This window comes from Marmota marmota, unplaced genomic scaffold, assembly GCF_001458135.2.
Source record: "Marmota marmota marmota unplaced genomic scaffold, marMar, whole genome shotgun sequence".
Taxonomy (NCBI): Eukaryota; Metazoa; Chordata; class Mammalia; order Rodentia; family Sciuridae; genus Marmota; species Marmota marmota.
Window position 1 is genome coordinate 2,470,790 of NW_025999869.1, and position 133,757 is coordinate 2,604,546.

A 133,757-nucleotide genomic window follows, 5' to 3' on the forward strand; every position below is an offset into this window, starting at 1 on the left:
AACTATGCAGGAAAAAGCAAGCAGGGTCCTCTGGGACAATCATGGCGGTTACAACTCAAGATGGCCACACTCACGTCAAGGAGAATCCATACCCTGGTGTCTGTAAAAGACAGCCAACAAGGTTTGTCAAAATTCTTTTTTTTTAATACTTATAGTCACATACTTAGAAAAACTAGGACAATATCTATATGAACTTGTCACTCAATTCCAAGAGCTCAAATGATCTTTTAAAGCACATCATCTCCAAAGTCATCAAAGGTTAGAATAGACACAGTTTCAAACTAATCATGATTATGAGCCCATTGAACAAATGGGCAGGGATACATAGGCAAGGTCATCAAGGCTTTGTTTATAATGGAAAAAAGGGAGGCAACCTAAATCGCCAACCATGAACGACGGATTAAAGATGTCTGAAAAGTCAACTCAAAGTGGTTCAAAGACTTAGAAATTAGACTAGAAACTTTTCAAAGGCTAGAAGAACACATCCGGTTAACAATTCAATACACTGACCCAGGCACTGACCTCTGTAACCAGACCGCATCCCATTAAAAAGCTTCTGCCCAGCGAAGAAGACAATCAGGAGTGCAAAGAGGGAGATGGACGGAATGGGAGAAAATCTTGACCACTTACTCCTCTAACATGGTATTAATATCCAAAAACATTAAGAACTCAAAACACTTAACAAAAAAAACACACAATCAATAAAAAAGAACTAAACAAATGTTCCTCAAAAAAAGAAATACAAATGGCCAACAAATACGTGAAAAAAAATGTTCAACATCTCTAGCAATTAGGAAAATACAAATCAAAAAACTACAGTAAGATTGGAGAATGCAGAATGGAGATTCCTCAAAAGCCTAGGAATGGAAGCACCACATGACCCAGCTGTCCCACTTCTTGGTAAAACTAAAATCAGCAGACTATAGTGATATGGGCATGCCAATGTTTATAGCAAAACCAAATAGCCAAGTGATGGACCAGCCCAGGAGCCCGTCAATAAACAAATGGATAAAGAAAATGGGGTGCATATACACAGTGAAATTTTACGGGGTCATAAAGAATGAAATGCTGGCATTTGCCAGAAAAGGGATGGAACTGGAGAACGTCATGCTACGTGAAATAAGCCAGGCGCAGAAAGTCAGGGGTCCAATGTTTTCCTCTTAGATGTGGAAGCTACAGCAAAATGAGGGAATGAAAAGGGGGGTTCTCACGAAAACACAAGAGATCAGCAAAGGGGGTGGAGCAGAGGGAGGAGGGAGGAGAAGGAGAGCAAGAGAGCAATGAAACAGGACAGAATTACCCCACGTACAGACACGAGCACGCCTCGGAGAATCCCACCCCTGTGTATACTGTGAAGCCTCAGTTAAAAAACAATCAATCAATAGAAGGAAGAGGTAGAGGAAGGGAGACGGCAGGCAGGGAGGGGGGAACACGGCAGTACTAGGGATTAAAATGAAGCCAATTCCATCCCACGTATGGGTGAACGCCACTATTATAGATAACTGCAACGTGTTAATGGAAGATTCTAGAAATACATCTCAGGATGTTCACAGTATGAAATCCACGTTACTTTAAAACGGACATCTCTGGACAGATAGAGAGGCCTTCTATGATGTATTCCTGAGCTTTTTTTTTTTTTAAGCAGGTCACAAAAGTGCGCCATTAATACTGTGTCACCTAGGTACGTTTACACCTGTGAACGTGTCTTTCCATAGCTTAAGGAGAAGTGAGCTCGGCAGGACTAGCAGTGATCAACCTTGTGGAAGACTCTTTGGGTGATTTTTACTTTCCATTTACACATTTCTGAAATCATGAAGCTTCTTGTTTCCAAAACGTATTGTTTATACAATTAGAAAAATAATAAATATATCTTCATTTTGGAAATAACTTATGTAACTGCAGAAGAAGTTTTATAAATTCATAGGTGACAAGGATCCAAATGGCTTCCTCAAGAGGTGTAGAAGGCACTGCCGCCTGAACAGGGATCCTAACTGCTCCATCCTGGACGCAGGCACAGTGCTGGGGAGGCCACAGAAAGCAACCGGGAGGGATTTTAACTGTTTTGAAGAACAGACACCAGGTAGATGCAAAACAGGGGTTGTCTTAATGATTTAATCTTTGCTTTTTAAGAATTTACAATAAACTCCCAAGGCGTGTGCTGCAGTCTGGCTGGGCACAAATCACGAGCCACTCAAGCAGGAACAAACTTTATTTCCAAAACTCCCGCAAACGCCACCCACGCGGCCTTCTCCAGGACACACCACACACCAACCGGAACTCCCTCCACCGGACTGCGCGCGCACTCACTCTTGGAACCCCGTGAGAACTCAATGGGAACTCCAAAGTAGCGGGCGCCTGAGGTAGCAAGAGCCATCCTATTACTGGACAGTAAATGTCTAAGATACAATTGACTCAATCCAGCATCATCTTAATGGCTCGCCTCTCAACCATTACTTCTGGCAAAATGCCAGGGGCCATTCGGACTCGGCTGTGGCTCTCAACATCTCCCCCTCTCTGTTTAATTAAACAACATGCAAAGTGGCTTAGGGATCATGCCTGTTAGGTTGTCCAATACTACATATGGTCCTTACCCGTCATCGGATGAGCTGACCTCAAGGCATTAGCCTCCTGTCTTAGGTTGGTACCACTGCAATTGGATCTTACCCGTCACTGACTACCGGTCCAGCATACAGCCATACTTGTGGATAGGCCTATGCACCAGTGGGGGGGGGGTGAGATTCTTTGCCTCAGCCTCTGTTGGCCCCCCAAATTTCGGCCTTTGGCACCAGTGGGGGTCATGAGGTTCGTTTGTCTCATCCTCTGTTGGCCCCCAAATTTGGCCTTGGTGCCAGTNAATGCAAAACGTGGACTATCCTCAGGATGAATTGGAAATTGAAAAAAAAAATATTTAATATCTATAACTAAAACATACCAGGTTTTTGGCAAAGCAGACAATTGAGGAATCCCTGATTGAGCAGGTCCCATAATAACCATCTCATTATTAATGGCTCTTAAATCTTACAATAATCTCCATTTACCAGATTTCTTTTTAATGACAAAAATGGGAGTATTATGGGGAGATATGGAAGGTTGTATATGTCCCTCCGCTAATTGTTGTTTGCCAGGTCATGGGCTGCTTGTATCTTTTCTTTAGTCAGGGGCCACTGAGGAACCCATACTGGCCTTTCTGATTTCCAAGTAATTTTTATTGTCTCAGTGACCCTTCCTGAAAACCCAATCCATGTCTGTCTGTTCCTTGATCTATTTGAGTTGGTGCTGCTATACCTTGTTCTTGTTCTCCTAATCTTTTTTCTTTCCTAAAACCGTGTCTAGCACCAATAGTGGGTGCATTTGGATTGATGTTATTTGTTAATGTCAAACCTAATTAATCTAGGACATCTCGTCCCCATAAATTTATAGGAAGATGTTCCAATACACATGGCTGTACAGTTCCTTCACATCCTTCAGGATCCTTCCAATCTAATACCACTGCACTTCTATGGGGATTAGTTGCCACTCCTAGGCCTCAAAGCGTTTAAGTGGCCTCTTGTAATGGCCAATGTTTCGGCCATTCTTGATGAGATATGATGCTAAGGTCTGCACCTGTATCCAGTAGCCCATTAAATTCATGTCCTTGAATATTTAGTTTTAGCATTGGGCAAGAATCTAAATTTAAAGACAGCATAGCCCAATCTACACCTGTGGAACCTAATTCCCTGGAACCTCTTTCTATAGTACTCCTGAAAAATTTATCATGCAGGCTGGGTATTATTAATAACTGTGCTATTCTATGTCCTGGTGAAATTACTGATATACCTCTTGGAGAACTAGCTATAATTTTTATTTCACCTTCATAATCGGGATCAATTACCCCAGGACTTATCATAAGCCCTTTTAGAGTAGAAGAACTGCGTCCTAACAATAAGCCTACTGTTCCTTGGGGAAGAGGTCCTTTTACTCCTGTGGGAATAATTTGAACTCCCATCTCTGGAGTTAGTACTGCTCTGGCGGAGGCACAGATGTACAACCCTGTGCTCCCTCTGGTTTGTCTGATGAGAGATCTGATGGATAATGTGTCCTGTGCACTGCCCTGATGGTGTTGTTGGGTTCCTCCAGTGCCCCGTATATTTGTGGTTGTGGGCCCTGGAGCATTGGGCCCCCCTGTCCGTTTTTTGGCAATGGAGCCCGATGATTTTCTCCACGATATCATGGGTAAACACCTGGTCTTTGTCCATTTTTTGGTAATGGAGTACCCTCTATGGTGGTTTGAGAATGGCATTCATTAGCCCAATGTCTCCCTCTATGGCATCGTGGGCAAATACCAGGTATTCTACCCCTTTGATACCTAGTTTTGTTAAACCCTCCTCCTATGGGGCAATTCCTTTTAAAATGTCCTGTTTGTTCACAATTGTAGCATGTTTTTGGCCTGGCATCTAAAGCCTGTTGTACTTCAGCTGCCAAGACTTGCCCTTGTTCATTAATGTCTCTACATAATTTAATATATGTGTTTAAATCTTCATGTTTCCATGGTCTAATGGCCTCCTTGCACCATTGATTTGCTTGCTCAAAGGCTAGCTGTTTAATTAATGGCATTGCTTGCTCTGTATCCCCAAAAACTCTGGTAGCTGTTTGAATAAGCCTATCTACATATTCAGTGTAAGGTTCATTAGCTCCTTGTATTACCTTAGATAATTGACCTTGTAAATCTCCATGTTCTTGTAAAGTCTTCCATACCCTAACTGCATCTGCAGCAATCTGTGAGTATATGGTAGGATCATATCCAATTTGTTGCTGCTGACCCTCATAAGGTCCCTTTCCTAACAACATATCTAGATTTCTCTGAGGATAACTGGCTACTGCATTTCGCCTAGCCATCTCCGTGCAAAATTCCTCATTGGCAACTTCCATAACAGGTATTATCCTCCATTTAGCACAGCTTTACACATACTAGTCCAATCTGCTGGTGTCATGTTCAAGTTGGTAATGGATTCAACCATGCTTACAGTGAAGGGTGCTTGAGGACCATAGGTTGTTACAGCCTCTTTTAGCCGCTTCACTCTTTTGAAATCTAAAGCATGGTGAATTCGCTGCCCTCCTGCCGTCTCAAATACAGGGCATGCTAATCTTTGAGGTCCTGTCTCAGGATCCCATCTATCAACTATGGGGGTTGAGGGCCACTCAGCATATGTTGTCTCCATAGGTGGAGCTGTTGGTCGGACACTTACACCCTCTGGTGATAGAAAGGTGTTAGTAGTAACCTCCTGTTGTAACTTTTCTCCTGATGGCTTTTTCTGCTCTAAACTTTCTTCCCCTTTCTGACTATCTCGAGAGGCCTCCTCTTTTTCCTGATCTAATATGTCTTCTACCATAACCTGAACTGAAAGCTTTGGACTAGGCAAACAAAATCGTATCATCATCCACAATGGCAATGTGCCAACTGGCAGAGTTCCTGGGTTTTTCTTTTCCCTGTCCCTTAAATCTTCACCATGATTGTCCCATTATGATATATTCAACAACTCCTCCTTAAAAAGCCATGGGCTACATTTTTGTATTGTATCAACGTATGCCCTAACTGCTCTTGGTTTTACTGGGATGCCTCCTTCCTCTAGCATTTTACTTAACACTCTTTCGGTTTGTTTTTTACTAATTTCTAATCCCATATTTGTGCTACAAGGATAACGCAACCCAACAGGATAACACAAAACAAAACCGAAACAGAGTGAAACAAAAAAGGAACAAAAAATCGTTGTATCAATTATCCTATTTTTTATGTGAATTCTCTCAATTTTTAAAAAGTGGCCTCTAACTTAAAACACTGTGCCACTGGTCTAAAGCCCAGCCCCGAAATGACCTTTTGCCATCTTGAGTCTCTATTCCCCTAACTGAGCAGAAAGGTCAGAATCAGCTCATCCACTGATGAAGCTACAGATCATCATTCCCAAGACTGAAGTGATTCCCGAATTAAAAAGAAAACCCCAATTATACATTAACCATAGAGTTAGATGTTTTATTGCATTCTGGTCTTCGTTGACTAACTAGAACATCCTGATAATGCCAAAAAAATTCTAAGTTCATGTGTGCATTCTGTCTGTCTGAATAGATGTGTCCCTATCCTGAAAGATGCAGATATGTCCTTAAAAATACCTATACACAGGCAGGGAGTGTAGCTCAGTGGAAGAGCACTTGCCAGGCACATGCGAGGCCCTGGGCTCAATCCCCAGCACTGAAAGAAAAAAAAATTACCTGCACACAAGTGTTCTTCAAAGCCAGATCAGCACGTTAAACCTTAAAAAATATATAAAATAAAAAAAATAACCCTGCTTTATATTTTTATCTCAGTCTGAAAGATATTAGCAGTTAGTCTGCATTTTTTAATTAATTTTATTGTCTCTGTTGAAGGGGTGCAAGATGGTGCTTTGATACACACATGCACAGTGACGTGACCAGTCACAGGAATGTCCCACATCCCTGCGCTCTGTCGTCCCTCTCCTGAGGGTGGCTGATGGTGACAGCACCTGACATCTGCTCTCCTGGCGGACCTCCAGTCATTCTTCACTTCAGTCCTCACACTCGTCATTAGGTCTCTAGACTCTTCTCCCCCGACCTCCCTCTCCACTCCCCGCCTCCTGCCCTGGTGCCCCCTGTCTGCTGTCCCCTGGGCTTCAATCTACTTTGCCTTTTATTGAGATCACACAACGGGGTGGTGCAGGGTTTCCTCTCTGTGTCTGGCTTATTCTCTCAGAATAATGTCCTCCTCAGCTCCTCAGGACGGACGCAGCGAAATCTCACTCTGCATTAAAAAAAAAAAAAGAGTATGATACTTCCATTCGCAATCCCAAGGACGAGTCTGGGTGGCATATTGTATTAGTCAGCTTTTAATAGCTGTGACCAAAGCATCTGGCACGAACCCCTGGGAGGAGGAAAGGTTTGTCTTGGCTCCTGGTTTTAGAGGTCTCGGTCCAGGGCTGGCCGGCTCCGCCGCCTGGGCTGGAGGTGAGCAGAACATCATGGCGGAAGGTGTGGCAGAGAAAGGCGCTCAGCTCACGGCAGCTGGAAAGCAGAAGGAGACAGAGGGAAGGGATGGGGACAAGCCAGAGTCCCCAACGCCATGTCCCCAAGACCTACTTCCCCTGACCATGTCCACCCACCTACAGCTTTCACCTCCTCAATGGACTGATCCACTTTGAGGCCGAAGCCTCCGATCCAGCCACTTCCCCAAAAGCCTCACCTTCAACACCCCCGGGTGCTTGGTACCAAGCCCTCGACACGTGAGATTCTGGGGGACACTCCAGATCCATCTGTGACGCTCATTAATGAGGTCCCCACAGCACCTTGGGATCCAGAAAATCATTCCCAAATAATCCACACAGGTGTGTATGGATAGATGAGGGGTGGGCAGGTTTGAGGAAGACTTACAAGAATAAACACATTATAACCAAAAGAGAATGAGAGCATCGATATGGAAAGCACAGGCCGCACCCAGCCACCCCGGGGAGGGGTGCTGTGGTCCGTCATCCCCAAAGGCCACCATCACTGTCAACTGTCTGTGCCCTCCTGGGGGTGAAGCTAAATGAAACAAACTGTCCTGTGGCTCCAAGCTAAAGATGACACTGAAATTATTCTGAGGAAATGAGAAAAGAAGACGGCCAAGAATCCTGCGACGTTCCACCCACCTACAGCTTAATAAAATTAAGCTTAATAAAATTCAGTACCCTGAGACTGTCTGTCCCCAATCACAGAGCTGTACACTGGCTTATTTTTTACCCCAAGACAGGCCCTGAGCACACACACTAATCATCCTCTTTCCTCAAAACTCCAATTTAAAAAAAAAAAATAGGAATGGCTTCATTTTAAACTGGGCCAGACTTTAATAGGTGCAAAGGACAAACAGTCCCAAAATACTCCTGCCCACCCACACCTCTCCTCCTCCACACCCACCACTTCAGTCTTCATGCTGTTCCCATTTTCCAGGTCCTAGGACTCTGGAGAAATCTTTTACTTGCTGCTGCCAGATGCATAGCTGTGTGGTGTCTCTCTGGGGTCCGGGAACGGGGAGAGGAGCTTCCAAGCAGGACAGAGACCTGGGAGGTCATGGGCAGCAGTGAAAGCCACTTTAGGTAGTGTCATGTCCTCTCAAAATGCACACACTGAAGAACTTGGAGATGGAGTTTCTAGGGGACAATTAAGACCCACTGAGGTCATTAAGGTCAATAGTAGTCCAACCTGACTGGAGTCCTTCCATCCCAGACACAGAGGAAGACCAGGGGAGACCGTGGCAAATACAAGCCAAGCAGAGAGCCCTCTCCAGAAACCACCTGGGGCACCTTGACCTTGGCCTTCTAGCCTGCAGAACTGTAAGGAAATGCATTTCTTTGGTTTAAACCATCCAGTACATCGAGGCAGCCCTAGCAGGCTGATCCAGGGATTGAAAATGCAACATGCTGTGTCCCTGGGGAGGCAGGCAGTCCTGAGGAGAGAAACCCAGGAGGAAGCAAGATGGCCTCTGTCTGGGGCCCTCATTTTGGGTGCACCCGAAACGTCTGCTCTATCGCCTGCCTTTCACTGGGAGCCACAGTTGGTCTGTTTGCCCGGCCTTGAACCTTTCAATCTGCTGATGGAAAAGCCAGATGGCGGTTCCCCGCCATCTTGACCCCCCACTGTTGGCACTCAGATGAGCCGTGGGCAAGGCTGACCGTGAGAGGAGGAGCAGCAGGACTGGTAGGGTGACGCTGGGGCTGCTGAAGTGGCCACGTGCTCTGTGGAATGCAGGTGAGGTGCAGGCCAATGACAGCCTTTGCGAGGCGCTCACCACGCACTGGACACTGGATGCACTAGACATGCCTAGGGGCAGGCAACACCAGTCAACCCCAGGTGCAGAGATGGGCGTGGGTTGCAGGGTTTGCCCGAGGCCACAACCACGGGGCAGAATCAGAGGTGACCCCACCGTCTGCTTCCAGGGCCTAAGCTGGCAACCCTCACGGGCCGGGGAGCTCCCATCCCTCTCCGGGGATCGCAGGGTCCAATGAGTGGGCAGTTAGGACTCCTAGCTGAGGAGGAAGGCAGCTCACCCCTCACCACTCAGCGAAGGCACGGCTCAGGGCAGGACTGCACCCCAGACTCCAAGGACGCCCCAGCTTTCCTCTCCCCACTTCTGAGTACTGGCTGCGTCTCTCCTAAAGGCTGGCCCCGCCGAGCGGTGGCAAAGACGGCCAGTCCCAAGGCGGCCAGCCCGCAGGTAAAGACGGGCATCCCTCCAGCACCAGGGGGTCCTGGCCAGCTGGAGTCATGTGGGACTACAGGCCGATCCTGGAGCCGCCCAGTCCCCCTCCTTTCTTGTTTGTAATTATCGAGAATATGTGTAGAATGTGCTGGAAATGCGACACCTCGAGACTGGCTGGAGCCGCCCCGCTGGGTCCTGAAGAAACAGGCTGTCCGTCCACGCGGGCTCACCCGTCCTGTTCCCCAGCCTCCTAACCCAGCGCAGGCTGCCTCCCAGGATCCCTCGCATGCTCTCTCCAGCCTCGGGACCTTCCAGAACCCAGGAAGAACAGCTCCCAGGGCACCGAGGTCTCCCCTGCCCCTGGCTGCTCAAGGTGGCTCACCTGTTAACGCCACTTGCTGCATGGACTGTGCCTTTGGACTCAGAGAAGGTGAGGACCAGAACTCAGTGAACATGCTCAGACAGATACTTGTCCCCACCAGCCAGGCTGGGGTCGCGGACGCACATCCGTCGTCCAGCCTGAAGCGGAGATTCATTACCAGGCAGGGTCATTACCAGGTCAGCTGATGTACATTCCAAGGCCCCATCGCAGCCACAGCTGGATCTCAGCAGTGCAGGTGTGGGCCCCCCCGTGTCACAGCTGAGCAGGAAGAGACCCCCGAGTCCAGGCTCTAGGGAGGGACCAAGGAAACTCTGAGGGGAAAGCGCTCTGTGTTCTGGAAAGTTCCCTGTGTGCAGGATATTGTAATTTTTTTGTGTGTAAAAAGGGGGTAGAAATAAGAGATCCAAGAAACTGTGATAGAATAGGTGCCTAAGAAGCTGGCCCAAGTGACCCCTCGTGAGGGATGGCTGCGGGGCCTCTCCCTGTGCATTTCCTATTTTTTAACCTTAAAATTATTACCAAATTTTAAAAAATAGTAATAAGTCTAAAATAACCCCCAAAATTAGTCACAGAAAAAAGACTGAAAGAAAGTGTTAAAACAATAATGGTATATGCCTTTGGACATCCAGTCGAAGCATGATTTGTTTCTTTAATCCTTTTTCCAAGTCTGAGAACAGCACACCAGCTGGCCACATGTGTCTTCTCCTACAGCACATTTTCTTTTGATCCTAAAAGAAACTTAAAAATTCTGAATCAAATGAAATATTTCCAGAGTTCTTATTTCTCCAGTGTGGATGCGTCAATCAAATGATTAGGAAGCAGAAATCACCATCATTCTGAACGCACCTGTCAACGGCATCACCGAGTCGCTCTCTATCCACCCATGGCCTCCGAGGGCCGTGCAATGGCTGAGCTTTGAGTTTCAAGCGAGATTTCTCATGGCAGCAGCAAGAAAGGGGTTTGAAAATGAGGCTGGGTTGAGGAAAGGGGTGGCTCGATTCTGAAGAGCTTCTCTTGCAAAGGCGCTGTGTGGTGTCTGAACACATCACTGCCGTCAGGAAGAGGCAGCCTGCAGGACAGGGCTTCTCCCGCCACAGGAGGACAGAAACCCCTCTGCAGTGCTGAGGAGGCAGAGAGACTGCAGGGGTGCGTGAGGCCCCTCCTGTCCCCAGGGCCCCAGCACCCCCACACCTCCCCGGGCCTTGGGTGGGTCAGGGAACCCTCCAGCAAGAAGAAACCCAGATAGAAAGAGAGAAGGAGGTGGCTATGGGCTGAAATGAGTCCCCTAAATTCATATCTTCAATCCCAACTCCGGGCCCTCAGAGTGACACCGTATCTAGAGACGAGATCTTATTAAGATGGGGCCGTGCGCGTGTGGCCCTGATGCAGCAGGGCTGACGGGAAGGGGAAGTGGGCTGGGTGCAGCTCCGTGGTGGGGGTGGGCTTCGTGTGCATAGGGTCCTGGCTGATCCCTCGAGGAGGTGGTCTCCTTCACATGCATGACGTTCCCTTTCCATGATGAACTTGAAGTTCTCCCCTCATATTGGGGTTCTGCTCCTCTGCATTTCTGTGCATTTATTTCCACTCTGGCCAGGGCACGTTCCTGTCAGCAGGAAGACCACTAGGCAGGAGACACCAAGGGAAGGGGACTCCAGAGGATCCACCTGCTTGTAAGCCCAGGGCCAGCAGCAGAGAGTCCACACTGTGCAGAGAGTCGCCGCCCAGGTAAGATCCCGAGCCTGCACGGGCTGGGGAGGCACGGTCCCCTCTGAGATGAGGCACAGACCCCAGCAGCCACCTCTGAGGAGGGTCTGGGGTGTCTCTGGTGAGGGTGGGCGCCCCACTCACAGCTCAGGGGCCTTCCTGATTTCCCACCTTTAAGAGAGCAGATGTTCTCCTGGGAAAGAGATATTTAGCTGCTCAGACAAATCAGACAAGTGAGGGAATGGAAATAAACCGGGCATCTGCCTGCCACCGTGGCCGTGCCCAGAGAAATCCCATTAGCCGGGCCCAGCATCCGGCCACTCCTGCCCAGGACGAATGACGAATACGGCCGCTTTGTTCTGGTTCTCTGCGTGAAAGACACTCTGTGGGGTTATTGGTCTAGTTTGTTGACTCTCATAAAAGACATTCATAAATTTATTCTTAGTGCCAGGAGCGCTTACCGGTGTCAAAGTGGCTCTTTTCAGACATTGCTCCATATTAAACCAAGCCACTCGGATGCGTCTATAAATAATCGTCTGGGCTTCGTTTAGCCAACAAACAGCTCTCTCTCTCTCTCTCTCTCTCTCTGTCTGTCTTTCTCTCTCTCTCCCCCCTCTCTTTTTAAAATCAACTCTAAAATGATTTCATAAACAACGGGAGGAATTTCCCATTAATATTAAAGTGTGTCTGGGTTGGTCGTTTTAATAGAACTTTCCAGAGGGAACAGGCAGTCCTTCCATCTTGTCCATGTGAAACCTGTTCCCTTTTCAGAGCGAGCTCTTGGCAGCCCGCCTGGCCAGCACCAGTCAGAGCCACCTCTCCCCCACCCTGTCCATCTCTCTCCCTGCTCTGGCCCAAAAGCAGGAGCTCAGCCAGGCAGCCAGCGGCAGCAGCCCGAGCCAGTGCAGAGAGTGTCACCACCCTGGGGCCTCTGGTGTTTCTACTCTGGCCTTAGACATCCAGAGTTCGACTCTGCAGGCCGCCAGTCTCTAAGACAGAAAGGCGAGATCGTGGCTGGATCAGTTTAACCCATACACAAGACTCTCTCCTGCTAGCCAGCTCTGGAATAATAGGTTCAAGTAGGATAGAAATGTAGTTCTGTTTTTACATAAAAGAATTCCAGAGACAGACAACCCAGGGTGGATATGGTGGCTTAACTATGTCACCTTCTTGTTTTCATGATTCACCCTCCTTGGCATGTCACCTCATGGTCCAAGACAGCTGCTCTGGTCCAGACATCATGTGTGCATTCCGAGCAGCCAGCAGGAAGGGTATAGAATGATCCCCCCATTCGAGGTTGACTCCTGGGATTACCGCGTGACATTCCTTATTGTACTTATCTGGCAGAATTTAGTCAAATGACCCCAGATAGGGGCAAAGGAGGCTGGGACATGTTACAGGAAAAGGAAGAGCAGACACAGAAGCCACCAGCCTCAGGCACCCGGAGGAGCGCCTTGTCTGCACAGATTCCTTCCCCCCTCACGTTTTCCCTCAGGGCTGGGATTCTGAGAAGCTGAACCTGCAGAGTGACAGTCCCCTGCCGTGGAGAGCCAAGCCTGAGGCCCCCTCTGCCGTCCCCTGAAGCTGATGGTCCTACGCAGCCATGTGGTCAGCGGCCCCTGGAGGAACCCCGGCAGGGCAGTGCCGGAGGCGAGGTGGAGGGCGAACTCGGGGCCAGGACCCGTCAGAGGCACAGCGTCCTCTTCCCTACACCTCCACCAGGTTGTTGTCATGCGATGGCCACCAGGGTTACCTCATCTGTCCTCCCTCCCGCTGTGACAGGCGCTGCTCCTGTGGACGAGGCAGCCGGGGCTCCCACCCCTGCCCACAGGCCCAGGCAGGCCCTGGGTGCTGCTAGAGCCACCTTGGAGTGCTGGGGGGATGCAGGGCCCGCCATCCAAGGCCCCTTCCCGCAGTGCCACCCGCTGCTCGGTGGCCCCAAGGCCCCTTCTAGGTGTGTTCTTGTTGGTTTCTGAAAATCTGAACCTAAAACAGGTGTTTGGTAGTCTGCCTTCCTCGGGTGGCCATTCGATGACATCTGAAGGTCACGGGGTCTGCGGCCCAGCTCTCTACCAGCTCCAAGAAGTGACTGGCACTCCCAGGTCCCCTGCAGGGTGTGGTGGAGGCGACCCTCCTGGGACTGTCCAACAAAGTCTTGCTTGACCTCCGCCCCTGCTCTCCCTCCAGGAGTGGGCTGTTGCCGCAGTCCGGCTGCAGCAAAATAACCNAACCAATAAGGAATCTCCACACTTAATGGCTCGCTGGTGTTACTTCACAAACCACTCCCTCTGGCAAAATGCCAGGCGCCATCTTGACTTGTTTACAGACCCTAACAGGCTGTTGCCAGGACACCCACCCCCCAGCGTCGTCCCACGTGGAGGGGAAGTCACACTGGCCCCGGCTGGGGAGAGAGACAGCGGAGGTGTCATGCAGGCTGGCAGCGGGCAACCTGGAATCTCAGCTGCCCTGCTCCAGGCACCGGGCTCCTCCAGCTTCAAGCTCGCCTTGTCCCACCCCACTCCTCTTCTAGAACGTTCCACAGTCACCAGCTCAACTGCCACGTCCAGCGACGTGGAACTCGAGCAGACAGCTCCCCAGACCATCCCGGCAGGGCCCGGCGCTGTACCAGGAACGCACAGCGCACGCGGCTCCTTCCTGTCCCGCGTGGGCAGCCAGGAAGCCTTGCTCTTGCGCTGCCATGAACAGGTATCTACCTAGCACCAGAGGGAAGGGGTGCCAGGTCCTTGGTGGTCACTCTGGAGAAGCTTCTCCTGGTCTGTGGCCAAAATGACACAAAGGGTGTATAGGACCTTGTCCCCACTGAGGGACATGGCTGTTTTTGTCTGCCTGGGAGCCACCAACAAGAAATCCTTAGGCCATGTTGTTTTGAAGTTTCCCAGAGTGAGTGGGTGGCTTGGAACTGGCCCATCAGAGGAGAACCAAATAAATGCAGTCACACGCCACACGACATCTGGGTCAACGATGGGCAGCATTTTTGATGGAGGGTGGACGATTATGGAGCTCTTCCCAGGCCTGAGAGGAACAGGCCAGGCTTGTGCCTTCCTGTGCACAGAGTTCTCCTTCCAGGCCCAGGTCACGCCTCCGGAACGCCAGCCCTCTGCCCCTACCTGGGGGACCCACCCTGCTCGGAACTCCTGCAACATTCGCCCATCTGCGCCACTTGCAGGCTCTTTACCACTGGTCATCCATCAGCCGCCGTCCGTGCATGTGTGGTGTGTCCCCCAAGGTGGTCAAGAGTCACTGAGTTCAGTGCTTCACCCTAACCCAGGCTCCAGGCTAGGTCTGCAGCCCTCAGGCCCTGGGTGGGCCTCACGTCTGCCCTGCAGGTGGAAGACAGTGGTTACCTCAGTGTCCCCACTTCAGAGATGAGGAACTGAAGCTTAAAGGAAATAAGCCACTTGCCAGAGGCGGCCCAGTGACGTGGGCCAGGACAGGGGGTCTTTAAGAGAACAGACTTCTGCACGGTACCGCGCTGCCTCGCAGACCCCTCTGGACCCACGTGGCTGGTCCTGTATCATTTCCGCCCAAGTCCTGCTCACGGGCTCCTCCATCCTGAGCAGATTTCAGGGAGGCACAGTCCAGGCAGGAAGGACCTGAAGGCACGTGGGGCCACCTCTCTTGGCCACCCAGGCCTGGGCGCTGACCACACCCTTTGCCTGCTGGTCCTGTTGCTTCTGCCCAGCTCCATCCCCTTCACACAGAGGACCATTCACCATGGGGCCAGGAGGGGAGGTGTCACTGTCACTCCCAGGGAATTCTGAGGCAGCCCTCAGGGACCCAGAAGGAGCTCACGAACAGACGAGCGATTCTGCCTGGAACAGAAGAAGTTCAGTCTCCATCAAGGGCTCTCACTGCCCATCCACCACCAAAACGCCCACGCCCGATAGCCGAACCCTGAGCTGGGCCCAGGCATGAATGTTGTTACTGAACAGTGGGACAAACCAAAGTGGTTTTTTCCAGGAAAAAAAAAAAAAAGCAGATCAGCTTGAACCTGAACCTGTATATTTTCTAAAAGTCTGAACAGGAACAAAAATCAGACACCAGCATGCTCTGAAAATGAAACCGATATTTCATTCAATGCAATTTCTTGATTCAAAAAAAAAAATCCCTAGGAAGGTGCAGGACAAGAGAGCAGGCCACCTTCCTTGGGGGACCTGGTGGTGTGGAGCTGTCCCCCAGTGATCCAACGAGACTGGCTTGGTTCCATGTGACATCCCGTGACCCTGAACAGCCTATAGTATCCATCAGGAGGACAGACCTGGGATATTGTCTCCACTGCCTGGGAGGCCTCAGGTGTGTTACCTGGGGCCAATCTCCAAAGCCAGAGACAGGCATGGCTCTGAGCAGCCTGGCACAGCCCACCCCACGTGGCACAGTAGCCTCATGTGGCATCACTCCCTCTTAGAACGTCTGACCCCCACAAAAACTGATGAGGACGGACTTCGTGCCCCCGGAGAGAGAGGGCTGGGCCAGAGGGCTCTCCTGTACTCGGTCCGCCCAGGTCCACACCAGCTGCCCTCCTGGCCCACTACACACGTGTGCAGGCCACACCAACCTGGGCTAAGAGGGCAGTCGTGGGCACGGGAGCTGATTGGGGGTGGAGTAAGCTGAGCCGTACCCACCAGCTCTGCACCCATCCTGAGCAGGAGCAAGTGACAATGGCCTCCAGGCTCCAAAGACCAGTCACACCTTCTTTGAAGGCCCTGAACCTTCAATGGCAGTCACCTGGGGGTTAGGGGGTGGAGAGGCAGGACAGAGAATGTCTGCTCTGCACGTCATGATCTTTCTATCATTGTGTCCTTCAGAAGCAACTTGTAATGTTCAAAATACAGGCTTGAGCCAGGTGCTGTGGCGCACGACCATCACCCCAACTCAGGAGGCTGAGGCTGGAGGGTCACAAGTTCGAGGCCAGCGTCTGCAACTTAGCAAGGCCCTAAGCAACTTAGAGTGAGGCCCTGTCTCTTAAAAAATAAAAAATAAAACAAAAATAAAAAGGGCTGGGATGTGGCTCAGTGGTTAAGCACTCCTGGGTTCAATCCTTGTCCTTACCAATAACTGAGGAGCACAACCAACTGGGAACATTGGCCACCAAACTGGCAGATACATCTTGAATTTATCATACCTATTGATAGGAGGAAAGACAGGCAAACAAGCGGACACACTGGCCGTGGGGATAAAGCATTTTTGGAGGGAAAGATTGTAAAAACTATTAATAACCTTTAAAATATGCATAAACTTTGACAGCAGTTCCACTTCTAAGCATCTGTCCCTGAAATCACTGTGGCTAACGATGCATGCATTTGGATGCTCACTGAAGCATTGTTTATAAAAGCAAAAAGCTGGAAAGACGCTGACTGTCTAAACAGTGAAGGACTGGCCCAATATATCATGACCTTATGCACAGGGAACGACTGTGCAGCTATTGAAATAACAATAGAGAAAAATGTGGAACAACGTGGAAATTTTCATAATACATGAACAGAAAACACTGGTTGCTAATGGTCTATATAATATGAACTGACTTTTATAAATAAACCTAGGTATGTGTTGTCAGCATTTAATTTTGACCCTTGACCCTTGATCTTGGCCAAAAGGCTGAATAACCTGCATCTGACTTTTAAACAGCTGATTTTAGGCCATTTGCATTTTTCCCTTTATGGTTTTCTGTCTTTTTTTGTAACTGAGATATTTGTTATTAAAAACGACTCAGTGCTGAAAACATCCGAGACCCATTTTCAAGTAATCAATCAGGAAACAAACATCTTTAAATCAACGAGTGAAGAACCAAAGACACATCGAATGAGATAAAGTAGTGTCATTGTTCCAAACAAGCCCTCTAATGAATCTTCTAGGCCTTCTCCTAAGACCACAGAATCTGAGTTCATACAGATGAGGTCATTGCATTGCAAAACTTGTTGGCCCGGCCCCACACTCCAAAACCCTAACCTACTCTTACCCCAGGAGGAGGAAAATAAACTTGCTCTCTTATTTTTGTACGAGAAAACCATGCATCTTCAAAGTTCAAGGTGGAAAGGCTGCAGCCGGATTCCCCAGGCCAGTGTTCCGGGACCAGGAAGGTTTGGTTCTCCCGTGACATTGTTTTGTGCCAGTGTGAAATGCAAATTCTCAGACAAGGGAATGGGGGTCCACTTGGGGAGCACCGTGGTCCTCAGCTCGATAAACCCTGGCTGACCCACGATGTCAGCGAAGGTCGCTGGCCCCTCTCACAGCCCCTGCTAAACCACACTTTCTTCACGAGAAAAGTTTCCTTCTCACTGGAGCCCAGCACGAAACATGTAGGTCACAGAACTAAAACTCGTAGGACAAGACATCTCAGTGAAGAGGAAAGTTAGACACATGAGAAGAGCAGCCTCAGGGCCCTGGTGGTGTTCCCCTAAGGCCTTCCTCCTCTGTCTCTAGAGAGGTCTTGCCAAGCCAGTGTCACCTCCCAAGACTAGTGGAGCACAAGGAGTGAACCCATGGGCTTACCTGTCAGACACAGCCATTGTCCCCTTGGTCCGCCCAAGCCCTGTGTGCAAGTCAGGAGCCACGTGTTTGCACCTACGTGCAAACTTCTTTTGTCATTTCTAATGGGTCATCCTCCATAGACAGAATTACAAACAGGCCTCCGACTATTGCAGATCCCTTTCCTCGGGGGTACCTTCCAAGACCCTAAAGACAGCCAGATACGGCAGTAGTACGGAACCCCACACAGACCACACTTCCCTACACCTAACTGCCTATGCTCAAGTTCAATTAATAAATTAGGCACAGAGATTAGAACAATAATTTACCATCCATCTTGGCATCCTCCCTCAGCATACATTTTTTTTCTTTCTTCATCAAGTCAAGAACTGTCAGCTTTTCATCTAAGATGTACCCTAAGGCTGTGATGTAAATCATCAGCATCATTACTGTTGCACTTTGGAGCCTTATGAAGTAAATACAGATGAACATGAGTACTTGGCATCCTAACAGTGGATCTGATAACCAAGACAGTTACTAAGAGACTAATGAGCAGGTAGCATACACAATGTGGATACTCTGAATAAAAGGATGTTTGTATCCCAGATAGTACAGAGTGGGATTCTCAAGATTTTGTCACAATATTTAATACACACATCAAACAGCGTGTAATTTAAAACTTAAGAATTCTTTATTTCTGGAACTTTCTATGTAATATTTCCAAACTACCATTGACTATGGGTAACTAAAACTGCAGAAGGCAAATCTGTGATAGGTGGGAGGGAGTGTTATTGATCCTCCCCAGGATCACCCTCTCCTAACCTGCTACATAGTATTTCACTCCTGGCTAAGCTTTTAAGCTCTGTGATGGGACCTTAAAAGGGGTTCATCTTTGCTGACTTGTGACCATCTGGAGATTTGTTCCCCACTGGCATTTCCCACCAGCCGCATCACAGATTTCTCAGGTACTGATGAGCCTAGTAGATTGCAAATGACCTGCTGGAAACCTATCTCAACTATAATTCTCCAGGAAGGGGGGGTTCTCTTAGTGACCTCTTGACCAAAAGGTAATTAGAAATGTTTCCAGAGGACCTCGGGAACATATGCATATAAGGTGGGTTCCAGAAGGCCTCTGGAGGGAGTCAGATGAAAAATCTCTCAGTGCAGAGATGCTAAGACACTGCCGGTCATGGATGTTGCTCGAGAACTACACCAGCACAGGGGGTTTAGTCCTGCAGATGGTACGAAGGGAGGATGTAGCCTTATGGCAGGAGAAGGAGAGACGCTGGATACAGACATCAGAAAGGTTGAGCTCATCTCCATCTCTTTGTCCCAAATCAGGATGCCTATATTTAACTGACTGGCTTGATAAGCAACAATCATCCACTGTAAATTGTTTAAACATCACTTTACTAGAAGAATACTATTTTTTTGTATAAACATTCTTTATCAAATACATGATGCTTGCCATTTTGGGCTGGAAATCTAGTTTATACTATTTATACAGAGATTTTTGGACCTCATGACCAAGTCCTGTAGATACAGGACTTACTGTGTGCCTGGCTCACTCCTCGTTTGCCTATGGCCAGCGTGGACTATATATTTGCTGAAGCAAAAGATAAATGAACGTCTGCCTTCGGAAAGCAAACATCTTCAAACTTTTGGCCACAAAACTGGGGGAAATGCTGAAGATAGAATAGTCTGTGAACCTGACTGTCTCTCATACAACCTGAAGGATTCCATCTGGAAACCTCCCCGCGAGAAGACGAAAATATATGTAAACAAAAGAGAAAAATAAGTGGACCCACTGGGGAGTTTGAGACATTGGGGATGGTGTTCGCTTTCCTGAGAGCTGTCCAGTAGGGCCAAGTTCCCTCCCTGGACCTCCTCCACTCTGCCTCTGCGACGGCCAGCCAGTGTGGATGGACCCGATCATAAGGAGGCACAGCACACCTAAGGCTCCGTTAGTACAGGGTCCGGGCAACAGGATGCTACCACGGACCCTTCTCTGCCCGATTCTCACCACAACTCAGAGGTGAGACCCAGATTCAGGGAGAATTAGTGGAAGAACATGCGCTGTCCCCACCTCTGTCCACAGCTGGACTCCCCGGGGTGCCTGGCTGGATGACCACCTGGCATGGTGGTTACAACAGGAACACTCGTGTTAAAGCATGGTAAATTTACTTACCTTACTTACATGTCCTGGGAAAATCATAACCAATCCACACAACGTTGCTTCAGATGGGTGCTTTCCAAGGTGCCACTCCACAAGGATCCCTTTCCAAACAAATGAGTTGGATCTGTGAAAAAATAAAAATGACAACATTCCGTCATTTGCAACAACATGGGTGGAACTGGAGGACATTGTGTCAAGTGAAATAAGCCAGGCACAGAAAGACATACCGCATGATCTCACTCAGATATGGAATCTCAAAAAAAAAAAAAAAATTGATCTCATAGAAGCTGAGAATAGAACCGTGGTCACCCGAGGCTGGGAGCAGGGAGGACAGGCAAGATGTGCCGCTGTTAGGTAGGAGAAATAGTGCGGGTGTCCCGTTCCACCACACGGTGATTACGGACAGAATAACGTCGTGTGCATTTCAAAAACACTACAAGAATTTTGAACATTGTCACCACAAAGAAATGACAAATGCTGGAGGCAATGGATGGGCTCAGCCTGACTCCCTGCCCCACGTCTACATGTCTTGAACTGTCACATGACACCCATAAGTACAGGCGATTCTGTGTTTGTCCATTTTGAAAGACCGTTTTAAAGAGTTCAAGGTGAAGATACGGTTAGGGGACAAGACTGGGTGGCTCTGGTTGTAGACCAGGTATGGGTCTGGGAAGGGTGTGGGGTTTTCCTTGTCTCAGTCCCGGATCTCCAGTGGAATCCCAGTGCAAGGCCACAAGCGCACACGGAATTATTCAAATAGACTTTGCTAAGACGGCAGGCCATTGGGACATGAATGCATTAGCACGGGTACAGTTCCGAGGAAAACCAAGGGAATCTTTTTTTTTTTTTCCTTTAAAGTGACATTTTTAAACTACTGTGTGTTGGATCTTATTTCACATGGGCACATTCTTATCCCACAGGATGGACCCTGCGAGCATCACTCCTCATCTTACCTCAGGTAAAACGCAGCCATGAAACAGCCTAAGCACAGAACACTGGGGTTCTGCACAACCGGTTCTGTTGGGGGACTTGCTTACCCAGCACCAGCTTCTGTGGGACTCCTGCTTTTGCAGGTGTGTGAGGCTCATGGCTCTGTGTGCTGCAGAGCTGTGACATGGGGTCCTTGGCTTCATCACAGGGAGCCACCACCACAAAACCCTGCACTGCCCCCCACCCCCGGCCAGGCCCCCGCTCCTAGGAACTGCTGGTTTCTTAAGGGACAGCCAAGCCAGGCCCCGTGTGGGCCTCATCGCCCCCTGGCTTTGGCCACCGCTAGTCTCACAGACACATCTGTCGTCCCCGGTGAGTGGGTGGGCAGGACTTGAAGGCAGAACATGGGCACACACGTCCACTCGGGTACTTCCGTAGTCCATCTTTGTCTCTCTTCACTGACAGCCTTGTTCATGCGAGTCGCCCTGCTGCTCCCTAACAGAGGCCGCGGTGGTGAGAGTGCAAACCCGGCCACACTCAGCCCCTTCACCCCATGAACAGGCCACCCCTGGGGAAAGGCCTGTGCTCCTGAGACAGTGAACACCCTGCGGGATGCTTTGCATTTTTATGTGGTTTTCATTTTATACTTTTCTTAGATTGTGGTGTTCCGAAATGATTTGTTTGGGTATAAATCATCAAAAAGCAATGTTTGGGGCTGGGGCTGGGGCTCAGTGGTGGAGCGCTTGCCTAGCATGTTGAGGCACTGGGTTCGTTCGATCCTTAGCACCACATAAAAATAAACAAAATAAAGGCATTCTGTCCATCCACAACTACAAAAAAACTTTTTTAAAAAGCAATGTTTGTATATCACTTGCCTATTTTTGTTTTTAAAAAACACTCTTGTGTGATTGTAGCCTGAGTGTATGTCGATCCCATCTGCCCTCCAAATAAAAAAGTCAGAGCACTTACCTGAAAACTCAGAGACCAGCCTGGCCCCTCCCCGCCCCCACTGCTGCCCACCTCTGGCCCAACCCAGCAGCAATTCACAGATGGAAGCCAAGGCCTGTGGCTCCCACCAGAGCCCTTACTGCCACCTCCCAGGATCACAGCATCTTATTTTAGTTCTATTCCACACGAGGAGTAAAAGGAGACCTGGTGAGTTTTCTTTGATGGCCCCTGAGAAACTAGAAGAGTCAGCCCCCATATTTGTGGATCTCACATCCAAGGGTTCAACCAACTGTGGATCAGAAATATTGGAGGCGGGGGGTGCATCTGTACCAAACATGAACAGACTTTCTTCCCATCATTATTCCCTAAACAACACAGCATAGCATATTTAGATGGCATTCCTGTCGTATTGGATGTTATCAGATGTAACCTGTTATTAGATGTAACCTAGAGATGACTCGATGTACCCAGAGGATGAGAAAATTCAGAAACTAAAATCCTGCGCAAAACCTCTGCCATTTTGTTTAAGGGACTTGAGCTCCAACAGGTCTGGGTGTCTGCAGGGGGTCCTGGGCCAGTCCCTTGCAGCCACTGAGGGTCAAGGGTCAAGGTGTTCTCCATAGCACACACTGATTCCTTCCATATGTGGCCACAAGACCAGTCAGTTCTCTCCATTTTACCAGCGAGACCATCAAGACTTCGGGAGTTAAGGAACCCAGGTTTGCATAGATCCCCCCCCCCTTGGTCCTCCTATGTGACAGGCCGGCTGGGAAGGGTGAGAGGCTAGAAGCTCGGGTCAGCCTTTAAGGAGCTTGTGGGCCGGACAGGAGGGCAGGGGGCGGGGTTTCTCTCGATGCCCCTGCTCTCTCTGCTCTCTTCTTCCATTCTCGAATATTCCCTGTGCTCTTATCTCTTTCCTTCCCAGAAAGCTGCCGAGATGCCTCTATGGCCCCCCTACCCCATGTCTGGGTTTCCCTGCCGCCTCCCCCTCCTCAGCCCTGATCCATCAGCACATCCTCTGTTCTCTGGTCCCCAGCCTGGAGCCCAAAGACCCTGCAGGGAGAGAGGGTGGACCAATCAATCCTCTGGTGGGAACGGGACACCATTTTCTTAATGTCTTCCTTCTCTCAGAACCATCCAGGGAAGCACCCCACCTGGACCCAAAGGAGCAGAATTCCTGACGGGGAGTCCCAGCAGCAGGAGGGAGCAGCGGGCAGCGCTGCCTGCGGGGGCCTCGAGCCTGTGCTGGAGCGTGCACAGAGGGAGCCCAGCCTGTGTCCCCCACCCTATCCACAGCTGCCCTTAATGGCTAGCACATCACAACAGTCAGGGCCGTTACTGCCAAAGGATGGCTTGCAGGTGGGTCTGGAAGCCAGGGCCTCACTGGACCACCTGGAACCAAACTGGGCTGGACCCAACTGCCCGTCCAGACCACCTCGGGCAGGAGACTCACCAGAAGGCCCTTCAGGGAGAGGGGAGCATCCCCTGCACGCTGCAACCTGAGGCTGGACCTCCCGCTGCCCACCCCCTAGTGGAGAGAGGGAAGCCTGCGCCTCAGGCCCTGCTCCAGCCTGGCTCAGGCCTGCCTCCGGTTAGCTGTCCTCCACCCACTGGGGACAGCTGGCCATCTAGGCCAGACCTCCAGGCAGAAAGTAGACGGAGGCCCCAGCAGGCACATTCGTCCTCCCCAGGCCTCTCTGAGGTGTCTGGGGGCCTGCTCATCCATCCACACCACGTCTTATTCTACGAGGTATAAAATACCTGAGCAAAAATTGGAGCAATGTGTCCGTGTGTCCCCACCCTCAGTGGAAGGACCAGGAGTTTTGAGGCCATGCACCAGTTTATGGATTATTCTTCCATAATTGTCCAGATGTTTGACCCGGCCCAGATTGCAAAAGCAATCAAATACCGCCCTCCCCTCCAGAGGTGACTTGCCTGGCCTCCGGGCCCCGTCACACTACCCTGTAGCTGTGACCGCTCAGAGGCCCTGGAGAGGCCAGCATCCCTGTTCCAACAGCCAATCAGAACCAGATGCCCTCTCTTTAGAGCTTAGTCGTCTCTGACACGGTGAACATGTTGAGGGCCTAGGCATTTGGTTTTGGACTTTAATTCTGGTTTGTTAGTTGCTTTTCCATAAATTCAAAAAATGTGAGAGATTTACATTTTCTTGAATTCCTTAGTGGGATGAGCTTTGGGCTCAGTGACTCACTGAGGTGGGGGTACAAGGAGAAGTGCCTGGGAGGAATTGCAATAAGATTCAGCCTGCCTCAGCTCAAGTTGATGGAGAACCATCAGAAAATAAGGACAGAAAGAACATTCCAGGTCTTTTCTGGGTCACCCATTCCTTTAGCAGAGGGCAGTCTAAGCATAAGGATAAAAAAGGTAAATAAGTTCCCCAGGTTAGTCAACTTCAGTCAGTCAGCTTTCTATTACTGTAACAAAATACACGGAATAATCAACTTATCAAGAGGAAAGGTTTGTCTTATGGTTTCAGTCCATGGTTGGCTGGCATCAGTGCTGTGGGCCTGTGGCGAGGCAGCACATGTTGGTGGGAGAATGGGATGGAGCAAACTGCTTATCTCTTGGTGGCCGAGAAGCAGAGAGAGACAGGAGGGGGTTGGGATCCCGATTTCCCCTTCAAGGGCACATCCCTGATGGTCTCACTCTCTCCCATTAGGCTCCACCTTTGAAAGGTCCCGCCACCTCCCACTAGTGACACAGGCTGGGAACCAAGTCTTTAACACATGAATCTGGGGGACAAGCCAGATACAAACTATAGCACAGGCTTCATCTTCCAGGAGCTCCCCAGATGTGATGAGGGAAACAGAAATGGGGGCTCAAAAAAAAAAAAGTATAGTACAGACTGGACATTCCTAGCCCAAAATCCAAGGTCCAAAATCCAAAACCCAACATATTTTGAGCACCAGCAGGACAGCACAAGTGGAAAATGTCCCACCTGACCTCCTGGGATGGATCGTAGTCAAAACACTGGTGCACTAAAAATAATGCAAGTGTCAGCTTCAGGCTGTGTGCAAAGGTGTGTATGCAGTGTCAGTGGACACTGGGCTTAGCCCCAGGACCCACCCCCAAGACATCTTTCTTGGGCATTTGCAGCTCTTCCCAAATCTGAAGCATTTCAGATAAGACGCTCACCCATATCTGCTACTTTCCCTGGTGGAAGGATGGACCACAAGGAGGAGAGGCTCAGAGGACGTGTTCTTCATTGAGTTTTGAAGAACAAGGAGAAGAAATGCCCTCCTTGGAGATGCTCCTGGAGGCCTCTCTACTGACCACAGATGTCCCTCATTGACTCATGAGCTCAGCAGGCCAGGACGGAGCCTTGGCTCCCACCTCAGCCTTTCTCCAGAGACTCCCGGGGCCTGTAGCTGGTTGTGCACCTCCCTCAAAGTCCACCTTCCCCGGATCGAGGAGCAAGGTGGAGCAAACACTGGTGCCATTAGCAATGAGAGGGGAGCTTGCGGGAGACTAGTCCAGGCCCCAGATGTTTCTTGGAGCCTCCAGAATGTTTTTAACATTTTTAGTTAGTGCCATCACTTTAAAAGTTAGAATAGTTCACCTAAGAATTCTCTTGAATTTTTTCTCTTCTCTTGAACTACTGGAAGACACGGTGACAATGGGCCCATATTCAGCAGGTCAGCTCTGAACTGAGTAGGAGTCGTGCCCATAGGTGAACTGCATGTCATGCCCATAGATGAACTGTGTACCAGGCCCGTCTCTTCTGTGTAAGCAACACCCCCAAATCCTAGTGGCTTTAACAGGGATCAGTAATTAGCTACAACTCAGGGTGCAGGCATTTGGGCCAGTGGAGCATTTCTTCGTGGTCTCCCAAGGCTTACTCCAGGCACACTTGTAGGACAGGATATCCCAGTTCTCCAGCTCAGCCTTCACCAATCAGAAGACGGCAGTCCCAACAGCAAGTACTTTTCCAGCCTCTGCCTGTATGACCGTTATCAACATCCCCTCTTACTTAAATCAAAACACAATACCAGTTCAATTCCAAGGTTAGGAAAACGAATGTCAGAGAATTTATAATTTTTATTGCAAAAAAAAATTACATGTCACCATGATTTCCATGACACAGAAACTAAGTGTCAGTTGCCATTGCAGTGTGAACTTGAGCCTCCAATTTTCTTCCAGAGGATCTTTATCAACTTCACTGTACCTGATGGAAGGCTGTGGACAGCAAGCTAAGAAATAAACCCAGAGCTCTTGTCTTGCTTCATGGTTCAGAACTGAGCTCACCTGGCCCTTCCACTCATGAACATGGGAAGGTAAAATGGGATCTGTTTTAGTTTTTTCATTGCTGTGGTGCTAATGTCTTTAACAACTGCAACTTCCTTAGCCCCAGTTTTACTCTCACCTTTCAAGTCCAAGTTTTTCAAATCTTTCTGCTTTGCTTTCTGCTCCTGATTATCACAATAAATTTGAATAAAAGCCACCAGCAATATCCATGCCACCACCTGAATGCTATGCAAATCAGCCTCACAGGAAGTCTCAGGACATGGTCAAAATTCAGACAACTTCTTAGCCAGAACATAACATGAATGGTCTCTAATCCAAATTCTAATAGCCCACCATCTCCAAACCCTCTCAAGCCCTGTCTTCACTGTCCACGGTCCTATTGGCATTCTGGTCCTCTGAGCTCCCACTAGAATCAGCTATTAAGCTCCGCTTACAAGAACCTAAAGTATTTCCAACTTTCACTGCTAAACATCTCAAAATTCCTCCCACCAATTCCAGAAAGCTCCAAAAGCTTCTGGACCATATGGTCAGGCTAGTCACAGCAATGACCCCACTCCTGGTACCAATTTCTGTTTTAGTCAGCATTTTCACTGCTGTGATGAAAGGACCCAACCAGAACAACTGTAAAGAAGGAAAAGTTTATTTGGGGGCTCACAGTTTCAGAGGTTTCAGTCCATGGACAGCTGGCCTCATTCCTTGGAGCTCGAGGTAAGGTTGAACATTGTGGTAGAAGAGTGTGGCAGACAGAAGCAGCTCACATGATGATCACAAAGCAGAGAAAGAAAGGTCTCCACTCATCAGATACAAATATATATATATCCCAAAGCCATGCCCCCAACTCCCCACCACCTCCAGTAACCACTCAGTTAATCCCATTAGGTGATTAATTCACTGATTGGGTTAAGGCCCCTCGTAACCCAATCATTTCTTCTCTGAATCTTCTTGCATTGTCTCACACGTGAGCTTTTGGGGGACACCTCACATCCAAACCATATCAGGACTCAATGAAATAAATCCCAGGAGGAGAACCCCAAATAAGTAGTAGGTAAAGGCTCTGCTCAGGATGACAAAGGGAGGCCAAGATGGCCGAGATCCAAAGTGGTCATCTGGTCATCCCAGAGAGTCCAGCAGAGATGACAAGCCAGATCAGCATCTCAGGTGAGAGATGTGGGGGTGGGTGAGAACATGACACAGTGCCAGGTATACAAGGTGGCTCCGGGAAGAACTCACGAAGAGGACAGCAGGACATGAGAATAGAAGAGGAAACTCCCTTCATGGTCCATTCTCATCATTCGGACTCTCCAGCAAAGCTGTCGGAAAGGTGCAGACAGCCAGGCCCAGCATGCCCCATGTGTTAGTCAGCTTTTCTGTCGCTATGACAAAACACCTGAGAAAGTCAGCTTAGGGAAAGAAAGGCTTATTTTGGCTCATGGTTTCAGAGAATTCAGTCCATGGCCAGCTGGCTGCATTGGGGGCAGAACATCTTGGTGGAAGGGCATGGAAAACCAAGCAGCTCACCTCATGGTGGGACGCAGAGAGAGAGAAAGAAGCAGGGGCCAGGGGGAATCTAGTCCCAGGGTACATCCTCAAGGACCCACTGCTCCAGCTAGGCTCCACCTCCTGCCATTTCTACCACCTCCCAGGAATCCATTCAGCTATGAATCCCTCAGTGGATTAATCCACAAACAAGGTCAGAGCCCCCAACACCCACCATCCAACTGCTTCCCAAAGCCCCCCCTCTGGACATTGCTGCATTGAGGACCAAGTCTTCAACACGAGAGCCTCTGGGAGATGTCCAGGTGTAAAACAAGACCCCTGAGGAAGCAGGGATGCCCACACTGCCCACTGCAGGACACACGGGGACCCAGAGGCCTACAAAGCAGGGTGATCCAGGGATACAACCATCTCCACAGCAGAGGTTCCAGAGCACAGCCCGGAGCATCTCAAGGTGGCCCAGGAGGACACATGCACAGGGACGAGGGCCAGGTCCAGAACTGACCACCAGCACAGTTAGGATGAAAACCCCACACCTCCCTGCCTGCCCATGAGAATCGCCTGGCTTTTGTAATAGGGCTTCAAAAGCATGTCTGAAGTTCCTAAGTATCTTCAAGGATGATACCAGAACCCACATTCTAAAGTCACACTGCAGTGGTTACAGCACCAGAGGTACAGATAATGCCTGACGCAGACGGTTCACCTAACAATGTTCCAATTTATTCTGTTTTGACTAAAATGTTGTAACCTTTTGATGTCATGAAAGCAATATGCATTCAGTGAAAACTTGTGTAAATTTTGAGCTCTGACCTTCTCCTGGGCTAGTGATTCGCTCAGCCCCTCAGGGACCACAGAGAGCCCCCAGGGCATCATGCTGCTGAGCAGATGTTCAGCCCACATGGGGGGCTCAGCACATGCTCAGCTTGTGACATGTTCAATGCAGGATGGTTCGTTGGGATATAGCCCTGCTGTGGGTGAAGAAGCATCTTCCATTCTTAACAGAAATCAATAAACCTAATCAACCCAAGTCAAATTGAAGCTCTAGGTTACAGGAATTACTGGGGATAGAGAAAACAACACCAGGAAAGACGCTCAAAGGTCCAGAACATGGGACTCTGTGGGACTCAATTCGCCCAGCCTCAGTCTCAAGACATATTTAGGGACAGCTGAGGAAATTTTATAGCATGCACTGGGCATTTCGCAATATTGGGAACTCACTGCTTCTTAGGCATGATAGTGCCGTGACATGGAGAGGATGGTCCTAGGCACGTGCTGAAGTATTCATAGTTGATGCCAACTCCTCCAGTGGTGTCTTACAACACACACCCTTCAATACAGTCAGCTCTTGGTAGCTGTGGGGTTCATATCTATGGATTCAACCAACTGCAGATTGAAAACATTTTTTTAAATTGCATCTATTGCCCAAGTGCACACTTTTTTTTTTTCCTGGTCATTAGTCCCTAAACAATACAGTATGGCAACTATTGACATAGCATTTATACTGTATTAGGCATTACAAGTCATCTAGAGATGGCTTAGGGTGTACAGAAGGATGTGGTAGGTTACGTACAAATGTCACATTGTTTTACATAAGGGACTTGAGCATTCGCAGACTTGGCATCCACAGGGGCTCCAGCAACCAGTCCCCCAGGGATACTGAGGGACAGTGACTTGGCCCTGGAGAGCTGGTCTGGGACTTAGCATACCATGTGACAAGTTCTGCCAAAAGATAGTGCTAGAGGGAGTCTGAGGGACCAAAGGGAGGTGACACACTCCTCCTGTCACTTCTTCCTATCTGTTATCTGGCAAGGCTGCCTCCCCTGCTCCCCTCTGAGTTACCTGGTCAATAACCTCAAAAACTATCAATCTACCTGGTTGACAGTTGTCATGGTTGTGCCAGCTGCAGTCCTACATTCCGTGGGCTTGATTTCCACAAGAACAACTGCAGTCTGAAAAGCTGACATTCGTCAAGGCTGTTCAAGAGAGACAGGCCACACAACCTCTGTCACGGATTGTTGTTCCCTTGGTTGTATTTCACACCAGCTCCTGAGGCCAACCTCTAACTGAGGCTGACTTATAGATGAAGCTTTAGCACAGGTGCGCAAGCACAGAAAAGATGCTCTGCCGGCACAGGGCACCTCCTGGGGGTCTTGGACCATCCCTCACAGAAGAGCGGGCACCGCTGCACAGTAAACGCTCACAGAGTCCCGGTCCAGAGGGGTCCACACTGCGGCCTCCAAATCATTCTGACAGAACGGATGGGATGGCTGCATTATCCAATAAGAAGAGAAGGACGGTCCCCAGACTCCCGCAAGGCCCCCGCAGGCAGTGAGGAAGCCCCGCCCACCGCCAGGCGGGTGACCTGCTCAGGGTTCTTGGCAGGGCCCGGGCCAGAGCCATTGCCACCCGCGCTGTTCCTCCTTGATGGCCTTCTGCTTTCCCTCCACGCCGCTGTCCCTGGCCAACGTGTCGGGCTAGCCTCCGCTGGTCCTGACGGCAGCGCCCAGGTCCGGTCTCCTCCTGTGGGCGGAGCTCCCGCCGCTGGACGGCTGACGGGAACCAGATCTGCCCACACCTCGCGCAGGCCGCTTCCCTAGCGAGCCTCCTCTGGTTCCTGCACCCTCGCTGGGTCATATTTTTGGTGAGCAGAGTTGGTTTCATTGCCTTAAAAAAAAAAAAATCAGGATACCTCGGCCCCCAGGAAAATGTCATTCAGACAAGAAGGTGGGTGTGAGTTCTAAAATGACCTAAAATAGGAGGCCAGAGCCACCCTCTCAGAGGCCTCTTGCAAAGCTGGGCATAGGAGATGGTGAAAGAAGCAGCAGAGACAAAGTGGCAGGCCATGGCCACCTGGCTGCCACAGCTCTGTGCTTGGTTCTGCCGCTGCCCCCATCTGAACCGTCCTCCAGTCTCACTGCCGCCTGGAGCCTTCTCGGGTGACATCTGGTTCCACGTCACGCCCCTCACACCAGTGAGAAGACAAGCCCCCCATAGCACTGGGAGAGAGGGCCACCCTCTCCCACCATCAGGAAGACAAGCACAAGGGCACCCAGCAGCACTCCTCCCCCAGGGCTGTGGGGGGCAGATAGAAAGGGTCTGAAAGCTGGGTACCCCCAGGTCCCCTCTGGTGGTGTCTACGCTGGCAGGGCTGCTGTGGAGAACCAGCTGGCACTTCAAGCAACATCTCAGACACACACACCCTGTGACCCTGAAGTCCCACTTCTCAACAGCCTCCCTTGGAGACACTCCCCAGGCAGAGTGATCACTGAGAGGTGCTTGAAATAGGGGCACCCCACTCCACCTCAACATCATCAACGTGGCAACAGACGAGCTGTAGGGAAGTAGGCAGGAGGGATACAGTGAGCCAAACCCCAAGCCCAGAGCAGGGCGTGCACCGGCTGGCGGTCTCGGGCCGTTAGGCTTCTTCCTGCTGCAGGGAACCAGGCTCCTGGGAGAAGCAGCTGGTTCCGGGGCTGAGGCAGGAGGGGTACAAGAGGATCTGGACACCCTGCAATGCCAGAGTGGAGAAGAACTCGAGAAAAGTGGCAGCGCGTCTTAAGGACACAGGAAGGGGCTCCCCAGTGGCCAAAACAGGGCAATTTAGCACCCAAATAACTAAGGATAGTCCAGTTGTCCTTCCACATGTGCAGACATCCCATCTGCAAATTCAACTAAGCACAGACAGAAAAGAATCAGAAAAAAAGATTGTCTGCATAGACCGCTTTTTCTTGTCCCTAAAAACAATGCATTATAATGACCATTTACATTGTATTAGGTCCTATAAGGAAACAAGAAATGTTTTAAATTGTACAACATAGGTTATGTGCAAATGCTAAACCAATTTATAGGTGGCTTTTGAGCATCTGCAGTTTGCTATCTGTGAGGGTCCTGGAACCCACGCCTGGCAGATGTCAAGGAAGGACTAGCATAAGCTATAGACCATTGAAAAATTAGACCCACTGAACATAATAAATGGACTCATACACAGGGGAAAAGAAGGAACTCAGCTTATGGCAGAGCACCAAGCCAGCTGGTGTACGAGAAGAATCTCACAGCTGTAAAGCCACACCTTGTCAGCACCGTGAGGGCTGGTCCAGGTTCAAGTCATCCATGGGCCCTATGTCTGTGGGGAGAGGTGGTGAGGGGCAGGCTGCTTGTCTCCAGTGTCTCCCAACAGACTGCTCATTAGCTGCAAGAACTAAAGGCAGTAACTACACAGTAGACAGACAGGATGACACCTTGACCAGGTGACCAATATTTGCATCGCCAGCGAGGGGCAGGTGGACACACAGAGGGTGCAGACGTGGAGCCCTGAGACTCATCACCTAGATAATGAGCACCTTGTCTCTGATCCACAGTCACATCACGAGAGACATCAGAAAGCCCACACAGAAGAGGCCAGTTCTACTGAAAGTCACTGTATCCTTCCAAAGGGCCAACATTATACAACCAAAGCTATACAGTGTCCCAGGTCAGAAGATCAAAGAAGCACAAGACAGCTAAAACACAGCATCTGATCCTAGCCTGGGTCCCAGGTTTGAGGGACAGATACCATGAGTAGCTTCATTGGGTCAGCTGACCAAAGTGGCCTGCAGCAGCTAGGGTGGATAAGAGTAGCATATCCCTGCTGAACTTAGAGGAGTTGGTAGCTACTACAGCCATTGAAGAGAACATCTTACTCTTAGGAATTATGCAGTGAAGTATTAGGGGTAAAGGGACATAGCAGATGCCATATTTTCAAATCATCCAAAAAGAAAATTAAATTTTATATATTCATATACAAATTATATATAAAGTGTATGTGTATGCACATCATATATGCACAAACATTTACATACAGGTAGACATCGATGTGGCAAGGAGGGCAAAATGAGAATTCTAGGGAAAGAGGACTTAAAGATTCTTTGAGCCAGTTCTCGCCACATTTCTGTTTCAAAATAAGAAGTTGTTTCAAAACAAAAAGTTGGAAATAAAGAAGAATGATGTAGCTGTGTGTGCTAGCATAGAAAGAGCTTCAAATACAGTGCTCAGAGAATAAAGGAAAGTGAAGGGAACTCACTCCATGTGGTTTCTTCCGATATCGCATGTATTTGTATGTAGGTTAACACATCACGGACCAAGAAACAAATGCCAAGTTGGCGATGGATGGGGTTTACCTGTGGTGCAGAGAAGGGGAAACCAGAATGGCAGATAGAGAGTCTCTTGGTTTATCTGGAAGGTCTTATTCTTCATAGAAGGGTGCATGTGACTTGTTCCCATTAGAAGTAACTTTGGGGGCTGGGGCTGTAGCTCAGTGGTACAGTACTCGCCTTACCTGTGTGAGGCACTGGGTTCGATCCTCAGCACCACATATAAATAATAAAGATATTGTGTTCACCTACAACTATATATATATATATATATATATATATATATATATATATATATATATAATAAAGTCACTTTGTCTGAAGGTTAAGCTGCCTTCCTCTCCATCCATCAATGACCAAGGTCACAGCCCAGGTCTCCTAACACAGCATGCATTTAAGCATTAAAGCCCACTCCACTGTCTGACAGTCTGAGAAACCCTGTGACCCTGGGGTGGGGAAATGTAGTTGGGATTCCACAGCAGTCGCTGGCCTCCGATCGGACAGAGCTGCCTGGAACCCTGTCTCTGTCTCTCACTGAGAGGTGCCAGGGCAGCAGGAAGCACCCACTCGGAGCCTCAGGTTCCTTGTGTGAATGAAGAGAAACAACATCTCGAGGGCAGAGTGCAGCGAGCATGGGGTAGAAGCTGCCTGATGGGCGTGAGCCTTGGGCAGCAGGCTTTGGAGTGCCCAGCCTGCCCTGGGTCTGACATATGGCATCTGCTCACGGCCACTTGTTCTGCCTTCTCAGTGACATGCTGGCAAGCATGTGCCCGTGAGCCCCAGGCTTTTTTTCCCTTATTCATCTCCTTGCCTCCTACCGTGCCCACAGAACACTTCACACATTTCTGCCTCCCAAAGCGGGACTGGCAGAGTGAATGAGTCTCGTCACAGGGGTTCGGAGCAACGTGGTGGTGGGCGTGAAGCCCCCAGGGGGCTTCAAATCTTCAAACATGGTACACATATGGCTCTGAAGTCACTGTGTGGAAAAGTGCACATGCCAGGATGTGAAAAGGTAACCGTGACCCAAGGCCCAAGGAAGGTGAAAGGTAACCTCTCGCAGGGACGGTTGGTGTGTAAGACTGTTTGGTGGTCAAGAGTGTTTGGGAAATAGCAAACCAGATGGAAGAAGGCCGACTTCTCTACTGCAGGAGCGATCAGGGCCTTTAATATTCTAACATACGTGATGAATAACCACTGGGCTGTGGTCTGCAATACATCCTAAGCTTATCTGACTATAACTACACACAGGCACGCACGTGTCTTAGTGAAGGCCTAGACCCCTAGGAAATTACTCTTTAAATGTTGCTGGAAGCTGTTTCCCATGTCAGGGCACAGACAGAACAGACTTATTGGGAATTTTATGATAGAACTTGCTCACTTAACCTGAGAGGGCAAGAGAATAAAGCCATTTGAGAGCTCAAGGGTCCTCCTCTTCCTTTGCTGTCTGGTCCAAGGAACCCATTCAAAAAAAAGAACAGCCCAAAAGTCATGTCCAAAAACTATGATATTGAAACAGAAGCGACAAGCTCCAGTGTTCCCATCCCAGCCTCACCTGAGGCCCAGCGCTCAGCTCGGCCATGAGGGGAGAACAGGCAACTGGAATGCTGAGCCAATCTTGTAGGATCAGGCTGAAAAGACAACTGCTGGTCCACCTTGTCCCCTCTGCAAGTGCCACCTCCAAGTCCTGTGGTCAATTAAGAATTAAAATTAAATGTCAATTTAGCTCATCTTTTTTTTTTAAGCAATAAGACCTTGTCCTTGAGCTTTGGCTCTGCCCTCCCCCACGGTCAACAGCCTGTCCATCCAGGGACCCTGTGCTCCTCGCATCCAGGCCAGGCCCGCCAGACCCTCTCCACACAGGAGCCTCGCCGGGCAGAGTGGTCCACAGATAAACGGGATGGCACTGACTCCTTGGCATTGGGCCCTGAGAGACTGGCCTCAGCTCCCGCTGCCACTCCCCAGTGGGCTCCACTCCCCATCCTCAAGACTCGGGCACTTTTGCTCCTATGAGGGTGCCCTACATTCTGCCCGGTAGATTCCCAGAGAGTTTCTGTTGCTTACAACCTGAGAACCTGGCCTAGTACATAGAGCAAACAACTTTAGCAAATCTCTACTTCATTTCCAAGAAAATCGTGGAACTTAAAAATCTGAAAGTAAAGAAGAATTGGGTTTTGATGTAAACCAATTTGTCTGCCTTTACTTTTGTTCCCTCCACTTTGGGGCTCTTAGTCTAAAAACCTTGCCCGTTCCTGTGTGCTGGAGATTTCCTCCTGTTGTCTTCTAGCAGGGCCAGAGTTTCAGGTCTGACATTCAGGTCTTCAATCCATTTGGAGTCTGCTTTTGTAAGTGGTGAAAAACAGGGGTCTGGCTTCATCCATCTGTGCAGGAATTTCCAGTTCTCCCAGCACCAGTTATTGGTGAGGCTGCCCCTTCTACAAAGCACCTTCTTGGCACATTTGTTGAAGATCGGCTGCTGCCCATGTTGGGTTCATTCTAGGCTCTCTCCATTGTCCCCCTGGTCTATGGGTCATTTTTACGCCAAGGCCCTGCTTTTTTAATTACTATGTCTCTGTAGTAGGTTTGGGGTCAGGTGGTGCAAAGCTCCAGAGATGACGATGTGACACTTACTTGTCTTAAAGCCAGATGACAGAATGTTGAACGTCTTAACCACAAAGAAATAATGATAAGCATTTGAGGAGACAGATTTGCCCTGATTTGAACATTGTACAATATACACATGTATGGAAACATCAAAAGGCACCCTGTAAATCTATTTTATATATTGGTTAAAATAAAACAAAAAAAAAATTTAAAAGTGACCTTAAAGCATCTCTAGTGACCTAACCTCCTCACTTGGGGCAGCGGGCAGAAAAAGCACCCTGACCCTAGCAAGGTCGGGCAGCACAGCCAACATTCCCTAGCTCACCATGATGGTCAGATTTCCCACCGGCCTGTGCTCACTGAACAGATTCCCAAACCTTCATTTGCCACATAGATAGAGCCTGCGCTGCCCTTGGTGGAAGGCTGACATAGGGACCATTTCCTCTCCCCTCCCAGGCCCAAATGGGACCCAGTACCCAAAGCTGCCCAAGAGTGTCTGCATCTTTTAAATATCTCAGCGGCTATATGTTCACACCCTGAGCCTCACCACAAGCCCCCAGCTCTGCTCTGAAGGTCGGGAGCTCCTCATATGGAGAGTGGCGGTCCCACTCAGGGACCTTAGCAGCTCACCAGGAGTCACTGCCCCAGCGGGTTTCATTTGGACTGCAGGGTGCGCTTATTCTGGAGAGAGGTGTCTGAGCACGTGCAGCGCAGCCAGCAAGCTGGCCCCTGAGGTCCCAGCCACGGAGACCAAGGCTATCTTTAGTTCTTCAGGGAATGGCAGGGACCAGAGTATCCACTTCTCTCTGCAGAGCCAAGGTCACCCTGGTCCCTGAGCACATTCTGCAACTCTGATGTGAGGAGAGCTGGTGAAGGCAGGTGGGCTGCAGGCCTTCCCTGGGGCCGCAAGAGCAGGAGGGAAGCAGCCGCCCTCCCCTTGGGTGCTGAGTGGCAGCCAGGCCCCCCCTCCCCAGGCCCTGTGGCCTCGCACACTTCCCCAGCTGCTCTGGGCCTGGGCGGGGGTCCCTCTTCCTTTCCAGGTGCATTCTACAAACCCACCTCCCTCACACCTGTGAGGGGCTACAGACGGTCTCCAGCCCACCCTGTTCCCACCCCACACTGTTCCTCTCACAATAGAAGCCTCCTCCTGTGGCATATTCAGTGCCACCTACAAGTCCTGCTTGGCCGCTGGTGACCATGAGCTCCCTGAGAACCAGGTCCACCAGGGTGCATTTATCACTAGGCCCTAGTGCCAACAGCTCCACGCCCACAGGAGACACGGCACTGTGGCACGACAGCCACAGGCCACCCAGCTCCCCCCACCACACTCACCGTGCCGAGATGGCCCAACCCCACTCTCCACCGCCTTTCAGGGGGCCGCCATTGCCACAGGGCGAGATGGGCAGTCCTCTCAAGAGCCTGTGGCACTGAAAACAGAACCACATCCCAGGTGGCCACCCAATGGACACTGGGCCGGTAACTCTGCAAGCCCAGGTTCACTGCAGCACTGCTCAACTGCCACGATTCAGAGTCCACGCAGGTGTCCACCAAGGACAGCGCTGTGCCACAGAGACTGCTCAGCCGTGAGGCTGGAGCTGCCACTCTCCACAGCGCGACTCACCTGCTGAGTGACCCAAGCCAGGCACCGGGGACAAGCATGGCACCTTCTCCTCCAGAGCCACAGAAGCCGGTTTCAGAGAAGTAGGGGACAGAGGGGCCGGAGGGGGAAGGGGCGGCTACGAGCCCCTTTGGTAGCAGGTGACTTCTGCCCCTCTTACGTGGTGGGGTGAGGAGGGTCAATACTGTGTCTCAAAGTCGGTAGACTAGAGATTCTAATCACAAAGAAATGATAGATGTGCAAGGTGAGGGAGGGGGTCCTTACCCTGATTTGCTCATTACACAATGTCCATGTGTCAAAATATCACGTTGTGCCCATAAATAGTTACAATATATTGTATCAATCAAAAATTTTTAATTAAACACACAAACAAAAAAGCCTGTAGAGAGTAGGGTTCAAGATCAAGATCAAGATTAAGGCATCCAGATATAGCTGCGTGCAATGCTGCCCCTACTCGCCAGCAATGTGAACGTGGCCAGGTTGACTTCTCGGTGCCTCTGTGTCCTAACCTGTGAAATGGGGATGGCCATTACACAGCAGCGCAGGACTGTAAGGAGAGGCAAGTGGGCCTGGCTAAAGCACTTAGTGCCCGGCATGAGTGTTGGTTTAGGTTGTGGCCAGACATAGTGCTCAATGATATTAAATCAAATTAATTGCTCTTAATTCTCTAACTGCTTTTCCTAGAAAGAATCACAGTGGAAGGCTAATGTGACAGACGGCTCAGGAACACAGAGGGAGAAGCCAGGCTCAGCTCTGGCCGGCAGAAGGATTTAGCCAAAAGGCACAGAGGGACTTTGCCTTTGCTGCACTTATCATCATAAGCGAGCAGAAATCGTCACTGTTTTTCTATTTGAGATCACGACACAGAATCCCACTTAAAGTTTATTGATACTGAACAGTGAAAAAATTCAAAGAAAAATATGGGTCAACAACAATATATGGACAGGACGCCACCCATGCCTGTGGGTTCTGCCTCGGAAGGTTCAACCAGCTGGGGATCCCGAGTATTTTTTAATTTAGTTAATTCACTAAACACGCACAGACTGTTCTCTCGTCGTTATTCCCTAAGGAACACAGCACAACCACCACTTACACGGGAGGTAGGTGTAGCAGATGCCTAAGAAGCCTGGATGGGATCTGGAGCACGGGGAAAGCAGCACATAGTCCCAATCGCGGGTCAGTGACTGCAGTGTCTGCAGAGTTTCCTGTCAGAGGATCCTGGAGCCAATCCCCGTGGACACCGGGGGTGGCTGTACTTACACATTCTACGGCATGACCTGAGGGGCAGCACTAACCCTCCACGGTGGAAAACACTGCTGCGGGCCGTGCCCAGGGAGCACCAGGTAGATGGCCAGTGGCAAAGCCAGGACCCAGCGGGTCCCCATAGAGAACAGTCCAAGTCGTCCCTAGAGATGGTTTCTGTCTCCCAGGTGTGGACGGAGGTGGCACAGGGCGGAGGCACTGGAGAGCTGGGGACTGCAGCTCTGGACATGGGTCACCAGTCCCCCGAGCCTGCCCGGCCCAGCCCACCACCAAGCACAGGGTAGGCAGCACCACACGCAGGTCCCAGGGAACCCACGTCTCCTGGGTGCCCTGTCTCTGAGGATGGGGGGGCGGGGAAGCCAGCACCCCAGGCGGTGCTGCAGAACAGCTGCTTGGCGTCCCCTGGTACGTGGGGACACGGCTCTAGCCATGATCCTGGGTTTCTTTCTTGCTTTGGCTTCACCCATCATCATGCCCATTGGCGGGGACGTCGGTAAGTAGGTCCAGCTTACTTTTGTGTCCTGTTCCCTATAACTCAGGGACAGACCTCACCCCCAGACACGATACCCCTGTCGCTGTCCCCCAGGCAGCCAACATAGCTGGGCCTGGCATCGTAGGAAGGTGTGGTCAGAGCACCTCTCTGCCTCCACCTGAACCGGCACAGAGGACAGGACCAGATGCCAGCTCGAGGCCTCCCGGCACACACTAAATTGTTCAGAAAACATCTTTAGGTGTTGGCGATGTCCAAACCGAGGCTGAGGAACCAACCTAACCAACAGTGCAGGGGTGCGGATAGGCCGCCATGTTCAAGGAGGCTTGGGTCAGTGGGTGGACTGGGGCTGGACTGCTGGAGTGGCCCCACCTCAGGCTCCTCACTCCCTCACCTTGGCAGGAGTAGAAGGGGAAGGTGGGGACAGAACAGAAGACGGAGGGAGCCACCCAGCTCACGGGAGGGTCTCCCTTCCAAAGTCATCTCTCTCTCGTCTGAGCGTTTCTTGGGTGCATTTTGAGATGGAAAGGCTTGAACTGTGAGCTAAATGAGCAGGAAGACCAGAGGGATCTGGTTAACTTGGGCTTTTTATAAAATAAATCATGGGGATGAGGAGGGAGGGGGGAGATGGGAAGAGGGAGCAGGTCAGATGAGAAAAGTGGCTTCACCAAGGTTCCTGGCCTGCAGAGGGGAAAGGGGTCAGCCTCCAGAAGTGACCTCTCAGCCCAACCTTGACCCTGGGGCACCTCCACGTCTGGGCATGAGGGACCCCCGGCCTCCCCACTTACCAAGTTGTAAATTTAAAGCTGTGATTCCACCAGGGGTTCTGGTGACATCATGACCACAGAACCACAAGCTCCGCTCACCAGAAGCCCCGAGATGGAATTACACCCTTTTTTCCTGATCCAGGCAGCTCTGGTCACCGCCACTTTTCAGGACATAAGAGAAGTGAGCAATAGTTTAATCATGTGTGCGAGGCCCTTCTCCTTCCTGGCCACCCCCAGCAGTCCCCTGCCCTCCAGGGCTCCCCTTCCCCAGGCCTGCCTCTCTGCCCTTTCCAGCAGACCCCTCTGCCCCTCTGTCTCCTCTCAGCACTCCAGCTCCTACCTGACAAGGTGGCTTTCCAAGGGAAGCCTGGTCCCTTCCCAGACAGCACAGATAGGGAAGCCCGGTCAGCATATACTACACGAAGCTGCACGCAGGACGTGAATGCCAACAAACAGGTGTCTTGTTCCTCCAACTTCAGGGCAAGTCGGCAAAATCCCCTAGTGATGGAGAACCATTTACTCCTTCCCAGCAACCAACATTTAATTTTGGCAATTAAATTAATCCCACGTCATTACACTGCATGGTGGGAAATCACCTCCTTCTAACTGTAGGAAAACATCCTGTGGTTTTCCTCCTACAGGGAATGTCCAGGGTCCCACTTGCTGTGCAGAGCCAGACTTGTCCTGCTGCAGGGGAAGCACCACACAGCACGCCCTGTACTAAAGATGCTGCAGAGGCCGTGGCTCTGGGCACCGGCTTGGGGCCAGCTGCCAGGCTCACTCCTGGCTACATGACCCTCAGCAAGTCTGGTGAACTGTGTACACCCTAGTCTCCTTGTCTACAAATGGGAGGAGGAGTGCCCTGCCTCACAGGCTTTGGGAGGGTTTGGTGAGGTGTGCACATAGGGCAGTGTGGGCCAGACCCTGGGTGTGATGGCCACCGTGAGCTTTCTTCTCCATCAGCTGACGTCCGTTGGTTAGAACTCTCATCAACAACAGGAAATCCGACTCAGACTTGTAACTGAAAAGTCCGGGAAGGCACCAGCCGCAGGTACAGCTTGACTCAGGGGCTCCAGGGGTGTTCTCAGGCTGGTCTCGGCTCTCCTCACTGTGGCACGATTCCATTCACAGACAAGTGGTCCCCTCATGGTGGCAAGATGGCTGCGATGATGTCAGTCTGCATGCACCCGGGTTTGAGTCCAGTAGGAAGGAACACAGCCCAGGCCTCAGCAGGTCCTGCACAAATTCAAGAATTCAATCTTGCCACCACAGGACATGCTACCTACCATTTCTGTCACTACCGAGCACGCCTTCCCATGTTTACTGGCATTTATGGTATGGAAGAGTGTTACCTCCACCTGCTTCAAAGGACTTCTTGTTCACTGTGTGCGGTGACAGGAGGGTGTGATTTCTTTGAGCAAACGGATTTACCGTAAGTGGTGTCCCTGGTCTGACAAAATCAGCCACGCCTCCCCTACAGCACAAGGCCTTCCCCTCCTGGGGTCTGCCATTCTGCAGTGACCCCAGGTGCCACACCCAACCTCCTGAACCATGGCTTTGCCCCACCTCTGCCTTGCTGCCCTCAAGCCCCAGCCTGGTGGCCACCTGACTCCTGGGGCTGCTGATCTCCCCCTGGAGAAAGCCTCGCTTCTGTCCCTGCCATTGCTTCCGACGTCATATTAGATCAGGTTCCTGATCTATCTACATATTTGATGAAAATGTGCCTCTCTGCCGTCTCTCAGCAGTGCCACGGGGACACCTGTCGAGCACCCTCAAATCTGCCCACACCTGGTTCCAGGCCTTGCCGTCCAACGCACCTGAGGAGCTGGCAACCCAGAGTTCTCCCACCAACACACCCAGTGCCCACGGCGTGACTCTCAAGCTGGCTTTGGCCCACAAAGGCCTTCTCTCTTATGCACTTGACCCAGTGTCACCTGCCCTAGCTCATGTCCTGATGACATCCCAGAATGCCACAGCGGGGGTGATTTCTTATGAAGAGGTTTGTTTCTCAGAATCCTGGAGGTCGAGGAGTCCGTGAGTGTGGTGTTGGCTTCCATGCCAGGTAATCCTCCACAGGAAGGTAAGGGCAAGTCCGCGTGGGAGGCGAAGAGCATGGGCCCAGGGACCGTCCTGTCAGGATTCACTCCTGCAATACCAACGACTCCTGTGATAATGACACCAGCACCTCTCAATACCATCACAGTGCAACTAAATTTCCACATGAGTTTGGAGGGAACACAAAAACCCCAGTGACCCGCAAGCGGTGGTGAGCAGCCAACCTGCACCCGGGCACTCTGGCTCATGACCTCAGCAGTGCTGAGCTAAGGCTGCTAACTTTTCCACCCACGTTTTCCCCACCAGACGGGGCTCCTGGAGGACACTTGGAGCTCCTAAAACTAGCCCAGCACCAGCACAGAAAGTGAGCGCCACACAGGTGGACTGAACGAGTCCCCACTGGAATGACGGGCATCCGTCTACACCCAAGAACCCCATCTTCCTCAACACCACTGCAATGCCTCCTGCAGCATGTTGTACATCCTCATGGTCAGAGGACGGCTCAGTAAGAAGCAAGGAGCCACACTGGGCTGTCTTCCTCTTCCAGTTCGTGTCATTGAACATGGCCAAATATGGTACAAGAGTGCCAGCACAGTGATTAAAGATTTGGAGAGAAAAAAAATAAACAATTTGGCAAATGCTTTTTACAAGCTTCCAACATAAAGTGCTTCAAGGAAAAGTGGCAAAAGTAAGGTGTGTCAGTCAGCTCAGATTAGGTTTTGCTGCAGTAACAAACAATCCATGTGGCTTTTAACAATAAAGTTTTGTTTCTTGCTCACATCACATGCCTATAGTTAGTGGGAAAGGGATGGATACCCAGACCGACAGAGCAGCCACCATCTCCAAGGTGGTCAGTCAGCAATTCAGATAGGACGAGTGCATTTAAATGACGCTTGTCACCTTCACTCCACAGTTCTAAGGGGATCACAAAGTATGATACTACCAAGTGTTTGAAGAAGCTGGCAGGGGCCTGGAAGCATTTGGGGAGCAGCACTCAGAAGACCCATGGTAGATAAGTTCTGGCCTTGTCGTTGATGGAGGAATAAAAAGAGCACCAATGACAAGCAGGTGGGAATACAGGAGGGGACAAGGACACAGGGGTGTAATGAGCAGGTCTCAGGGTCCCCCAGCACAGGACTCTGTCTGCTGAATTTCAAGGACCCATTTGTTGCTTGAAAGTGAAAATTTTTATATTCCATCCCAAACAGGACTGAATTAGAATCTGCATTTTAATAAGACTCTCAGGAAATCTGCAGGCACAGGAAAGTCTAAAAGAAGTTCTGATAGGCAGAGCAAATGGGAATATCTTAGGTGGTCTACTTTTACTTTTTTATTGGTTTTATTTATTCTTTCTACAGTAAATGATTTTTTTTTCTCTTATGGAAGTGAAATGAGGTGCAATAACTTATTTCCCTGATAGTAAATTTAAAGAAACATATCAAATATTAGTACAAGGAAGACATCCATATGGCACGAATTGTAAGCAATTCTATATGAATGCCTGAAACTTGGGAATCCCGCCCCTGGGAAAGTTCCCGTCTTCCAATCCCCCCATACACTCACTCTGGCCTTCACTCCTCCCAGATGCTTGGCTCTCTCCTAACTTCCTGTCAGCCTGCAGAGTCCCCAGTCACCAGCCTCCTGCTGTCATCTGGCAGGGGGACAATCCAGTCACGCCTCAGCAGGGATCAGGGGTGGCCTGGTTCCAACTCTTCGGTAAGGAGCAGAGGCAGTAACAGCCATTCCATGCCGAGGGACAAGTCAGCAACGCCAGACCAGAGAGGAGGGGTCCCATATGGTGGTGATGGAGCTGAGATTCCTGGGGCCTGGTGACATCACAGCCCAGCACACTCCTTGTGTGCTTGTGCAGGAAGCTCAGCACATGCAATTAGGCCCAGCACATGAACTTGACAATGATACAGTAAACAGCTGTGGGGTCACTGGACTATACTTTGTTTCATTATTTTGGAGTGTGATTCTGCTTTTAAAAGAGAAGAAAAAGCCATCAAACTGTGACTTGTACAGGCCAGCAGCAGCCTCAGGCATCTCACATCTATGGATCAAGTCCCTTGATGGCATTGGCAATGAGGTCCTGTCAGGTGACCAACCTGTGCCACTAGGTTTGTGTAAATACACTCCATGAAACAGCCCGTGGGCACATTTCTCAGAACACACCCTGTGGTTACTCGACACATGGCTATATTTGGAAATATCAGGCCTAATAAGCCTGAGGAACTCAACCATCCAACTAATTCCTCTCACCTTCCCAGGTGCTGCGTGCACACGTGCGGGTCCACGCTGGGAGTTCTCTGCTAAAGGTCATCAAACTAAAACTGAGCCCCCACTGCCAACAGTGAGGTGGGGAACACTCTTGGCGAGGCTCCACCTGGGGCTCATCCACAGGAGACAGTGGCTTCCTGAGTCCTCAGGCTGGGGCCCTGGGGATTTTCCCACCCAAAACACAAGTGTAACCTCTGTTTCTTGGCTATGCCACCTTGAGCCAGTCACCCCACCAGCCAGAGCCTGCTTATCTATAAGCAGGGACAAGGACTCCAACCTCGACAGGGAGGACCAAATGACCAAATTACATGATGTGGGGAAAGCACCAAGTTACGGCTCCTGCTGTGGCGCCTGCTGTGGCTCCTGCTGTGGAACCTGCTGAGGCACTTTGTTCTTGAACTCTGATGACCTCACAATGGTTATGAGAGTTTTCAGAGTTTAACTAGAGTTGATATTTTAAGATCTCTTTTTTCTCGGATCCTATAGGTTACTATGGCATTTTCTCACCGTGCCGCCCTGCCCTTGCCCATCCTCACAGGCCACAGAGGGCACTGCTGTCTAGGCACCCAGCACCCTGGCCTCGGCTCTCTGTCCCCTAGGAAGCCAGTCCCCCAGACCCTGCACTCACCCCACCACGCAGCAGGTGTGACTGGCCTAAGAGACGCTCAGTGATTGGCCCAGGACTTGAGCCAATCAGCACTTAGCGTTGCCCAGCAACCGTCCCTAGATCTCTGGTGGGTGAGTAGCCCGAGCTGGCCCGACGGGCATGAGGAGTCGGCTCCTCTGTCACTGGTCACGTGCTGACATGCCTGTTGGCTGCGGGCTGCCGCATGTCACAATAGAGGGAGGCGGCCTGGCATGGAGTCTACACATCGTGCAGGATAAACCCAGAGAGCCCAGAGGTCAGACAGGACCCCCCGCACCACACAGGCAAGGCCACGCCTCCTCTGGACTCCTGTCACGTGAGATCGTGCATCTTGGGACTCCAGTCAGTTTGCACCAGGACCCAGCAGGAGGATATCCTGGGAGGACTCCCCGTAAGTGCGCATGCGTGATACAGAACACTGCTCCCTCCAGCGCTGCTCCAAAGCCCACGGAGCGCCCTGCGGGTGCGGCAGAGGGGACCACGCAAGGCCAGGCGAGTTCCAGGTAAAGCTCGGAACTATGGATCCTGCTTTCTCCTCGCTGAAGGTCAGCAGTCCACTGGAGGTGGAGTGAGCCACCCGCTCTGCTTTCTGCCAGGCAGCACCTCCGAGAGGCGCAGGCGGCAGGGAGCTTCATGCAGAACCTGGGCTCTGCTCCCGGCCTGCAGCTGGCTCCTCTGCTCCATGGCTGGGTACCTTTATTCACTGTCTTCTCTGAACATCTCCTATGCGCCGAGCACAGTTTTGATGCTCACTTAGTTTGACTGGTGGGGAATCATCAGCCTCAGAGAAGTAAATAATAACTCATGCAGAGTCTCAGAGCCCGGGTGGTGGAACTGGGGTTTGAGCCCCACCATGAGACGCCAGAGACATCTGGTCAACCCCAACCACCAGGCCATGCCATGCCTCCAAGCTTTGGAGAATTAGGGGCAGCTGGCCACGTCCAGCAGAAAGCAGAGGGCAAGCCCAGGGAAGCTTCAGTGCCCAGGGCCCTTCCAGTCTTTTAACTCATCTCCACATACATGCCCAGTGGGTTTTCAGATTTCCGTTTCACAGGTGAAGTTTTGGTAAGGCCCTCTCTGTCGGGACTGGCAGGAAGCTGGGCTTGCTTTCTTGAGGTCGTGCTTCCCCAGTTCTATGAACACCACAAGCCCTAGACACCTGCATCACCTACAGCTCTGACACAAGAAGAGAGAGCTCTCAGAGCCACCAGGGGAGGCTAGCAAAGCCCGCTCTGCAGCAGAGTCCCCGTACGTCCCATGCACCTGGTCATTTCCATCCGCTATCCCTCCCTCCAGCTCCACGCTGACCATAGTCTGCCAACCCCACACTTCAGAGCAGCAGCCTGAGTCCCACACCTGACAGGGCAGCCCCAGCCAGGTTGTCACCTCCAATGTCACTACAGAAAATAGGACCGCGGGTACCCTGGGCCCACCTCTACCTGGCCCACCTCTACCTGGGCCCACCTCTACCAGCTCCCAGTCATGTCTTCATCTGGCAACTGGGATGAGTGAGAGACCAAGGAGGTCACACACGTGACTAGAAAGTGCTCTCCCAACACAGTGCACATGTGATTAGTGATTAGCAACTTCAAATTCCTTCTCCTCTTTTTTTTCTTTTAATGGTATTGGGGATTGAACCCAGGGCCTTGTGCATGTGGGGCAAGCTGTCTACCCACTGAGCTATATCCCCAGCCCTCTTCTCATTTTAATGCCAATAAAACTGGCAATAAGAAGGCCACCATATTTGCATGAGACAGCAGATAACAATGACCAAAGTACTGTCTCTCAAGTCCCACAGTCAGCTTCTGACTCACCAACTCATGCCATCACCTTGAGGATTAGGTAAGGAAGTGGGGGCTTTGGGGAGGTGACTAGGTCATGAGAAAAGAGCCCTTGGGACTAGGCTGAGAGCCCTGATAAATGAGACTCCACAGAGCTGGCTTGCCCCTTCCAGAACGTGAGGACACAACTAGAAGGAGCATCTATGGGCCCTCACTTTTCACTGAATCCACCAGCACCTTGATCTTAGACTTCCCAGACTCCAGAACCATGAAAGATAAATGTCTGTTTCTTATAAGATACCTCGTTTATCAAAGGTGTTTTGTTATAGCAGCCTGCACAGACTGAGACCAGCAGGGCGAAGGTGGGATGTTCCTTAAGTTCTGAGGCTCAGCTGGAGAACGTGGAGGTAGAGATGCCCACGTGAGAACCCCTCTTGAGAATGGCTTTGGGTTTAAAGTGCTGTTGTGAGTCCATCTGGGTTAAAGTGCTGTTACAAGCATCTTTGCCTGAGCAATCGTCATTCACCACCATTCTCCTAGAAGCACCACTGACTGAGGAGTCAGTGCCACAGACATTCGGTCTTAGTGAGGAACCCTGGCTCCTCTTGCCAGTGGTGCACCCAAACCCAAGCCTTGCTGTAGCCTCTTTGCAGCAAATCTGCAACTGTGTGGCATCAAGACAGGAGACAGGGCTAGAGGTGTGGTTTGGTCCTGCTACTGAGAGCCTTAACTGATCTGATTTCCACTGGAAGACAGGTTCCTCTGCTTTCCTTCTAGTTCTGTGAGTTCCCCTTTAGCCTTCTGCCATCACCACCTTTGCTTGTTGATCAGAAGGCATTTCTGTAATTAACCTCCTAAATAACTGATCCCAGAGCTCAGCACAGGAGCTCACCTGGTACATAGTACACATGCCAACAAATGGTGGCTCTGTTACAGCATATGGAGCGACACATTCAGAGGACAGTGGAGCCTGTTCTTTCTCTCCCCACCTCTCTTCCCACCTCCATAGGATTGGTGCTCTTTTTATTCCCCCTTGACATTTTTTTCCACTCTCTGTCAAAGTTCTAACTTACCTGCCCTGGATCTCATGAATGCTGCTTACCAAATATTTCCTGACTTTGTACTTTCTGGTTCCCCCACCTCATGGTTGGGTGTGGCCTAGCTCTGGCTCCTGAGTTATGAATAAAAGTGATACCTACCATTCAACTGCTCATATCCTGTCTAGGATGCTGACTGACCACACTGAAGATACTTGCTACTCTATCAGCCTGGGTACCAATCCATTGCTCACCTGCAGTGAACATGGGGAATGAGTGGGTAGCAAATCTTTGTGATCAAAAGCTTCCAAGATTTAGGGATTATTTGTTACTGCAGTGAAATCTAGCCTAACCTGACTGTTACATATGTTCTAATTTCACCCACTTTTCTCTGCATCACTTTGCATGCTAGAAGTCCACAATAAGTGTCACTTAAGAACATTAAGTTAACTTTCTTAAGAAAATTAGATTTCTTATATTCCTGCCCAAATCTACAACTACCATACTACCATTGTTGTATATTTTTGGTCATATTCGATGACACAGAATATGGCAAAAAAGAAAAAAGAGACAGCCTAGCCATGTTTCCTGGCTTCTGACTAGCTGCGTATCAGTCACTAAGTGAGACCCACATAGTAATTCTTCTAATATCCTACAAAGGCCCACACTTCCCATGCCACCTCTGATTCCCAAACACATTCTGCTGTAAAATTTCATTTTGAAAGTATTGTGCAAGTCTGACAAAAGTGAGCAAGATTGGATCCGTGCAAAGAATGTTTGCCCAAATAAATACTTGGCTGATGTGGACGGAGATCTCTCAGCATAGGTGGAGATTTCTTTTTCTTTATTTTTTCCAATATTTTTTTAGTTGCCGATGGGCCTTAATTTTATATGTGTGTGTGTGCATATTTAATGCTGAGAATTGAACCCAGTGCCTCACACATGCTAGGCAAGCACTCTACCCAGAGCCACAACCCAGGGCCCCCCCACCATAGGTGGTGATTTCTGACACATGTGACAACAGCACCTCTCACTAGACCACAAATCAGGAAACAGACAGACATTAAATCAGGGAAGAGCCTGTGTGTAGTGAAGAACAGATGAACTCAGCCCAAGAAGTATAGGCTCTGAGCTCAGCTCTGTCCTCAATTAGTTCACTGGCCTCCTTTGAGCACAAGTGAAAGGCATCCAACCCACACGGCTTCCACAAGACTTCAAAAATAAATGCCTCTCAAATTTTTTCTTTTAAAAAAAAATTCTCAAAAAAAGTTGTCAAGAAAAAAAACTATCCCCTTCTATGACATCACAGTGCTCTTTCTGTGTTGTCTCTGTGCTCAGATCTGCTTTTCCACAAGTGGCAGCAAAGGTGACCACCAGAAGGTCCAGGCTCACATTCAGCCACTCAGCAACCCCAGGAGAAAAAGAGAGCTCCTCTTCCAACAGCTGCATCTAGACCCACAGGATGCAGTTTCATTGGCCTGGTTTCAGTCACCTGACCACCCCTAAACCAATCACTGTGGTCAAGGAAATACAAGTGCTCTGATTGGCCAGGCTGAGGACCCATTGCCCACCCTTGGAGTTGGAGGTGGGAGCAGGCTCAGTTAAACAGCATGAACTGGAAGTTGGAGAAAAGGTGGTTCCCTAAGAAAATCAGGCTGCTGATACCAAAAGGGAGTTAGCAGGCTCGAGAGAACCAATGTGGATCAACAGCATGGTGGAAGGTTTAGTGTAAGCCTTAATTCCAATTAATGGATTTATCATAAGTGACATGAGAAGCCCAAGACCAGGGTCAGTTGTCTATGCTGGTAAAGTATGTTCCCTCATAATTCATTCCAAATTATGGGAGCTCAAAGAATAAGGGGGGCAAGGGGCAAACAGTCAATGACTGCTCATTGCAGATGGACAAATTCCATGATAAATGTCACCACCTCAGATGCAGAAGGTTTCTCAATTAGCACACTATTAAAGCAATATGGCTTTAAAGTACTATATTTATCAAGGTAGATAATTAAAAACTGCTGTCATAAGCAGAAAATGACATCTCCCCTAAAGACACCCCCATCTTAATCCCCCCAAATCTGGGAATGTGTGATTTTACAGGGAAAATGGAATTAACATTGATAATCTATTAAAATGGAAATCTTGTCCTGAATTATCTGTTGGGGGAGGGGGTTCTCTTATTATCACAAAAGTCCCAAAAACATGGAAGAGGTTGACAGAAGAGGAGGCCAGGTTGCTAGAATGTGAGGATCTGGCCCATCCATGCTGGTTTTGAAGGTGGAGAAGGGGGGCCATAAGCCAAGGAAGCTGGAAAATGCAGGGAGTGGATTCTCCCCAGAGCCTTGCCAGCCCCTTGAATTCAGCCAGTGAGACTCATGTAGGATTTCTAACCTCCAGAAATGCAAGAAAATATCTGCTGTGTTAAGCCATTGCTTAAAGCAATTTGTTCTAGCAGTCTAGGAGACTGCTAATGCTAATGTCCATTCCAGTTAGGGATGCATCCAATTTTTCAAAAAATCAAGGGTCTTTGGTACCCAAGGATTTATTTTATCACCGTAGCCACTGCCCTGATTGGCAGGCCGGGGACCCATGCCCACCCCTTGAGTTGGAGGTGGGAGTAGCCTCAAACCGTATGAGCTGAGAGTTGGAGGCTAGTGGCTCTCTCCTTGAAAATTAGAGTGCCATTACCAAAAAGGAACACTTACTTGCTAGAGAGACAGAAGCAGACTCACTGGGAAGCTAACGATGCCATACAATGCTGTGTCATCTTAAAGCAAAGTGAGGCCAGGGATCTTCCTAAGGCCGCAGGAATCCCAGCAGAGGGACTGGCACTCAAGCCACGTACAGGCTTTGCAGAGGAGGATCTGGTTCGTCTGCTCAATTAACTCATCATGCGGAGCGGAAGTCTGCGGGGATACGCTAACCAGGGTTTCAAAACAGGATTACTTAGGCTGGCGCTGTGGCTCAGTGGTAGAGCACTTGCCTGGCACACGTGAGTCTCTGGATTCCATCCTCAGCACCACATATAAATAAGTGAAATCAAGGTCCATTGACAATTAAAAGTATTTTTTTAAAAAAAGAATTACTTGAGTATTAGAATTTGATGTCCTTAAACATTAAATTTTTGTCAAAATTGATCATTTTTATGACAGTGGATAGTATTATATTATGATTGGGTAAAAGAGGAAGGGAGAGAGTGGAATAGGAAAATCACACGCACACAATTGACATTTGAATCTGACTACTATGTGCCAAGAATTAGTACAGGTTACAATTGTAGACTAAATTTGGTTACACCTGAGGTAGGTTTTCTCCAGCTAAATAGATGCGAAAGGCAAGCTCACGGAGGTCTTGTCTGACTTTCCCAAACCCGAATGATCCCGAGCAAGAATTCATAAACTGACTGGCTTTTTACGCTTCTTCTTCTGAGAAATACCAGTTCATTGGTCTTTGGACCATTCTCCCTTTATCTTTTCTTACATCTTCCTATCTTTTTTTCTTATTGATTTGCAAGGTTCTTTTCATATTCCTGATACTCCCTTTTGGGGTAAGTATGTATCACAAATATCTCCTAAGTATGTTTTCCTTTTAATTTATTGAAAGTAGATTTTAATTACCATAAGACGAGCCAGGGTTTTTTCCTGTTGATTTGCATGTTTGTTTTAGATTCGATAAGAAAGGAATGTCGCTCCCTAATTTGAGAGGATTTACTTCGGTTCCCTTGTATCAATGATCTTCAGTAGCTAGGAACTTTTGGAGTTCAAAATCAACACAATGCAAGGTACTGATAAGTTTTTACTCTGGCTTTTTCTGTCAACATGCCTAACCACCACCAGGACATAATGCAATATATTACCTGGGGTGGCGTGATCAGACAATACAGTCATGCCCTGGACAGCAGCATTCTGGTTGGCAAGGGACCACACACGTGTGAGTGGCACCTAAGCTTGTAAGGAGGATGGGAGATTTCTGTTGCCTAGTGTTCTTACTGGACCTCCTGGTTTAGACAAGGTTGGACACACGTGGACTCACCACTGTGTTACAGCTGCCTGCAGCACTGAGCACCTGCTATTCAGCTTTGCCAACCGGGGGCAATGGCTGTGCTGTGTCACCTAGGTCTGCAGCAGGCCTCATCACAGGTTTTGTAGATGTCCGTCCGATGTAGGATGTTCGTACAGCGATGAAACACTAAGACACGTCATTCAGGAGGTGTTCCCCATCAGTGATGCAGATGTGAATCAGAGCACACAGTGGTCAGGCAGCGGGCCCCAGGGAAGGCCTTGTTCAAAGGCAGAGACCAGCCAGGAGGCAAAAGAAGTATCAATAGGCAACAGCAAAGTCTTTTTCAAATGGAAAAGACCATGAGGATCACCCATAGGAGCATCCAGCTCCTTCTTCCCCGAGAGTCAGAACAGAAGGTGGGGGTGAAGCCAGATGGGCTTCACAGGAGGGATCAGGACCCAGGCTGAAGACACAGCCAGCAGCCTCGGAACTTCCCTGCTGCCTGTTCAGCGAAAACGTCAAGCCTGCTCATACCCAAGGCTGGCACAGCAGAGTGGGCCTTCCTGCTGCACGGCTCCTGCATCCTGGGAGTGCTCTGTCCATCTTCCCTCCCACCATTGTCTGTGGATTTTATTCTTCAAATCTGTGAGGCAAGAACCTAGGAGGAAATTGGCAGAGTCTAGTCTCAAAACTCTGGTTTCCACTGTACTTGACAGGGACAGTGTCCCCTCATTGTACAGTGTGTCTTAAATCAAGGCCTGTGCTGGAGACCTTCCAGTTCCTCTGAGTCCTTGTAGGAAATTAGAAGATACTCTAGTGCATAACTATGGCACTTAAAAGTCCTCATCTCGTGTGGCCACTTCCTAAGACGATATCTACCAGAAACGATTTTACCCCATTAGTTTCCAACATAGAATAGATAGATTGTCTTTATGAAAATTCTTTACGGATTTACAATGGATTTCGTTCACCATCCCGCACTCCAGAAATCATTTCTGCATCTGGAAAAGAAGAAAACAATACAAAGTCATGGCCCTCGCACCATTCCAAAAAGAATTGATTTCTGAGGGAGTAAAATTCTAAATGGAAAAAAAAAACCAGTAATGTAAGAAGAACATAACGATTTCATAAGATCTGTGGGATGTCACCTTGGTAAACAGACATGAAAGCCAGAAGCCCCAGCCAAGGAAAGAGGACGTGAACACAGCACGTGGCGGTCTCCCGTCCAGGTCCATCAAAAGCAAATGGACGATAAAGCAATTTCCCAACAAAACGTAGGAAAGGGCAAATCTGCACTGAGTAACTTGGTTTCACTGGGTCAGCGGGAACCATCCTGCCGCTCTGACGTCCCCAGCTCTTGGCTGTTAGCCTTGGACTTGCCCCAAGATGCCATCACTGCTGCTGGCACCGTGTCCTTGCTCAACAATGTCCAGAGGCAAAAGAAGGCAGGTCGGGGCCCCTGGAGTTCCTTCCTGCGTGTGAAGTTGCCCCACGGGTCTCCCTCCTCGGGGACCGCCAGCACACTTCCCTTCGCCGCCGCTTGGCCACAAGGCTGTCACATGCCCGAGCCCAAACCACTAAACGAATGGGAGCACTAGAACCCTCAGGATGGGCTAGAAGGCGTGAAGACCCTCCTCTGGGACCCTGGCATCAGGAGAAGGAAGAGTGGAGTGGGGTCAGCGGCCACAGCCCTCCCAAGGATGCCGCAAGATCCCTCCTGCACGTGAACCGTGCCTGAGCATGGAGCCTGCACCCAGCCGCCCCCGGAAGCCCGTCCAGGGTGAGCCAGCAGACACTTCCCAAAACAGACAGAGGGTAAGCGGTTCGGTCTCAGAAGGCCACGTGTTCTCACAAAGCTACTCTGCTGCTATGGCTCAGATTTTAAATGTCCGTAGAGGTGCCTATGTTAAAGGCCTGGTCCACAGCGTGGTGCCATTGGAAGGTGGTAGGAACTGTAAGAGGTGGCTGTGGGAAGCCATTAGGTCCCTGGGACTGTGGGCAGCCAGCCTCTTCCTGTCTCTCTTCCTCCCTGGCCGTGAGGTGAGCGGCTTTTTCCGCACCATGGGCTCCCAAACCATGATGTGCTTCCTCACTAGAGGCCCAAAAGCAGTATGGGGGACGAGTCAAGAGCTGAGACCTCCACCATTGTTATAAGCTGATAGAAGCTGATTCACTCGGGCGTTTTGTTATAGGAATGGAAAGCAGACCAGTACAACTGCCACTGCGCTCAAAGGCAGCCACAGACAGTACTTCAAGAAATGGACGTACAGCAGTGCTCTCATAAAACTTGACAAAAACAGGTGGCCTTGGCCAACCCCCGTCACCTCTCCCAAAACCCTAGAGGGAGGTTCCTGACTCCGTCATCCCCCACAGCCACTTGGAAACCACAATAAGGAACTAGGATGTGACTTCCAGTGCACGGGACACAGACCGAGGGTTTTCAGTTGATTCAATTAACATTGGTCCTGAAGATTTTGACCCAAAGACTGCGGCTTGCAGATCCACGGTCTGGTAGAAAGATAAGCGTATATCCCAGAATTTCACACAGACTGCAGGCATGTTTGTAGTGAGAGACTTCACTTTGGCCAACTCAGGGTCGGATCATGTTGTGTACAGGCCCCACTGTGCCCTGTCGTCCCTCCCCGTGCCACTTTTCCCGTTCACTGTCATGATTCCAGGAATCAAGTAAGAGCTGCTTCACAGAGTTCTCAGGGAGCCCCACCTATTTATGGCACATCAAGAGAGAATATTTTGCGTAGAAATTTTACGAACAGATACCACGTCGTGACGCTGCCCCACTGGGTTCCCGGCCACACTGTAGATGGGGACATGCACAGACGTACACACCCACATATGCCCTGACTGAACTGATCTCTGTAGTTAAGGCCTCTTTAGGGCACAGTTCAGGGGAGCCCTGGCTGCTCCGTCCTCAGGCGGAGCCACAGTGGGCCTGGCTGACAAGCTGCGTGGTAACAGAACCCTGCGATCTGCTGACCGGCCATGCTCTGTGGCTTATGAGCTCACTGGAATCCCACAATAGAATTATACCCTTCACTGAGGCCTGAGCCATGTACTATCATGAGCACCAAGGTTCAAACAGCTCACCCCTGCCTTAGCACTGAAAGCCTTTAGCAATGGCCCTTCTCTTCAGACAGTGTGTTTCCTTGGCACTGGGTCTTGCTGAACCTAATGTGCCTGGGCCTCCTGCACTGTCCCTCCATCCTTCCTGCCAGGCTGCCACCAACCAGGGCCTGGGGTCATGTGGACAAGGAACAAGGGGAGTGGACTATCTCCCTTTCCATAAAGAAGAGCAGGGTAGGGCTGGGGCTCAGTGGTAGAGTGCTTGTCCATCACTGTGGCAAAATACTTGAGATAATCAACTTATAAAGCAGAAAGGTTTATCTCAGAGTTTGGGAAGTGTCAGTCCATGGCTCACTTCCATATGGCAGCCCAAACAAATTAAAACAGTCTGGTGTCACATTCTAGGAAGTGGCATCCAGAAGCCAAGGATAAAGACAATTCCAGTCCTCTCCAGCATCTCTCCCAGAGCCCGGAGAGGGGCCTGACTCATGCCCCACTCCAACACCTAATGGACCATCGCCCAGGGCCCCCCTGTACCTGCCTTTCAACCCCTCTCCTGCCCCAGCCTTGACCAACTCCCGTCACTCTCCCAAAACCCTAGAGGGAGGGAGGTTCCTGACTTCTTCACCCCCCATAGCCACTTGGAAGCCACAATAAGGCACTAGGATGTGACTTCAAGTGCACAGGAAACAGACCGAGGGTTTTCAATAGATTCAATTAACATTGGTCCTGAAGATTTTCACACCCATTCTGCTTTCCCTCCAGGGGTGACTTACCGCCCGAGTTCTCACCTCCCACCAGTGATCATCCCTCAGAACCCAGGGCCCGGGGGCCCCTGGTCCCCGAGCAGAGAGGTCAAAGATAGGGACCCCGTCCCTCTGACTCCAACTCCATCCACACCAGGAGGTCAGGGACCGGGCAGGAGCATAAACACAATGTGATGCCTCATTGTTTCTTTTCACCCACAAACTTTTAAAATTTTATTATTATTTCCATGAAAGCAGAACTACATCTTGTCCAATTTTACATCCTCTACATCAGAGAACAGACCGCTCCGTTTTATTATTACAAACTGATGATAAAAGTTTTCCCAAGGTCAGGAGCAGGGGTGCATGCCGGTATCCCCGCAGCTCTGGAGGCTGAGGCAGGAGGATCACAAGTTTGAAGCCAGCCTGGGCAACTTAGCGAGACCCCCATCTCAAAATTTTAAATTTTTAAAAAGGGCTGGGGATGTAGCTCCATGGTAGGCACCCCTGGGTTCAATCCCCAGTACCAAAAAGTCAAACAGTTTGCCCGAGCCCCTGGACCTCGCTGAGACCCAGCACCCTTCCCTCCTGCACGTCTACAAAGTCACTGAGCTGCACCGTCTGGCCTTAATTAAGCTCCGGCGGCATCTGCCATGAGTGATCAGTGACAATTTTCCATCTACTCATCACTCCTAAAAATGGACTCCCTCCTGCTAATGAGGAATCGACAGTCCGAGACAGCCAGGAGCACAGGTGGAGGTGGGGGACTCACAGAGGGAGAGGAGGGCAGCGGGGACCCCACAGCCAACTACGACTAGCATGAAGAGCGAATTCCCTCCTACCAGGAACACGTTCTGCCAGGCAGACACAACTCCAAAAGCAGAGTTGGGGGTCTCCAGGAGAAGCCAGGAAAGGCCAAGAGGCTACATGTTTTATTACCGCAGTTCAGGGGAGGGAACCACACTCAACTGTACACTCCTGACCTGTGCTCCAGGCTGGGATCTAGGGCTCCTGGAAACTGGTTGGGTGGGTGGTGATTGGATGAATGGCTGGCTAGGTGAATGGGTGGTTAGATGGGTGGATGGTGGTGGTATCTTTCACCAGTTAGCAGGGTGGTTGGATGGGTGTTTGGATGTATGGTTAGATGGGTGGTTGGCTGGATAATTGGATGGATGGCTGGGTGGTTGGCTGGGTGGATGGGTGGTTGAGTGGATGATTGAATGGGTGCTTGGATGGGTGCTTGGATGGATGGTTAGATGGGTGGATGGCTGGGTGGTTGGCTGGGTGGTGGGATGGGTGGTTGCATGTTCCGCTGTTGGCTGGCTGGCCGGCTGCTGCTTGCTTAGTTGGAGGAATGAACAAAAATCTCTGTTCCCTCCCTAAGCTCTCTTCTTCATAGAGCTGGCAGAGCCACATTGTCACTTCTGCCTCTGCTGCCTTAAGCCAACCCCCAACTTCCTAGTCTGAAAAAGGAGGCTAATGATTTCTTACAATGCCAGAGTCCCCAAGAGGCTCAGGGACTGTGAGGAGGAGTGCCTGCAAGGCACCCTTGGAGGGTCCCATCTGTTCCACATACTAAAACCTCACTTTAAGCTTTTGTGTGATCACTTTAATTTGCACAGCTTTCCTCCTCACACTTTGTTAAGCACCTACTGTGCACCAGGCACCACAGGGCAGGAGTCTTTCAACTTTTAAGCTTACAGAATCCTCTAAAGAACTTTGACACGCTGTGTAGCCCTTGCACATTTTTGGTTGACATCCAAATTTTTTATCATAAATTTAAATTGTACAAAAGATGTAATCCCCACTGTGTTGTAAATATTGACATTGTAGAAATAAAACGGTTACATCACCATGTTTCCTATGGAGTCTAAATACCACAGCAATTTGATACCTACCATCAGCTATTTAAAAAAGAGTGCATGAACAACTGTGAGTCAGACTATTTTACATTTTTCCTTTTTCCTCATTGAAATCAAATTTATTTATCATGATATAATTTTATGCTAGAAATCTTTTTTTATATTTTTATTTATTTTCATCTGGTGCTGAGGATTGAACCCAGGGCTAGGCAAGCGCTCTACCACTGAGCCACAACCCCAGCCCCTAGAAATCTTTTTATAATCACAATTTTAGACATAAATCTCAGTATCATAATTCCATGCAAGAAAAATTATAAAAATGGAATTTTTTTTTTTTTTTTTGGTACCAGGGATTAAACCCAGGGGTGCTTAACCACTGAGCCATATTCCCGGCCCTTTTTGTTTTTTTATTTTGAGACAGTTCTTGCTAAGTTGCTTAGGTCCTCTCTGTGTTGCTGAGGCTGGATTTGAACTCGTGATCTTCCTGCCTTAGCCTCACAAGCCACTGGGATTACAGGTGTGCACCATCATGTCCAGCTGAAATTCTAATTTACTATTTATTTCCTGGCACCATCAGACTCTGAGCATGTTAAATTTTTTCTTCTGGATTCAGCTATCATCCCAATTCTTATTTATACACATTTGAGCAAGGCATCAAAAATATATTACAAACTTTGATACCTACATGTTAAATGTATTTGTACAATCTGTTGAGAACGTATGTTTTGATCAGGACAAGGGGAGGCCTGGATGTATTTGAATGTCACTATCCAGCTCTTCAAGGGAAGGGAGTTGGGTCTTCCTTAACAAAACATCTGGCAGGAGGGAAAAGAGGACCCCCACCACGTGGGCACTTTCCCAGTCCGTACTCACTGCTAACGAAAGACCTGCAGGTGGGGCGGGTGCGCTCAGTGGAGAGCCTGCCATGTATGAGGACCTGGATTTGATTCCTGGCATTGCAAAAAAAAATAAAAAAGACTGAAATGGCTTCTTCTAAATTACCTTTAACTCTGGAAAGCTCTCCTAGGTTTCCAAGATACCAGTAGCCCCAATTTGAAGGACAAGTCATGGGCAATTCAGGTCAGAATAAGACACGGGTCAGTCTTGCAGGAGTTTACGTGTGGGGGACATGGGCTACTAGCACTTCACTGAGACTGATGCCGTTAAAGATCTAAAGAGTTGGTCAAGACAGTATATCTGATGGTCCCCAAAGACACCCACATCCTGGTGCTCAGAGCCTGTGACCCGTCACTTCATCTGGCAAAGGAGAGCCAAGGCTATGATGGAGGTAAGGTCCCTAAGCAGCAGAGCTTAAAACAGGGAGAGTGTCCTGGTCACACGGGGCAGGCCCTGTGGAGCCAGGAGGGCCTTAAAAGTAGAGAGGGAGGGAAGAGTTCAGAGTGATCCCACTGAGGGTTCAGTCCACCCAAGGCTGGCCGTGGAGACGGAGGAAGGCCAAGAAACAGGGGCTTCTAGAAGCCAGAAAAGTGGAATCCGTGTTGGATTCTGTAAGAACTGTAAGATGAGTTTTTGCTGTTCTAAGCCACTACGTTTCTGGTAAGTTGTTCTAGCAGCACAGGACACTAACACCCTACAGAAATGTCCCCCTGCAGGACAACAAAAGGCCTGGGGGCTCAACAAGAGGGCTGATCCTTCTGGGACGGCAGGTGCGGTGGTCAGGCTCTGGCCGCTGGGAGGCAGCCCACGCCTGGGCAAGACTGCCGCAGTCCGGCTGCAGCAAAATAACTGGGGGGTGACGAACAACTTGTGTACGTTGATACAGTAGGAGTGGGAGCCGTTTATTGCAGGACAGGAGCAGTATTTATACATTCCACACAGCTTATCTAATTAGCATAAACTAGATACATCAGTCAACCAATAAGGAATCTCCACACTTAATGGCTCGCTGGTGTTACTTCACAAACCACTCCCTCTGGCATTTTGCCAGGCGCCATCCAGACTTGTTTACAGACTCTAACACAAGACTGTCCCTTCCAGCTCAGCGGAGGCCTGCTGCCCGTCTGAGGACACAGGTGTGAGGCCCACTCACTACCTGCCGCCTCTGTTCCTGCCCACCCGTCTGCCACACAGCCCCCACAGGCCTGAACCCAGACTGATCCCTGGAATCCATCAACCCCCTCCTCCAGGCACGGTCCTCCGCGGGCCCACAGGGTAGCTGAGAAGCCGGGGCTCAGAGCGCTGGGAGAACCTCTCTGTGCTGTGCTGGGGGTTCTTCGCAACACCAGATTCCTGAAATCCTGTCATTTGCGGCAATGTCCATGGAACTAGAGGACATTATGCTAAGTGAGGCAAGTCAGGCCCAGAGAGGGAACCGCATGATCTCACTTCTCTGTGGAAGCTAAAAAAAGCTGATCTCATAGTAGAGAGAATAGCACTGTGGTTACCAGGGCCTGACAGGGTGGGCAGGGGTGGAGAGGGCAGCTGCCGGGCACAGGGGGCAGCTGGCCAGGCGTGACTCCCGATGCTCGACTCCACAGACGGCCGATTGACAGAAATCAATTGGCAGAAATTAATCGAAAATTTCAAAACAGGGAGTAGAGAGGATTTGGAACATTCCCAACAAAGAAAAGATGAATGTTTGAGGCGAAGGACATGCCAGGTACCTCCCCTGGTCCTTACTCACTGTAGACGCTTACTGAAATGTCACACACCATGCCCCATAAATATATCCGGTTACTGTTTCAATTTTTTTTTCAAAATTTAAAAAATAAAAATCTTGATTCCTGGATTCCATTACAGCAGACCCACTGAATAAAATCCCCAGGCAGCCAAGGCAAGAAGATGTCATTTCGCTGAGCTCCCCAGGTAACCCGGCAGGCAGGAGGGCTGACGGTCAAGCGCAGCATACCTTTGAACCTCCAGGAAAATCCTCACTTCTCCATGGGTGGCTCCAGGTAACCGTCCCCGACAGACACAGTGAAGTTCTGCTGCCGATCAAAGGCTGGCTGGGCAGACGGGCTCCTTCTCGGTTAGGTTCAAATCAAGGATTCTCAGACTTGGCCACACATTAGAATCGCCTGGGGGAGCTTTGAAAAAAAAAAAACCAAAGGCCCTTCGTCCTGGGGCCACAGAGGGCAGGGGCTCTGATCCAGTGGGTCTGGGTGGGGCCCAGGCACCAGAAGTCTTCAGAGCTTCCTGTGGAGATATTAGTGTATGGCCAGGGCTAAGCACTACTGACCTAGAACAGCAGGACTCCAGAGGAAGCCTGAGCTGGGCTCTCCACGGTCTGCTTCTGAGCCTCCTTCAAGTGGATATTAATTTAAACTACATTAGGAGAGAGACACGATCCTAATCCTTATCTTACGATAAGGAACCTGAGGCACAGAGAAAGCGTAAGTCCCACGGCCGACATCACCCGCTGAGTCTGTGAAGTGTTGCTAAAACAGAATACCTGAGGCTGGGTAATTTATAAAGAAGAGGGATTTATTCCTCACAGTCCTGGAGGAGGAGGGCCCAGCCTCAAGGTGCAGGTGTCGGGCGGGGCCTTCTTGCTGCATCCCGACACCTGGGAGGGCGACCCACAATGAGATGGAGCAGTGGGCTCACTCTGGTCTCCTCTTATAGAGCCACTAAGGCCATTCTGGTGGACCTCACCTCACCCTGACTCCCTCTCAAAGGCCCCCTCCTCCAGATGCTACCAACATGTGAATTGGGGACTAGTTTCCAGAGTGGGAACTCTGGGGAGTGCTGTGGTTCGAATCTAGAAGGTCTCCCAAGGCCCATGCATTCAGGGTCTGGCCCCTGCTCATGGAGGTGGGGCCTAAGGGGAGGTCTTGCGATCATGGAGGGTGTGTCCTTGAAGGAAATATGGGGACCCAGCCTCCTCCTCTTCGTCTCCTTCACTGCCATCCATGATATGAGCAGCTTGGCTCCACCATGTACTCCCATCATGATGAGCCACCTACCACAGGCCGAAACCAACGGGGCCAGCCAAACACTAAGGCCTTGAAACCATGAGCCAAATAAACCTCCTCTCTTTATGATTTTATTATCTCAGGTATTTTGTTATAGCAATGTAAAGCTGACTACCACAGGGAGACACTCCACAGCAGTCCCAAAGCTCCAGGCAGATGCAGTGGGACTTAACCCAGATGGTGCGGCTCCAGCATATGTGTGTCCAGCCACCGCCTGCCTCTCGGGGACAGGAGCCTTCCCTCCCCTACTCCATGTCCAGGCTTCCAGGGGTCACATTCCACTGTAACTGTCCTCTACCAGTAAATGCCATGGCAGCAGGCCACCCATCCATCCCCTCGGCCCTGGGGCTAAGGCCATCTCTGGTTCAAGGTGGACCTGGGGAGAGGCTTTCCCACCCGTGTGCTAACTGTGTCCTTCCCAGCCCCCACTGCGGCCCAGGCAGGGCCCGGGGGCTATAGGAGCACTTCACTGGGGTCCCCCTGGGGTGGTGCCCAGAGAGCCGTCTCTTGGCCCTTACCCCTCACGCAGCCACCACTGAGAGTGCCCACACTTCGAGCCAGGCCCTGGGTTCTTCCTGGAGAAGTCACATTTTGTCAGACTGGAAACACTGTGTTCTTTTAAAAGTCCTTTTAAAACGTCCTGGACAGATGGGCATCAGGAAATGGGGAGTCGCTTACAGGAGGGACGTGGAGGGCAGGGCCCATCTTGTAACCGGACATAGACAGTCGTATGTGAAAGCTGCAAGAGTACACCGAGATGTGACAGAAGGCTGGTGGCCGTCCTTCCTGACTCTCTGAGTATGCTCAATATTTTGCAATGAATTTGCATTGCTTTTGAAATAAGAAGGGAAAATAAAAGTACTTTTAAAAAAGCACTGATCTATAATAAATGAAGATGTTTGAATTTCTAACCAAAAGTATTTTTATACCTGATCCTATGTTAGAGAGGGTTGCTAAGGAACCATGTGTTGTAAATTAGGAAGGATCCCAGCCCTCGCTCCAAAGGGGAAACCACAGCCAGGTAGGCAGACACCCATGGCCGGGAGAAGAGAACCGCCGGGCCCCTGCCCAGTCCTGCCGGCCTCTGTCCAGATCCCGGGGAAAAGAAGACGGCCCTTCCCGGCACACACTCCAGGGAGCGAGAGGAATCAAGCACAGAAGACGGAGAGGCTCTCTGAGAATGGCCAGGCAGGGCAGAAACGGGCACTGATCAGCACCAGTGTCCACCTGAGCCGTGTCCAGGCCCTCGGTCGGCGTCTGAGTCCCACAGCTCCCTGAAAAGACAGCCCCGGGGTCGTTCCCGTTCTACAGACAGGAAGGTGAGGCTCCAGGTCGGGTGACTGCCCCAGGTCACAGCCCAAGCCAGTGAGGAGTTGAGCTCGGCCTGATCCCAGCGCCTCATCTTTCCTTATCCTTAAGTGACAGTGTCCCAGAGGGCGGTCGAGGCATGCACTCAGGCCCGAGCGGGCAGGAGACTCAAGGGCGTTTCCCACCCACACAGGAGGAGTTGCGGATGGGTCTTAAAGCAGACCGTGGAGGAGAGGGACAGAGGGTTAGCGGCTGGGGAGAGAGGAAAGGGCCACAGCACATGTTTTAGGAACCGGGGTTGGTTGCGGATTCTGCTCACGGGAGGAGCCCGGTGGCCAGTGCGGAAGTCCATGTGCACACAATGCGTGTGTACGTGCGGGAGGTGGTGTGCACGACTGCAGGTGTGCAAGCAGGAGAGGTGGCTCGTCCCTAAGGAGCCGGCCGTCTCTGGAAGTCCCAGTGCCTGCCCGCACTCTCCCAGAGGTGACCCGCCTCTGCCGCAAGCAAAACCCCTCGGTGGAAATCAACAGCCCAGCCACCTGGAAGTCTGTCCCCTGTGGCCCTGGCCTCAGGGCCTGTGGACAGAGGGGCTCAGGCCACTGTTGACTGGCAGCTGATGCCATCACCCGAGGCCCAGTCAGTGGCCACTCTCTGCTGGTCAGCAGCTCACCCTTCACACTTCCTCAGAGATTTAAAAGAAGAAATCCTGCTTATTCCCCCTCTCCTGTGTGGACACACCGTCGCCAGGCCAGCCAGCAGCAAAGGTGGCTCCAGCAGTCCCAGCAGCCGGCACCTGGAGGGAGGTGCATCTCCACCCCGCCTGTGACCGGCTGTCGGCTGTCCCGAGCAACCCGCGCGCTGGTTTTGGTGCCAGGGTGGGGTGGGCGGCTCAGTGGTGGAGCATTCGCCCAGCATTTGCGAGCCCTGGTTCAACCTGCCGCTGCAAACACAGGAAGGGGGAAGGAGGAAGCACAGCGCAGCACTTCGACTGCAATGTGTGACTGTCACATCGGGATCATTAGCATATCTGTCATCTCAAAGGTCCATCACTTTTCCATGTTGGGAACATCGGTCATTGCTTTTCTTTGTTTTTTGGTACTGAGGACTGAACCCAGGGACACACAACCACTGAGCCACACCCCCAGCCCTTTTCTGTATTTTATTTAGAGACAGGGTCTCACTGAGTTGCTTAGCACCTCACTAAGTTGCTGAGGCTGGCTTTGAACTCACAGTCCTCCTGCCTCAGCCTCCTGAGTCCCTGGGATTTCAGGTGAGGGCCAGGCCCGCCAATCTGATGCTATTTTGAGATACACAGTCAATCACCATTCACTGCAGCCCCTGCTGCCCAGCTGAGCACTGGGACCTACGCCTGCTCTCACAGTGTCATTCCATCTCTGTGGACCCTTCCCTCTGCTTTCCCTCCCCTTTTCCTCTCCCAGCCTCTAGTAACCTCAGCTCTGCTCTTCACTTCCAAGACCACCCGTTTACCTTTCACGTGAGTGAGCGGGCATCTGCACTGCCATGTTTACTAGAGCACTGCCTGCAGTAGCCAAGATGTGGATCACACACCGTGTCCATCAGCAGACAAATGGATCAAGATGTGGTATGCATCCATGATGGAATATTACTGAGCTATTAAAAAGAATGAAGTCATCCTGTCATTGGTGGCAACGTGGATAAACCTGGAGAATATTCTATTGAGCGGAATAAGCCTGGCACAGAAAGGCAGCCCACACAGACTTGGGCGGACTTCTCCCCTCTACAGTGATGCCACATGCTCAAGTCTGTCCCTCAGATGGCACCGTTCATGACCCCCGAGGAGCCTCCCTCCTGTCGAGGTTTTCCTGGAACCAGGCAAACGGCAGAAAAGTGAGCCTCACAGAGACTTCCTAAGAAGAGGGCTCTTCCTTGGTGGACCCTAATGTCCTCCGCAGTCTCCGAGAGCACTCCAGGCGGGACTGTGTGTTGGCATCTTTCCAAAGCAATGAGGCCTAGCGTAAGAGCCAGGCGGCAGATCACAGGAACATTCGTCCTCAAGAGGACGTCCACACCTCAGGAAGGTCCCCTGCAGAGCAAGGCAGGTTGCGGCAGTGACCGCTAGGGCCATGGCGGGCACATGGGCGTGGGTGCCGGGTGCTGGGCCCCAGCAAGGAGGGCTCCTTTCTCAAGTGAATGGCTGTGAACGTGTCCTGAGGACCAGCCCATCCTCCCCCAGATGCCTCGCTGGGTCCACTCTAGACCAGGCCTTGGGCTGTGTGTTCCCTAAAACAGAGCAGGTGACAGGAGCCAGTTAGCTCACCAGCCGAAGCAGTGACCACAGACCCCCTCTTCTCCCCAGCTCCCCGCACCCTTCTGGGGGAAGCCAGCACTCTCCGCCTCCGGGAATTGCTTCACACCCCACAGACAAGGGGCAGAAGCCCAAGGGGTCAGTGTCACCACAAATGAGGGCAGAGGCAGGAAAGCCCTGATCCCTGACAGCCCCTCTCCCTGGTGACACACGTCCCATGCAGGGACACCCCAAGCAGGGTGGCACCGGGAATACCACCCAGAGCCTGGCACTCCTCCAACTGCACACAGTAAGGGGGACCCCAAAACACACCCCATCATGTGGGGTGGCATCCCAGGCTAGAGTGGACACCACCTCACCTCTGTAGAATGGGCACGGTCCCCGCCTCCTGCAGGGCACAGCTCAGGGACCCCGAACACTCCTCGAGGGCTCGGTGCCCAACACGGAAGTCTGGGACCCCTTCCACGCCCTGCTAATGAGGCTTAGCCTGACGGGTGGCACCGGGGCCACCAGAGACTCCAGGGCTAAGAGTGGCCAGGCCGGCCTTGGAAGGGACTGGGCTACAAAGGACGGACCCAGGGCTACAATAGGACTACACGGGCAGAAAGCCCAGCCACTGGCCTTGGTGGCCATCCAGGTGAGAGGGCCGAGGACCAGGCTGGAGCGGGCCAGCCAGCCCGGATTCCGGAGCAGATTCTATTTGAAAACAGTGATAACACGCAAATGTGCTTAATGCCCCTGAGCCCAGCAAGGGTGGTCCAGAGGTGACCTTCATGTTATGCCTATTTTACCACGACAGAGAAAAAAATACAGTGTCCCCTCCTCAAGTCACATGCTCGTCTGCCAGGAGGACAGAGGGTGGCCAGGGTGAGGCATTCGGGGTTCAGCGCTGTCCTGAGGACAGTGTCCCCGCAGCTGCCCTCGCACATCCCAAGGTGGACACGTGTCAGGCCCACATTGTAGGCCAGAAAGCCAAGCCCACGGCTGAGTCACCACCTATGCGCCCATCACAGGAGCACACGGCAGAGCTGGGACCCTGGTGGCAGCCCGCCCGTCCACCGCCTCTATCCGGAGGATGCCAAGCAGCTCAAAAGAATTAAACGTCGCTGTCCACTGGCCAACTAGCTCCGCGGCTGGATGACCAGGCCCGACAGGGAGAAACCCAGGCTGCTGACGGAGGGCGTCCCCCTGTGCCCCTGGTGGTGTGGCACCATATACACAGTCACCAGCAGGTCACTCCTGCCTGGGCTCCTTGGCTTCTAGAGGATCTGCAGCTGGCCTCCTTCTGGTTAGCCCTGCGCGTGCTCGAGTACTAGTTAACAGACTAGTTAATGGACTCTGACCACTCCTCTCCTTCTCTTCTACTTCAAGTCACATTGGGGTTTTTTCTTTCTTTCTTTCTTTCTTTCTTTCTTTCTTTCTTTCTTTCTTTCTTTCTTTTTGTTTGTTTTCAATCACAAATAACAAAAACCATGCATATTTTAACTTCATCTCCGGGATTAAAGTAAATACATAATTTTGGCAAATTACTCGGAATTACGGGCTAGCAGCATCTGGTTCGGATATTCTCGAGTAAATTATTGGCACGGTCCCTGCCACATTTTTAATTTTAACCAAAATGTTCTCAGAAACATGTGTTTTCTGTCCCATTTGCGTGTAATAGTGGAGAGGGCCTCGGTGTCTTAACAGGGCTTTGGGGATGAGCTGTGATACCTGGGCGCTGCCCGGGCCCTGAGGCTGCCGCCCGGGCCTCTCTGTCCTGCCTCCAGCTCCCAGAGGCAGAGAGGCCCACAGGTACCGGGGACGCGTCCTCGCCCTTCATTCTGCTCCCAAATTACATACCTCGCTTTTATGTCAAGTCCAATATAGCTTCCTTAGCAGTCTCCCCTCCTTATTCCACATCAAGAGACCCAATTACTTTTATAAATACTTGTTTTAAAAATATCACAGCGGCTTCCTGCTGCTTTGGATTCTGAAAGGCTATGCAGGATTTGAGACTTATAAATCTTTCAAACAGTTCATATTTTATCAACAAAGTGTACTTTTCTGTAAACCCTAAGTAGAACTCCCCATCGAAGATGTTTTTTCAATTATTTTACCTTTCCATAAAAAAAGACAAAATAAAAGGAATCTTCTTGCCATTTCAAAAGCCCTCTGCAATACCCTCCTGTGCTCTGTTAATGTGCCTCGCCCACCAGCAAAGGGTGGTGTTTTTGGTTAAAAGAGAAAGCATGAGGGTTGTGGATTCCAAAGCCTCCCAGCAGAGGTAAAGCAGGGTTATGTGCTGGGTCTTTAAAAGAAAATTCCGGGAAGGCCTTGGCTTTTGTTAGAACTGAGAAGTACCCCAGCTCGCTCAAGGCAGAGACTTCTGAAGCGAATTTTCACTGTGGTCAGCAGGCCGTCATGAAATGTCACCAGGGACTCAGAAGGGGTCAGCTGGCACTCCCCGTCCTGCACTGTCTGCTCAGCTGAGTGGATTTATACAGGTCTGTCTGGTTTTCCACTTGGAGATACCCACGGGATGGCCCCCTGGGAAGCCAGAATCATGTCCGATGTGGACAAGATGAGGATCTTCACACAGCAACAGTCAAACAGTAGCTACCCCAACCGAAGAACGTCAGAAAGCTCTGGAGCAGTATGTCTTGGCCCATTCCTGCTGCTATAACAAACTACCTTAAAAAACAAGTTTATTTCTTACAGTTCTAGAGGGGGGGAGACCAAGGGCCAGTGGATTTGGTGTCCGGTGAGGGCTGCTCTCTACTTCCAAGATGGCGCCTTGTGGCCATGTCCTCACATGGCAGAAGGCAGAAGGGCAAAAAGAACAGCACTGTCCACTCATGGGCAGAGAGACGAAAGGGCAGACGGGTGAACTCGCTCCCCCAAGCCCTTTCGCAAGGTCACTGATCCCATCCATTGGGGGCTAAGTCCAGGCCTCGTCACTTCACAAGGGGCTCTCCCCTTAACATCACCACCTTGGGGGTGAGTTCCAATCTATGAGGGGTGTGTGTGTGTGTGTGTGTGTGGTACTGGGGACTGAACCCAGGGCATCACGAATGCCAGGCAAGGGTTTTACCACTGAGCTACACCCGTGAATTCTGGAGACACACATGCCTTCAAGCCCCCAGCAATGTCCAGAGACCTCTGACCTTTACACACCCTGTGCATGGAGAGAGGGAGAGGACAGGGGAGGAAGAGCTGAGGCCTCTGCTGGAGCCTGGGGCCCCAGGCGCCACGAGGGTAAACCTCTTTGATGTCTGACCTTGGGGTACACGCCCTTGACTCTCCCAGGAGAGTCTCTGGTCAGCTTAGAGCCACCAGTTTACCCCCAGGCCATGGCATTCATTCAGCAAGTATTTGGAGTCCCCCTGGCCCATGCTCAGTCCTCCTGGGAGCTGAAGAAGATGCAAATAAATCCACGAGGGGAGGAGGAGTTAGGTTTTCCAGAGGGTGAGCACAGTTGTCCCCAGTACCCAGGATGACTGGTTCCCGGAGCCTATCTGACACTGGACTCTGGATGGACCTTCAAGACCCTTCCCTGACATGGCCCAATATTGGCAGAGAACCCAGCACATCCTCCTCCGGCAGCCTCCGCATGGAGGTGACCCTACCGCCACCCACAGCACAGCCACTCTGTGCTCTCGAGGGAGTAATGGCAGGTCCTGCCTGTGCTCAGACACGACGGCTTTTCCAGTCTGCGATCCACAGTTGCGGGAGTCCGCAGACACAGCCACCCACACAGATGAGACTTCCTGTGAGGAATCCGCTCGCGCCTCATGGGGCTGGCGAGCAGGCCGTGCGCAGGACCAGGCAGCAGGCTGGACACAGGCGGACTCGCTTCCCAGCCTTGCCCTGGAGGCCTGCAGCTAAGTGGACAGGACCCCTCACCACCAGGACCATCATGTCCACCCAGAGCCAACTGACTGTGAATGTCCACCACGTCTCTGGGGTACCTCCACAGCCACCCCCGGGTCTAAGTGACTAGCCGGTAACAACCAGCGGCGCTGACCCCAAGGCTGAGCACGGCAGGAGCAGGGGAGGTAGAGGGTGCTGGCTGGGCCCCAGGGCTGGACAGGTCCAGTGCAGGAAGCGGAGCCGGGACCAGGCCACAAGCAGGGCCTGCTGTGCGGGAGTCAGTGTGGGAGCTCCGGACTCCCTGAGCTGGCCTCCGGGAGTTGTCAAAGGTTTCCCAGGGGACAGGCAAGGCCCCCATCTGGCCAGAGTCTCAGGACGGGGGGAGATCAGGGCAGTGAGAAAGCAGCTGTAGGAGCCTGAGGGAGGGACCAGAGCCAGGCTGGAGAGGGGAGAGGGCCACGCAGAAGGGAAAAGGGCTGTGAGCGGCCTGGAGGGCAGAGGCTGGGAGGAGAGGCCTGGAGGAGAGGCCTGGGGAGAGGCTGGGGGAAGGACCTAGAGGAGAGGCTAGGGGAGGGACTGGGAGGACAGGGGCTGGAGGGGCATGCTGGGGACAGATGAGAGGCATTTGGAGGAGGAGCCAGAGAGGAGGAGTCAGGTCCTCCAGGCTCTGCAGGGACACTGACCTGGCACCTCTGGGGACACTGGCAGACCCAGAACAGAGGTGGAGACCAGGCAGACACTGTGAGAGTCGTGACAGGGGGAACCACAGGTGGCTTGGTACCTGACAGAAGCTCCAAGAAGAGGCTGAAGAGGCGAGGCCAGAGCGAGGGCAGAGGAGGGCCCACCAGGGCGCGAGCCAGCCCTGGGCTGCCCCTCTGCAAGGAGCCAGGAGGAGCCCGCAGTCAGGGGTCTGGAGGCAGAACCATGGGGCCGGCCCCTGGAGCCCCCAGGACAGGGGGTGATGTGACCCAGACATGAGTATGTCCCTAGACACCAGGCAGGTGGGGAGACATCAGGGGTCACTGGACACAGGGGTCTGGGGAAGAAGCAGGAGGTCGGGACAAGGGCAGCGTCCCTGCCAGGGGCTGGCGAGGACGGTGGGCAGAGCCTCGTTGCTTGATGGGCTACAAGAGGGTGGGAGCCACTGGACACAGGTCAGAGGAATGAAAGCCACGTGCAAAAGGGACCTCTGTGCTGCCCCAGCCCGCGCAGCACCGTTCCCGACGGCCGTGGGGGTCCATCGACTCCAGAGGGGTGGACAAGGAGACAGTAGTGCGACACACAGAGAAACAGGGTCCACCGCAGAAAGGAACAGCGTCCGTCACCAAGACAATGTGGACAGATCAGGCGCAGAGGTGAAGGCCACACGTCCCCACACAGGGAGGGAAGCACACGCCGATCTCCCCGCAGAGGAGAGCAGAGCCACGGAGCGCAGCCTGGGGGACAGCCCCACGCCCCACGACCAGGAGGGAGGGTCAGAAACGTCCCGTCACAAAGGCCACGGGCCTGCCAGCCACCCTGGGCTCCTTAGACTTCTTAAACGTGCATTGAAACGCCACATTGTAGCCCCATAAATAAGCACAATCGCTGTGTCAGTGAAAACTTTTTAAAGCTCTAAATCAAACATTTAAAGGGATAGAAGAGGTCTATGCAAATTAGGTGACCCACACGGGACCAGAGCAGGAGACCCAGAACGCTGAGCACCAGAGGCCAGAGGGCCGTGGTTTCAGGAGGGGCAGGCAGTGCTGGCAGTGGTCACTGCGGACACCCACCCAGAGGAGGCAGCAGCCCCCCACCCCCGGGGGGCCAGGAACTCACACTTCTGTGCAATGTGAGCCCCACACGGCTGCAGGGACTCCACACTCTAATAACATGCAGTCTCTTCATACATGGCCACCCCGAGCCCTAGGTACAGAATCATCACCACCTAACAGACCGGGAGCAGAGGCTACTAACTCCCCAAGTGGGAGAGCTGGAGTGCAAACCAGAGTCAGTGCAGGTGTGAGAGGGCAGGGGACTTGTCCAGCATCACAGAGCAAGGATATGAGCGCAGGACTCGAATGCAGGCCCTGAGCATTCTTATGGCAGCGGGCTTACCCGTCCCCTGGTCACCCGGGGGCAGGGGCTGTGTTCCTCAGCCAGGCCCTCTGGTCCCTAATCATGATGATGTATTGGCAGGAGCTTGGAGTCCAGAGGGCAAGGGTTGTGACTGTAAGTGACAGTAGCCAAAGGAATGCCCAAGGGAAGCTTCTGCCGTCAAGGTTCTCCCCCAGGTCCTCGATGAGGTTCTGGGGCTGCAGGGACACTGCAGCCTGCCAGCCAGCGGGCAGTGAGAATAGTATGCCAGGACTTGCATCTGGTTGGAGTGTGTCCCTAAGGATTCTCCTGCTGGAAGCCCAGCCTCAGGGTGGTGGTGTGGAGAAGAGAACCTTTAAGAGGTGGGTCCCAGTGAAAGGCACTTAGGTCCCTGGGGGCTGCCCTCAGAAGGGGCCCAGTTAGTTCCTGTAGGGTGAGTTGTGGAGGGAAGTGCACCCCTCTGGCTTCCTGACTCCTCAAGTAATCTCAGCCTCTCTCCCTTCTCTCCGCTCCTTGCTCCCTCCACCTTGCTATCCACACACAGTGATGCCACCAGAGCCAAGCAGATGCCACACCGTGCTCTTAGTATCTGCAGAGCAGGGACCTCAATAACCCTTCTTCCTTTATAAAGTACCTAGCCTTGGGTATTTTGTTATAGGGACAGAAAATGGCCTAGAACAGTGGTTCACAGCTGGCCCTGAGACACTGCATCTGCCCTGAGCCGTGAAGAACGGATTTGGAATCTGGAGGTTTATTGATGACCTGCTAAAATGCAAACTGGTCATCAAGCCAAGTCCAAACAGCTCACAGAGGGGAGGAGGGAGGAGGAGAGAAAGGAAGGGAGGGAAAGAGTCTTTACCTAAATATTAATCATGTGGGTTTGACATCTGCACTTGTTCTGCTCCTAACCCCTTTCCCATGGAGGAGAGCTGCCATTACAACACAAGAGCAAAATGTGGCTCCCATGCTCACCCGCCCAGCCAGCACCCCAAGGGTCAGGAGCAAGCGTACTCTGCCACTGGCATCTCAGAAGAACCCACTCAGCCCTCAGCACCTCAGCCCTTTTCTCGGCTCTCCTCCCTAGCCACTGACTGGCCTTTGTCCCATAGCCCAGCCCCCCACTCCTCCCCCCCTGCTCTGCAGCTGTTCTCGGGATGAGCAGGCAAGGGGCGTGGGGGGGGGGTCTTGAGAGGAGGGCGGGGCGGGAGCAGGGCTGAGGACCAGGCCCAGCTCCTCTGGCACTCTGGCTGCTGGCCCACGCAACCCTCACTGCAGTCCACGGCCAGGGGTAGCCCCTGGCCCCCACCTCCACCCGTCACAGAATGGAAAGTCACCCAGGATCCAGACTTTGCCAGAGACTGGTTTTCCCAAGCTCATCCTCTCCCGTGACACAGATCCGAGTTCCCGAGCGCAACGCACGTTTTATTGGCGCCCTGGGGATGGCGCAGGGGCAGTGGACACATGCTTTCTATTTAAGAGTTTGGGATTTAATTTCACGATCACCTTCTATTTATGGGAAGGGATACTGGATTTCATGCGTGGTCACGGTATAAAGTTTCCTGCTAGAATAAATTTTCTAAGTTAAAAAAAAAAAATTTTCAGGGAAAGCAGAAAGTCAGTCATTGTCCCCGTGGGATGCAGGACTGGCCCAGGCCACGGGGTGGTAGAGAAATGACCGACCACGGGCTGGTTCCTATCAAGTGTGCGAATGCAGGCCTGTCCTGCAGACCCGCCGGTCTCTGTCCACAGAGGACACATCAGCTCATGAGCCAGTTTGGTTCGATGGACAAACACTGGCCCAGAGTCTCTGCTGTGTCCAGGTCCATGATGGCCCCAGGAGGGGTGGTCTCTGAGCAGTCCTCGACACAGGAACCTGAGCACTTGCTGGAAGAGCAGGTCGGCCGTGTGGAGAGGAGCGAGAGGGGTGAAGAGAAGGCGCGAGAGAGCTAAGCCCGGGTCTGTCCCTGGGCTCTGACCTCAGGCCCTGGATGCAGAGAAGCCAGTTTAGGCCCCTGGGACTTCCCTGTGGCCGACTCAGAGGACTGCACTTTTAAAGGTGTAAGAGCCTTAGGGGCCAGGAAATGGCCCTAAGCCATTTCCTGTGGCCCCGTGTGGCCCAGACAGCCGCCTACCCTCGGGGCTGCGGGCTGAGAGGTCCCTGTTGAATCCGGCCAGGCAGGGCCACTCTCCAGGCTTCCCTCTTTGGCTGGAAAGCTCCTGCTGACGTCTCTCTCCATGGTCCCTCCCTGTACACAGAAGCTGACCCAGGATCCCGGAGGAGAGCTGAGCAGGAACAGCCAGGGACACAGAATGGCGGCGTCTTCTTCCGTATCCCGAGGGTCGGCACCGTGGGGAGCCTCGTGGTCTCTGGCTTAGCACGTGGTTCCCACCTAGGGGATGGCTGCCCTGCCCTGCCAGAGGGCCCCGGGGTGGACACAGCTCATCCTCACCCCACTCCCCACCATGGAGCGTCAGAGCAGGGCTCTGGGCCCTCAGACTCTCCCCCCCAGAGCCAGGGACTGTTAGGAAGTTGGACTTGGAACTGAGATACCAGCTCATGCTGGGCCGGTCTCCGCAGCAGAGGTGCCCAATTTCAGGGCAGGCCATTTTCTGCCATGTGCCCAGAGACACAGACGAGGGAGTGAGACAGAGGACAGAGAGAGCTGAGCAGCAGCCCAAGCTCTGCCCCGGCCCCATACCCCTGCCCGGCTCAGCCTCCAGCCCCGAGCTTGCCAGGCCCAGCGCCCTCCCCACCTCCCCAGGGCCGCTCTCCAGACTCAGGAGTTCCTTCACATCTAACCGTGACAGCCACACTCCTGACCTGGCCACTGGCCCTGGTGACCCCCCCTCCTGCCACCCCACCCCCGCCATGCCACTCTCTGGGTCCCGGCCACCCACTGTCTTGCAGGGCTCTTGACAGGCCAAGCTCTCTCCTCCTCTGGGCCTTTGCTCTGGCACGGCTCTGCCTGCCTGGTTCCTCTGTGTCACCAAGGTTCTGTAAATGACCTCTGTCCAAGGAGGTCTTCTCTGGCCACCTAGCTACCCGAGGCCCTCAGCCACTGTCCCTCTTCTTGTGACTTGCCCTGCTGCATGAGACCAGTTCTCTTGTCCCTGTTATTCCTCACGGGTCCCCCCAGGCCAGCACAGCAGCTGGCTCGGGGTTGAAGCCCAAGGGCCTGGCCCCATTAGGCCAGTTAGAGAGCCAGGTCAAGGGTAGCAATGACATGGCAGGGACACCGCCCCCAGCTTGCCTGTGATTAGGAGTGTCCTGGCCAGTGAGCCAGCACCAGCGAGTCCCCCGAAGGGAGCACAGGGTGGTGAGGAACTTGGCGATGGACCCTGAGGCTGGTCAAGACAGTCACACTCTAAAATATGCAAGACCAGATTTTGTGCACGGCGCGAGTTTTATCTTTGACCATACTTAGGGAAACATTATTCAAGAACATCATGAACACACAGAAATAAACCTTTAAAAATACCATTTGGATGCGGCACACACATACAAATGAAAGATCCTGTCTTTCGACTGTGACAGCCCATTAAGGCATTTGTGACCAGCAAATATGAGGGACCCAGCCCAACTCACTGCAGGAGGAGACAGCGGGGAGCGGGGGCAGCTGGTACCTCTGCCTCCTGCCCTCCCGGAGCTTGACCGCAGTGCCCAAAGCCACAAAGGCTCCAATTCTTACTTGGATGCGGATGTCCATCAGAGAATGTTCACAGCCACCACCCCTCCTCTGATCACTCTGAAAACAAGGGCTCTTCAGCTCCTGCAGGGACCACGCACTGAGCAAGACACTCTGACCTGCTCTCCTATTTAATCATCCTCTGCTGACCCTTAAGAAGCACATACTGTTATTTTGTGCTTATCTCCAACTGTCTAAAGCTCAGGGAGGCTAGTAACCTGGCTGTGTTCACACAGCTAATCAGTGCAGCCTGGAGCTTAATCCTGGGGAGAGGAGATCCAAAGCCCTCCTCTCCACACCGTTTGTTCCTTGCCCTGGGACATTTTCCCACCTGGCTGTTACCAACAAAGAGAGATGAAGGGCTCAAGGCCTTCCTCTTTCCCGCCTCCCTAAGGGACCCCATATGGCATTGCTGGTGATGCTGGTGAGGCAGCCACCTGCCCCAGGTCACCCCTGGCAGCCTCCCCTCGGAAACTCTTTTCTCCTTTTGTCTTTTCCTGTTTTTCTCCTTCATCTATGATCAGCCCTTCGCCTTGGTTCTGTGAGCCCTCATCTTTTGGCTGGTAGCCTTGCCCCCAAAACAGGAAGAATCTACACATACCCTTTGGCTCTGTTGATCGTATCTGACCTCTGTTCCTTTGCACTGCTTTCCTCTGCGGCCTTCCTTCTAATGATATTTTTCTCTCTCCTCTCTGCAAGTTTTTTTTTTCTTTTCTGTCTTTCTCAGGGTTTTAAAATCTTAGGAAAAAGAAAAAGAAAGAATAATTTTTAAAAATATGTACCGTCCCTATATGTTGTCCAACTCACTTTGCATCAGAATGAAAGTGTCCTTGACCTGACCCATAATCCTGATGCTCCCTGGTGAGGGTGGAGAAGGGGACTGTGACTTGCAGACCTCAGGACTGGTATCTCTTGCTGCAGATCTAGACGTGGACTCCTTCAGACGCAGGGGCTGCAGGCAGGAACCTCTGTAAGATGGGACCAACAATTCCCAGGGCAGAGAGAGGCCCCAGGGGCAGGGCACACAGAAGCGACTTTAAATATGTAGGCAACTGCAGTGCAAAGCAGTGCGGGATCAGGAAAGGCCACAGGAGGTGGCAGGTGCCGTGGACACCGGCTGACCCCTACATTCTCCACCCTCTCCCACAAGTGGGCTCCCCTCAGTAGTCCAGCTCTGCTAGAGGAACTGGAGGGCACTGTGTCCCAGTACTCACGCACATGCACACTCACACACACGTGGAACTGGCTGCGTGTCAGGGGCTGTGGCAGGAGCTGGGACTGGACCTGGACCATGGCTGGCAGTGTCCTCTCCATCAGCAGCTTGCCATTCATCAGGCAACAAACAAAGCAAATGAGGTGATAAGGGACACGACTTGTAGGACCGCATTAAGGCCTCAAGGCAGAAGTGGCTCGGCCTATTTGCAGTATAGAAAGAAGGTTCTAGAAGGGAATGCCTGAGGGAGAGAGTGGTTTCTGTGAGATCTTGACCCCGATTGGGCCGGATCGTGCAGGGCCTGGGGGTCTGTGGTCAGCAGTGGACAACATCTAAGGCCTCTGGAGCTCAGCGACAGACAGGTGTGAGCTGGTGCCAGGTCTCTGTCTGCTGCCGTGGCTTGTTTGTTTGTCCACCTGGCTGTTGTGGACACCTCTATTGAAGAGGGTGTGAGTGACTAGAGTGAAGCAGGAAACCCACAGGTCAGCTCTGCATCAGTAAACACAAACAGTGAGCACAGAACAGAATGGCCCCGTCTGGAGTCGGAAACAAGCACCCGCAGCAAGTTTTGTACAGAGGCGGGAAGGAGAGGCGGGGCCACCAGAGGTGGCGGGGCGAGGAGGGGGAGGTGAAGAAGGAGACACTCCGGCTTCCCCTGGGACCCCCATGTGCAAACGTCTGAGGTTTTCCTGGTTTGTCACCATAAGTTTCTCAAAACCACCTCTTCCTGCCCGCCTGACTTCTCAGGTTTCCCAGCCTCGGGGTCCCCTTCTCATTTACCTTCAGGACAAGAGCTGCCGCCACATCCTCAGGACGTCCCCAGATGGGAAAACACTGACCTGTAACATTTGACTTCTGCATGGGGCCTTCTGTCAGGGTCCCACACTGCACATCAACCATCAATGTCCATTCTCAGGCGGGTCACCGTGCCATGTCAGTGGTCCCGTGGAATCGGATCACCTCGTGCCAACGTCGCCGGCCTAGTGTGTGTAAGTGACATCTGTGTCTGTGACGTTTGCACGACAGCAAACCTGCCTGATGCACACTTCTCAGTTCATGTCCCCTTTGCTAAGGAGCATGTGGCCACGCTTGTACAGGAAGGCAGACACACCAGCCCCGGAACCTAGCAAGTCCTCTCCTTCTCAAACGCTCCCCTCCCCGCTGCAGGAAGCCACCGCCTCTTCAGCCCACCTCTCCTGGGCTTCTCTGGTCCTCCGTGTAAGCTAGTCCAACTGCCTGGACTTTTCTCTTTCTTCCATCTGATAAATACCTCCCAACTATCCTTCAAGATTCAATTTATATGTTCTTAAAGTGAGTGTAAAAACTAATTCTTCCTCTCTGACTCCTCTCCTGCATCCCTCCACCATCCTCCTGGTTTCTCTCTATCATAAATCCTACCAGATGGTGCTAGAGAAATCTCTGCTCCCTTCCGTCTGGGCTCCTACCCCAGTAAGGGCAGATGACCGCATCTGTCTCTTCCTGTTGCCCAGGATGCAGTGCAGGTCTCCTACCCGGCCGCGCCTGAGTCTGCTGAATGAATGAAGTCAGAGTGGGCAAGGTTCTAAATCCTCAAGGTGAGGATCTTGAGTAATCAAGATTAACCTTAGAGATCCTGTAGGGGCCGGGGCAGTGGCTCTGGTAGAGCCCCTGCCTGGATGTGGGTTCCATTCCCAGGATGGTAAGAAATAAAATAAATTTTTTTCAAAATCCTGCAAACTACCCTTTAAGATAGAATACCTGCATTTGCACATTGAGCTCTGTACAGTAACTCTCTGGAGTAGGAGGAGCTCGTGAGCAGAAAGACTCTAGGATGTCTCCCATTCAAGTCCGCCTGAGGATTCTTGGATTCTGACGTGGACAGACCAGAGCGTCAGATGGGCAACTGTGGATGGTGAAACTCACACCTACACACAGTGACTCCCGCTGCCTACAGGAGTTTAATTCATTTTGGTTTAAATATTTTGCCTCTATAACCTTAACCCCCAATGTATCAGGAAAAAGTCATCATCCTTTAACATTAAAGTGCAATGGATCCTTTTTATTTTTTATAAATAATGTATGGAAGTGTGACCAAAGGGATTACTTTTTAACTTTGCTAGAAAATTTAATAATTTAAACATAGCAAATTTTCCTGGCATATCTGTCCCGGTTTTGAAGCTACATAAACCCAAAATGAGCAACATGGTCTCAGTGCTAATTGCTCCCGGGGTATCGTGTGTGAACCTGTCACAAAGCCAGCTTATAAACACTGATCTCACATTGCAAGCAAATCCCTGGTAAGTTCTAGTTCATCATCACTTCTGGATCTTCTTGCACCAGCAACATAAAACACATTACTTCTGAAACCTCTAACAGCTCATTTTTTTTTTTTCCAGAGAAGATGGTCACCCTCTGGTAACTGCAAAGCGCTTTTATTCCAACATGTAGAAGCGCCCAATGGAATAATTAGCCATTAAGTTTTTTCTCTCATTTCTGTAACACCTATTTCTTTGCACCTTTATTTTTTATCTGACTCCTTCCTTTGTCCACTTCAAACTGTATCAAGCAAATTTGGTAAACAAACACCAAAGAAATTGAAAGACAGAATGGTCCAGGTTCTTGTCACAAAACACTGCATGACAAAACCATTCCTGCCAAGTGACCACGGGAGAAGAATATCATGCTCCCTTTTGTCCTTAGAAGTACGCTGTTGCCCCATCGGTTTGCAGGGTCCATCTGGATTGCTGTTTTTGGAGACTCACAGCCTGAAACTTCACTCATAGAGTCAACCTCACCATCGCGGTCAAACCCACAGCCCACCCACTGCCCCCGTCTAGGCACCCATCTCCTCGTCCACCCAACAATCATCATTTCCCTCTGTCGGCTTTCTTCTCTTTACCATTTTGTGCCGAAAATGAAAAATTCTATTTCAAGACTGTGCTCATTCAAAGAAAAAATAATAAACCCCATAAACATATCCAATTATTATCTATCAACTAAATAATAATTTAATAAAATGCATAGTAAAAACAAAATAAAATAATAAAATGCATGTCCAGTTCAAAAAAAATTAGAAGGCTACAAAGATGGTGTCTTCTGTCTCCCTTCTCACCTTCCTGAGGGATGATGCAACACTTGGGACAATGTCTTGACAGACAAGGGTACCCACAAGGTGTGTCCCATTATATCATCTTTCTAGGCAAACCCACCTCCCACCACTTGTCTCTTATTAATTTTTACCATAATTGGCAATAAGTGATGAGTAATAATGAAATAGTTCTTAGAATGATGAAGTAGAACATTTTTAATATGTAAGAAAATAAAAATCACTACAAACTTATGCTTTATCCATACAGCCCTGTATTTATAAAACAGTCTCAACGGTCCTACGTGGCAACTTCAGGATAAATGAGTTTTATTTTATTATTGTTTAAAATGTTTTCCTGGGCCCTTTGGAAGACTCCTAAAAATGAACAAAATCCATGTCATAGCAGTCCTTACAAACAGAACTGCTCAGGAAAAAAAAAAAAAAAAACTCAAATCTAAAACTGAGTCCAGGGTCCAGGGAGCCCTGAGGGCATATTGAGGGTTAATCACATTAATAGAGTTGAGCATGTACTGCCCATGTTCAAAATCTGGAGTATTAGAAACTTCCCCAGAAAGACTTTTCCTGATTTGTTCCTGGGTTTTGACACCAAAACAAAGAAGAAGAGGAGGAGGAGGAGGAGGAGGAGGAGAGGAAGACTTTTCCTTCACCCACTTGCAATGCAGCAGTTCTCCAAGTCAACCCCTGGGGAGAGCCACACATGCTCCAGCCCCACAATGTCCACCTGGGCACAGCCAGCTCCCTCCTCAGAGACAGCACCCCCTGCCCCATCGTTTTCTCCTGGAGCTCTCTCGGCCTGCGATTAAGAGGTAAAAATGACAACCCAAGGGAAACAGAGAGGTTTCCTGAGTACTGCTCAGGCTGCAGAGCGAGGCACTAACAAAAACTCAGGCCACAAGCAGACAGGCAGGTTTACTGCTTTGGATTCTTCCCAGTAAGTGGGTTTATTGTGAGGGATACTGTGTTTCTATTCTGTTGGGTTTTTTAAATTCCTTTTTATCTCTTGTATTTCTAGATGACCCATCAACAGTTTGACTATTCACAGCAGGTTGTGCCCTGACACTTTGAGTTGATTGTTTGGGGGGACTCAGAATATAGTTTCCTCCAAAATATTTTTTTGGTTTGTGTTTTGTTTTGAGACTGCATCTCACTCTGTTGCTCAGGCTGGCCTCATACTCCTGTGCTCAAGTCACCCTGCAGCCTCAGTCTTGGGAGGATCTGGGAAAATCAGAGCGTGCCACCATGACTGGCTTAAAAACAATCTTAGGAATGATGGGTCCCAGGACAGTCCTCCAAATGGGCTTCTTAACTCGTATTGTTGTGCTGAGTTTTGACAGGGAAAATTAGTAGAAAGCACGTTTGCAGTAGTACTAACAGGCAAACCCAAGCATAATAGACACGCCCTCCTTTACCCTGCATTCTATTTAGTGAAATAATCGGCTTTAATAAAAGAAGACAAGTGATGGAGACCTTGAGGGGGGGAACTCAGCTTGTGAGGTACTGGGGGGCTGGACTGCAGCGGTCTGTAACTTTGACTGTCCAGTTTCACTTCTATAACTTTTTTCATTTTCCTACAGGCTCGAAGCACTGGAGCTGAGGTTAGATTTGGGGCTCATCCTGTAAGACCACAAAGGAAGGAGAAAGAAGAAGGAAATAAAAATTTTTGAAAGGGTTATTTCCTTGAAGGGGGATTTAGAGCATGCCATTGTGAAAAGATATGAATCCACTGGGTAGGGAAAAGGTGATGGAATTTAGGGGAGCAACACCAGTGCCCCAGGCCTTAGAGCCTGTAGGAGTTGACTGTTTGGCCAGGCAGTTCCCCCTCTGACCATAAGGTGGTGCCATCGGCCCAGACAGCCTGCCCCAAGGGGGTGGGGCGAGCGGTGGGCGGAGCTCCCCACTGTAAGCCATGTTCTCCAAGGGTTCTGGAAGTCACAGAAAGCCTGGACTGGACAGCATGTGTCGACCTACAAGTCCTTGCCTCTGCCAGCAAGAACAGCTCCCATCCTTTCAGGCCGGACCTGCTCACAACCAAGCGACACCTTCTGTCCTACTGGGTACCTCAACCCACTTCAAGATTCCAACTCATTCCTTTACGTTCCTCTCATTGTGTCCCACAGAGGAAGCCCTGGGCCCCTGAACTTTTCCTGACTCCTAAAAGGAGTCAAGTCAAAGCACATCCTACGGTTTTAGCCTCAAATAACTGTGAGGATGAGAGAACAAAGTCAGCCGTGATGGGCTCCCCTGATTTGTCACAGTGACCCCAGCCTTACAACACATCCCAGCCCATCTCACCAGCTCCATCTCCCTCTTAGTAACACACTGGGCAACTCCTATTCCTGATCCAAATCCTACCACATCCCATGCATTCACCTCCACTGGCCCTCCCACCTGTGATGTACACTCAGTCCCCTGCCTTGACTTGTCCATATCCTCCTACGTCTTTCCAGTTCTAAACCATACCCACTTTCCCAAAACCTTCCTTCTTAGGACTGACTGAAGGTGACTGGTGAAGAGGACACACAGAGGAAAATGGGAGTCTCCTGCTCAACCACAGAAGCCCCTGGAAGTCGTGAGGCAGGCCACATCTGCCTCGCCACAGTCACGTAGCCTAAACAGAGCAGGAGCGCCACACTCCCCTGAACGGCAGGAGCACCAGCTATCTACCCCCACTCCTCCCAGGTGTCTCAGCTCCCCTTCAGGTGGACTTGGGGTCTGGAGGCACACTGAAGTCTTGGGCTGGGAATGTGGTGCAGGCCTGTTCTCCGTTCATTTTAGCTTCAGGATTATTCCCTCCCCCCCACCACCACCATTTTCATCAGCCACCATCCCCCAAATCAGGCCTGAGCCACAGATGGAGGTGAAGGAATCCACAGTAGAGAGGGGGTCACAACCAAGTCACGGTCTGTGACCCTCAGCCCCATTTCTACCCTGGCCTGCAGCCCAGGCTGGTAACCCAGCAATCTGCCTAGTGATTCTGCAAAATTCATGCAGCCCTGGTGACACTCTTGTCTGGATAATTTGGCCCTGGAATGGTCCAGAGATAAACTAGGATCTGTGCTTACAACACCTCAAATTCTAGCTGCTGTGTTGTGTTCGTCTTGTTCTAAAGAACAGTTGGGGGACCACGATGTCCCTTTGCATATCTGGAGCAAATAGCCTTGCGGTGAATTTTTAAATTTACGTCGGATCCTTCCAGGGCAGGCCAGAGCCTCATGGTGAAGAAAGGCGGTACCTAAGAAAGGCAGAGGGGAGGCCTGGCTGGTGCTCCAGGTGCCCAGGAGTCTGCACATGGCAAAGGTGACTCACTCCTGTGGCAGGCATCTCCTGTTTCTGTTGTCCCCCAAAACAGGTGACCAGAGGCATTTTAAATGCCAGCACTGCTCAAAAGAGGCCACATGGAAAGAAAATCTATCAGCTACACCTTTAAACAAGGCTGGGAACAAAAGGCAGCTTGACTCCGGGAATTTAGGGCCTTCTGGAGGCAGAATAGGCCAGAATGGCCCTGAGTCCCCGGCTTTTTGTTTTGTATCCAGGTGTCTACAGGAGGATTTGTTTTTTGTTTTGTTTTGTTTTGTTTTGTTTTTCATAAATTAATAAAGGAAGCCAAATTGAGGGTTCAAACTCAGGCAAGGTGGGAATGAGGTTGGCCAACCCTCGGGCAGGGTACTCTCTCCGCTCTCCACAAAAGGTCTCAGGCTGCAGGAAGTAACTGCCATTGGAACCCGGGACGCGCGCAGTTTCTCACCAACACTGCAGACCTTCAAAGTGACCACTTCCCAGGACTCTCACAGATGAGCAGTTTCTGGGTGCTCCGGTCCCTGGAAGGCCTACATCGAAGGTGCCCTTCCCCACCACCTCCTCTCCTCCCTCTGACCGGCTGGATGCAACGCGGGACAGCTGCAGCCAGCGGTGCTCACCCTGGCCCCCAGCCTCGGCCTTCCCCACGCCCAAGGGCAGCTGGGAGCCGGGAAGGGAAGCTTCAGAAACCTAGCAGCGGCCTAAGGATGACCTGCCCCAGCGTCTCTGTACTCCCTCCTCCAGGCGTGTCACATGGCGGCCTCAATAAGGCAGGCAGTGCGCCCCGCCGCGGAGACCAGGGGCTGGTGGCCGCGGGCCAGTGGGTGATGAAACCTGCCCTGCGCGTTACTGCACAGGGCGCGGGCGGGGCGTGGGGCGGGGTGGGGGNGCCGCACCTCGCCTTCCCACCCTCCCCATCCCCGTAGATACCCCCGAGCTGAGCCGTCGGGTTGACGAGGCCAGGAGCAGTTCCTGTCCCCGGCCCGGGCGCTAGGGAGACGTGAGCGTGCACACGTACACACACAGCGGGGGCAAGAGGCGCTCCGAGCGGCGCCCAACTTTCCCCTGGCTTCCTCCAGGCGGGGAGAAGCAGCTGGGGGCAGTCTCATTCCCGCCGTGCTTAGGGAGGGGGCCCAGACAGGAAAGAAGAGATGCAGAGACTTTCCCCAGATTTTGCTTTTTCTGCTTGTTTTTACCACTTCCATCCGAGGACCGAGAGTAGGGAGCCCAAGCCGGGCGGCGAGTGGCACTTTGGGAAAGAGACGTGTGTGTGTTTGGAGACGCCTGAAGTTGTCTTTCAAACTCGGGCCTCCGCAGCACGCGAAGCTCCGCGGGGGCTGACTCAGGCTGCCTGGGCCTCCCGGGCCACCCGCCTGGAAATGATGCAAGTCGGGATTGTCACCTGGATCCCTGCAGCCCAGACTGGACTGGGGGAGGAGCGAGACAGGATATCCCAGGTGTTGCACGACCCACCAAAAAGAAAGCGGGAGGAGGCGGCAGTTGCTCAGGGCAAATAACTTTAGTACTTCTTTCTGTTCCGGTCTTCAGTCGTGTTTGGTTTTACTTTGTTTAACGCAAAGCGTCTCACGCTAAGAATTCCCGTGGGCGTTCAGTTTGCCCGCACGACCACTGTGCACAGGTATCTCAGTTCCAACCTATCAAGACCTCGGGCTGCGGTCCTTCCTGAATTCCAAACTGGAAAGAGGAAACTCGCAGCCTGATGAGGTTGTGACGCGAGTCAGGGACCCGGGTGACTCTGTCCCAGCGCGAACCGTCCCTTCTCACCCTCTAACTGCAACCGGAGCGGGGCTCCACTTTGATTTTTTTTTAAGTCTGTTCGGCCATTGCCTCGGAGCACCCGCACACGCGCACGCATCTCTGGCCGCGCTCACACACACACTCGCACACACGCACGCAAACGCGTGGCCGCCGCCAGGTCGGCAACTTTGTCGGGCGCTCCCAGCGGCGCTCGGCTTCCTCCTGTAGTAGTGGGGCGCAGGCCCCGCCTCCAGGCTGTGTTGTCAAACGGGCCAGGGTCTCGGATTGGTCCAACCGCCGGGACAACACCTGCTCGACTCCTTCATTCAAGTGACACCAGAGCTTCCAGGGATATTTGAGGCACCATCCCTGCCATTGCCGGGCACTCGCGGCTCTGCTAACGGCCTGGTCACATGCTCTCCGGAGAGCTACGGGAGGGCGCTGGGTAACCTCTATCCGAGCCGCAGCCGCGAAGGAGGAGGGAAAAGGCAAGCGAGGAGGAAGAGTGGGAGGAGGAGGGGAAGCTGCGGAGGAGGAGGAGGAAGAGGAGGAGGAGAGGAGCACAAAGAACCCAGGTCTCCAGGCGGGAGGTTTATCCCAAGAACCATGTGTGCCGAGCGTCTTGGTCAGTTTGTGACCCTGGCTTTGGTGTTGGCCACCTTCGACCTGGCGCGGGGAACCGACGCCACCTACCCTCCCCAAGGTCCTCAAGACAGGGGCTCCCAACAGAAAGGCCGCCTGTCTCTGCAGAACACAGGTAAATGCGTGCGCCCCTGCGGCCACGAGCTGCGGGAGAGAACCCTGTGCACCCACGCAGCGCGCCCTGGTCGTTTCGCCCAGAACCGGACGCCCACCCAGTCAGCGCAAACTCCTGGGGTGGCGCGGGACGTGCAAAGGAAAGCGCAAGGCCAAGCTATGTCTGCGCCGGGCTCGGAGCGCCCGGAATCTGCACGTGCTAGCAGGGTGATGAAATGGCTGGAGCAGGACTTGTTGCTGTCCTCCCCCGGGGTTGAGGGGAAATGAGGCAGCGCCTGACGCTACCAGAGGCAGAGAGTCTCGGGTCCAGTGCAAAGCGTACTTCTCCATTCCGGCTGGCCGGAGGGAGGCTCCGAGGGTCCCCCGAGCCGGGCTAAGCCCTGCATCGGGAGAACCTCTCTTTTACAGCTGGCCAGCAGCGGCAGTACTGCTTCACTCCTTCCTCAAAAGATGCCCGATATCCCAGAACTTTGCTGGCTAGACGAATTGCATCGCGAACTTCCCCGCGGGGGCATTGCTTTTGAAAGGGATAGGGGTGGCGCAAAGCGTACCTCCGTGGTGCTGCCGCAGTCCTCTGTTCCTGGGCAGGTCAGCATGAGAAGAAATGGTGACAGGACCGAACCGTGCGCCGCCTCTGCTCTGTGCTCACCGGCGAGCTGCGAGCAGAGCAGAGCCAGGCGTGCGGGACACCGGGCTGGCTCTTTTCCCAGCTCCGGGGAGAGAAGGAAAATCGCCTAGAGCTCCTTCACTCTGCACCCAATCCCGCTGTGTTCTGGGGGGCTCGCGAGCGCCGCAGAGGCGGCGAGCGTGCGCTCACCGCCCTAGCAGGAATGCACGAATGCCCATAGGGGACGCCCCAAGTGAGTGAATCGCTGCCCTGCGCCCTCCTTCCGGTTTGCGCCGGGGGTCCTCCTGGAGCCTCTCACCTTCACTTGCCAGGGAGGGCGCCCTCCACACCCCAGGACCCTCGCGGAACCCTTCCCCTTCTCCAGCGCTTTCTCTGGGAACTGAATCTGATTCTAGGTAGTTAGTGACCCTCCACAAATACACCCCTCTTTCGCTAGAGGAATCGGAGTGCGGATTGTCTGCTCTGGCTCCGCCCTTCTACCAAAAGATACTTTTCTGATGTAATTTTGTGGTCGGTTTAAATCAGAAAATTGGGTAGGGGGAGGGAGGGAAGAGGCTTCCCGCATGCGGCAGCCTGACAGTTAACTCCCCGTCTGTCCTTTCGGGCAGTCGAATTAGAAACACATTCTGCGAAGGAGGGCAGCAAGCGCTGGGGCCACGGGAATTCCAGGGGATTAAGTGATACCTCACACCGGATCCCTAATTAAGAGGAACCTCTAAGGGCGGACGGTGGACGGTGGCCTTCTGGCAGGCTAGCCAGGGTCGGACTCGATTCCCCGAGCCTGCCAGCAAACCGCGGCTTCCCTAGCTTGGTATTTTTAATGCGGATGGTTTGGAGGCGCTGCCTTAATAGGAATTTTGTTTTGATTTTTAGGTGTTGAATCATAAAGCTGAATTGAAACTGCTTTGGGGACGCTCTCATTTGGGGGTCAGGAAGGAAATGACTGATTTAATAGCTACAGCTTCTACAGATCCGAGTAGAGAAGGGTATTTCATTGATGAAATACCTTCATCTTAAAATCTTATTTTTGTCTGTGAGTTTAAAAAGCTGATATTAATATGTTTTCTGCTCTCAAACTACACATTCCCATAAATGCTTTAATAAAATGGAAAGGAGCAGGGAGAATACTCAGACTTAATTTCTGATTCTGATTTTTATAATTTTTGGCTAAAGTTTACAAATATTTACAAATGTCACATTTCCTGTAAGTGGTATTAGTGATGAAATTTGGTTTCCCTGCTCTTCAGTTCTGATATGGTTATCACTGACTTTTCCCCCCCTTACAATTTCCTCTGGTCCTCACTGACTTTTCCTTCAGCTGCCCTCTTTGTGTTCCCCAGCATGGCTGAGTTGTGTATATATTTGTAATTTTCATTTTAGCGGAGATCCAACACTGTTTGGTCAACGCTGGCGATGTGGGATGTGGCGTGTTTGAATGTTTTGAGAACAACTCTTGTGAGATTCGGGGCTTACATGGGATTTGCATGACTTTTCTGCACAACGCTGGAAAATTTGATGCCCAGGTAAAGACCACACAGAGCATGAAGCATGTTTCAGGTTAGCACAGTGCGATAGAAATGTTTGCTGGAAAAAGTCCTTAACAGACTCCTTAACTCCTTAACAGGTTTCCTAAGCTGTTCTTGATGTTAATTTCAGGGCTTGCAAGAGACATTCCAGGTGTGAGCAGGATGCCAGGGTCTCCAGGGCACTGATGTCCTGCTATCTTTATGTAGGTGAATCCTTCTACACTCTTAAGCTGTGTCTACACAGGCAAAGTGAGCCTGCATACCAGAATCATAGGAAATGATGGACACCTTGGAAGAGAGGACACATCATTTCTGTTCACCCAGAACCCAGTCCCCAAAGCCATTGCATGAGGGACAGTAGGCTAAAGGGGCAGGGGCAGAGACCCCCAGTATTACATTCCAAAAGCTTTTTCTACCTAATAGGTGGGGTCGGGGGAGGGGCAGGCAAACTGGACTCTTCAAAGCCTCCAAAAGAACAGATATTTATTCCTTCTAAGCAGCAGGCTCTTTTTTCCCAACCTGAAAAGTCAAAAGCATGAATGAAATGCTGTGTTTTTCTTTTGTTCTATATAATAAATATGGCTAGGATCTGACCCAACTGAGATATTCTGGGGTCCCAGGTTAAAGCTGAGTTGCCACTCAGGGCAAGGACCTAACAAGCACCTACGACTCCAATGCCAACAACCCAAATAAACGTGTGCTCCTATGCAGGAGGCACTAGGCCCCCCCTTCATTTTCTCCCTGGTCCCAGGTGCCCTGTTGAGACACGGTGTTACTGTGTATCATAAACTTCCTCTCCCATTTCACTGGGGCACAGTGACAGCCTCTGAAGAGGCCACAGTGGAGGTGTGATTCATGCACATCAGCCGTCAGCAAGCCTGACATCCTGGAGGGCCTGACAGGGGTTGGGCCTGGGAGCCAGGAGGCAGCAGGCCCCGCAGCCTAACCACAGAGGATGTGAGCTGGCAACAAGGGAAACAGACCAGGGAGGAAAGAGCACAACTTTGAACTCGAGGCTCCCTAATAACGCATCCCTTCTGGATTAACTGGAATTAGGAAGCGTAACAGGAAATCCGGAGGAAAGATGTGTGCTGAAGGGCGATCCCACAGGATGTCAGGGAAGAAGACCAGAACAGGTCGCTCTGGCCCTGGAGTGAATTAATCTCCCTTTTTTCCTCAACCAACAGGAGCATGTCCTCGTGTCCTCGAGTTAGAGGCATCCCCACCAGTCAGTTCCCAGCACAGAACTAGTTAAGCCCTCTGTCCCCTTTGGCTCCTACTGGAGAGCTGCAGGAGAAGGGGCCACAGGGTGGGTTTTCAGCCCTCAGACGCTCTCTGGGCGCATTTCAGTTGCTTCTAAAGAGAGAACCAAAATAAATGTGCCGGCTGGCTTCCCGTGTCCAACCTAAACCATTGACTGTCTCAAGTGGCTTCCCGGGTCTAAAACCCAGGGTAGCCTCTAGGACCACAGCTTGTCTTGTTTCTAGAGTAAGGGAGGCTGTGGGGAGTCCTAGGTGGGCACCCAAGTGCCCCCTGCCCGGGACACTGATAAGGAAGCCAGGGCCGAGCTCCTTCCACAACCCCAACAGCTGGCTCCTTTCTAGGATAAGCGCAGCCTAATGGGGTTGCCAGGGAGGAGAGCTGCGGGCCAGATGTATGCGGGCCTCTCAGAGGCAGGAGCGTGGGGGAGGGCCACTCGGCTCAGATGCTGCCAGGCCGGGTGCCAGGCGGCCTTTTAGTGGCAAAAATCCTAACAGTTTAAAGGAGTAGAGTCATTTTTTGGAAGAGCAAAGAACGCTCCTGCTTGAAGGATAAGAGGAGGCCCGAGTGGAGCCAGAGGTCCTGAGGCAGGAAGGGAGACCAGCGGCCTCCATCTTGGTGAGGCTCCTGGAATGGAAGAAGGTGCATCTCGGCGGCCAATGGGCACCTTCCACTCGGGAAGAACCCTTGCTGAGAACCACAAAGGAGTCATGGCCCAGTTCCCCGGGTGTTCCAGAAAAGCTGCCACCCAGCCACCAGCCCTGAGCTGCCCTGACAGCCGCGGAAGCCCCAGTTCAAGGGAAACGAAAGGCGCAGCTGGGGAGGAAGGAGGCAGATTTGTTAGTGCACAACACTAACATCCTTTCTGGCGCGGTGCCGGAGGTGTCCTGTCACTCTGGATGTACCTCCGATGTGCCCCGTCACCTGGGAAGGACATGAGTCTGGGACAGGGCCTGGGATTTGTTGTCCTAAAAGTCCTGGGTGACAGCCCCAGAAAGGTCAGTGCACGCGCGCTAACGCCCGGCCTTCCGCCCTCTCCTCTCCCCTCCCCTCTGCTCTCAGGGCAAGTCGTTCATCAAAGATGCCTTGAAGTGCAAGGCCCACGCTCTGCGGCACAGGTTCGGCTGCATAAGCCGGAAGTGCCCGGCCATTAAGGAAATGGTGTCCCAGCTGCAGCGGGAATGCTACCTCAGGCACGGGCTGTGCGCCGCAGCGCAGGAGAACATCCGGGTGATGGTGGAGATGATCCACTTCAAGGACCTGCTGATGCACGAGTGAGTACTACCCGCAGGGCTTGGGAGGGCGGCCCGCGATGGCATCCAGCCTGAGGGCCTGCTGTCCGAGGCTGCATTCCCAAAAGCTGTCCCCCAGGAGCCCCTGTCCTGCTGGCTTTCAAGAAAAATGAGATTTTTTTCATCACCACTTTCCAAATCCTGGGCCCCAGAAACAATATTACTTTTACTCAAATGTTTAAAATCAGAAATTCTCATCTTCCCCTTAGCCAAGGAAGTCTCTGAATATCCCAAATAGCTGCAGGGTTGTCCTTGTGGGCAGCTGAGCGCTGAGACATCTGTTGGACCGGGCACTGTGCTGAGTGCTGTGTCTGAACATCTCACCTGACCCTCGCAGCAGCTCCAAGACTTGGATGCTTTGACTGGCTTTTTACAGATGAGAAAACTGAGATGAAGGCAAAGCTGGGACTGGGGACCAGGCAGCTTAACTGAGAGCAGTGTTCCCCCCAACCCCAAGGCTCTCCTTTCTTTGAAAAGCCCATACCAGAGAAAATGCAAAACAAACATCAAAAACTGATCTGCTAAGCATTGGCCTGCCACACCAGGAAAATGTGACAGTCCTTATTGGAAGACTTGCAATTCACAGATAAGCCCAGGACTCCTCATTCTTTAAAAATGGTCCCAGCTTTCAGATCCAATTTTTGCAGAAACGTAAAAGCAAGTGGGTACACAGTTGTTCCTAACATGAGGGACGAGCCAATGGCTCCTTCCTCGAAGCAGAAAGGAAGCCACCAGCTAACAGTCCAGTGCATATCACTGACAGTTTGAGGGCACCCTTGTTCTTCCCACAGGGTGGCATGGTGCCAAGTCAGTACATGAACTCTTGTTCCTCAGTTCATGCCATGACCTGCTCCCAGCTATGTCACTAAACAGGCTACCCCACCCTCACCCCCAGTATCACCTCAATCATGGAGGACAACAACCCTCTGCTGTCACTACCCACTTGGTTATAAGGTTGCAGGTATCTTGCAACAGCCTCTGGATCATAAGGTGTGTGGGGCATGGATGCGGGCAGCTCTTGCCAAAAGCAAGAGTACGTTGCCTTTTCCTTGAATCACACCAAAGCTCATGCAACAGTTTCATTCTTCCAAATACGCCCAAGAGAGCAATAGTAATAACAGCATCAACGACAATGATAACCATCCTTTTTTTCTAATGTGCCAGGTTTTGGGCCAGGGTCTTTGTGTGAATTAACACATCTGTCTTTCCCAATCATGCTACAAGATTGAAGTTACTGTCCCATTTTATAGAAAAGTGAAGGCTGAACCTCACTCCGGGGTTTGAGTCCTCCTCTTCAATGTGGGGATTGGCGGTGTGCAGTCATCCCTGAGGGCCTGGAGCGTCCTCCTCAGATACACAAAGCCATAGGTGCTCAAGACCCTTATATAAAATGACATAGCTTTTGCATATAACCTGCATACATTTGTTTATTGTTTGTTGCTCATTTTCAAAAATGTTAGTGCATTACAGTTATACGTAATAGTGGGGTTCATTTGACATATTCGTAAACGCACAGAGCAGTTTTCTCATTTCAATCCCAACCTGTATGCATAAATCATCTCTAGAGGATTTATAATACCTAATATAATGTAAATGCTATGGAAATTGTTGTTGCTCTGTATTGGTTAGGAGATAATGTCTAGGGGAAAAAATAATCCGTACAAGTTCAGTATAGATACATTTTGTTTTCCAAATATTTTTGTAGAGGGCATAGGTACCTGAAGCCAGTTACAGGAACTAGCCAGCTGTCAGAACCCAACCTCCTTGTTCCTGGCCTGTCCTCTCCTCACCATACCTGCAGAGGCCTCATGGTCACCAAATATAGTACAGTTCTTTGCTTTTCTCAAACCGATCCCCCTGTCTCACACAGTGAGCTCTGTGAAACCCCTTTCCTTCCAGGTACCCTGAAAAAGATGCACGCCCCATGGCTGAGAAACTCCATAAGTCCATTTGCCCCAGCCCATCCCCCACTGTCACCCATAAGACAGCTTGTTGACTATGGGCCCGGGGTGCAGGTTTATAAGTCTACAATGTGTTGTTGAGTGTCTTCTTTGGGGGAGTGAAGTTTTGAGGGTTTTGCATGCTGTCCCCCTGAAACGAAAGGAGCTCAGTGGCTGTCTAGTGTCTCCTCATGGCAGCCTGGCACGTTGTTCCCCCCAGGCCTTTGCCCACCTGGCCCGCTCTAGAAAAGCAGGAGGCCTGCCCTGATCAGGAGTGTGGTCTCTTTTGAGAACACGCTATGTGGTCACACACAGGTCCTCTTGCTTCTGGCTAGGCCAGCCCCTCTGGGCAGTGAGTCCCTCCAAATACCAGCTCCCCCAAAGCCCCCATCAGCAGCCCTCATGAAGCCCAGCCAAGCAGTGCCTCGCCACACAGCAAGCTCAATTGCCTGAGATTTTTAGCTTTTTATTTATTTTTATTTTTTTTGCCATCTTAACTGATTCAAGAAGGCCCTTACAAATTGTGTGGCATTGGTCACAAATAAGAATGAGAACTGTATTTGATTAGAGAGAACATACAGTCACCCTAGAATTCACAGCACTCCTCCTCGCCCCAGCCCTATTGATCCCAAAACAAGCACATGCAGTTAGAGCAGCCATTTCCAACTCCCCGGGGCCCTCTGCTCCCTGCCTCTTCCTCCCGCCCATCTTTCTCCTGGTCATCTGCCTCCCCCTAGCTGCGGGCAGCCTGCTCTGGCCTGCACACAGCCTGTCACTGGGTGCTGGCGGCCAGTGATGGTTCAGAGCCTCCCGGCACATCCCCCTCCAAGTATTTTTTTTAGACTGTTAGCCTTGCTGACACCCAGTCAAGAGAGCTGGGCTTTGTCATTAGACACGGCTCGTCCTGCAGCCTGAGAAGGCACCATGCCAGCTCCAAAGGCTTAGATGAACTCACTTCAGCACACACACCCCTCCGCGCGGCCACAGCCTCCGGGGAGAGAGCCAAGGGCTGAGGAGAGCGCGGGCTAGGCCTGCCTCCTGGGGTCCTGCAGGCACATCTCTGGCAGATACAGCACACCAGGGAGGGAGGCCCAGGGCAGGCTGCACATTCCCAAGACAGCCTCCCCCAGCTCGGGGCAAAGAAGCCTGAGGGAGGGAATCCACCTAAACCCCAAAAACAGACACAGCCCGTGCCATGTGCACCTGGGCCCAGGGTGACAGGTGCTAGGACCCTGTGGTTGCTTTAGCCAGAGGTACTTAGTGAACTTGAGGAACCAGAGCCACTTTTCAAGGCAGAGGAGTCAAACATGCATTGAGCGCTTTCTGCCCTGTGTTGCCACATGCAGGCCTTCCTCGAGGTAGCCAAGGAGGCAGTGTCTTGCTGGCACTGGCACTGACAGTGCCCATCAGCCAGGCACAGATGATGCCAACAGCATCCAGGAGAACTTAGAAGGCAACTTGAACTCCACCGGCCAGAACAGTCCTCTCTACTATAAGCCGGCCCCAGGCCTTCCTGCCCTCTTAGCCACCTTCTCCCTCTTATCAATCGATATCCACAAAGCGAGGACAGTTTACCCAATCACAACTTGAGGACTAATTAATCAAGCAGCGGTCAACACCGCACACGTCTTAAGACAGCCACAGTGTGTTGCACAGAAAGATCACAGGCTCTTCCACAGCCCTCCAGGCCAGGCTTGTTATAACCACCCCATGTTCCCAGTAACTTCCCTGCTCAAGGAGACATCCAAGGCTGTGATGCTCATGATCAGATGCATTCAGGACCTTAGCTAGCTAAGGGCTACTTTAAAATGTTGGTCAGTGGGGCTGGGGTTGTGGCTCAGCAGTAGAGCGCTCGCCTAGCCTGGGCAAGGCCCTGGGTTCAATCCTCAGCACCACATAAAAAGTAAATAAATAAAACAAAGGTATTGTGTTCAACTACAACTAAAAAAAATAAATATAAAAAAAAAAATGTTGGTCAGTGGGCCATGGGCCTACCTCGTGGTGGAGCCCTTGCCAGGCATACATGAGGCCCTGGGTTCAATCCCCAGCACCAGGAAGGAAGGAAGGGGTTCACACGATGAAGCATTCCATAGCCACCCCACCTGGGGAGTTCTGAGAGGCCAGCGAGAGCCGGACAGTCTGAGCAGCTGGGCCCATGCATGTCAAGGTAGGCCCGCCCCGCCGTCTGCATGCACCCTCCAACCCTGGGGGAACAGTTTCCCTGAAGGGCATCCAGAGTGAGCCAAGCAACTGGCTGTGGCTCATTCCAAACCAGGAGGCCTGACCACTGGCCCCAATCCTGGGGAAGCCCAGACAGAAAGAATGAGGATGGTCAGATCACACACACGTACACACACACCTACACCTGTGACCCAGAGGGACAGCTGCATGGGAAATGGTGCTGCATGCAGGCAGATGTTTTCCCCAAGCCCCACCACCCAGTCCACAGTCCTCCTGGTGCAGAGGGCAGTGCACCCAGTAACCCCCAAGAACACCCTTCCTCATGAGCCTAAGCCAACAGCAGACAGGTGTGGGGAGGACCTTAAGGAGGGGGCCCTAGAGGAAGGTCCGTGGTGCAAAGCAGTTGGCCTCACTGTCACCACAATGCTGGGGCTCTTGGAAGCCATCGGAGCCCCTCTCTGAACCCTGAACCTTCATGGCTCCTCCTCTGCTGACTGAGGCCCTCCCCCCTTGCCCAAGGCTGTTGCACTGACCCCAGGCTCTGGCGTCAGTCATCAGCCCCCCTCCTGCAGTCTGCCTTTATTCCAGTGCCTGGGCCCTCAGCTTTTATCCCAAGCACCTGCCATTGTCGCTGCCCTTTGTCCTGCTTGGGCTCCCTCTCTACAGCGATTCAGGGGTGAGAGTCCTTGCCTGCATGGAGCCTGGTCCACAGGGCTGCCCAGGAAAGACCCAGAGGCTGGTGCTCCATAGAGGGGCTCCAAGTGGTTCCAGGAAGGGCCTCTAGCACTGGCCCCTCCCCTTTCCTGACCTGAGCACAGCTCTCAGGGCCTCTTTGGGACTCCATCCATCCTCAGTGTCTCTCTGCTCTCCACCTCCAGACCCTACGTGGACCTGGTGAACCTGCTGCTTACCTGCGGGGAGGAGGTGAAGGAGGCTGTCACCCACAGTGTTCAGGCCCAGTGTGAACAGAACTTGGGAGGGCTGTGCTCCATCCTGAGTTTCTGCACCTCAGCCATCCAGAGGCCCTCCACGGCATCCCCTGAGCACCAGCTCCAAGGGGACAGAGCCAGGCTCTCCAGGATCCACCGCGGGGAAGCCAGCCTGCACCTCTCAGAGCCCAGCAGCAGGGAGGCTGTCAGAGGCCCCAGGGGCGAGCGAGGCAGCAGGAGCCACCCACATGCCCCGGCCCGGGGCCGAGCAGGGAGCCAGGGGACCCAGGGACCTTCTGGAAGCAGCGAGTGGGAGGACGAACAGTCTGAGTACTCTGACATCCGGAGGTGAAATCAAAGACCGGCCATGAAATCTTTCCTCCAGGCCGTCCATTTTCTTATCTATGGACATTCCAAAACATTTGCCATTAAAGAGGGGGGATGTCACACGCAGGATTTTGTGGGATTGTGGACTTCATGACGGTGTGTGAACAGGTGAGATGGAGGCTCCTGGGGCAGCGGGGTCTCAGCGGGCCTGGTGAGCTGGGCACCTGCATGTGCTCAAGGGCATCCTGCGACCTCCTTGTATCTCTGTCTTCTTCCCATCGTGGGCCAGTGAGTGGTGGGCTGCTGTGTACCCTGCTCTGGGGGAGGTGAATGCCCACCTGGGCTGGGCCAAGCACTGGGGGCTAGACCCTGCAGCCTCTGGCACTGTGGGAGGGCAAGGCGGGGCCAGAGGGGAGAGAGGATGTCCCCGGAGGCACGGGGCTGGTGCACAGGAGCCGCACAGTGCTCTGAGGAACCCAAATTCAGTTTCCTGCATGGGGCCTCTTGGTTCAGAGCTGCTTGAGGGAGCGAGGGCAGAGTCATTTTCATGTGTGATTTCTGAGCCATTGTTCTGCCCGGGGGACACAGTCCGAGGGAGTGACCCCTGTGTGTTTATACTTTAACCACTGCTTCCAATCTTCAATTTCACTTTTTTATTTATCCAGTTACATCTATATATCTGTTGTCTAAATAAATGCCTTTCAAACAAAGCAACTGGTTCATTAAAACCAGCTCAAAGTGGGAGGAAAAACAGCCCCGGCCTACCCTTTGGGGCCCAATTTTTTAAAGTGCAATTTTTAAAAGAATCCAGCAGCACTGTGCCTGGCCTGGGCTCACATTCACCCGGGACAGACCTCGTACCTGGAGGGAAACGCACACAGGGAGACCATCAGGCAGCTCACCTTGACCCACAGCCAGGTCCCAGCAAGCTCTGTACCCGCCACCCTTTGAGGCCGAGCAGGAAACCTGGCTTCCCCATGCTGGAGGAAAAAAAAAGGGGAGAAGAGAAGGAGATTGCTGAGCGCCACCCATCGAGAGGCCCACCTTGGCCAGGCACAGTGGCGCCCACCTGCAATCCCAGCAGCTCAGGAGGCTGAGACAGGAGGATCACATGTTTGAAGCCAGCCTCAGCAACTTAGCAAGGCTGTGAGCAACCTAGCAAGACCCTGTCTTAAAATAAAATAAAAAATAAAAAAGGCTGGGGATGTGGCTCAGCGGTTAAATGCCCCTGGGTTCAACCCCTGGTAAAAAAAAAAAAAAAAAGAGGGCTAACCTTCAGCATGAGTGGAGGTGAGGCTGGAAACCTCCACAGGGCAGAACTTTCCAGATCCTATTTGGAAAGTGAGCAATGAGGAGGGGAGTCAAGCAGACAGAGGGCAGAGAGGAGAAATGGACTCACTGAGGAAGGGAAGGATTGGGCCAGGAGGGAAGTCCATGGCGGGGGGGGGGGGGGTCTTGCAGTTTTCAGCTCATCTCTTTGATAGGCATTTCTCCCCAATAGGCTGTCAAGTTAAAGCCCAACCCTCTCACAGCTGTACTCAAATAGGAGCCAGTTTGGAAGGCCTGGCCAGGCTTCCTGGGTCTTTCCAGAGCAGGGGTCAGCAGACCTTTTGTGTAAAGGGTCAGAGAGGAAATACAGTCTTTTCAGCTTTTGGGCCGAGCTGTCTCTCTGCAGCTGGTCAACCCTGCAGTGAGAGCTGGAAGCAGCCCAGACAGAGACCAGTGGACTTGGCCCTGTTCCAGAACAGGCCCCCAGCTGGACTTGGCTCAGTTTGTTGATCTCTGTTCTAGGGAGTGGCCCAGAGGGTCTGCATCTCCCCTGATCTCTCCACTAGCTCCCTCGAAGTCATTGGAGGCCAGAGATGAGCTCAATTTACCTACATGTCAGTGATTTATTTATTCTAGGGAGTATCTTTGCTCCAAACACAGCTGGTCATTATAGGCCCCAAACCCAATCTCTACAGAAATCATTTGGGGGTGGGGGTGGGGGGTGGGAGTGGGGTGACATGCTGAGAGAAGCACCCAGAAGACCCGGGGTGCAGAGAGCAGAGGGTTGGTGCATTTAATCCAGCTCAACCCTCAAAGGGAGGGAGGAGGCACTGAATGTCGCTCCGCCATGAGAACAGGCGTAAACCATGGTGACGGCGTGCCACGGCCACCACAGCAGGCTGGCATTTCTTTCCAGCACTCAGGAGCTAACCAAATGCCCCCTGCCACGGCGCTGGGTGGGCACGGTGTGCGAACGTCTCTGGGTCTGCCTACTGATGTCCCTTTGGTTGCTTCTATTGTAAATATTTGTCACTTGTATATGTTACCTCTGTGCTTCCCCCAAGGCCTGATGTGGCTCGCCATGCTCATTCGAACTCCCTGACGGGTGGCGGTGGTGTGTTGTTCATGCCACGGCTTGGTTGTTTTTTTTCCTTCAAGAGTTAGGGGACTGTCATTCCCTCTGACTCGCCCGGGGACAGGCAGCATGAAGCAGCACTGGCGGCTACAGTCGTCCTGCTCCTGGCTGTCCATAGGTGGTGTGCGTCCAGGGAACATCTGCACAGTCTAAAGTGTGTGGGGGGGGGAGCAGTAGCTGAAAACAGCTGCGCCCCTCGCTCTGCGCTCCGTACAAATTCACTCTCGAGCCTTCCTTTGAGGAAGGATGTGGATCTCCAAATACAGATGCCGTGTTTATTTTGAGCTTCGCATCTTAACAACATGATCTAAACACCTCTCCTCTGTATCAATAAATAGCCCTGTTATTCCCAAATGGAGGGGCCCGGAGAGTGAAAGGCTGACACCAAAACTAAATAAATAGAAAACATCAGCCCAGCACCGCAGTCACACTTTGACACACACAGGCAGATATTTAAACTCAAGCCCAGTAAAAGGTGTCACGAACCCAACACGGAAAAACAATGCTTGCCGCAGTCACTTCCTAAGGAAGAGCAGCCCCGACTGATCTCAGAAGTGGCACCACGTGGGCTGGCTAAGTCAGAAGATCTGTCTGTGTGGGTCTAGGCAGCAGGTTCTGTACGTTGTCACACTGCATTATTTTCCTTCAAGGATCAATAAAGGTTTTAAATAAATGGCTTTCACTGGAGCAGTGTCATTGACCTAAGGGGTGGGGGGGTCTGACATCCAGTACAAAGGGGGACAGCTGTGGGCAGGTGGGCTCTTGACACTGTGAGATGTGAGGGATACCAGGTGAAGAGGACCCCCTGGCTTCTCCTCCTTCAGGGGGCTCTGACAAGCCGTGCCCGAGCCACCCAAAGAGGAGAATGCTGCCCCTTCCTCCAGACTGACCCTGCAGCAGGCGCCATGCACTTCACAGTGGGTGGACACTGGCATGCTCTGGGAGCTCACCGCCTCCTGCAGACCCTTCCCCACCCTGCAGGATGGAGCTAGAGCCCGGTTCTCTACGTCTATGCCACCACGGGAGCATCCAGGGGGCACCACAGCAGGTAGTTGGCACACATTACCTCATCCTGACTCTGCCCCACAAATAGTAGGTGTGGTCCTCATCTTTCAGGTGAAGAACCCAGGTATGGCCTTGTCCCTCACCACACGGCTGAGGAGTCGGGAGCGTGAACTCAAACCTGGGAGGTGACCCCTCAGCCCGCATGTTTCCCTCCTCCCCAGGCCTGGAGTCTCCACTCACAGTTTATTTCTAATTTAAGCCTATCAGTATCAGTCCTACTTCACTCGAGGCTTAGGGAAAGAATAATCATATTTATAGCACCAACCTCCAAGGAGCTTAGAGAGAAAAATCACTGCCCTCACCTTTCCTCCCAGCAGAGAGTGAAATTCCGGTTAAAACAAGGGAGAGCAGGAGAACAGAGCACCTATGGCTTGTCTTTGTTTGGGTAATTTTTTGAAAGGTTCTTCTTAACACCCCACAGAGGAAAACATCTGGGGAGCCTCTGGCTTTGGGGAACACACAGCAGGGGCTTTTTCCATCAGACTTGCCCGTCACCAGCCCTGTCTGAGAAGCCAGGTCCCCTGAGCTCTTCACCACAGGTGTTCTCATCCTGACAGCTGCAGACTCTTGGGGCTCTAGAAGTACCCCCTGCTCTGTTGGGTGCTTAATGATGTTATTTCCAAACCCCATTTTACAGATACAGAAACTGAGGTTCAAAGACATCTTATTCTGCCTGCCACCGGCCACAAGGCTGGCACGCTCTAGCAGTGTGTTCCACATACCCATCCCTATGCCAATTCTGCTCCATCCGCCTGGCCGTCTCTCTCCCAGGTGTGAGGCCGCCAGTCAAACACGACCAAGTGAGCTCAAGAACACAGCTCCCCACCCCCCCAGAGCCCTCAGGATTGGTCCAACCCAATGGCTTGGGATTATTAGGCCATGGGAGGGAGGAGGCAGAAGGTTTCCAAATGTGCTTGCATTTAAGCAGTTTCCAAAGGGAGCTGGAGCCACACGCCCCAAAATCTGGAGACAGAAATCTGAATTTGTTCTAAAGTCAACAAAAAAGAAAACCCCCTGCTGAGGAGGGGACAAGTCTTGGCCAGAAAACAGGTTTTATGTGAATTATTTTTTGTGGGTGGAGAAGAGAAGAAAGAAGCCTTGGTCTAGTAGTCACGCGTTCCTGCTTCATCAGCAGCTCCACTTTTACCACTCCCCAAAAAGAAAAAAAAAGAAAATCAATCCACTCCCCAAAGAGAACAGAGGAGAAAGGTCACAAAGCCGTGGAGCCTGTGGCCGTGAACCTGCCAAAGACAGACCAGATGCCACCTGGCACCTGAGGACCTGCAGCCACGGCCACCACTGACCTCCAGGTCGGCCTGGGTGACTGGAGGAAACGAGACAAGTTCCACTGAGGCCTTCTCAGGGGCAGAGCAAGTGTTCACCAGAGCTGAAGAGAAAGATCGGCTGGCCCCATATCCCATTACCCAGCTTCTGGAAGTTTTTGTGGTTCTTAAGTTAAAGTGGAGTACCCACATAAAAAAAGGAGCGGTGTGTTAGAGGACGTGGGGACTGCCTGCTTGCCCTCCAAGGTATGAGTAACTCTGGACCAAGACCCCAAAGAAGGCTTTGTTGAGGAAGAATGATCCATCTCTGGAATTCTGTCCCAGTTGCCTGTCACTCTATAACAAAACTACTCCCCGCCAAAGCCTTGTAGATGGAAAACTACTTTACATGGTTCATAATTTTGTGGGTCAAGAATTAAGAAAGGGCTCAGTTGGGCGGTTAGACTCTTCCTGTGGCATTTGATGGGGCAACAGGCTCTGCAGGTCACTTCCAAGATGACCTCTTCAAGATGGCGTCTCAGTACTTCCTGCGGCCCCACCCCCGTCTCCATGTGGCGCCTCACCCCCAAAGCTCTGGGTGGTTTCTCTTCTTCCAGGGTGCCTGTCTTCCCCCTAAACAAGTCTAGTAGATTTTGTAGCATATTCTTCAAATCCAAGCTAGGATCTTGATTTCACCCACGGTACTGTAACCACCATAGGGACCTAAGCTCTATAAAGACAGAGATGGTGTCACTTTCTGCACAGTTTTTTGCATCCCCAGCAACCCAGCCAGTGCGTGGTGTGAATGAATGAAGGAAAACTTGTCTAAAAGAAAGCCGAAAGGTCAAACTGGAAGAGTTTTGGTTCACTTTAACTTCCGAGCAAATATATCCTGGTGCCTCATAAGAGCATCAACACGTCCCAAAGTGGTAAGAGGATCTCAAAACTAAAAGTCACTGGGAAGCTGTCCTCTTGGAGTCAGCAGACATAGACAAGTGTGCTGACCTGGGCACCTACACCAGGTAAACCTCTTTGGGCATAAGAGAGAAATATAAATTAAAAAATGGAAAAAATAAATAAATGAGGACTGTCCCGGAGATGCAAGGATAAAATGACTAAGCTACTGTGTGAAAAGTCCCAGTCCATAGGAAACGCTGTGAAGCCTACAAAATTCCATGCGAAGGGGATTATTCTTATTATCCTGGTCATTTGGGGTGGCTTTGGGCTCCAGCCAAGATCAGACAGGACGAGCTGCCTCCCTCTGCCATTCTGTCCTGTTGACTCTAGGGTGGGTTCCAAGGCTTTAAGGGACGGGCAGAGGAGCCAGGCCTGCCCAGTGGGAATCTGCCTGCAGCAGGCCTGAGGTCAGAAGGCCCACCCAGGGGGACCAGCCCTTCTCCCAGGCAGCAGGCAGGCGCAGAACAGCCCCATGAGGCTCCCACCAGAGGAGTCTGTGTGGCCAGTTCAGCCAGGCAGGGACGAGACCCATGCCAGCGAGCTAAGGACCCTTCCTGAGGCTCTCTCTGAAAATCTCAACAAGGTCCTCACAGAAAAGCTGATTAATAAACCTCTTTGATGAGAAAGGAAAGCAGAACTCGACACAGACAGGGAGGAGAGCGATTTGGGGCAGAGCCCACTAATCTCGGTGCCAAGGCTCCTCGGAGCTCTGCAGTTGGACAAGAGCTGGCCTGGAGAAGCCAAGGATGGGGACAGGGCTCCTTCCGGCTCCCGGGAGTGTCAAGAAGAGAACGGGGAGGAGGAGGAGGAAGGTGACTCAGCTGGAATGGGGAGAAATGTGTTTTTAAAAAGCAAAACAGTGCAAGGGACAAAGGCCCGAAGTGGAGTCCAGGACGGGGTCCAGAGGCCCTCTCAGAGTAAGTGGGTGAATTCTCAAAAGGCCAGAGAGCTCGCTAGGGTTTCTGCACCAAGAAGAACACCAGGAAAATGAAGGCAGCCTTCAGGGTTGCCAGGCCCACACTGCCACAAGGGCCCCCAAGCCCATGGCCCCAAGGGGCTGCGCCGCCCCTGCAGCAGATCACACTTAGGCTCCCTAAGGCAGATGAATTCTGCAACAGGTGCGGCAGGTAGAAGTGTAACCCACGTTCACCCCGCAGCCCAAGGGCAGGAACCAGGCTCCCTCTGCTCCACCTAATCCACAGAACTGTCAGGGGCGAGGGGAGGAGAGGGAGACAGAAGGCGTCTCCTCCCCAGAAGTGGACACAGCCCATTACCTCCCAACAGCCAAGGTCAGACGAACTTGAGTGCAAAAGTGTCATTTTGAAATATTCAATGGAGAGCAAGCATGATAAGGAAAGAGAGAGGAGGTTCAGAGAAGCACTGCCTACAGCACTCTGCGTCCCCCTTCTCCAGGGTCACTCAGTAAGCGCTGGGTTCATGGCTCATGCTGGAGTCCTGTCTCCTCCCTTTGCATGGAACTCCAGGGACACTCCCACTTCCAAAGAGGCCAGCGTGGCCAGGAACACCATGACCGATGCAGAAGAGGACATGGGGAAGGGGGTCAGCCGGTCAAACCCTCATGCCCCACCTGTCCTAAAGGAAAGACAGGCAAGAATCCTCCTCATGCCCTTGTGACAAAGATTTCTGACCATATTCCCTACATTCTGATAGGAAAAAAAGGAGATCAGCATTGAATTCCTGAGCCCCCAAGCCCTGAGTCATCCGAGTGCTTCTGAAAAGAGAAACCCTTAATGTGACCCTTCAAACCACGGCCAGCACCTGGCAGGAGGACTCTGATCCTCCCTGCTGCAGCTGTGCAGAGGAATGGGGCTGGTTGCCCGGGGGCCTCTTCCAGGCAGCCTTGAACAAGCTGAGACTCCTTTACCAGCCTCTGTATTTTCGCACAGCACCCTTAGGCAGAGATGGAAGCAATCTCCAAATTTGTATTCTAGGCCTGGGGTCCTCTAGGAAGCAGGGAGGGAATTAAAAGCTCACAAGATTCATTGTGGGGAAGTGGCCTGTTTCATTCATGTCCCTCACCAGTCTGGCCCTGCAGGCCTCCTGCCCACACTCAGGGATACCCTGAAGGGATCCATGATCATTCACAAAGGGGAACAACTAGAAAACCAAACAAGAGCTTCTGGGGACTCAAATATAAGAGGAATAAAATGAAAAATTCAAAAATTAGTTGGAAGGTAAATTTCTTGCAGAAAGAGATGGGACTATAGAAGGGAAAAGAGGATTTGTCTAGGAGATTTGACACCCATACAGTTCCAGAATGAGAAAATAAAGAAACCACTGATGTTGGTCACATTTCCTTTGCTATAAGAAAAAAATACCCAAGCTAATTAACTCTTAAAGAGAACAGGGTTGTTTTGGCTCATTTGGAGGTTCCAAACCATAGTCAGACAAACTCACTGCTTTTGGTTAGGCTCCTAGTGGGGGCACCAAATGGCAAGGGTGGTACACAGTGGAGCAAATGCTCACCTCAGGGCTCAAAAGCAAGAGAGGAAGAGGAAGAGACCAGGGTCCCATAATCCCCTCCAGGGCCACGCCCCCAATGACCTAACTTCCTCCCACTAGGCCCCACCCCTTAAAGATGGATCTTCACCACAGTGAGGACCAAGCCTTTAGTACTTTGGCCCTTGGGGGAAATTCAATGTTGAAACTAATGCAGATAGGGAGAATATTATCTAATAAACAGCCCAGAACTGAGAACAGAGGCTTCCACATTGAAAAGGCCTCCAGAAGTCCCAAGACAGTCAATGAAAAATTCCCCAACAAGACAAATTCTTGTGAAATTTTGAAACTCCTACAGATAAAGGGGAAAGTGCCAAAAGCTTCCAGAGAGGAAAGAAAGGTCACACAAAGAGGGAAGAAGATCAGTATGACATCAGATTTTCCAGTTGTAATTTTGAAAGCTGAAAGACAAAAGATCGATACTTCAGCATTCTAAGAGGAAAGGAAATCTAGACCCAGTCAGAGCACCAGCCAAGTGGGTACCACCGGAGTATTTTTCAGGCTTTCAAGGTCTCATGGAATTTCCTTTTCAGGTATGCTCTCTCAAGAAGCTCCGCCAAAATGAGGCTCCACCAAAATAAGGGTGTAAGCTGAGGGAGAAATGATAATCAGGTCCCAGGGACAGAGATGTGGACCAGGAGAGGCGGGAGGGTCCCAGGTAGCCCTCTGGGAGATAGAAGGATCACAGACAGTCAATTTGTGGTTCTGTTAGAGGGTTTGGGGATCAGACCATCATGATTAAAATAGTTAGAGAAAACTAAAGAAACCAAAGTGAGCAAAAGACTTGAACAGGCATCTCAGAAGAAGATACCCCAACAGCCAATGAGCAGATAACAAGGGCCTCCCACCATCAGCCAGGAGGAAAATTCAAATTAAGACCACATTGAGATGAGTGTGTGAAAACAGTAATGCCTGACAGCACCTCCAGCAAGGCAGAAATTGTTATTACTACTTTCTGATGAAGCAAACCCTCTCCAGGTTGTAACTGCAGGAGTCCAGACTTGACCTTGGGAGTCCAAAGACCTACAAGCACCAGGTTGCTCTTTGCTGAGGGTCTGAGTGGCCACCCATGGCTGTGGGTCTCTGCCCAGTCAAATCAGGCATGTCAATAAATCACAAGCAACAGTGACTCATTTGAAGACAGGATAAACAACAGGGAGGCAGTGGGCTGAGAGGCCCTGTCCCCTGGGAAGTGGGCCTCCTTCAGGCCTGGAAGAGCACACAGCCAGCAGGGAGGGGACCCTGCCGCCAACACCAGCTCAGCAGCTTCCAGACAAAGTGCTGCTGGCACCGCAGTGTGTGGCCAAGCTGGGAGCCACAGCCCTGTCCTCAACGGGGGCTGTCGTCAAGATGAGACAGAGCATGTGGAATTCCAGGATGTTCCCTTCCAATCCCTCCAGACCCAGGAGAGACAGTCACCCTGTGCTCTATCATAGCCCTGTGCCGGGCATCACAGCTGAAGGGCTTGACGTGCTACTACCACCCCTCCAAGGGACCTTGAGGCAATCTTCTCCCTCCTGCACATCATGCCTCAGGGAGACAGTGCATGGACACTGTGGTTCCTGGGGAGAAGTAGGCAACTTGGCAGTGGGCAGAAGGAGCTTACTGTCCCCAGAACCTGTCCTCACCAGCAGGGTCTGCTTGCAATGGACTCATGGGCACCAGCCAGAGCCTGGAGCCCAAAGAGCCAGATAGGAAAGGGGCAGGTGGGCTAGGGAGAGCTGGGCAGGCAGAAGCAGCAGAAGACACAGCAGGGATCCCCCCACACCAGAATTCACAGATGGACATGGCTCAACACCTGTGGAGACTCTGTCAAGCCAGGACCCCACCCCAGTGGAATCAGCTCACAGGTGAAGAATCCAGGTAGAACTTGGTCAGATTGGCTTGGTCTTCTGGGAAACAAGACAGGAGAGGGTGTGGCATGAGGTGATGTAATGCCAACTTGGCCAAAAGGTGTTAGAGGAGCTTGTTCTACTTCCTGACTGGTCACAGAACCAAGGCCAGAGTCCACAGGTGATGCAGAGAACTGGGGGGACCAGCACCTTGAGACAATTCCAGAAGCAGCCTGTGCCTGGCCACCTCCCTCCTGCCCTTCCCCTCAAATCGTCAGACAAGCAGGAGGCCTGCACCCAGCCCTGGCGCTGGACGACGGCACCCAGGACCAACCCCTGCTCCTCCACCACCCCTTCCAAACTCCCCCACCATCCCTTCCAGACTCCCCCAGCTTGAATGAATCTCCTGATGAGTGAGTTTTATCTCTATGAAACTGGAACCTTCTATTTTTATTTATGGTGACTTACTCTCTCTCCTCCCCAGCTTCAGCACAACACCTGGGACAAGAAGAGCTCAGTAAATACCCTTTTTTGCTCTGTCGCTGCTGCTGTAAATAACTACTTAAGAGATTCACAAAGAACAACGTGAGGAAATGGTAGTGCATGAATAGGCAAAAAAATGATACTAAGCAAATTAAATTTATAACTCCTGAGGGGTCATCGACTAGAGGAAATCAGAGATAGGGAGCATTAATCCGGGGAGGCTACTTGGAGGAGGTTGAATTTTGAACCAGCCACTGGGAGAAACCCCACAGAGTTTGGGTTTATATGTTACAATTATTTTGGTTGCAAGCAAAATCTAATCCAAAGTCGCTTAAGTCAAAGAAAAGGAAAAGGAGAAAATGAAGAAGGAGGAAGAAAGAAGAGTAGGAGGAATAAGGAAGGAGGAAATGTAGGCGAAAGTATATTGGTTCAGGTAAAGGGAACTAGGCATGGTTGGATCCTGCTGCTCACATGGTATCATCTCCATTTTCCATTCACCTTTCTCCATTCCCTTTCCTCCTTGACAGCTTCCTTCCCAGGCCTCCCTGATGGGTGGCCCCCCCAGACTTAGATCCTATAGCTTTGCCAACCCAGCATCAAAAGAGAACTTCTCTTTACCAGCAGAGGGGGATTTGAAAAACAAAAGCCACTTTTGCTATAAGGGATACTTGTTGTTACTGCAGCTTAACCCAGCCTATCCTAACTGATGCATGCCTCCTTGGTCTAGCCCTGGACACAAGTTCACTACTGCAGCCAGTGGGATATGATGGTCCAATCAGCCATGATGAGTCCCAGGTTAACCCTGGAGCAAAGAGCTGAGGACACCCCCACTCAAATCGGTGATCTTCCCAAAGGAAGACCAAGATGTGGTTGTCAAAGAAAAGGGAAGGGAGCACTGGGGTGGAGGGAGGGCGGGTTGTTCCTAGACCTGGGCTCATCGTTCTGTCTAATGACCCTTCCCTCCAAGGCACACGTCTAAAGGCCTCAAGTTCCCGGCCTCCCCCAGGATTCCTGGGGCATCCTGGAGCAGGGAGAGGCTCTGGCCTCCCCTCTCCCGCCCTCCACCTGCTGCAGTTAGGCCTCCAGCTGTGAAGATCTCCAGGCCCCACAGAGAAGCCTGCAAGTGTCAAGGGTGACCTGGAGGCCACACCTGCAGCCCCTGGGGGCAGTGAAATCCCCGCCCCGCCCGACCCTCCGCGCATGCGCACATCAGTCCAGCAGAGCCCACTGCTCCGAGCCTCAGCGCTTCCCGCCCTGACATTCCCTTCCCTGAAATATTTTTAACCTCTTGCACTAAAGAATTCAATCCAGTTGTCTGCCTCTCCCACAGACCCTGAATCCGGCCAGTGGGGACATACCACACTTTCTGCAACCGGCCCGGGGTCAGGAGTTCACCGGTTGAACCGTGGTGGGGGCGGGGTCCCGAGAGGCGTGACACCCTCCAAAGCCCAACAGCTGTGCCTCCCCCGCCCCCCGGGAAGAGCCCGCAGAAAGCAGCCGGAGGACCCACGTGGCACAGCAACGCTGCGCCCGGGGCCCAGGGGCAAAGGCCAGGCTTTCCATTAGACCCAGTAGGTCTCTCTCTGGTTTCCACTTCAGAACCAAGACCGGAAGAGACAACTTGGCAAGCTTCTGCCTCCCCACTGTCCACGTCACGCCAGCCCGTGGTGCAGAGCCTTCCAGACCCTCCCCCACCTGAGGAGGGAGGGGGCAGCTGGCCGAGCCTGCCTCTTCAGCCCTCTGCCTAAAGCGGACCCTGGAGAGAGCAGGAGGCCGGAATGCTGAGCTGGGGCTGCAGGTGGAGCAGAGGCTCTGAGCATCTCAGCAGCATCCAGAAGCCAGACATGACAGGCCTCCAGCGCTGGAGCTGGCCTCCTGCATTACACCTGGAGCCACCTCAGGCCCCAAGACTCAGCCCGCCCACGAACTCTACGCGGACTTATGAAGGCGATGAAGATCTTCCAGGGGAGAGTCTGCAAAGCCTGGGGCAAGACTGACCATGAGGCCCCGGTGTAGACAGAGCTTCAAAAGCACAGATTGAACCAAATCATCCAAATGGGATTATAGCAAGTCCTGGCAAGTGGTATTGGATGATTTTGATTGCTGGTAGCAGCTGCCTAAATCAACTAATTTAAACCAATAAGGGGAAATTATTGGCTCACTTGACTACAAGGTCAGGATCCCAGCTTCAGGTACAGCTGGATCCAGACTCAGCACCATGAGAACTCAGTGACCTCTTTTCTGTGCTTGGCTTTGCTTNGAGGCTAACTAGGTGGGAGAGGGCCAGGCCTGGGCCTCCCACCATGCATTCCTGCATTTTTCTGGGAAGCAGGGATTGGGCACGCCAGGGGCCAGCCAAGAGGCTGTGTCGGGTTCCCAGGGACTGGGGCTGGAACTGAGGTTCTTTCTGAGTTAGTGTCACCCATCAGGAAGCCCAAGGCAGAGCCAGCAAGTCTGCATCTCAGGGTTGAAAGTGCAGGAGGGGATGGAGATGGGGGCCAAGTGGTGGGAAGCAGGAAAGAGAAGCAAAGCCTCGGGGGGGGGGGGGCAGGACAATGCCTACAGAATGGGCTGCTCACCAAGGCGGGAGAGCACAGCCCCGAGTCTGGCCATCCCTAAGTTCCGAGAGACTGGTGGAATTCTTTGAAATTAGAAAAACATCAGGACAGCCCCACCCACTGTTCCTGGAAAGGGCCACAGCGGGACAGCTGCAGGGATGGCCAGTCGCTGGGCGGGAATGCCCTGTGTGCTGGGTTCAGCACCAACAGTTACCGCCCCATGCCTGTGTGCCGAAGGTCAAGAGGGAAGAAAGAGCTGGCACCTGCTCTGAGGCCTTCCCCACAGCCCTCCCACGTGCTACCCCTCGCCCCTGCCTGCTCCAGGGTCCCCTGCTCGGAGCCCCTCCGCAGGCCTCACCCAGGGCATTGCGAGCAGGGGCCATGCCTGAGGCTCTACCTGGGCCTTGCTGTGAGCTGCTGAGAGCAGTGACCCATCTCTGTCGCTCAGGACTTATGGGCTGGGCCAGTCTCATCTTGTCTGGAGAGTTGGAACCAGCACCTTTTGCAGCTTCCAAAAGAAACAAAAACAATGTACTCTGAAGTTCTAGAAAGCAAGTCAAATGCTAGTGTGTGACATTATTGCCATGGCTCACCCTCCGAGCACCTGCCCCTCCACCTGGCATCTCCTGCACTGGGCGGGCTGAGGAGCCAGGAAACTTGACCTTGGGAAGCCCCTGGACAATGGCCCCCTCGACCCTGGTGGTCAACTCCAAGGTGTATGCTGAGACGCCAAGGGTGTGTATCAGCAAGGGGAGGATAGGCCCAGCATTGAAGAGGCACAGGCTGTGCCTGCAGCTGTGTCCCAGGGCACCCCAGACCCAGTTGGCCCCCTTGTTCTTACTTGAATTCCCTCCACAGCACCCACCACGTGGTCTTTGCCCAGCTGCGTGCACCTGAAGTGACCAGGAGCTCCTCACCGACCTGGGTGCCCGATGCCCTCTGTATGCAGCCCTGATGCTTCGAGGAGCTCCCACACCTGGTATCAAAGCTGTCTTCCGGTCACTTTCCAGCCCCTTCCCTGCTTCCTCCTTTAGGAATGCACCAGAAAGTACTAAACATACCGATTCAATTCTTACTGAAGTGTGAATGACTCGCTGCAGATTCTTTCCTGCGGTACTCAAAGTGGAAGGTCCTGAGCAGCTGCAAGGGGCAGTGCAGAAGGAAGAACTGAAGTCCAGATGGGAGGCTGGAATGGACAGCTGTCTGATGGACCTGCCCAGTGCCCGCGACCTCGTCTAGGAACTGCATCACAACTGGGGGAGACCCTCTCCGTCTAGGTGATCCAGTGGAGGCAGTCCTCCCTGCAATCCCAGGCTGGCCAATCAGCATGAGGCTCCATGGAGACGGGCTTGAGAGTCAGGCCAGGGCACCCATGTGGGGTGGCGGCTGGAGCTGACAAGGGTAGCTTCCCCAGAAACAGACTCTGAGCCGGAGGCTGCAGGTTTGCTGGGGACAGTGCTCCTGAGTCACAGCTGTGCGGAAGGGGCCTGGCAGAGACAACCCACAGTGCCACCATCAACAAGGTCGCCCACAAGGAGAACAGTGCAGGCCCTTCAGGGCCGTCCAGGGGCATCAGGAGTCAATAGCCACCCACCACCGGCTCTCCTTGGCTCCTAGGGTGAGTCCCAGCAAGGTGAGGCCAGGAGGCACTTGGCGACAGGCCCAGCATGAAGAGGGCCAGGCTCTGCCTGCAGCAGTCACCGGGAAAGCAGCCCCAAAGGAAGCAGAACAGAGAGAGCAGGGAGAGACGGCGGTAGGACTGGAGACCGCACCAGCCCCCCGGCAGGGCAGGCGGACTGGGCCCAGGGTTTGAGCTGCCTTATGCAGGTTTGTTACCAGGATGGAAATGGCCCCTTTCGAGCTTCGGCCATTTGCTAAAGGCTCGCTTCTGTTTAGGAGGCCTCCCAGGGGACACTGGGGCATCTTAGTCCTCTTCCTGCATCAATAACAGAATGCCCGGGGCGGGGGCATTGGTGAGAATAGAGGTCTCTTCCTTACAGCTCCAGAGGCTGGACGTCCAAGATGTTCTTGCCAAGTCGTAGCCAAAGGCCTCTCACGCAGAGGAAGGACATGCCCGAGACGGAGAAGCCACGAGGGGCCACGAGGGGCCACGTCACAACAAATCCACTCCCACCATTCGGCACCAACCATCCCCTCTACAGACCCCGCGGCCTCGAGTTGTTCAAGGGCAGTTACACCTCATCATGGCTTTGGAGGGGCCATTCAAACCACTGAAAAGGACAGGCCATAGTCCAGAGGATGCCAGGGGCCCAAGCTATCCACACACTCACCAACACCACCCCTAGGGACATTTTTCACCTGGTCACATCCTCATGCACACGTGACAGCACTGCCTATGGGACAGGAAGGCAGGTAGCAAAGAAATGAACAGGGGCCCTGCCATCGTTGGCCAGCTCCCAGCCTGGACACAGCCCTGACCAAGCCACTGTGGGCCAGGCACAAGCAGGCTGTGGGGGAAAGGCTGTGGGGGCCATGGGTCTGGGAAGCTTAGGGCTCCCCTTGCTCTGCCTGCTGACTTGGGGACTCCACAGTGAGACTTCCTGGCTTGAGAGCCTCATCTCTTCACCCTCAGATCCACCCCAGCAGTGGACACGGGCACGTGGCTGGCCTGCTGAGTCTCACCTGCTCCTCAGAGCGGCAGTGCACTGGCTGGAGGCAGCCACTTGGCAAGGCCCACAAGTGCTCAAGCCCCTGTGTGAAATGGGTAGCATTCACACAACCCCGCGCACATCCTCCTACTTCCTCTGAATCAACTCTAGGTGACTGATAACACCTGGCAAGGTGCACATGCTCTGTGCTGGGTTGTCAAGATGCATTGCTTGGGAGTAGTGACAAGGGAAAAAGTCTTCTTCAGTGTGGATGCATTGCTTTCAAATACTCTCAACCCCAGCAGTTGAATCTGTGCGGGAGGGCTGACTTTGCTGACACCAGCCAGCTCTTACCTGCCATGTAGCTTTGGGTGCATCATCTCCCTCTTCAGGCCTCAGTAATTGCCATTTGTAAAGGGCAGGAAACAGCTTATCTGTAGCGCTGTTAAGAGGATTAAACGAACTCAGCAACTAGTACACGAGAATTTCTCAGTGATTGCTCAATGCCACTGTTACTCATCCCATTGTTACCACTGTGGTGATGATGGTGGTGGTGATGGTGATGGTGATGGTGATGGTGATGGTGATGGTGGTGGTGATGGTGGTGGCTGTGGTGATGGTGATGGTGATGGTGATGGCTGTGGTGATGGTGATGGTGATGGTGATGGTGATGGTGGTGGTGATGGTGATGGTGATGGTGGTGGTGGTGGTGATGGTGGTGGTGATGGTGATGGTGGTGGTGGTGATGGTGGTGGTGGTGGTGATGGTGATGGTGATGGTGATGGTGATGGTGGTGGTGGTGGTGGTGATGGTAGTGGTTATGGTGGTGGTGATGGTGGTAGTGATAGTGGTAATGGTGGTGGTGGTGGTGATGGTGGTGGTGGTGGTAGTGATGGTAGTGATGGTGATAGTGATGGTGGTGATGGTAGTGGTGGTGTTGATGGTGATAGTGACGGTGATGATGGTGGTGGTGGTGGTGGTGATAATGGTGATGGTGATGGTGGTGATGGTAGAGGTGGTGGTGATGGTGACAGTGGTGGTGATGTTAGTGGTGGTGGAGGTTGTGATGATGACAATACCAGTGATGGTGACAATGATGACGATGATGATGATTAGGCTTAGGAGATGGAAAGAAATCTTTAGCAAAACATTTCAAAATCCATAGATTGCCGGACACAGTGGTGCTCACCTGGAATCCCACAAGCTCAGGAGGCTGACTGTGAGTTCAAAGCCAGCCTCCTCAGCAAGGGCGAGGTGCTAAGCAACTCAGTGAGATCCTGTCTCTAAATAAAACACAAAATAGGGCTGGGATGTGGCTCAGTGGTCGAGTGCCCCTGAGTTCAATCTCTGTTCAAAAAAAAAAAAAATCCACAGATTGAATCAAAGTGGCTCACAGTAATAGACCCTATTTTGTCATCCCTTCACTCCCTGTCTCCTGGCACCTTCTTTGCAAGATTTCCCAAATGGCTGCTGTCCGTGGATCCACAGCACAGAAGTGGACGATACAGATTCAGACAAGGGAATGAGAGAGTCAGCAGCAGACGGCAGCTGGAGAGCCAGACTGGCGGACAGTTGTTGCCTCTGAGTGAAATGAATGAGTGTCCACGGAGCTCCCAGACAGGCCTGGCTTACAATCCCGCCTCTGTCCCTTACCAGCTGCGTGACTTTTGGCCTCTCTGAGCCCATTTCAGCTCTAACACGGGGAGAGTCATACCAAAAGGACATGGCTTGCAAGGAAGTAAGTGCAATGCATGGGCCTGATAAACATCGGCCACTCTTCCCAGAAAATGAGCAGTGAGTCAGACAGTGGTTTACCTGTGCCAATCGCATCCACAAAGCCCAGAGTCTTGCTCCAAGCACAGTTTAGGGAACACTTATCAGAAACACTGAGGTCCTTATTCTCCTGAGGTAGCTTCTCCTGGGGCCTGAGGAGCTGTCCATTAAGAAGCACGCATGACCCAGATGCATTTCTGGGTCCAGTGTAGTCCACACAGACCCAGTACTCACCAGTAAAGGGCCTGGGCAGGCTTCTGGGCTCCTCACCCTGCTGTCGCAAGAAGGCAGGCCAAGGGGCTGCTCCCACTGATCTGGAGGTGAGGCTGCGGGTTTGTCCAGAACAGAACCTCTGAACATGTCAGACCATCCATGCCCCCATGCCACCCATGTCCCCATGCCATCCTACCCTCTACTCCCCCCACTTGCAGATGAGACCTCAACCAGCCAGGAGACACTGAACTGCGGGAGACCCTGTCACCTCTAGGCCTCGATGTCCTTGCTGACTGCTTCAGCCCCAGGCCCCTAAACCCCCCCACACACACTGACACCCTACATACCTGGCAGTGGAGCCAAGAAGGTCTTGATTTGGTGGCTGCCCCAGGACAGGGATCTCCAACCTGACTGCCAAGGCCAACGCAAGCCTCCAGCTGGGCTCCCCGGGCTTCCCAGGGGTGCCCTCCCCTCTAGCCTGCTGCGACGGCTCCTCTTCTCCCAACAGCAGCAAGCAGGTCCTCTGTGCCCTGCGGCCATCACCACCTCCAGGCACTTGCACCAGGGCTTTGCTCAAATTGTGGCCTGAGCCCAGGATTCGGGGGTTTTGATCTCTTACTCCCTACCTGTTGTTCTAAAACCCAGCTCCAGCCCGTCTGCTCCAAGAAGGCTTCCTGGCCCTGTTCCAAACCTGATGGCCTATAGTATCTACTGACTATCTCACAACTTGAACTCTTGATGATGTTCCATAATGCACATTCCCTCACTGATCCCACACAACCAAAATCTATATGGGGCACTTTTTATCTTTTTATGTCTAGGCACCCAGAGAGGCCCGTCAAAGATGGCAACCCGGAGCCCAGGATCTTGCACTTTCCCAGCAAGGCGGGTGAGACTTTTGCAGGGATGAGGGCCTTTGGTTTCTGCTTTTCTCATCTGTCCTACAACCTAAAGGGACAATCCATCCTACAAACCTGAGGCTCAGAAACAAGGCGAAGTGCTAGCATCAAATCATAGGTGCCTGAGCCGGGCTGCACGGACCAGGCCCACAGGAGTCACCCATCCGTCATTCTCCCTCTCCTACAGGGTTGCCATGACAACCCATGCATGACTCCCTGTTCCTCCCGGGGTGCTTCTGCTTCCGCCCGCTCTCGCCCTCGCTCCTCGCCCGGCATGGTGCACATACCCTTAGTGGCTGTGCGTTTCCAGGTTGTTTCCTTCTTTTCACTAAAAAGCTGGCTCTGCCCGGCTTCTATTTCCCCTTCCAGAAACACCGAGCCGGCAAACCCGTATCCTATTCCATGGCGCCATCTGGCGGCCATGGAGAGCACAGCGCGGCTCTGACGGTGTGGATGGAGCCCGGCGGCCTCGCTGCCACACAGATCCCAGCAGATTCCAAGCGTCACACCCACCCGCAAACCGGTGCTAGCCCGGCAGCGCGCTCTCGGCGGCCCGTGAGACCCACACGTACCCTAACCCCACGACAGCCCGCCCTGCGGGAGTAGGAAACGGGCAGGGGAGCCTCCCTTCCTCACCAGGTGGGCTTGCTCCGTGGCCTCCGTCACCATCCTCCTCAAGCCTGGGGCCGCCCGCGCTCTGATGGAGGCTGCGGGTCTGCCAGCCCCGGAGTGGGAAGGGGCCACCCGCAGCCGAGGAGCCAGGGGCAGGCTGCCTTTCCGCCCAATTCAGGGGGGAGTGCATGGGGGGCCACCCTCATTCCAGCATTTACAATGAGAAATGCAGAATATGAAACTGTCCATACTGGGTGACTTTTATTCAGGTAAACTTTCATACCTTGCAACACTGTGTCCACAGAACTGGCAGCACCCTAAAACGTGAACCGGGACGGCTCACGCGTGGAGAATGGTGGGGTTTTAATATCCTTGTCCGTGTTTTCCAACGTTTGCATAAGGTCACACCCCTTCGCACAGGAACTCGGATAACTAAGGCGGTGGAAAGAGCCACCCGGCAGTGGGAGCAAGGACGTGGGTTCTCCTGCAGCCGGGTCACTACGCCACCTGGTGTCAGCGCGAGCCGGCTGGGCTGCGGCTCAGGCCCCGCATCGATCCAGCCCCTGCGCTGTACCAGGATCCCGGCTCCGCTTCCAGGGCCAGTTGAGCGCCCAGGAAGGGTAGGGGTGGGTGGGGGTGGGTGGGCCTTCCCGGGGTGGGTGGGCCTTCCCGGGGTGGGTGGGCCTTCCCAGAGCTCAAGGGCTGGGGCCGCGAGGGGAACCCGACTTCCTGAGCCGATTTCCCAACGTCGAAAACTAATTTAATTGCCGTCACAGCGCTCTGATGCACATCGCCGCGCAAGCCGCAGAGCTGCGCACTGCCCTGAGTGACTGTAGCGCCCTGTATCTCTACGCGGCTGTCAGAGAGGAATCCGAAACCTTTCCAAATGTGGCCCCCTCCGAAAAGGAGCCTCGGAACATCCTGCCCAGGGAGGGAAGCCGGAGCGGAAGGACTCGCGCTGAGAGACTCCGTTTGTGTGAAATACCCAGAAAAGACAAAGCAGATTGTGGGTGGCAGGTCGCGGGGCAAGTGCGTGATGGGGACAGAGGTGCCTACTGGGTGATTAAAATATTTGGAAGCTGACGGTGGTGACAGTGGTACCCATTGTCAATAGGCTGAAATGTCATTGAATTTTTAAATGGTTATTTTTTTGTAATGTCGATTTTAACCTCAATTTTTTAGAAAAAGTTTTTGAAATATTCTGCTAGCCAAATAGCTGTTGGCTGAAGCGGGCCCAGTTATTAATCCCAACCAAAATGTCCCTAAGGTCCCTTTTAGCACTCACATCCCCGATCTCCAGGGACCAAACTGACACCTTCAGCCAGGGGCACAGTGACCAGCTGACCACAGCTTCTAGCACAGGGGGAGAGCATTTTGTCCCCTCTGCAGATAGTTTGATGCCAGAAAATAATAAAAATCTACTGGACCTGGAACCAAGCCAAGGTTTTCTTTTTTTTTTTTTTCTAACTGCCCTTTGCCACAATGAAGGGCAAAGATCGCCCCTGGTGACAGCAGATGGACTCTGTTGACACAGCCCAAGCTCAGATTCTGTGAAGTTAATGATCAGGCTGTCATCCCTCTACTGCAGAGCAATTAGGGGCCTGCAGCAGGAATGAATGGCCCCATTATCAAGGGGAAATATAAATAGAGAAAGCTGGGCAGAGCCCTGGCAGGCAGCCCGAGTGTGCTGGCTCACCTCTGATTGACAGCTCAGAGCCCAGCTGCCATCCGGAACAGGCTTTAAAGTCTGCCTGCGTCATTGAGCTGACTTTTTATGCTGTCCAGAGCAGGGTCAGGCAGCCCAGGAGGGGAGCTGGGACAAGATAACGCCTTCCTTAGTTACCCCACTCCGGTCTGAAGGTGTCTGCTGCTGAGCAGGGGGAGCCGGCTCGTGTGACAGGCCAGGGTGCTGGGGACACTGCGAGGCCTGCTGCCCAGCAGTTGCCCAGGTCAGAGCAGGCTCAAGGCCTGCAGAGGCAACCCCAAAGGCACTGCCACCGTGGCAGGGGTGGCCTGCTCTGAGGGGTTTTCCTCTGCCAGCTGTGCTTCTCGGTCCAACACGCACATGTGCACGACAAGCCTCTGCAGACTCCTCTGCCTACCAGGCCAGATGGAGAGTTTGGCTGTTCCAGAAAGAAAAGCTTTTGTCCCCCTAAGGGACAAACAACAGTCAGAAGATGCAAATACAGTCTGTCGCTTAGCCATGTGCATACATTCCAAGAAGCCAGCAGACCGACCAGGTCTCAGTGACTGCTTCCTTGCACCAACCCCAGGGCGAGCAGTCCCTGTCCACACCAGGTGGCGGGCAGGGCTCACCTGTGCTCCTCTTGGGCACAGCAATGCTGAATCTAGAGGCCACTGGGAGACCTGGGGAGGATCTGTGTCTAAACATCTCTAAACACAGAACAGGTACAGCAGAAATACAACACAAAGGGTCTTAAGTGGTGCACCTGCCGAGGGAGGACCCTGCCATGAACAGAGCCTGCAGGCCTGGCAGTCACTCTGGGTGAGTGACAGTGCCAAGCAGCGAAGGCCCAGGACAGGGGCAGACTGTCAACACTGTCCACAGTCTATGGGAAAGTCATCCAAATTAATGTTAGCTGCCGTAACCATTTTGCTTTTTAACTTTAAATTTTTGACTTATTTTTTAACAACACTTAGCTTCAGACACAAACTGCACAGTTGTACATGTTCTGTTCTTCCCCAATATCCATATTCAATAAGCTTTTTTTTTAAGCTGGTCATAAGTAGGGACAGTTTCTTTTTTTTTTTTTTAATTTGTTCTTTTTAGATATGCATAACAGTAGAGTGTATTTTGGAATAGCCTATATACATGGTGTAGATCTTCCCATTCTTTGAACATAATTTGGAGTAACACTTGTTGTGCATTCATATGTGAACACAGGAAAGTGATGTCCAATTCATTCTGCTGTCTTTCCCATTCCCACCCCTCCTTCCCTTCATTCTAAAGAACTTCTCTTCTCCCCTCCTACCCCCTTATTGTGTGTTGGCATCTGCATATCAGAAAGAACATTTGGCCTTTGGTTTTTCCAGGATTGGCTTATTTCACTTAGCATAATATTCTCTAGTTCCATTCATTTCAGTGAATGCCATAATTTCATTCTTCTTTATGGCCAAATAATATTCCATTGTGTATATATAGTACGTTTTCTTTCTCTATTCACCTGTTGAAAGGCACCTAAGTTGGTTCTATAGCTTAGCTATAGTGAATTGAGCTGCTATATACATTGATATGGATGTGTCATTGTAGTATACTGATTTTAAATCCATTGGGTATATGCCACAGAGTGGGATAACTGGGTCCAATGGTGGTTCCATTCCAAGGTTTCTGAGGAATCTCCATACTGCTTTCCAGAGTGGTTGTACCAATTTGCAGTCCCACCAGCAAGAAGTTTGATTTTCTCCCACATCCTCGCCAACATTGACTGTTTCTTGTATTCTTGATAATTGTTATTCTGACTGGAGTGAAATGAAATCTCAGTGAAGATTTGCTTTGCTTTTAACTACTAGAGGATGTTGGACATTTTCTCATCTATTTGTTGGGTCTCTGGTCTAATGCCTAGGTCCTTGATCCACTTTTAAGTTTAGTTTTGTGCATGGTGAGAGATAGGGGTTTAATTTCATTTTGCTACATATGGATTTCCAGTTTTCCCAGCACCATTTGTTGAAGAGACCGTCTTTGCTCCAGTGCATGTTTATGGTTCCTTTGTCTAGGATGAGATAACTGTGTATGTGGGTTTGTCTCTGGGTCTTCTGTTCTGTACCGCTGGTCTTCACGTGTATTTTTATGCTGAGTACCACACTGTTTTTTTTACTAGAGCTCTGTAGTGTAATTTAAGGGCTGGTATTGTGATGCCTCCTGTCAATAAGCTTTTTTTTTTTTTAACTTTAAAACAAGTGGTTTTCTTTATTTGTTAAACTTTTTTGTTAAAAACTAGGAATGCAAACACATGCCAGCCCGGGCCTCTACAGCTTTAGGATCACGGATCTCGCCACCTCCTGCTCCACACTATGTCCCATGGGAAGGTCTCAGAGGCACCAACACACAGGGCACATGGCACATGGCACATGCTCTCCTGACTGTCATACCTCCCTCCCTCCCTCGGGAATCCCTCCTGAAGAGTCTGCCTGGGGCACTTCCTGGGGGTGTCACTCTTTTCAGGTGCCCTCTAGGTGGCCCTGGGAGCGCTCCCCCTCCGCCCTGCTCCCTTGCCCCTTCAGGCATGAACTCCTGTTGTGGCTCCATCCTGGTCTCAATGCAGCCCGTGACCATACCTACAACCAGGAAACCATGGTAACAGCAGTTAACAGTTGCATAATGTTTCCAAAGCCCCAGGAACCTGCCCACCACGGGCTGCCTGACCGGCCGCCCAGTTCTTGTCAAGAGAAGCTGGAGTCTGGGTCAAACTGGTGACCTAGTCTGTCTCCTGTTGCTACAACTGGATGACACAGACTCAGGAACTTGCAAAGAAGAGAGGTTTGTCTAATGTGTGGTTCTAGAGGCTGAAGTCCAGAGCCAGGCTCCAGTGTGGGCATCGCGCTGCGTCAAACATGGTGGAAAGCATTGCAGGAACATGGGGCCCAGGGGTCCAGAGAGAGAGAGCGCTTTTATAATAAAGCCACGACCACAATAATCCCCAAGTTAACCCATTCACAAGGACTCTGCCAAAGCCTCTGCACCCCCACTCGGGCACAGAGTTCCCAGCACATGAATTTTTGATCATACATTCAAGTCACAGCAAGATAAAATCTGATTTTTCAAAGCTTTTAAAAAAAAAAAACACAGTGGACCAAACCAAGCCCGACTGTGGACTGGCACTTGGCAACCGGACGTGGAGGGAGGCTCCTGACCCGGATTCTCCCTCTGACTGGGGTGGGGGTAGGCCACGGTCCATGGGCCTGGGCTCAAAGCTAGGACTTTGGACAAGTCACTTCCCCATTCTGGAACCAGCCTTCTCATTTGTCACATAGACACCATAAAAACTTCTGGGTCTCAGGGTTCCAGGGGACCTACATGAAAAGGACACAGGAACTGAAGCTTGGGAGACTGCTGAGCACTCCCAGAGGTGAGGTCACCTGGGACACCTGGCAGACAAGTGTGTGGTCTGCCAGGACAAGAAGAAAAAGGGGGCCCCACCACAAGCAACTAGCTGGGCACCCTCCAGCCACCTCCCGCTCCCACCTTTCCAAGAACACCCTGGAGCCTGCACACCCCAGAACCCTGCAAACTCACCCTCAGACACTGCCACCAGCCTCCCGCTCCTGTACATATTGAAAATAGGAAAAAAAAAGAGCTGGCTGTGGTGGGGCACACCTGTCATCCCACCGACTCAGGAGGCTGAGGCAGGAGGATCCCAAGCTTGAGGCCAGCCTGGGCAACTCTGCAGAACCCTGTCTCAAAATAAAAAGGGCTGAGGATATAGTTCAGTGGTAGAGGGCCCCAGGCTCAATCCTGAGTACCCCCAAAATAAATGAATACAAAAGTACATGAATACATCAAGTCAAATAGGGAAAATGAATAACCCGGACACCCACATGCATAAATAATCTGGTGCATATGAGGCGGTCACTATTACTATGAATGCAACAGGAGCTGTTTGCAGTATGTCGTTATGAAGCAGGAATCCAGGGCACTTCTTAGCTGTCTTTTGTGGGTCCTGTGTCTTGGACAGCTTCCTCACACTCCTTCCCTGCAAGCAGAAGGGCTTCCTTTTATCCTTTCTTTCCTTCTTTCTTACTCAAGATGAACTCCCCAAGCACAAGGTATTATGTCCATCACAACTAAAAATTATTTAAAAAAAAAAAATCTCTCCAACTGCTTTACCTACCTATATCAAGACTCCCTAACAAAATCAGGAAGGTAGCGGGACGTTCTCAGGAGCTTAATCTTAAAGGGAAATACACAGAGTTGGAAAGGCTGGCTGAGCGATCCTCAAAGGGGCTGGCCAGCCTCACTCCCCAGGCGGGGCCCGGGTTTGAGGAGCATCTTCTGGGAGCCTCCTGCAGTACCGCTGGCCGCCGGGCACCCAGCTTCTGCTCCAGGACCTAAGAACACCTCTCCCCTTGTACCCACTGACGCATCAAATAGGTGCTGCAGGCAGCATCTGGGGGCGCCTCCTGCAGCCTCTCAAACCCGACTTGCTGGAAGCCGGCTCCCTCTGCACAGCGCCCCTCCCCTCCCCCGCCCAGGAAACCCTGCACCCATCGCCCACCCCCACGCACACCAGTCCTCCCTCAGGACAGGGACCCCAGCCCCACAGGTCCGCTTCACCCCAGCTGATTGCCGGACCCCTAGTCCCCTGGCTGGGACTGGTCAGGAGAGAGAGAACCACGTTGGAACGGCCGCATGAGGACTTCGTTCATTTTCTGTGACTTATACGAGCTATTTTAGTGATTTCTAAAAAGTATTTAGTAAGAAAAGTGAAGAAACCCAAGACAGGCCCAGAGACTCCTGAAGACATCTGTGACCCACCAAGATGCCCTGGCTTGGGCGGGAATGCAGCTCAGAGGCATGAAGCCCTGGGTTCGTCCCCAGCACGGGGTGGGGGGTGCCCTGGCTTATCCCAAGTATAGTGGAGTTTAACAGACCCAGAGCTGGGCTCAGGGTTCCTCCTACAGAAGGGGGACCCCTGGGGTTTCCCTGAGCCCCCTCCAGGGAGGGGAACTGCTTAGCCCTCCCTCAAGGGGAAGGGAGAGTTGTGGGGTGCTCAGACCAACAATGTAGAAGATCCAAATGCAGAGAAGTGGTTCTTACCTGGGGTGTTAAATTTCCTGGAGAGAGTATGAGAGAAAACAGAGGACAAAGAGGGGAAAGCAATGAATAGAGCACCTGAGTTGGAACCCTGGCTCTACAGCTACTAGCTATACAGCAAAGCCATTCCTCCTGTCTGACCCTCAGTCTCTTCCTCTGAAAATGGATGTAAAAATCCCTCCTCAGAGGAATATGAAGAATCCAGCATATATTAACTAATAACCTTTGGCAAGTAACGAATACTTAATAATCATTGACTAGGTCAGAATCCTTTAACCCTCCCCTACAAGGAATCTAGTAACCTCTGTCAAGATTCACAGTTACTCCTGGACTAACTGCATTAACTGAATTTAGTAATAACCAATGGCTTCTTGCTGATTGGGGGGCTGTGGGGAAAGGCAGGTGCCATGGCTGATGGGTTGGAAATGCAAGTAAAACCAAGACATGGCACCTTGGGGGACTGGAGGCATAGATCAGTGGTAGGGTGTCTGCCTAGCATGCATAAGGTCCTGGGTTCCATCCTCAGCACCACCAAAAAAAAAAATGAAGGAGGTATGGGACTTTGTCCTCTGACTGATTATCTCTCTTAGCAACACCAAATCCTGAAAGTCTGGCTAGGGAGGAGCTCTCCCAGCTGCTCACCCACCCTCACTTTGCACTGCCTCAGCCCGAGGCCTAGAGTTAGCACACAGGTGCTGTCAGTGGCCTTTGGGTATTGTGTGCTTGTTAAAACTCTCCAACTGGGCTGGGCTGGGGCTCAGTGGTAGAGCACTTACCTAGCACGTGTGAGGCACTGGGTTCCATCCTCAGCACCACATAAAAATAAATAAATTTAAAAAAAGGTATTATATCCATCACAACTAAAAATTATTTTTTTAAAAAAAGCCTCCCCAACTACTTTACCTACCTATACCAAGACTCCCTAACAAAATCAAAGCTTCCAGAAGATTAGGTGTCTTCTAAATCTCAGACCTGATAATCACCACTACAGAGCATCTACTGTGGACTAGGTATTTCACCTGCGAGTTATTTCATTTAATCTTCCCAACAACTCTGTGAAGTTGAGATATCATTGTTGCTCAACTTACATATGTGAAAACCCAAGTTCAAGGAGGCACAGTAACTTAACCAGGGTCACAGAGCTTACTTAGCACAAGGTGCACATGTTGGCACTCAACAAATTATGAATGATTGAAAAGGAGGAGGAAATGAGGTAGAGAGGGAGTAAGGAAAAAGGAAAGGAAGGACCAGTGGGTAGCTGAATGGACGGATGAATGGAGGGAGAGATGGATGGGTGGTGGATGTCTAGATGGGTGGGGTGGATGGGTAGATGTGTGTGGGTGAGTGGATGGATGGATGTGTGAATGGGTGAGTGGATGGATGGGTGGATGGATGACTCAATGGGTGGGTGAGTGGATGGGTGGATTGTGTGGGGGTGAGTGGGTGGATGGGTGGATGGATGACTGGATGGGTGGGTGAGTAGATGGGTGGATGGGTGGGTGAGTAGATAGGTGGATGAGTGATGAGTGAGTAAATTGGGTAAATTGATGAAAAGACTCAACAACTAAGTGGTAGAGCCAAACTTATCTGACTCCAACAGGTATTTCCATTTCAGCATAAGGGATGTCCTGCTTTTTAGCACCCAGAGGCCACCCAGCAGGCACCCAAAACACAGCAGCATCCAACCAGCCCCGTTTGACAATTTCCATAGCTGCCTTCCCAAGTCAGGCAATGAGCTGGGCCCAGCCACTGGGCTGCCTTGGAGGTTCAGGGCCCAGGATTCTTTTCCCTTTGTGACGCCAGCACCAGGCTGGTGAGCAGCCCCGAGCAGAGGCTGGCCTGGAGGCCTGGAGAGCGCGCGGGGTTGGCCAGTGGCTCCCTGGCATGGCCACCAGGGGGCAGCAGGTGGGCGCCCGCGGGCTTCGCCTTCGCAGGTGCGCGGGGCTGGTCCCCAGGCTGTGGGAAGCGCGGCTGCGCAGGAGATCGGTGGCTGCGGCGCCCGCCGAAGAAAACCCTGGAAACACCGAGCATCCGCGCCCGCTCCCAAGAGGCCTCGTAAAACACCGCGGCACCGACAGGAGAGGAACCCTGCCCTGGCGAAAGGAGCAGGCAGCAACCACGGGAAAAGCACGGAGCTGGTTGCGCACGGTGCGGTCCCGTGGTGGACACCGTGGAGATCCCTAAACAAGTAGAGGTCCGTCGCTCTGTGCCAAAGGAAATTCTTCAAGGAACCCTAGGAGGTCGCTTCTGATTTTCGGCCTTTCTGTGCTGTTTTGAACTCTTTTCTGTTGGAACGCCTTTTTTTTTTTTTTAATAGTGGTTATCTGGAAATTGGGATTGTGGGGTTTCCATATTTTCTTTTTCTAACACTTTCTTGGTGTTTAACCTAGAGAATACTGTTTTTTTAAACAAAATGGGGAAGAATGCCTGGCGCGGTTGAGCACGCTAGTCATCCCAGCGGCTCAGGAGGCTGAGACAGGAGGATCGCGAGTTCAAAGTCAGCCTCAGCAACTAGCAAGGTGCTAAGCAACTCAGACTCTGTCTCTAAATAAAATACAACATAGGGCTGGGGATGTAGCTCAGTGGTTGAGTGGCCTCGGGTTCAATCCCCAGTACCAAAAAAAAGAAAATAAAGTGGGAAAGAGAAAGGGAGAGGCTGGGCGTGGCTCAACAGCAGGGGGTGCAGGACCCTGAGCCACAGGGAGGCAGGCCACTGACCTTCCGGCACCTTTGAGGAACCAGGATGGGCGGGGGGGGAGGGGGGGGGAGTCGGAGGGCTTGGTGCTTGATTCCTCATCCCTACCAGTAAAAGCCCCAGGGACACAGAGGACAGAGCTCCCCAGTCAGAGGAACGTGCTGTGGGGTGGGGTTTTGCCATCTATGGGGCCCATGTCCTCCCGTCTGGGCAGTTGCATAGTGAAATGTGCAAGACTTGAGAACCCATCAGGCTCTTCTGAACCTGTCTCCTGCCTCTGGCAGCTGACTGATCCTGGGCAAATGACTTCTCTGAGCCTTTTTCTTTTGTAAGACAGCAGGGTGTTTTTTTTTTTTTTTATTGCTATAAAATTTAGCCCTGATGGACATAAACACTTGGCAAGACTGGCCTGTGGTAGCCTTTTAATTAATGGGGGTTGTGCTCACATTCACTCTCTCCCAGTCTCCCCTCTCCCTTCTCAGCCCTTCCCTCTTCTATGGAACAGAAACTAAACAGAGGCAATGTGCTGCCTGGCAACCGTCATCTCGGGGTCCCAGGTCCATCTGTGTCCCAGGTGGACATCTTCCCCAGACTTCAGACTGGACGGCCCTCTGAAACCAGAGGAGCCCCCATCAAGGAGGAGCCCTGGTCCTGCAGTTCCTGTGGTGCTCACTTGAAGGCGACATTGAGCTTGGAATTCCCACCCGCACGGGCCTCTTGTCCTCGTCCTCCCCGCCTGACCACCAAGCCGCAGACCAGCTGCACCAGCCAGTCCTGATGCTAAGGAGCCATTCCAGAGATAAAAAAAAAAAAAAGGACATGCCACGTCCCACAGCACAGGGCAGAGGCAGGGACCTCACTAACCCCAAAAGTAACCAGCCAAAACTATAGAAAGGGTTTAGGAGAGGGGAAAAAACAGGGTGGTGGTGAGCGCTGGCACCTTCACACTGATCTCTGGATACTACAGTCACAAGCAACGTAAGTGATGGCAACAGCTAGGTAAATTATGGCATGGTCACTTGAATGTGCACTCATTACAATGATGAAGAGATTATATTCATGGAAGGAAAAATCCAAAAACTCATTCTCGATTTTTACTGCAGACATCTCAAAATCACGTTTATGGGGGGGACCGTGAGAAATGAATAAAACACGTAAGTAAAGACTGACTTGCTCGGGTAACGGCCTAGGAGATTTCCCTGCTCTCTGTTTCAGATCTCCGAGTCCTCGCTCTCAGTAGCAGGACGACTCCTGGGTTTGGGGGTAGAAGACACGGAGTCCATGGTCACAGGGTCCTGATGCTCTGGAGCACAGATGCTCCTGGGGTTGAGACCCAGACGGTCTTCAGCGAGCGAGCTCCTAAGACAATGTCCTTTCTAAGACACGTGGAAAAAGATGAGCGAGGACTGGGTTGGCTCTCCTTCCTGTGGAAAAGCAGAATTTCAGGGAGCAGAGAGAGAGGAGCAAATGGTAGGAGATGCTTCCCATCACCAGGATCCCTGTTTGAGCAGCCCTGGCTCAACTACACTGTGTCACCGTCATTGTTAGGGCCCCCACGCAGAGAGCCCAAGCAGCCCCCGCGCACCTCTCCCAACTGAGGCACAACCACAGACGGCAGCAGATGCTTCCCGCCTTTTTCACCTTCCTAGGTAAAAAACAGGGGCTGCAAGGTCGTTGGCCTCGAAAGTTGCACGGCTTGTTAGTGCCAGGCAAGGATTAGGACCTGAAAGTGTCCCTTCTGCCACACACAAGCCAGCAGCACCTGGAGAGGCAGGCAGAGGAGCCCTGCAGGGCTCCTGGGTGGCAGGGCCTGGGCTTGGCCTCAAACACAAAGCAAGGAGCAAAAGGCACCACTGGAGACCTTTGTCCTGTCATAGTGGTGACATGTCCATGTCTGTGTGTCACCAAGTTCTGGACACTTGCTGCTGAGGCTGAAGCAAAGCGTTTGTCTGGCAGGAGGGCGGGGGAGGTCCTAGGAAGATGCCCGAGTGTCCTGGATCTGTCCCTGGCTTCCCGCCTGCTCCTTCTCCCAGCTCTGCTGCCTCTTAGCTGGACAGGTAAGCAAACGCCAGCTACAGGCTCATGGTGACAATGTCCCTGCCTGTGTGTGGAGCTCCAAGGTCAAATCATTCCAGAGTCCCCAGAACCGGGGTGAGCAGAGCCTAGGGACAGTGTTTGCAAATGTCCTTTATAGCAGGATTCTTCACGAAATGCCATTTAGGCTGACGCGGTGCCAGACGCGGGCGGACACCACCTGAGGGGCACTGAGGGGCATGCAGTGCCCTCAGCTGCTCCACGATGAGAGTGAGAGACCAAGCTCAGCAGCAGGGAGAATCTCCTCGATGTCTCAGCTGGGAAAGTGCAAGGTAAAAATCAGGGCCAAACTCCCTGGAGCCCGGCCCGTGGCCACTGTCACAGGCTGTCCTTCCCTCTGCCAGGCTCCTTGATGGAGAGAAGGACAGACTTCAGAGCAGCCTCAGGCTCTTCTGAAAAATGGGATGGAAGGACCCTGGGGCTGGGAGAGTTTGAGGCTTAAGTTAAAGTGGCCCGAGGTCTGCACTCCGCAGAAGATAGAATGGAAGGTGCCGGCTACTGTTGGGATTCTGGAGTCAGGACTTGGCAGGACAGAGGCAGCGCCCCCAGAACTACTTCTAAGCTCCGTGAAAACTGCCCAGGAGCACCCTTTCTCCAGGAGGGAGTCTGCTCTTCCATTAAGACAGCCACGGTTAGAAACTGAGCAGCTACATCCTCCCCGGGACACAGAAGCAAGCCAGTCCCCTCCCATATGGCTCACTTCCCGCTGCAGAGGAACCCACCGCCCCCAGCACACACACACCCCAGGGCCCCTTGCCACTCGGCATCTCTCCAGAAGCCCAGAGAGGACCTGGGCGTCCAGCTGGGCCTGCCACCTCCCTGACCTGGGATGACATTCGTGCAAAATCGAACCCCTTTCATCTCGCGCTGACAGGATGCGGGAGAGGAGGAGACACTGGAGCATAATATTGAAAAATATCGGGGGCAGCTGTGCTCGGGCCTCTGTGACATGACATGATGGATCTCAGTTCCGGACACTTCCTCAGCCTCTGCCCCTAACTCATCCTCTCTGGCAGCTAATGCTTTTCTGGGGTAAAGGCTTGTCCTGCTTTCTGTCTCGGGGCCTCTTCTAGCCCAGGCAGGCACTGGGAAGAACCCACCACGGGGCTGGGTTCAAAATGCGTCCCGCCACACAGCCACTTGCTATGGGCTGTCTGCAGGGCAGAGTCCTGTGAGGTGGCTCCAGGCGGTGGCACTCATCATGGGGGCAGTGGCCGCACCACAGCCGGGCTCTGCCTCCCGCAGGCCCTGGGGAGCCCTCCGGGCAGTAAGGACACGTCCTCTGGCAGATGGAAGGAGTTCTGGGAGTTTCGGCCAGGCTGGGTGGAGCTCCCATCCTCGTGCCCGGCTCTCTGAACCCACCGCTCAGCACACACAGTGCTCAGGGCTGGGGCTCACATCTGCCCATCCTGCTGGACGTGGATGAAAAACATCTGGAGGGAGAATTGCATCTGACCCGAACACGTGCAGACACCTCACCTGGTCATCCCACCACCAGCCATCAGTGTAGCCACTGTCCCCACAGCACTGCACATGAAGACATCAGAGGTGACGCAGAGTCCCAGGAGGACTAGGTGGGCACCACACACATACGCCACTCTGACCCACAGAAGGGCTTTGAGCCCCCAAGGATTTGGTGTCCTAGGGCCTCTGGGCCCCCATGGACCCTAGGGACCCCCTACTTCTTGTAATTATGGGTCTGCTTGCTGGATCGTACAGGTCAGGTCCTTGTGATGTGTCTCTTATTGTCACCTGAATCCCAGTACCTATGACAGGGCCTGGACATAATAAGTGATCAAGAAATGTTTGTTGAATGAATTGGTCAGAAGAATGACTCTCTTCAGCACTTCCCATCTCACCCACATCCTGTGCTCTACCAGAAGCTGTGTGGCCTAATGAGGACTTCCAGTTTCAAAATAGTAAACAAAAATCACAGAAGAGCAAGAAGAAAGAGACGCACAAAGTGCATCATCCACAAAGCCAGGATGCATAGGGACACTTAATCCCCATGTGTAAACCTGAGAGTACCACAGAAATGTAAATGACCCAGCATGGAGAAAGCAAGTCAAACTGAGAGTAGAGAGACCCACAGAAGCCCAGAAAAGCTCAGAAAGACAAAGCATCAAATCCTCACATGAGATGAAAGGTGGACAAAGAGTGAAAGCAAGAGTCATTTGAAAATCCTCCTTAAAGGATAAACAGACCAGCAAATTATGAATGGATAAACAGAATGTGGTATGTCCATACAATGGAATATTATTCAGCAATTAAAAGGAGTGAAGACTGATACATGCTATAACATAGATGAACACTGAAAACACGCCAGTTCAAACAAAGAAGTCAAACACAAAGGGCCACCTATTGTATGATGCTGTTTATATGAATTCCAGAATGCACGTGTCTACATAGGCAGAAAGTAGATTAGTAATTACTAGAGACTGGGAAGGGTGGAGTGAGGAGTGACTAATGGGGACAGGGAACATTATGGAATTAAATAGGAGTGGTGCCTGTACAACATTGTAAATACACTAAGAGCCACTGAATTGTACACGCTAAAGGGGTGAATCTAATGGTATACGAATTAGATCTAAATTTTTTAAGAGAGCAGATACAGCTTCCAATCCAATTCATCTGATCTGAATATGAACTGAGAGGCAAGGATCACCAGGATCCTGAAGAACAACTTCACCAGGAAAGACCAAGAACCCACAGAGAATTAAGAAATCAAGAGCACACAAAACTAATGCAGGTACTCAGAAGGAAACATCAAAGAATTACACAGCAGGAGTTCCAGAAAACCTTTTCTGAGAACAGATGAAATGGTAAAATGAAAATTGTCACAAAAATAATACAAGAAAGCAGAGCACGGTAGTGCATCCCTGTAATCCCGGCAACTCAGGAGGCTGAGGCGGGAGGATGGCGAGCTCAAGGCCAGCCTGGGCAACTTAGGAAGCCCCTCTCTCCAAATGAAATTTAATCAGCTGTGGATATAGCTCACTGGTGGAGCATTTGCCTAGCATGCTTGAGGCCCTGGGTTCAATCCTTTGTATACCATAATTAATACTAATAATAATACATGAAAATACAGAAATGAGTCTCCAGATTTTTAAGGTCCTCAAAGCTCCCAGGACAATTTGTGATAAAATATATCTGAAATTTCAGAATAGCAAGGATAAAAGGGGGGGGGGCTTTCACAAGATGGGGACTAATCACATGCACAAAGATCAAGAAATAAAATGGTAACAGAACTTCTTAGCAAGATTGAGAAAAATGGAGAAATGACTTCAAAATCTTAACATTTTTAATTTCAGCCTCTATATCCAGCTATACTGTAGGTTAAGTAAAAAGATTAAAATAAGACACTTTGAGCATGCAAGATCTCAAGAGCTCAGCACTTCTGTACCATTTCTGAGAAAACTATCCTTCTGAGAAGGATAGTCGCCAAGAAATCAAAGAAGACAAAGGATTTAAAGAAGAAGGAATCAACAGAAGGCAAATGGATTCCCCAAGAAAAAGAAGAATGAAGAAGTATCAGGAACAACAGCTTTTCAGAAAGCATAAAGAGCAGGTAGGAGGCCTTTATGAAAAATGTTAAAGTGATGAGCTATAGGTATAGCCATACAGGAAATTACATCAGTTTACAGAGCTGTTGAAAAGTGGAGCACCACTGAGCAGAAATTCAAAGAAAGCTAAGTAAAAATATTGTACAAGAAAGTAAACTTAATCGATGTGTACAGTCATAACGTAAACAATAAATCTTTGCAAAATACTCAGAAAAATTCTGTTGGAGGAAAAGGGAAGCCAGAGGTATAGGTGAGCTAAAACCTTCACCTTTGAAAGGCAAGCAATGATTGTCACAGCTGATGAATCAGGAGATTACTTAAGGGCTGGGATTTTAGCTCAGTGGTAGAATTCTTGTTAGCATGCACGAGGCCCTGGGGTTCAATCCCCCAACACTGAAAAAAGTAATTTAATTTAATGGAAATGTCTATTTTTTAAAAAAGATATCTTAATAAATATATTATAATTAATATTTATTATTAATAAATATATTATTTGGGAATAAGGAAGAAATGCCAGAATCAATGGAATCAGAAGTAAGTGGATTGGAAGACTGTTTCTGGGAGAGAGTAACAGGATGAGTTGGTAGGCCAGATGGAGATAAGGCGGGATCATTCTATCAGAATTTTTAAATGGTTTACAGTGCACTGGCTTTGAAGTGAAGACATAGTTTGACCTGCCATCTCCAGGCTGGGTGACAGAGAGGTGAGGTCTCTTCTGTGTGACTAACCCCTGCATGACAAGGACACAGGGTCTGGGTAGATGGCCAGGGGTGAGAGCTGCCTTCTCCTCCCTGCACTTCCACAGGAGGCCACCAGACAAAGCCCACCAACTGAGCCACTGCTGTTACAAGTGGCTGCTGAGCCGAGGGAGGGAAATCCATTGAGGAATAATCCCAGGAAAACAGAGGTGACCCTATTACACTACTGCCACTGCTTCATGTCCTCTCTGCTATCCTTGGCTGCATGGGTTTGGTTAAAACAAAAGATTGCAAAACAATCTGGTACAGAAACAACGTCTAGCCATTCTCTATGAAGTCCCCCCCCACCCGGGGGTCTGGGGTGTGGCTCAGTGGAAGAGGCGCGCCTGGCCGTGGGGACCTGGGGGCCTCCCCAGCCCCACAACAAGGAGACTCTGCCCCAAGTGGGAAGCCACGGCTAACCGGGCGCCCTTGCTCAGGCAGATGCTCTTTCCCAGACCCCTCTGCCGTCAGGAGTGGTCCCTGGCCAAGTGCTCCCCCGCGACGGGGAGAAGACCCCACTCAGCTGGCCGCCACGTCCTTCCTCCGGGGAACTGGCCTCGTCTGCCTCTTCCCTCTCCGGCCGCGAAGGCTGATGGCCACAAGATAGAAGGACCCTAAGGTCCCAGACGTCTTAGTGAAGCAGAGCTGCCCTCCCCAAGCGCCTGCAGCCTGCGGAACCTGACCCTTCACCACGGGGCCGTGGCACCGGGAGTGACCGGGAAGGGACAGGAGCCTGTCCTTGAGAGATTCCCGCGTCTGTTCCATAAGCTGCACCTGGAGCTGACTGTTTTTAAGTGTGCAATAGTGGACAGCTACACAAGCTTCACAACTCCCACATGCACAAGGTCTACTGTGGCAAGTGACAACCCCCCTTTGCTCCAAGTGTACCTGGCCAGATCCCACCCACCTCAGCAGCCCTCACATACAGTTCCAGGCTGAGCCAAGTTCTTAATGCCAAGTTCTGAAATCCAAAATCCTCCCCAAGCTGAAACGTGTTGAGTATTGACATGACGTCACAGTGGGAAAGGCTACACCTTGAAACCTGCCTGTATGTAAAGTTCTTAAAAATAGATTGAAGGGGAGGGGGGGCGGGCATCGCAGGTGCCTGTGCTCCCAGTTAATTAGGAGGATTGCTGGAGCCCATGAGTTCAAGGCCATCCAGCAAGGCGAGACCAAATCTCAAAAAAAAAAAAAGTGTAAAATTTTCTTCAGGCTCTGTGTATAAGGTGTAGGTGAGACAAATGAAAGTTGTGTTTAGACGTGGATTCCATCCCCAAGATGTCTTCTAACACAACTGTTCCAAAAGCTGGGACTCCAAATGCTTTCTTGTCCCAATCCCTGTGGATAAGGCACGTCCTCCCTGGGAGTCCCACGTCCTCCCTGGGAGTCCCACGGGTGCCCCCAGTGCAGATGCTCACCCCTCTCATCCAAAACACAGCTTCAACGGTCCGCATCCAGCCCTCTGCATGGAGAACCATTCTTAGAAAATAACGAGGAATTTTGCTCGTTCATGACCAAAGACATGAAGTGCAATGTTATTCATAAATTCCAAACAGGAAACTCAGCTGCCAACATCAGGTTTAAAAAGTGGCCCACGGTGTTGGAAATGCCGACAGTCTTCACTCAATGGAAGAATCGGACCAGAGATGGTGGCCGCCTGGCTCTCCGTGCTCTCGGGTGCGTGACAAATGCACACAGGAGGAGGGGAGGCCAGGCTCCGCCACTGAACATCCTCTCGGTGCCTTTCAATGAGCAAAATGACGCGGGGGTTGGTCTGTGGGTGTTTTGCTTTTTGGTCTATTTTCCAAAGTGACCAGAGGGAGCTAAGATCTGCCACAGGGGAGGTGGCCAGTGGGGGAGGGACAGCAGCACGCCCACCCCCTTCAGAAGGCGCCCTCACAGCCGCACCAGCTCACCTATGAGAGCCATGTATACTGAGAGGCATTCAGAACAGGAGGCCACCGAGCCACAGTGGCCACGGTGTCCATGGCCCCTCTATTCAGCCTGCCCCTGGGTGACCTTCAGTCCTGGTGTAGAGGAGGCATTCTGGGTTAAGATGGCAGCTCTGTATTGGGGCTCTAGAGGGTGCTGTGGTTCATGCCCCATCCGTGTCCCCCCCGCCCTGGGAGGCAGGGAGGAGGTGGGAACTTCACCTGATATGGAGTTGGAGGTGGTTAATCAGAGAAGTCATCCAGCCAGAGCCCCTTGGTTGAGTCCTGGTGGCTTCATAAGAAGAGGAGCCCAGAGGACACACACACCCAGGCACATGCCCACTCCCTGCCTCATGCCATCTGATGCCCTATGCTGCCTCAGGACTATGCCAGCAAAAAGGCCATCTGTCACCAGATGCAAGTCCTCCACCTTGGACTACAAACCATTTTGTAGTTTGGTTTCATTTCAAACCAAAATGAATCTATTTTCATTAAGACTTACCCAATTTCTGGCATTGTGTTACAGCAACAGAAAACACATGGAGAATTTTATATCTCTCCTTTTCACTCAGGGGTTGAATACCTCCAGATGTGATGCTGTTCTGCCTTCTGTCAATCAAGTGTTTCTCTGTTGCTCCCTTCCCGTTCCCATCAGTCCTCCAGCCCACACCCACCAAAAAACCCCATCCAAATGTGCACCCCCCACCCCATGCCAGCCCACCAGGACCCACCTGAATTCCCCATGTTTTTCTGACTTTCTTTTAGTTAGGCCAGAATTTTCCAATGTATGGTAGTCCCTGGGTTAAAAATACATATATTGAGTATTTACTTTGACGTCTATTAAGACAAAAAAATAACTGGATCCTTTTTTTAATATTTATTCCTAAGTTTTAGGTGAACACAATAACTTTATTTTACATTTATGTGGTGCTAAGGATGGAACCCAGTGCCTCCTGCATGCTAGGAGAGTGCTCACTGGTAGCGTGGATACTCTTAACTGGAACAAGGCTACATTATGTGGATTGATTTCAATAAAAATAGCATTTCAATAAATACATTTATTTAATGCATTGATTTTTACTACCTTTATTTACATATCTTAATTCTTTATAGGTTGAACATCCCCAATCCCCAAAATCTAAAATCCAAAATGCCCCAAAGTCTGAAACTTACAATTTGAAACTTAGAAGTTTCCGATGTCAGAGCATTTGGGATTTCAGATTTTCAAACTAGGAATGCTCAGCCAATGATGTCCATGCAAATATTTCAAAATCTGTAAACCTCCAAAATTGGAAGCTCTCCAGGCCACTTATTTGGGATAAAGAACACACACTTGTATTTATCTCACCTGCTGTATAAACAACTAAACTTTGGGGAACTCTACATTAGCGTATGATCAAATTTTTTTTTTTAATTTTCTTCTGTTGCCACCCTGTGGCGTGGGCGGGGAAAGCCAGCAAGCAGAGCCCACCCAGCACCTAGAGGCACAGTGCCAAAGCCACATGCTCCCAGGAAGATCCCTGAGGGTGGAACCCCCGGCTCTGCTGGAAGCCGGTCCTGATCTGATGGCCTCCAGACTCCTAGGGTGGCTCAGCCTCCACTCAGCCTCCACCTTTGCCTGGGGGGAGACGGGGAGTGGGCAAGCAGCCTTCCCAGCAGGGAAGAAGCCCCCTGGAGGTGCCAGAGACTGGCTGAGCCCCACTTCCTGCAGGCACAGACTGCCTTTTTAGGACACTCGCTGAGGTCCTCGTGCCCAGCCCTCGTGAGACAGCACACCTTCCAGAAAACGCGGCCTTCCTGCAGATGAGCTGACAGGCCGGGCCTCCCTTGTCCTCCAAGGCGGGAGCACAGGAAGCAGGTCTTTGAGGACCCCTGCACTTATATCTGGGACTCTGGGCACTTGCCGCTTTTCTGGGCTGCCTCAAACAAGGCCGTCAGCCCGCCTCCCAAGCAACCTGGGGAGGTGTGGGCTGTGGGGGCAGCAGGGCTGGGCGGCAGGGAGAGGGCTCCTAGACTTGAAGACTTCAGGGGATTAGGGAGGTGACAGGCGTCTTCTGCAGGGACTGCTGCCAGCCCTCCTCCCCCACCTCCTCCAGGGCTGCATCCAGCCTTGGCCGGTCACCGCTGAGCTGTCTCTCCCCGCGTCTCCCATCACCAGCCTGGACATTTGGCCGGGTGGGCAGGTCTGGTCCCCACCAACTGCCACCTTGCCGGGTGTTAGCAGAGCAGCAGGTGCGCACAGAGGGAAGGAGTGGTCTGCCCGCGCTGGCATCTGGCAGCTTGGCGCTGCTGCTTGCACGGTATAAATACAGAGCAAAAATAGCTGATCCCAGATAACAGTGGTGCGATCACCCAGCGCCCGCCTCGAATCCCAGGGAATTTGGAGGGAGCAGCTGCCGAGGCTGCCCCCATCAGCGGCCCACTGCCCCTGGGTGGCCTGGGCTGAGAGCTGAGCCAGAACAAAGCTGGGGGGCG

The 133,757-nt window shown here is 51.7% G+C and overlaps 1 protein-coding gene and 3 long non-coding RNA genes across 8 annotated transcripts; 1 reads left to right on the top strand and 3 right to left on the bottom strand.

The window, feature by feature from the left end:
- Window positions 1–6,693: 6,693 nt before the first annotated feature.
- Window positions 6,694–85,035, bottom strand: LOC125620378. Of its 5 annotated transcripts, XR_007352002.1 has the most exons (7): window positions 84,769–85,035; window positions 74,946–76,298; window positions 74,707–74,843; window positions 51,127–52,273; window positions 34,285–34,416; window positions 19,981–20,092; window positions 13,551–15,139 (listed from the first exon to the last, which is right to left on the bottom strand). It is a non-coding gene; the product is annotated as an uncharacterized LOC125620378 (long non-coding RNA). The 5 variants fall into 5 exon arrangements; XR_007352004.1 differs by lacking the exon at window positions 13,551–15,139 and adding an exon at window positions 6,694–7,050 and having other exon boundaries at window positions 74,707–76,298; XR_007352001.1 differs by having other exon boundaries at window positions 74,707–76,298.
- On the top strand, window positions 83,589–95,010 carry Stc2 (stanniocalcin 2). The gene is made up of 4 exons (XM_015492795.2): window positions 83,589–84,218; window positions 86,226–86,368; window positions 88,694–88,905; window positions 93,923–95,010. Exons 1-4 carry the CDS (start codon window positions 84,068–84,070, stop codon window positions 94,323–94,325), a joined length of 909 nt encoding a protein of 302 aa, XP_015348281.1. The 5' UTR covers window positions 83,589–84,067; the 3' UTR covers window positions 94,326–95,010.
- A 12,079-nt stretch (window positions 95,011–107,089) lies between these two features.
- Window positions 107,090–114,107, bottom strand: LOC125620382. Its single transcript, XR_007352008.1, has 3 exons — window positions 112,324–114,107; window positions 111,998–112,089; window positions 107,090–110,432 (listed from the first exon to the last, which is right to left on the bottom strand). It is a non-coding gene; the product is annotated as an uncharacterized LOC125620382 (long non-coding RNA).
- A 4,885-nt stretch (window positions 114,108–118,992) lies between these two features.
- On the bottom strand, window positions 118,993–121,516 carry LOC125620383. Its single transcript, XR_007352009.1, has 2 exons — window positions 120,263–121,516; window positions 118,993–119,198 (listed from the first exon to the last, which is right to left on the bottom strand). It is a non-coding gene; the product is annotated as an uncharacterized LOC125620383 (long non-coding RNA).
- Between the last annotated feature and the right edge of the window lie 12,241 nt (window positions 121,517–133,757).

Excerpts from the sequence above, each read along its gene's own strand:
- Stc2 (XM_015492795.2), top strand. The coding sequence starts at position 84,068 with ATGTGTGCCGAGCGTCTTGGTCAGTTTGTGACCCTGGCTTTGGTGTTG. Across the intron at positions 84,219-86,225 it reads CCTGTCTCTGCAGAACACAG|CGGAGATCCAACACTGTTTG; the intron begins GTAAATGCGTGC and ends TTTTCATTTTAG. Across the intron at positions 88,906-93,922 it reads AAGGACCTGCTGATGCACGA|ACCCTACGTGGACCTGGTGA; the intron begins GTGAGTACTACC and ends CTCCACCTCCAG.